Consider the following 130,735-nt stretch of genomic DNA (forward strand, 5'->3'; position numbering starts at 1 on the left):
TTCTTAAATCAACACACATGGAATTGTTTTAATAATACACTCCAATGGCTCCAAATTGTTAAGGTACTTATATCACAATATTAGAGATGGGCTTGGCTGTGGTTAACAGTTTATAATGTCATGTTTCTGTGTGTACAGCAAAGAGTTGTTTTATATAAACCTTTAAGCTTTTCTGTACAATCTTTTTTTGCAGTCTGCAGTCGAAGAAGATCTGCTGATATCCAGTGTTACTGGTGGGGGAGAGTGGACCTCTGAAGTGGCTGATCACCAACCCTGGCCCCGGATCAGGATCCTGAACCAGGAGCCTTCCCTCTTCCTTTCTGAGTCAGAACCAGGACCCAAACGCGAGTTTGAGAGACTCCACCACCACACAGAACACAACCAGTGGACAGGTGGACTGAACAACCTCAGTCCTGGTGGTCATCAGAGAGACGGAGGCTCCAGTCAGGGATCCAGTCTGCAGCCCAGACCCTTCTCTTCACAGTCTCAGTGCAGGGATGAGGCAGGGCCTGGGGCTGATAGAGAGAGATCCTCCTTTTCATATGATGCAAACACCATAGTATCCATGATGAATAGAGCAGGTCACCCTGGGCGTCAGCCTTCACAGAGAGTGGTGGGAGACCGCCCTGGTGGTAGTCTTTCAGGAAGTCGGTCTTCTCCTTCAGGGTCTCATCTAATGTCTGGTGACTGGGTTCATAGAAGGCCTGGACCTGGGTCTAGCCTTCCTCAGCTGCCTCATGGTAACCCCACAAATGCAGACAGGGTCAGGATAGGTGTTCACCATGAGAGGTACCTAGCCTATAACACAGCACACAATCCCAACAACACCCAAACAATGGCTAGAGGAGGTAGCTCGAAGTTGGCTCAAGGAGGTAGCTCAAAGTTGGCTCCTACTTCTCCCTCTACCTCATCTGGTGTCATTGGGTCACAACGTGGGAGGCCGAGCATTAAGACGGATGCCGACAAGCCGTATGCCTGCCCCACGTGTGGAAAGCGCTTCGCTCATGCGAACTATGTGAAGCAGCACCAGACTGTTCACACCAAGGAGAGGCCCTTCATGTGCAAGCTGTGTTACAAGAGCTTCTCCTTTCAGAGTAACCTTATCAAACATAGGAGTGTCCACAATGAGGAGAAGTCATAGCCGTGTGGCTTAAGATGTATACAGGGGATGTCTGGGAACCATTCTTTAGCTGACATATTATAGTTATCATATCGTGAAGTGTCTTGCGGTAAGAGGGTTTTTTGGATTACTAAGTCCCTCAGCGCTGTTCAATGTCAGTCCTGGAGGGCCAAAACCCTTCTGGGTTTCATCTTCTCCTAATAAGGGACTAATTTAGACCTAGGACACCAGGTGAGTGCAATTAACTACCAGGACTGAACAGTAGTTAGTTTTGTACTAAATAAATAGGTGAGCAAATTTGTTAATAAATGAGATATCATGTTGTCCTTTTGATGTGTTGATTTTGTATTTGCTTGTTTATCATTTTGAATTCAAATTGGTCTTAGTCTCCTTGGCTTCCTTCAAACCTATAGGTGTCGGTCCTTGCCAACCATTCCTTTTAGGTCATTTTCGGTAATTTTTCTTAACAAGCCTGCTCTGAGCTTGAAAGATACTGATCATGGCCTTTTCTCAATTGGTTTTGAGCAACTCCGGAGTCTTCTCTCCTCCGGCCTCCTTTTGAAAAAGGTCAAAGGTAATCGAGGAGAGGGAATGTGGATGAAAATGCGCTTGAATGAAATGAGACTGCTTCTCCATATTCGCGGGTCATGAGGCAAATAATGTTTAGGGCTCCCAAAATCCCAAAATAAATGTGTAAAGTGATAATTAAGTTAGTTGTGCAATAAATGTTATAGATAAAACATAAGTAACATACAGTGGCTTGCAAAAGTATTCATCCCCCTTTGCATTTTTTCCATTTTGTTGTCTTACAACGTGGAATTAAAATAGATTTTTTTAGGTGTTTGTATCATTTGCTTTAAACAACATGCCAACCCCTTTGAAGATGCACAATATTTTTTATGAAACAAACAAGAAATAAGACAAAAAGCAGAACTTGAGTGTGCATAGCTATTCAACCCGCCCCAAAGTTAATACTTTGTAGAGCAACCTTTTGCAGCAATTACAGCTGCAAGTATTTCGGGGTATGTCTCTATAAGTTTGGCACATCTAGCCACTGGTATTTTTGCCCATTCTTTAAGGCAAAACTGCTCTAGCTCCTTCAAGTTGGATGGGTTCCGCTGGTGTACAGCAATCTTTGTCATACCACAGATTCTCAATTGGATGGAGGTCTGGACTTTGACTAGGCCATTCCAAGACATTTAAATATTTCCCCTTAAACCACTCGAGTGTTGCTTTAGCAGTGTGCTTAGGGTCATTGTCTTGCTGGAAGGTGAACCTCTGTCCCAGTCTCAAATCTCTGGAAGACTGAAACAAGTTTCCCTCAAGCATTTCCCTGTATTTAGCACCATCCATCATTCCTTCAATTCTGACCAGTTTCACAGTCCCTGACGATGAAAAACATCCCCACAACATGATGCTGCCACCACCATGCTTCACTGTAGGGATAGTGTTCTCGGGGTGATGAGAGGTGTTGGGTTTGTGCCAGATGTTGCGTTTTCCTTGATGGCCAAAAAGCTACATTTTAGTCCCAGCTGACCAGAGTACATTCTTCCATATGTTGGGTGTCTCCCAAGTTCCTTTTGGTGAAAGCCAAATGTATTTGCTTATTTTTTTCTTTAAGCAATGGCTTTTTTCTTGCCACTCTTCCGTAAAGCCCAGCTCTGTGGAGTGTACGGCTTAACCTCTTAGAGCTACTTTTTTCAATTTCCGCCTGAAGACATACCCAAATCTAACTGCCTGGAGCTCAGGCACAGAACCAAGGGTATGCATATTCTTGGTACTATTTGAAAGAAAACACTCTGAAGTTTGTGTAAATGTGAATTGAATGTAGGAGAATATAACACAATAGATCTGGTTTAGATAATACAATGAAAAAAAACATACGTTTTCTTTTTATTGTTGTATCATCTTTAAAATGAACAAGATAAAACAAACATTCAGATAGGATGATGGGGACAATTTCAGTGAAAAACACAAGAGGGCTACAGTACTTATGCAAAGTTTCAGAATGATAACTTCCAAAATGAGTGTGCTACATGACATTTATCATGAAGTCACCCAGGTGTCCCACACAAGTAGCCCAAATGTACCCAAGTGGCCAAATTGGTTAAGTTATACATTTTGAATGGAATAACTATATACAAAATACCAAAATGGTATTCTGACACCCCCCCCCAAAAAAAAAACATTTTTTTTTAGAAAAAAAACATGACAAAAAATAGACATTTACAAAATAACACTTTCAATATTTGGAAGACCCTCAGTCCTCTACACAATATTATGCTGCTGATGCCAGGTGCCATAGCACATCCATGCCTGCAGAAATACATTTGGGCAGATGAACACCACTTGTGGCAGGAGCTGGATGAACCAGCTTCAGTGGGGGATGGACACCTTGGCACTGGGGACTCCCAGTTGGAGTCAGTGTCACTGTGAAAGAAAATGTTCAGTTAGAATAGTTTCACATATGCTCTGTATCAACAGATATAATAAACAGATATATATATATAGAGTACAGGGAACATGAGGTTGAATATATTATTATAGACCTGATAGATCTACTGTCTCACTTATATTATGACATTTCAGCTAGATCTGCTGTCTCTATTGTATTATGACAGACCAACTAGATCTACTGTCTTTATTATATTACAACAGACCAGGTGTATCTACTGTCTCCATTTCCCTTTGGCCATTGTTGTGGGCCTGCCCTCCCCTCAACAGCCTCAAATAGGCTATTTCATTACACAAATAATATTTTATATTATTAATTTCAAACAACGGCATTAGCATGAGAAGAACTTACCAGTCCAAAACAATGTCCTCGCCGTTCAAAAAATATTCCTCCATTTGGGAATCGCTAAATGAATCGTCCTCGATCAATTTCTTCTAAAATTGTGTGTACATCTATATATCTAGACTTAGATTTAGCTTTTCCTGACTTAGTTGCCATACTGATTGATATATAAACAGGAGCGTTGCTCCTTCTGGTATGAATCGTCAATGGCGAATAAACCTCTTTACGCCGGAGTTTACTACATGGGTTGGTCTTCCAACACATAAACATTACATATTGCTGTTTACCTCAGCTCATCGGCTATCTACCCAGCTAGATTTCAAGACGATCAGTGGTCATTGGGTTAAAATACAGTCAATCAACGAAACAGCGGGCAAATCATTGGTGCACAATGTCATTACTTGTCTTCAAATCGGTTTCTTTCAGTCAATATGTCCCGCGAAATGACCCATCAGGCTTAGTTGTGTTACAAACAAACCAATTGATTGCAATGAAACCAAACATGACTGGAAAAGACACGTTCTGTGTGTGTATTTACCTCATGTGTCGTCAAAAATGGAATGAGACGGAATTCACAACACAAGCGGTTCACAAAATGTTTTGTGTAAGGCTATAAAAATGGATTTTTATCAAACGAAAAAACATTAATTGTGTAACAATGAGCATTGGGATTGCAAACAGAGGAAGATCGTCAAAGGTAAACAATTTATTTTATTGCAGTTTGTGATTTTGTTTTGCCTGTGCTGGTTGAAATAGTTGTTTTTTATGGGGCTCTATCCTCCAGATAATTGCATCGTATTCTTTCACAGTAAATCCTTTTTAAAATCTGACAACGCAGTTGGATTAGCAAGATTCTAGGCTTTCGAAACCTGTGAGACACTTGTATTTTCATGAATGTTTAATATGACTATTTATGTAGCGATCACCGTATGTTGTCGAATTTCATCCCGCTACCGGGTTCCGTGCACAGAGGTGAACCCCCCTGTTGATCTTCTGCGCTAAACTCTTACACCCAACAATGTTTCTGCTGCTGTCACTACCACATCTATTTCCTGGGATTTATGCTCCATCAGTGCAGTACATTTAATAACCATAGCAATAAACTCAAATCCTACCTTACTAAAAATCATCCTCTCTGGATCTCTCTCTTCAGATCTACTCACTAGGGGGCTCCCTGTCAAATTACTCACCCCTATCCTCTCTTTACTGCCTCAGCATAGGAAACTTTCTGCCCCACTCGAACTGTGGTAATCTATCACTAAAGCTCTGTTGAGGGCCCTAACAGAATAGCAAATTTAACGTTATGACTACTGTTCCCTGAAGGAGGGAAACAAGGTATAACATACTATGATTGAAGGATCTGAAATCCACTCCTCACTGGCAGTCCCGCCTTCCATAGGTGATAAGCGTAAGGCTCGGACTCATTCCTTCAATTTAATACCGCTCTTCACAAAGCCCAGTAACGGGTGGTGCGAGGCCAAACAGGCGTCGTACCTCGTTTCCCTCCTTCAGGGAACAGTAGTTATAGTCATTGCGTTACCTTCCCTTTCAGTCAGTCAACTTTCAGTCCCCTGTCTCCGCAGTAAGCATGTGGGCTAAACACGAAGCAGTGACATCCAAGCGATAAAACCTCACAAAAGTGTGTGGTGATGCCCAACTCGCCACAGCACAAATATCTCCTACAGTCAACCCTCTAAACAACGGCCCAACACGCTGCCAAACCCTGGTGGAGTTGGCGCGTACCACACTACAGTAGGTAACCTATGCTGCTATATGCCAGGGAGATGTCTCTCCCACTGAGTTGTGGAGGCTTCTGCTTAGAGTGCGGGCTAGGTACCTCTTGTGGTGAACGCCCATCCTGCCCCTGTCTGTATTGGTGGGGTAACCATGAGATAACGGAGGAAGTCTAGACCCAGGTCCAGACCCAGACCTTCTATGAACCCAGTCAGCAGGCATTAAACAAGATCCTGAAGGAGATGACAGACTTGGGATAGACTCTCTGTGGAGGCTGAAGCCCAGGGTGACCTGATTTTTTAATCATGGGCACTGGTGTTTGTATCATAGGAACAGGAGGGTCTATCTCTATCAGCCCCAGGCCCTGCACCGAGACTGTGAAGAGAAGGGTCTGGGACTGGATCCCTGACTGGAGCCTCTGTCTCTCTGATGACCACCAGGGCTGTTGTTCAGTCCACCTGTCCACTGGTTGTGTTCTGTGTGGTTGTGGAGTCTCTGTCCCTCACGGTTGGGTCCTAGTTGCAACTGGGGAAGGAAGAGCGACGGCTCCTGATCCAGAGTTCTGATCCGGGGCCCGGGTTTGTGACCAGCCGCTTCAGAGGTCCACTTTCTCCTGCAAGCAACACTGGATATCAGAAGGTCCTCATGAACTGCAGACTATAAACACTAATTGAACATAAAAGCATAAAGGTTTATAAAAGAAACTCTTGCAGTGCACACAGAAACATGACATTATAAAATATTAATCACAGTCAAGCCCATCTCTAACACTGAACAATATGGAGCCATTGGAGGTCATTAAACAAACGTTCCAAATGTGTTGATTCAAGAATTAAGTATATTTTGGTTAGACTGAGATAAAGGAAACTCAGTCCCTGCAATGATAAAAAAAAATCATGTCTGTCAGCACAGAGTCAATTTTGTATTTAATTTTAACAAAATGGTCATACACTCAACTTTGAAGTGCAGTACTTTTATTGTGATTCATGTGAAAGTAGAATGACTTCTCACTAAGGGAACCATTTTCTGTAAATCTGGTACCCTCACTTTGATAACATTTATTTTAGAATACTTTTGAAAAGGTTCAACATTACAGTACACACATATTCACTACTTCATGTCAAGTAAACATGAATTAAGGCACTATCATTATCTGACTATAAAACACCAGTATCAACCTAAAGGGACAAAGTTCACTCCTCATCAGTGAAGCATTTTTAGTGTGTTTGTCTACAAGGCTGAAGAAAGAGGTAGCTCCTTATTAAATTCATTCTTGATCTCAATTTTCAAACGGTTGGCTGTAGGCTACATGTAATTCATTGTGGGGGGGGGGGCGTGAGATTCGAACCCTTGCCACATTCTGCAACAGTTACATGGAGCTAGGCACTCTATACAAAGAGCAATTTGACCAGTCAGTGAAATACACTTGATGTAGTTGCTTTAATTATCAGTATGTGCTGTTGTAATTCTGAGGAAGCTTCTGTGAACAAGTCCAAGGGTTTTAATTGGCTGATACATAATTTGTTACAGGAAATAATCACAGCCATCTGGTGAGGTTATCATAGGGCTAAATGTGCAAGGTTATGTAATGGGAACAGCTAACATGTAGCTTTTGATCACGCGCGACTACATCAATGATTTCATTTTTGCTGATGCTTAACCTTGAACTTCTACTTTTTCCTAATGTTCAAAAGTATGGCCCCGAAGTGTTTACCCATCCCCACTATGTTTGAGTCCTAAACTATAGTTACTAAATTACTTCATTGTTAAATCCATCATGGTGGACATAAATGTGTTGTGGGTAAATATGAGTCAGCTATAAGTCAGACAAACCTGGCAAATATTTTGATGTGTACAGGAGGTGTTTGTTAGCATGTGTAGGTATATTAAGGCTTGGATTCAATACGATCCATCATTAACCGGCTATAGCAGACACCTGCATAGCTGTTTAGGTGGCGGAATTGTCAAATCGGTGACCAGCAGCTCGTGATCATTGTCACAAAGCTACACCCGTCCCACTCGCGTTAGAAGTTCAGAATGAGAAAGTGTATGCTGTACAGAAATAGTGACACTCAAATTGAAAATCATTCAAACAAAATGAGGCCTAATCGGGGTATAGAATACATCTCAAATTCTATTGTTCAAAATTGTAAAGAAGGCTGCATGGGATTTCTCTTAATGCGACTTCGTGCAGCCAATGGCAATGTCCGCTTTAGGTATAATGCCTGGAGCCGCTTGTGGATTTGACAGTGCTACCTCCAGTTCCACCTCTGACACCTCAAAACGTCAGCTATGTAGATGTTGCCTAAAGTGGATTGGATTGAATCGGGCCCTTTGAAGGTTGTATTGGTGTGTGCAGAATAGGGTGAGATGAATAGATGTGATGAACACTGAAGACTCACAATGAAAAGTCCCATTTTGTGTTTATTAAACAAGGTGTCAAATACACCATATGAAAATCACACATACACATGTCAACAACAAAAATCGGCATGAACTTGATAAACTGCATTCATTTTCTCATTAAAAATGTGTCGTTCTATGGATGTAATGGAATAGGAATTTGTGAACCTCATAACCTACTCAGTACAAACACAATATGTAACTTTTGGGCTTATATATGCTCTATATATCACACAATGTCAGGATGCAATATTCTACCCAGGAATGTTCAACACTGAAATCTGTTAACCTCATTATTCAAAATGCACCTGTGGATATTTTTGGCTGACAACAATGAACATTGTCTTAAATGCAGAGCTTGATCTAAATGTAAAAAAAATAAGTAGAATTATGTCCATTCTATAGAGTGGAATGGTTTTTCTGCTGGTGTATCCTGAGATAGCTCCTCTCTGAGAACCTCTTCCCGCAGTGCGTACAGGCGAACAGCCGTTCTCCCGTGTGGACCTTCAGGTGCCTCTTCAGGCTGCCAGCTTGGGTGAAGCGCATGTGACACTCGGGGCAGCTGTAGGGTTTCTCCCCTGTGTGGACCCTCTGGTGCCTCTTCAGGTTGGACAACTGGGAGAAACTCACCCGGCAAAGATGGCAGCCGAAAGGTTTCTCCCCCGTGTGCATCCTCTGGTGGATCTCCAACTGTTTGGGGAAACTGAAGGCTTTCCCACAGAAAGAACACGGGAAGTGCTTCTCTTTTCCACCGGATCTGCTGATAGCGTCACAACTACTGTCATTTGTCAAAGGGCTTGTGTAGCCATTTAGTGCACTGGCATTGTCTGAGGTCTGGTTTAACATTAGGAGAGTGTGAGGAGGATGAAGGCCAGGGAGTGTCTGTGTTGTTGCAGGGTCCATGTTCCAGTTGATAGATCCTATAGAAGGCAGGCTGTAGGCAGCACCTGTTAGGGGGTTAACCTGAGGCGCCATCAGTCTCTCTGAATCACAACTATAGGAGCAAGATGGAGCATCGCTAGCAGAGTCTGTGTCTGTTCTCTCCTGCCGCATACTGACACCTCCCCGTCCCCGCGGACCAAATCTATGCTTCGTCCTTGTCGCAGCCAATCTGTTGTCATGGAGACTAAATCCGGATGTTATTTTGTGTTCCAGTTTGGTTGTTGTTTTGTGTTCGACTGTCTGTTTCTGGTTGACAGTGTTGTTCCCCAGCCCAGAGTTGAGGACACTGTCCCATCCACTGACCTCCACTATGTCACCTCTGGTCTTGGCCTGCTCAGTAAGGTTGTCCCCTGGGCCTTTGGCTGCACCGGTCTGGATCTGGGAATCCAAGATGTCCACCCAGTCTCCTCTGTTAGCCTCCAGCCAATCACCTGCAGGAAAAAGTTAGAAAATATACTTTATAAACACAACAATAAAACTCCACATATGTGTTTTGTTTTGTCAAGTTTATATATTGTGTTTTTGGATTTAACATAAATTGTATTGATTTCCTTTATTGAAGAAAAAAATATATAGCCAGAAGCGTCACTATTCCCATTGAATAACTATTACTGTATGTAGGTTTTATGTATTTCTCCCTTACCTTGCTCCCCCATCTTTAGTCCATTCAGCAGATCAATGCTCTCTGGTCCATCTTCTATTGTCTCCTCTTTGACCAGCAGCAGATCAGGGTTCCCATCCTCCATGTCTACTGACTAAGAGATACAGTGTGAGAGGATGTTGGATCCAGAAATCTGATATGAGCATCCTGCTATGGAGCTGAGGGATTACTATGAGTACAATGCAAACATGTTAGTTAATTTGATTACTTGACATTCTTTAATAGTTTGATAATTCAAAGGCGTGGTCTAATATATATATATAAAAAAAATATATATATATAAAAAAAAATATATATATATATAAAAAAATATATATATATATAAAAAAAAAATATATATATATAAAAAAAAAATATATATATATATATATCTTTCCATATAAATCTTGTTCATTATGATCTAAAAGGCTAAACTGATGCTAAATCAGTACTCCTGCTCTGAGGTTGTGTGGATTCAGGCCCTGACCGAATACCATTCAGACAGTAGCTCACCTCAGTGAGACTGTGTGTGGTACTGTGCTGCTCAGCTGGTTCCTCTGTGGGTTCAGGAGGTGTAGTCTGGTTGTCCTCCATGACCATGTTCCCCTCAGGGTTCCCCAGACCCTCCTCACACCACTCCTCCTCCTTCACCAGCAGCACCTCTGGAACCTCATCCTCCTGGAAGAGACAGGTGATACAGATTACAGACATACACACTCTCAGGTACACACACACAGAGATAATAAACACACTTTCAGGAGGGTTTACCCATCCCCACTACGTAAACAATTTTGACGTGTACAGCAGGTGTTAGTATATTTAGTAAGTGTATATTTGCTTATAAAGCGCTGTTGTGTGTACACAGAATAGGGTGAGATCAGATGTACGTATACTAAAGAGAGCCTCAATCAAGTCTAACACAAAATTAGATTTTATTCTATTGAACATACACGTTTAAAAAAAAAATCTGCATGAACTTGAACTGCACACATTTCCTCATTCAAAAAAAGTGCCTGAAAAAAAAAAAAAAAAAAAAAAAGTAGTTCAATGGAAGTAATGAAATAGGCATTTGTTATCATATAGCCTACTCAGTACAAACACTAGGTAACAGCCGTTTTAGGCGTATACAATGCCAATGAAAGTATTCATACCCCTTGACTTATTTCACATTGTTGCGTTACAGCCTGAATTCAATGGATTTCTCTCTCATCCATCTACACACACTGTCCCATAATGATCAAGTGAAAAGATGTTAAGACATTTTTGCAAATTTATTGAAAAGGAAATTTAAAAAAGTATTCACACCCGTGAGTCAATACTTTGTAGAAGCACCTTTGGCAGCAATTACAGCGGAGTATTTCTGGGTAAGTCGAAGAACTTTCCACACCTGGATTGTGCAATATTTGCCCATTTATACTTTTCTAACATTTTCAAGCTGTCAAATTGGTTGTTGATCATTGCTAGAAAACCATTTTCAGTTCTTGCCATAGATTAAGTATATACAGTGGGGCAAAAAAAGTATTTAGTCAGCCACCAATTGTGCAAGTCCTCCCACTTAAAAAGATGAGAGGCCTGTAATTTTCATCATAGGTACACTTCAATTATGACAGACAAAATTAGGAAAAAAGATCCAGAAAATCACATGATAGGATTTTTAATGAATTTATTTGCAAATTATGGTGGAAAATAAGTGTTTGGTCACCTACAAACAAGCAAGATTTCTGGCTCTCACAGACCTGTAACTTCTTCTTAAAGGAGGCTCCTCTGTCCTCCACTCGTTACCTGTATTAATGGCACCTGTTTGAACTTGTTATCAGTATAAAAGACACCTGTCCACAACCTCAAACAGTCACACTCCAAACTCCACTATGGCCAAGACCAAAGACATACAAGACCACTGATAATCTCCCTCGATCTGGGGCTCCACACAAGATCTCACCCCGTGGGGTCAAAATGATCACAAGAACGGTGAGCAAAAATCCCAGAACCACACGGGGGGACCTAGTGAATGACCTGCAGAGAGCTGGGACCAAAGTAACAAAGCCTACATCAGTAACACACTACGCCGCCAGGGACTCAAATCCTGCAGTGTCAGACGTGTCCCCCTGCTTAAGCCAGTACATGTCCAGGCCCGTCTGAAGTTTGCTAGAGAGCATTTGGATGATTCAGAAGAAGATTGGGAGAATGTCATATGGTCTGATGAAACCAAAATATAACTTTTTGGTAGAAACTCAACTCGTTGTGTTTGGAGGACAAAGAATGCCGAGTTGCATCCAAAGAACACCATACCTACTGTGAAGCATGGGGGTGGAAACATCATGATTTGGGGCTGTTTTTCTGCAAAGGGACCAGGACAACTGATCCGTGTAAAGGAAAGAATGAATGGGGCCATGTATCGTGAGATTTTGAGTGAAAACCTCCTTCCATCAGCAAGGGCATTGAAGATGAAACGTGGCTGGGTCTTTCAGCATGACAATGATCCCAAACACACCGCCCGGGCAACGAAGGAGTGGCTTTGTAAGAAGCATTTCAAGGTCCTGGAGTGGCCTAGCCGGTCTCCAGATCTCAACCCCATAGAAAATCTTTGGAGGGAGTTGAAAGTCCATGTTGCCCAGCAACAGCCCCAAAACATTACTGCTTTAGGAGGAGATCTGCATGGAGGAATGGGCCAAAATATCAGCAACAGTGTGTGAAAACCTTGTCAAACGTTTTCTGTATGTCTTCACCTCTGTCATTGCCAACAAAGGGTATATAAAGTATTGAGATTAAGTATTTGGTCAATAACAAAACTTTTTTTACACCATAATTTGCAAATAAATTCATTAAAAATCCTACAATGTGATTTTCTGGATTATTTTCTCATTTTGTCTGTCATAGTTGAAGTGTACCTATGATGAACATTACAGGCCTCATATTTTTAAGTGGGAGAACTTGCACAATTGGTGGCTGACTAAATACTTGTTTGCCCCACTGTACACCTTAGCCAAATACATTAACTCAGTTTCACAATTTTAATCCTAGTAAATATTCCACGTCTTAGGTCAGTTAGGACCACCACTTTACTTTAAGAACAAGAAATGTCAGAATAATAGTAGAGAGAATGATTTATTTCAGCTTTTATTTATTTTGTCACATTCCCAGTGGGTCAGAAGTTTACATACACTCAATTAGTATTTGGTGTAACTGTGGATGTATTTCAAGGCCTAGCTTCAAACTCAGTGCCTCTCTGCTTGACATCATAGGAAAATCAAAATAAATCAGCCAAGACCTCAGAAAACAAATTGAAGACCTCCACAAGTCTGGTTCATCCTTGGGAGCAATTATCAAATGCTTGAAGGTACCAAGTTCATATGTACAAACAATAGTACGCAGGTATAAACACCACGGGACCACGCAGCCGTCATACCGCTCAGGAAGGAGACGCGTTTTGTCTCCTAGAGATGAACGTACTTATCAATCCCAGAACAGCAAATGACTTTATGAAGATGCTGGAGGAAACAGGTACAAAAGTATATATACCCACAATAACACGAGTCCTATAAATCGACAAAACCTGAAAGGCCGCTCAGCAAGGAAGAAGCCACTGCTCCAAACCCACCATTAAAAGAAACCAGACTACGGTTTGCAACTGCACATAGTGACAAAGATTGTACTTCTTGGAGAAATATCCTCCGGCCTGATGAAACAAAAATAGAAATGTTTGGCCATAATGACCATCGTTATGTTTGGAGGAAGAAGGGGGAGGCTTGCAAGCCAAAGAACATCATCCCAAATGTGAAGCACGGGGGTGGCAACATCATGTTGTCGGGGTGCTTTGCTGCAGGAGGGAGTGGTGCACTTCACAAAATAGATGGCATCATAAGGCAGGAAGTTAAAGCTTGATCACAAATGGGTCTTCCAAATGGACAAGTTGGTGTGGGGGCTGTGCTTTGGCAAAGTGGGTGGGGTTATATCCTTCCTGTTTGGCCCTGTCCGGGGGTGTCCTCGGGTGGGGCCACAGTGTCTCCTGACCCCTCCTGTCTCAGCCTCCAGTATTTATGCTGCAGTAGTTTATGTGTCGGGGGGCTAGCGTCAGTTTGTTATATCTGGAGTAATTCTGTCCTATCCGGTGTCCTGTGTGAATTTAAGTATGCTCTCTCTAATTCTCTATTTCTTTCTCGCTCTCTGGGAGGACCTGAGCCCTATGACCATGCCTCAGGACTACCTGGCATGATGACTCCTTGTTGTCCCCAGTCCACCTGGCCGTACTGCTGCTCCAGTTTAAACTGTTCTGCCTGTGATTATTATTATTTGACCATGCTGGTCATTTATGAACATTTGAACATCTTGGCCATGTTCTGTTATAATCTACACCAGCTCTGTCAGGAGAAATGGAACAAAATTCACCCAATTTATTGTGGGAAGCTTGTGGAAGACTAACTTGGGTCAAATGTTTCAGGTAAACAATTTAAAAAGGCAATGCTACCAAATACTAATTGAGTGTACGTAAACTTCTGACCCACTGGGAATGTGATGAAAGAAATAAAAGCTTAAAAGAAATCATTCTCTACTATTATTCTGACATTTCACATTCTTAAAATAACGTGGTGATCCTAACTAATCTAAGACAGGGAATTTTTACTAGGATTAAATGTCAGGAATTGTGGAAAAACTGAGTTTAAATGTATTTGGCTAAGGTGTATGTAAACCTGCGACTTCAACTGTATATCACAGTGTCTGGATGCAATACTTTTACGGGAATCTTCAACACTAAAATCTTTTACTCTCGTAATTGCAAATCAAATGTTATTTGTCTCATGCGCCGAATACAACATGTGTAGACCTTACAGTGAAATGATTACTTAACCAACAATGACATTTTAAGAAAATCCCTAAAAAATAAGAGATAAGAATAACAAATAAAGTGCAGCAGTAAATAAGAGCAGGGCTATATACAGGGGGTACCAGTACAGAGTCAATGTGCGGGGGGCACTGGTGAGGGAATTATGTACATGTAGGTAGAGTTAGTGACCATGCATAGATAATAACAGAGTAGCAGCAGCGTAGAAGAGGGTGGGGGCAATGCAAATAGTCTGGGTGGCCATTTCATTAGCTGTTCAGGAGTCTTATGGCTTGGGGGTAGAAGCTATTTAGAAGCCTCTTGGACCTAGACTGGGCGCTCCGGTACCGCTTGCCGTGCAGTAGCAGAAAGAAGAGTCTATGACTTGGGTGGCTGGAGTATTTTTGGGGCTTTCCTCTGACACCGCCTGGTATAGAGGTCCTGGATGGCAGGTAGCTTGGCCTCTGATGTACTGGGCCGTACGCACTATCCTCTGTAGTGCCTTACGGTCGGAGGCCAAGCAGTTGCCATACCAGGCAGTGATGCAACCCGACAGGATGCTCTCGATGGTGCAGCTGTAGAAGCAGTCTCCTGAGGGGGAATAGGTTTTGTTGTGCCCGCTTCACAACTGTCATGGTATGCTTGGACCATGTTAGTTTGTTGGTGATGTGAACACCAAGGAACTTGAAGCTCTCAACCTGCTCCACTACAGCCCTGTCGATGAGAATGGGGGCGTGCTCGGTCCTCCTTTTCCTATAGTCCACAATCATCTCCTTTGTCTTGATCACATTGAGGGAGAGGTTGTTGTCCTTGCACCACACGGTCAGGTCTCTGACCTCCTCCCTACAGGCTTTCTCATCATTGTCAGTGATCAGGCCTACCACTGTTGTGTCATCAGCAAACGTAATGATGGTGTTGGAGTCATGCCTGGCTGTGCAGTCATGAGTGAACAGCGAGTACAGGAGGGGACTGAGCATACACCCCTGAGGGGTCACCGTGTTGAGGATCAGCGTGGCAGATTTGTTACCTACCTTTACCACCCGAGGGTGACCCGTCAGGAAGTCCAGGATCCAGTTGCAGAGGGAGGTGTTTAGTTCCAGGGTCTTTAGATTAGTGATGAGCTTTGAGGGCACTATGGTGTTGAACACTGAGCTGTAGTCAATGAATAGCATTCTCACGTAGGGGATCCTTTTTTCCAGGTGGGAGAGGGCAGTGTGGAGTGCAATAGAGATTACATCATCTGTGGAACTGTTGGTGCGGTATGCAAATTGGAGTGGGTCTAGGGTTTCTGGGATAATGGTGTTGATGTGAGCCATGACCAGCCTTTCAAAGCATTTCATGACTGCAGACATGAGTGCTACAGGTCGGTAGTCATTTAGACAGGTTACCTTAGCGTTCTTGAGCACAGGGACTATGGTTGTCTGCTTAACCTGTTGAGTGTAGGGGCAGTATTTTGATGTTTGGATGAAAAATGTACCCAAATGAAACTGCCTATTTCTCAGGCCCAGAATCTAGATTATGCATATAATTGTCAGATTAGGATAGAAAACTCTAAAGTTTCCAAAACTGTCAAAATATTGTCTGTGAGTATAACTGAACTGATATTACAGGCAAAAACCAGAGGAAAATCCAACCCGAAAATGCTGTTTTTCCTGAAAGCTCTGTTCCATTGCCTGCCATCGCTCCAATTAAAAGGGATATCAAACAGATTCATTTTCCTATGGCTTCCACAAGCTGTGAAGAGTATTTAGACATTTTTCAAAATAAAAGCCTGAAACTGAGCGAGAAAGATCACCGTCTCTCTCTCTCTCTCTCTCTCTCTCTCTCTCTCTCTCTCTCTCTCTCTCTCTCTCTCTCTCTCTCTCTCTCTCTCTCTCTCTCTCTCTCTCTCTCTCTCTCTCTCTCTCTCTCTCTCTCTCTCTCTCTCTCTCTCTCTCTCTCTCTCTCTCTCTCTCTCTCTCTCTCTCTCTCTCTCTCTCTCTCTCTCTCTCTCTCTCTCTCTCTCTCTCTCTCTCTCTCTCTCTCTCTCTCTCTCTCTCTCTCTCTCTCTCTCTCTCTCTCTCTCTCTCTCTCTCTCTCTCTCTCTCTCTCTCTCTCTCTCTCTCTCTCTCTCTCTCTCTCTCTCTCTCTCTCTCAGCTACAGTCCCGGTTTAAATATTATCGATTATATATTTTTAAAATAACCTGAGGATTGATTATTTAAAATAAAAAACATTTGGCATGTTTCTACGAACTTTCCGTATACTATTTGGAATTTGTCTGCTCCGTCGTGACCACTCGAACCTGTGGATTTCTGAACATAATACACCAACCAAATAGAGGTATTGTGGATATAAAAATAATCTTTATGGAACAAAATGAACATTTATTGTGTAACTGGGAGTCTTGTGAGTGCAAACATCCGAAGACCAAAAAGTAAGCGATTCATTTTATTACTTTTCTGACCAATCTACTTGGTTGCTAGCTGTTTGTAATGTTTTGTATGCTGAGAAAGATGTCCTTACATAAACGCTTGGTATGCTTTCGCCGAAAAGCTTTTTTGAAATCTGACATGCCAGGTGGATTAACAACAAGCTAAACTGTGTTTTGCTATATTGCACTTGTGATTTCATGAAAATTAAATATTTTTTTGTAATTTAATTTGGCGCTCTGCAATTCAGCGAATGTTGGCGAAAAAGATCCCGCTAATGGGATGGGTGCATCAAGAAGTTAAGATATGTTGGTATTACAGGCGCAGACAGGGAGAGGTTGAAAATGTCAGTGAAGACACTTGCCAATTGGTCAGCGCATGCTCGGAGTACACGTCCTGGTACCCGTTTAAAGGTCTTACTCACATCGGCTGCGGAGAGTGTGATCACACAGTCTTCCGGAACAGCTGATGCTCTCATGCATGTTTCAGTGTTACTTGCCTCGACGTTTTTTTAACCTTTATTTAACTAGGCAAGTCAGTTAAGAACAAATTCTTATTTTCAATGACGGCCTAGGAACAGTGGGTTAACTGCCTGTTCAGGGGCAGAACGACAGATTTGTACCTTGTCAGCTTGGGGATTTGAACTTGCAACCTTTTGGTTACTAGTCCAACACTAACCACTAGGCTACCCTGCCGCCCCAGCATAGAAGTTATTTAGCTCGTCTGGTAGGCTCGTATCACTGGGCAGCTCTCGACTGTGCTTCCCTTTGTAGTTTAATAGTTTGCAGGCCCTGCCACATCTGACGAGCATCGGAGCCGGTGTAGTACGATTCGATCTTAGTCCTGTATTGATGCTTTGCCTGTGATGGTTTGTCGGAGGGAATAGCGGGAATTCTTATAAGCTTCCTGCTCCTTGAAAGCGGCAGCTCTACCCTTTAGCTCAGTGTGAATGTTGCCTGTAATCCATGGCTTCTGGTTGGGTATGTACGTACAGTTAATGTGGGGACGACGTTATTGATAAAGCCAGTGACTGATGGTGTACACTTCAATGCCTTCGGAAGAATCCCGGAACATATTTCAGTCTGTGCTAGCAAAACAGTCCTGTAGTTTAGCATCTGCTTCATCTGACCACTTTTTTACAGACTGAGTCACAGGTGCATCTTGTTTTAATTTTTGCTTGTAAGCAGGATCAGGAGGATAGAGTTAAGGTCAGATTTGCCAAATGGAGGGCGAGCTTTGTACGCGTGCGTCTCTGTGTGTGGAGTAAAGGTGGTCTAGAAAATATTTCCCTCTGGTTCCACATTTAACATGGTGATAGAAATTAGGTAAAACTGATTTAAGTTTCCCTGCATTAAAGTCCTAGGCCACTAGGAGCGCCGCCACTGGATGAACATTTTCCTGTTTGCTTATGGCGGAATACAGCTCATTGAGTGCCGTCTTAATGCCAACGTCGGTCTGTGGTGGTACGTAGACAGTAGAGGTCGACCGATTAATCGGAATGGCCGATTAATTAGGGCCGATTTCAAGTTTTCATAATAGGAAATCGGTATTTTTGGACACCGATTTTGCAGTTTTTAAAAAAAGTTTTTTTTACACCTTTATTTAACTAACAAGTCAGTTAAGAACACATTCTTATTTTCAATGACTGCCTAGGAACGGTGGGTTAACTGCCTCGTTCAGGGGCAGAACAGATTTTTACCTTGTCAGCTCGAGGGATTCAATCTTGCAACCTTACAGTTAACTAGTCCAATGCTCTAACCACCGGATTGCACTCCACGAGGAGACTGCCTGTTACGCGAATGCAATAAGCCAAGGTAAGTTGCTAGCCAGCATTAAACTTCTTATAAAAAACAATCATAATCACTAGTTAAACTAGTAATATCATTAACCATGTGTAGTTATCTAGCATGTCCTGTGTTGCATATAATCGATGCAGTGCGTATCGTTGCTCCAATGTGTACCTAACTATAAACATCAATGCCTTAAAATCAATACACAGAAGTATATATTTTTAAACCTGCATAATTTAGCTAAAGGAAATCCAGGTTAGCAGGCAATATTAACCAGGTGAAATTGTGTCACTTCTCTTGCATTCATTGCACGCAGAGTCCGTGTATATGCAACAGTTTGGGCCACCTAATTTGCCAGAATTTTACATAATTCTAACATAACATTGAAGGTTGTGCAATGTAACAGGAATTTTTAGACTTATGGATGCCACCCGTTAGATAAAATACAGAACGGTTCCGTATTTCACTGAAAGAATAAACGTCTCGTTTTCGAGATTATTGTTTTCCGGATTTGGCCATATTAATGACCCAAGGCTCGTATTTTCTGTGTGTTATCATGTTATAACTAAGTCTATGATTTGATAGAGCAGTCTGAGTGATGGTAGGCAGCAACAGGCTCTTAAGCATTCATTCAAACAGCACTTTTGTGCGTTTGCCAGCAGCTGTTTATGACTTCAAGCCTATCAACTCCCGAGATTAGGCTGGTGTAACCGATGTGAAATGGCTAGTTAGTTAGCGGAGTGCCGCTAATAGCGTTTCAAACGTCACTCGCTCTGAAACTTGGAGTAGTTGTTCCCCTTGCTCTGCATGGGTAATGCTGCTTCGAGGGTGGCTGTTGTCTTTGTGTTCCTGGTTCAAGCCCAGGTAGGAACGAGGAGAGCAACGGAAGCTATACTGTTACACTGGCAATACTGAAGTGCCTATAAGAACATACAATAGTCAAAGGTTAATGAAAAACAAATGGTAGAGAGAGAAATAGTCCTATAATAACTCCAACCTAAAAACTTCTTACCTGGGAATATTGAAGACTCATGTTAAAAGGAACCACCAGCTTTCATATGTTCTCATGTTCGGAGTAAGGAACTTAAACGTTAGCTTTCTTACATGGCACATATTGCACTTTTACTTTCTTCTCCAACACTTTGATTTTGCATGATTTAAACCAAATTGAACATGTTTCATTATTTATTTGAGGCTAAATTGATTTTATTGATGTATGATATTAAGTTAAAATAAGTGTTCATTCAGTATTGTTGTAATTGTCGTAATTCTCATTATTACAAAGAAATAAAAAAAGCCGTTAATTGGTATTGGCTTTTTTGGTCCTCCAATAATCGGTGTTGAAAAATCATAATCGGTCGACCTCTAGTAGAGCGCTACAGATGAACTCTATCTACCTAGAGAGTATCTCATGATAAGCTGTAGACCACACTCTCAGGTGAGCAAAACCCTGAGACTTCCTTAGATATCGTGCACCAGCTATTGTTACAAATATGCATAGGCCCCCGCCCTGTGTCTTACCAGAGGCTGCGGTTCTGTCAATAGCGTTTAACCAGCCAGGTGTATATTCTTACTGTCGTCGTTCAGCCATGACTCGTTGAACCATAAGATGTTACAGTTAATGTCCCGTTGGCTGGATATACGTGCTTTCAGTTTGTCCCATTTATTTTCCAGCGATTGAACATTAGCTAGCAGTACAGAAGACGAGGGCAGATTAGCCACTCGTCACCTGATCCTCACAAGCCAGCCTGATCTCTTTCTGCGAAACCTACGTTTACTTTGCCAGCGAATCATGGGGACCTGGACCTGGTCGGGTGTCCATTGTATATCCCTCACATCAGACTCATTGAAGAAGTCCTCGTCCAATATGAGGTGAGTAATCCCAGTTCAAATGTCCAGAAGCTCTTTTCGGTCATAAGAGACGGTAGCAGCAACATTATGTACAAAACAAGTTGCGAACAACGCAAAAAAACAAGCAAAATATCATGGTGGGTTAAGAGCCGATAAGACGGCAGCCCTACCCGCCGGCGCCATCTTCAGTATGCATCAAATGCATCCGAGGATGTTTTAAGCTGACAACAATCACAATACATCGTTGTCTTTAATGCAGGGTTTGATCTAAACGTCAGAAGCTATTGAGTGGAATGGTTACTTTCTATGTTCTAGAATGGGATTTTTTTCTGCTGGTGTGTCCTTAGGTAGGTCCTCTCTTAAACTCTTCCTGCAGTGTGTACAGGCGAACGGCTTCTATCCCCTGTGGACCTTGAGGTGCATTGTTCAGCTGAAGCTTGCAGGAGAATCCACCCTCTGGTGGATCTCCACCAACTGGGGGCAGCTGAAGCCTTTGTGAAAGAACATTACATTTACATTACATTTAAGTCATTTAGCAGACGCTCTTATCCAGAGCGACTTACAAATTGGTGAATTCACCTTCTGACATCAGTGGAACAGCCACTTTACAATAGTGCATCTAAATCATTTAGGGGGGGGTGAGAAGGATTGCTTTATCCTATCCTAGGTATTCCTTGAAGAGGTGGGGTTTCAGGTGTCTCCGGAAGGTGGTGATTGACTCCGCTGTCCTGGCGTCGTGAGGGAGTTTGTTCCACCATTGGGGGCCAGAGCAGCGAACAGTTTTGACTGGGCTGAGCGGGAACTGTACTTCCTCAGTGGTAGGGAGGCGAGCAGGCCAGAGGTGGATGAACGCAGTGCCCTTGTTTGGGTGTAGGGCCTGATCAGAGCCTGGAGGTACTGCGGTGCCGTTCCCCTCACAGCTCCGTAGGCAAGCACCATGGTCTTGTAGCGGATGCGAGCTTCAACTGGAAGCCAGTGGAGAGAGCGGAGGAGCGGGGTGACGTGAGAGAACTTGGGAAGGTTGAACACCAGACGGGCTGCGGCGTTCTGGATGAGTTGTAGGGGTTTAATGGCACAGGCAGGGAGCCCAGCCAACAGCGAGTTGCAGTAATCCAGACGGGAGATGACAAGTGCCTGGATTAGGACCTGCGCCGCTTCCTGTGTGAGGCAGGGGCGTACTCTGCGGATGTTGTAGAGCATGAACCTACAGGAACGGGCCACCGCCTTGATGTTAGTTGAGAACGACAGGGTGTTGTCCAGGATCACGCCAAGGTTCTTAGCGCTCTGGGAGGAGGAAACAATGGAGTTGTCAACCGTGATGGCGAGATCATGGAACGGGCAGTCCTTCCCCGGGAGGAAGAGCAGCTCCGTCTTGCCGAGGTTCAGCTTGAGGTGGTGATCCGTCATCCACACTGATATGTCTGCCAGACATGCAGAGATGCGATTCGCCACCTGGTCATCAGAAGGGGGAAAGGAGAAGATTAATTGTGTGTCGTCTGCATAGCAATGATAGGAGAGACCATGTGAGGTTATGACAGAGCCAAGTGACTTGGTGTATAGCGAGAATAGGAGAGGGCCTAGAACAGAGCCCTGGGGGACACCAGTGGTGAGAGCGCGTGGCGAGGAGACAGATTCTCGCCACGCCACCTGGTAGGAGCGACCTGTCAGGTAGGACGCAATCCAAGCGTGGGCCGCACCGGAGATGCCCAACTCGGAGAGGGTGGAGAGGAGGATCTGATGGTTCACAGTGTCGAAGGCAGCCGATAGGTCTAGAAGGATGAGAGCAGAGGAGAGAGAGTTAGCTTTAGCAGTGCAGAGTGCCTCCGTGATACAGAGAAGAGCAGTCTCAGTTGAATGACTAGTCTTGAAACCTGACTGATTTGGATCAAGAAGGTCATTCTGAGAGAGATAGCGGGAGAGCTGGCCAAGGACGGCACGTTCAAGAGTTTTGGAGAGAAAAGAAAGAAGGGATACTGGTCTGTAGTTGTTGACATCGGAGGGATCGAGTGTAGGTTTTTTCAGAAGGGGTGCAACTCTCGCTCTCTTGAAGACGGAAGGGACGTAGCCAGCGGTCAGGGATGAGTTGATGAGCGAGGTGAGGTAAGGGAGAAGGTCTCCGGAAATGGTCTGGAGAAGAGAGGAGGGGATAGGGTCAAGCGGGCAGGTTGTTGGGCGGCCGGCCGTCACAAGAAGCGAGATTTCATCTGGAGAGAGAGGGGAGAAAGAGGTCAGAGCACAGGGTAGGGCAGTGTGAGCAGAACCAGCGGTGTCGTTTGACTTAGCAAACGAGGATCGGATGTCGTCGACCTTCTTTTCAAAATGGTTGACAAAGTCATCTGCAGAGAGGGAGGAGGGGGGGGGGAGGAGGATTCAGAAGGGAGGAGAAGGTGGCAAAGAGCTTCCTAGGGTTAGAGGCAGATGCTTGGAATTTAGAGTGGAAGAAAGTGGCTTTAGCAGCAGAGACAGAGGAGGAAAATGTAGAGAGGAGGGAGTGAAAGGATGCCAGGTCCGCAGGGAGGCGAGTTTTCCTCCATTTCCGCTCGGCTGCCCGGAGCACTGTTCTGTGAGCTCGCAATGAGTCGTCGAGCCACGGAGCGGGAGGGGAGGACCGAGCCGGCCTGGAGGATAGGGGACATAGAGAGTCAAAGGATGCAGAAAGGGAAGAGAGGAGGGTTGAGGAGGCAGAATCAGGAGATAGGTTGGAGAAGGTATGAGCAGAGGGAAGAGATGATAGGATGGAAGAGGAGAGAGTAGCGGGGGAGAGAGAGCGAAGGTTGGGACGGCGCGATACCATCCGAGTAGGGGCAGTGTGGGAAGTGTTGGATGAGAGCGAGAGGGAAAAGGATACAAGGTAGTGGTCGGAGACTTGGAGGGGAGTTGCAATGAGGTTAGTGGAAGAACAGCATCTAGTAAAGATGAGGTCGAGCGTATTGCCTGCCTTGTGAGTAGGGGGAAGGTGAGAGGGTGAGGTCAAAAGAGGAGAGGAGTGGAAAGAAGGAGGCAGAGAGGAATGAGTCAAAGGTAGACGTGGGGAGGTTAAAGTCGCCCAGGACTGTGAGAGGTGAGCCGTCCTCAGGAAAGGAGCTTATCAAGGCATCAAGCTCATTGATGAACTCTCCGAGGGAACCTGGAGGGCGATAAATGATAAGGATGTTAAGCTTGAAAGGGCTGGTAACTGTGACAGCATGGAATTCAAAGGAGGCGATAGACAGATGGGTAAGGGGAGAGAGAGAGAATGACCACTTGGGAGAGATGAGGATCCCGGTGCCACCACCCCGCTGACCAGAAGCTCTCGGGGTGTGCGAGAACACGTGGGCGGACGAAGAGAGAGCAGTAGGAGTAGAGGAACGTTTGTCTTTAATATTGACTGATGTTGCACCCCCTCCCCACAACTTGGCCCTTTGAGTTCAATACCTGATTGAAAAGGACATTTGAATCAGAAGGCCCCATCGATGAGGAAATTGGGTCGCAATCCCTGAACGTGTGGAAAGGGGAGTGGGTCGTGACACTTGGATTTGTCTCTAAGCTTTCCCTGTAAACTAAGAAATGTCTGCTCTGTGAGAGTGTCTCCTAGGTGACTATCTGCATTCCATGTGGGAGGAACGTCACACTCCGCTTTCACAGTCACTTCATCTACAACCAGACCCTGCCCTTTCCTATCTTGGCACCTGTTACGGATACAGTTATCCTGTGTGTGTGTGTATCCTGTGTGTGTATCCTGTGTGTGTTTCTTTTCTCTCCTTCTCCCCTCTCAGGTGAAAATCATCACTCCCCAATCAGTCAACACTCAATCATCAATCAGAAGACACACCTCCTCCTATTTCCTAACCTATCACAGTTCCTTCTCCATGGTTTAAAAACCCCATCATTTGTTTGTTCTAGAGCTCAATCTCTCTGTAAATGTCATGTCTGTAGGTCTCTATGTTTCACTCTCGCTTTGTGTCTTAACCTCTCTTTTGTTTAAGCACCTCATAGCACTTTGTCATCACCTGTGAGTATTGTTTTTGGTTATGGTGTTTGTGTTGATTGCTGGTGGGAAAAGGGGGAAACCAAGACAAGTCGCCCATGGGCATACACTACCCGTAGGTGAACTTTGTTAAATACACTAGTTAGAACTGGGCGGACCACCCACTGTATTTTTGGTTAGTTAGTTAGCTGTTGTTAAAGTAGGCTAGTCTAGCTTAGGGGTGTTTTTGAATACTTATTGTTTCTTTCCTTGGGTCCAGCTCAGCCCCTTTTCCTGCTCCCCCCATTACCGTGTGTTTATAAATAAACCTAGAGTTTGACGGTAGATTTCTGTTGTCGTGGTTATTTCGTTCACACTTTTCCTTTGTCACAATAATAATTTGCATGAGTTATGTTACGGATCTCATTACCATCCCCCCTAGACTGTCGGGCCAAAAGGGATTCGTAACAGCACCCTTCAGAGTATACACTACTACTGTACAGGTTCCGGTCCCCTCTAGACAGATCAGTCTGTGTCTAAACCAAATGGCATGTCGCCAGGGTCCATCTCTGTAAGAACAAGACGGATAATCGCTGCCAATGTCTAAAACATCATTATCCCCAATTAACAATCCTCTGGCTCTGCTGAAATACCTGGTAATACTCAGCCAGGAGCAAGAGTCTAGCCCAGTTGCCCCCCCCCCTGCGTGTAAGAGCCTGTGTGTTACAGTTAAAGTCTCGGAGTGCGTCTGACTTGGACTGTGTTCGCCGTTCCACTCACCTCCCTGATGTTGCGTTGGGTCCTGGCCTGGGGCATGGTGACGGTGGGGCAGTCACCCATCGCTACAGGGGGCGTCACTCCAGCCTCGGCGCCAGTCTGGATGTCTCTGTGTCTTGGGTTCTCTCCTTCAGTCCTCTCCTGCTTTACCCCATGACCTGCAGCCTCTGCAGACTGACACAAGAAGAGATTATTATCTGTACATGACTTGAATTGGATAACAATGTTGTAGGGAAGTCTCATAGCACCCCTATGGCAGATAAGGATGGACATGTAAGCAAATTAATAGCTGAGGGGAGCCTTTCTGAAATAAACAGGCCACATTTGATGTACTCCAACTTTGATGTAATACTATGACACTAACCTCTATCGCAATAACATGCTTGGTTGAGGTTCCACTCCCCTCAACAGCTATGGCTTGGTCATCGCTCCACGTGTTGTGTCCCGCTGGGTTCACAAAGCTCATGTGGCCTCCAGTGGGATGTCCTTCTCCTAATAGGGTTATTGGAGGGGAAGGGGTGATTAAATTAGGTATTGTCCGCGTAGTGTAGATTTTGACTAGGTGGGATGCAGCGAATGTCAGAAGTCACTTTCCGTATCAGGTTAGCAGACTTTACGCAGCAATATAGGATACTTAACCTATACTTAAACTATAATAACCTGCTACGTTAAGGTTAAGAAAAGTACAAGCTAAAATCCCAAAATTCTCACCGACTCAACTTTTGACATTAGCGGGATGACATCCCTTCTAGACATGACCCACAGCCTTCTGCAAAATGTACCTCTTGCCATTCCTCTGTATCGATCGAGGATCTTGACACTACTGGGACGAATGGCGAGGACGCGCTCCCGTGCCACCTTCAGTTCCAGTAGCTGTAGTTTCCTACGCAATACCCTGTTTTCTTTCTGGCTTTGATTTATTTCCAAACGAAACACTGCATAGTCGTCGTCTACGAGTTTACAGATCTCGGTCACGGCTGAATTCGCTAGCAGCTCCATGATGGAGGCTATTTGAGTGTGAAAACCCATACAGTTAGCCATCGTTAGCTAACGTGAACAGCTAGCTAGCGTTACCTAGATAACATCTATCAAGTAAGTCCCGTCTCCAACGCGATTTAAATTCTACCTGGAGTGATGTTGTGCAGTTTTGAGTTCCAGGGTGTTAATAAAAGTCTAAATTCCAACAAAAATGCTAACGTGGAAATGGTTCTTGATCATTGTTTACTTGCGTTTACACAGATGTTATTGGTTGAAGTCAGCTCAAATGGTGCGGCTAAATAAAAAGTATATGCGCGCTGTTCTTTGAAATACGGTATTGCTTATTACGTTACACATCAAATATATTCATTGGCCTTTCCGTATTTGAGAAGAACTTATCGGTTTCCGTGAATCGGAAACCGATAAGTGGTCTTCTTTGAGGTTTAACGGGGGTTGGCATGTTGCATTACCGCCACCTACTAGACTGGAGTACACATCCCGTATACTTGGCTTGGAAAAACAAATACCCTACCATCTAACACTACACTCACAAAAAATAACACAACCCGTGTCCACTATTTAAATTTATGTAGTCCTACCTCAGGCCAACAACCTGACACCACCACTTAACTCTGTCAGCTACCTCTTTGCAGCTGCCACCACAACCTCAATTTTCTGCGACTTACATTCCATCCCTGCAGTACAATTGATAATCATTGCTATAAATCCAATCTTACTGAAACATGTCACTTGTTGTCCTATCCCTCTACTGGTACATATATTCTACTCACGCCACTCCTCTCAGGATCCCTCCTCCTTGACCCATCTTCCTCTACTTTCTTCACTGCCTCAGCCTCACATTCAATTCAGCCCAGCAGCATGACAACTTCTGCACTACTCTAACCCTGGAAACCTCAACCTGCCTCTAGCACTGGACATTTCTGATTTCAAGCCCCATAGGCACCCCTACAGGTAACACATACCACTACTTTCCTGACCAGCAGAAACACAAACAATTATCACAAGACCACTTCTAGTTACCCTCACCGATTCCACAGTACCAAACTCTTTTAACCCACCTGAAACCACAAATGGATCAGCCAAAAGGGTCGACTTTTTCCAAACTTCACTCCTACGGTCACAGATTCATCAATATCCTGACCCTCAGTGCTAGCCTCGGGCTCAGAGAACTTCCCCACACCGCCCACCTCCAAAACTTCGCCCTCATTCACTTCCACTTCTCCTCCTGTCTTCAGCTCACTCTGCTTACACTTTCTACCATTCTTTAACAAACCATCTCCCCTTTCCCCATCATTTTTAACCAACTCAAGCCTCACCATCTTCCTCTCTTCTTCTCCTTTCCCCCCCTCCATATTCCAAGTATACATCTCCTTATGATAATATTGCACTTCTACTGACATACATATTGTTCTTACCTTGTCAAGGGACGCAATTTTAACCGGCTGTCACAATCTCGTACAGTCAGCACAAACCCCTCGGGATGTATTTCTCAACAGTGTATCCCACTTATAAAGCATCTGTTTCGTCTTGATGTTCTTTATCAAAAGCTATCGTGCCGCTTTTCCTTTTCAAACAAGCGCGCTCTTCCAACCACCCTCCACCCGGGTGTGTCTTCCGACCTCCGATAAGTGGCCGAGGATATATAAATTCGTTAGTTGTCCAAAGTGTCCTCCCCTCCTTGATAGTCTTTTTGGAATCTACCATGCCACCTTTGAATCAGCTTTTGTTTTGCTGCTGGAGAAAAGCATGCAGTTGTTTAAAAACAAATACAGTGCCTTGCAAAAGTATTCATCACCCGTTTTTCCTATTTATTTAAATGAAATTTTATTTGGATTTCATGCAATGGACATACGCAAAATAGTTCAAATTGGTGAAGTGAAATGAAAAAAAAATACATTTTTCTAAAAAATAAAAAACGGAAAAGTGGTCTGTGCATATGTATTCACCCCCTTTGCTATGTAGCCCCTAAATAAGATCTGGTACAACCAATTACATTCAGAAGTAACATAATTCGTTAAATAAAGTCCACCTGTGTGCAATCTAAGTGTCACACGCTCTGACACATGATCTCAGTATATATACACCTGCTCTGAAAGGCCCCAGAATCTGCAATAACACTAAGTAAGGGGCACCATGAAGACCAAGGAGCTCGTCAAACAGGTCAGGGACAAAGTTGTGGAGAAGTACAGATCAGGGTTGGGTCATAAAAAAATATTTATCAGAAACGTTGAACATCCCATGGAGCACCTATAAATCATTATAATAAATTGAAAGAATATTGCACCATGACAAACCTGCCAAGAGAGGGTCGCCCACCAAAACTCACAGACCAGGCAAGGATGGCATTAATCAGAGACAACAAAGACACCAAATATAACTCTGAAGGAGCTGCAAAGCTCCACGGTGGAGATTGGCGTATCTGTCCACAGGACCACTTTAAAGAGAATATGTTCCACCCAGACTGTTCTCCTGGAGTAGGATCTGGTAGGCCTAAAGTAGTGGGGATAGTGGTGTATATGTGTAGGGTTAGATGGTGGTGCGATTTACTTTTCACTTCCCTTTTTAACTCCTTTTTGTTACAAAAGTGTAATTCACACTCCGACCTGTGACCGGCAGCAATACACAACACAGCGTCTCGTCTACCGGAAAATCACACAAAGACGTGACCAAGAAGAATTTCCAAGTTTGCGTTTTTATTGTTGTTACTGAAACCTTTAACACCCTGGAACTCAGAACTAATTTAACTACACAGCGTCACATATTTACCCCATGTAGTGTTTAATTCGCGTTGGAGACAGGTTGATACATGTTATCTAGGTAACGCTAGTTAGCTGCTAACGTTAGCTAACAATGTCTAGCTGTATGGTTTTTCACACTCAAATAGCCTCCATCATGGAGGTGCTAGCGAATGCAGCGGTGGCAGAAATCTGTAAACTCGTAGACGACGACTATGCAGTGTTTCGTTTGGAAATAACTCAAAGCCAGAAAGAAAACAGGGCATTGCGGAGGAAACTACTGGAAAAGAAAGTGGCACGGGAGCGCGCAGTGAGGACAACGCGAGAGCGCGGCCTCGCCAGTAGTGTCAAGATCCTCGATCGATACAGAGGAATGGCAAGAGGTACAGTACATTTAGCAGCAGGCGGAGACTTTGCGGCCCGTTCCCCTTTCCCCTCTGCACCCATAATTGGGTCAAGGATTTTTAGGGGGATAGTTCCCCAAATTATTTAGCTATAGTGTGCAAAGACACAATCATAATATAACCAGATTATTGTTTACTGCATTTCTTATTATTTCCTAAATGAAAACAATGTGATGCATGGAACATAATATAGTATATCGATAACTTATTGATATACTATTTATGAGACATGTTACCTTACATCCTTGCCAATTGTTGACAGTGACAATAGTGTACAGTCGTGGCCAAAAGTTGAGAATGGCACAAATATAAATTTTCAGTCTGCTGTCTCAGTTTGTCTGATGGTAATTTGCATATACTCCAGAATTTCATGAAGAGTGATCAGATGAATTGCAATTAATTGCAAAGTCCCTCTTTGCCATGCAAATAAACTGAATCCCCAAAAAACATTTCCACTGCATTTCAGCCCTGCCACAAAAGGATCAGCTGACATCATGCCAGTGATTCTCTCGTTGACACAGGTGTGAGTGTTGACATGGACAAGGTTGGAGATCACTCTGTCATGCTGACTGAGTTAAAATAACAGACTGAAAGCATCAAAAGGAGGGTGGTGCTTGGAATCATTGTTCTTCCTCTGTCAACCGTGGTTACCTGCAAGGAAACACGTGCTGTCACCATTGCTTTGCAAAAAAAGGGCTTCACAGGCAAGGATATTGCTGCCAGTAAGATTGCACCTAAATCAATCATTTATCGGATCTTCAAGGAGAGCGGTTCAATTGTTGTGAAGAAGGCTTCTGGGCGCCCAAGAAAGTCCAGCAAGCGCCAGGACTGTCTCCTAAAGTTGATTCAGCTGCAGGATCGGGTCACCACCAGTACAGAGCTTGCTCAGGAATGGCAGCAGGCAGGTGTGCGTGCATCTGCACGCACAGTGAGGCGAAGACTTTTGGAGGATGACCTGGTGTCAAGAAGGGCAGCCACGAAGCCACTTTTCTCCAGGAAAAACATCAGGGACAGACTGATATTTAGCAAAAGGTACAGGGATTGGACTGCTGAGGACTGGGGTAAAGTAATTTTCTCTCATGAATCCCCTTTCCAATTTTTTGTGGTGTCCAGAAAAAAAGCTTGTTTCCAACACATCCTCCAAGAGCAACTTCTCCCAACCATCCAGGAACAGTTTGGTGACGAACAATTCATTTTCCAGCATGATGGAGCACCTTGCCATAAGGCAAAAGTGGCTCGGGGAACAAAATATCGATATTTTGGGTCCATGGTGAGGAAACTCCCCAGACCTTAATCCCATTGAGAACTTGTGGTTGTTCCTGAAGAGGCGGGTAGACAAACAAAAACCCACAAATTCTGACAAACTCCAAGCATTGATTATGCAAGAATGGGCTGCCATCAGTCAGTATGTTGCCCAGAAGATAATTGACAGCATGCCAGGGCGAATTGCATAGGTCTTGAAAAAGTAGGGTCAGCACTGCAAATATTGACTCTTTGCATCAACTTCATGTAATTGTCAATAAAAGCCTTTGACACTTATGAAATGCTTGTAATTATACTTCAGTATTCCATAGTAACATCTGACAAAAATATCTAAAGACACTGAAGCAGCAAACTTTGAAAATGAATATTGGTGTCATTCTCAAAACTTTTGGCCACGACTGTACAATGTAGCCTTGAGCATTTACAGTATCTAACCTAACCACCACTTTTCCCCCACTTTCAGGTGAAGGACATCTCACTGGAGGCCACAGGAGCTTTGTGAAGCCAGCGGGACACAATACATGGAGAGATGACCAACCGATCACTGTTGATGAGGGGAGTGTAACCTCAACCCAGTACTTTATTGGGATCGAGGTTAGTGGTGCATAAAGAATGAGAGTTACTTTGTAAATCAAATGTGCCTGTTTATTTCAGTAGGGCTCCCCTCAGTTATTCACTTGTTGACATGTACAGTACATCCTCATTTACCTGTCATAGGGGAACTTGTGAGACTTCCCTACGAAGTACTGTTAATAACCCCTCTTATTGTGTCAGTCTGCAGATAAAGAGGCTGCAGGTCCTGGGGTCAAGCTGGAGAGGTTTGAAGGAGTGGAGGATCCACTGCACAACAGAGACATCCAGTCAGGAGCGCCCCCTGTAGCCAATGAGGACCCCACCACCACCCCAGTGCAGTCCAGGACACAATGCCTCATCACGGAGGTCAGTGGAACGCCGAACGCCATCATCAAGTCAGAGTCAGACACCAAGACTTTAACTGTACACACAGGAGCTGACCACAGATCAAACCCAGAGAGACACGGGTTTGGGAGATTGTGCTGTCATCCAACTGCCGGCTCAGAGTATTTACCGGTATTTCACCAGAGGACGGTTCATTCCTGTGGGGTTTGTGACGCGTTCGACACTGGCGGTGATGATCCATCTTGTTCTTACGCCACAGAGATGGACCCTATCAACATATCCTTGGGTTTAGAGACACAGACTGATCTGTCTAGAGGGGACTGGAACCGGTACAGTAGTAGTGTGTACTCTGAAGGGTGCCTAGATAAGAAAGGGGAGGTTCTGATTGTAGATGAAGTGACTGTGAAAGTGGAGGGTGATGTTCCTCCTACATGGATTGCAGATAGTCACCTAGGGGACGGAAACTCACAGGGCAGAGATTTATTTGATTACAGGGGAAACTTACAGACAAATCTAAATGTTGCCACCCACTCCCTTTTACACACGTTCAAGGATCGCGACCCAGAGTCCACTTCGATGGGGCCTTCCGATTCACATAGCCTCGTCCTTTTCGATCAGGTATTGAACTCAAACGACACGACTAGAGCCCAGGTTCAGGGAGGGGGAGCCACATCAGGCAATAGTAAAGAGAAGAGGTTCCTCTGCATGTTCTGTAACAAAGGCTTCAGCTGCCCCCAGAAGGTGGAGATCCACCGGAGGGTCCACACAGGGGAGAAACCATTCAGCTGTCCCCAGTGTCACATGCGCTTCGCCCAGGCCTGCAGCCTGAAGAGGCACCAGAGGGTCCACACAGGGGAGAAACCGTACAGCTGCCCCCAGTGTGAGAAGAGGTTCTCTCGCCAGCACCAGCTGAAGACGCACCTGAAGGTCCACACGGGAGAAAGGCCGTTTGCCTGTACGCACTGCAGGAAGCGGTTCTCCGAGAGGAGCTACCTCAGGATACACCAGCAGAAAAAACATTCCACTCTATAACATGAAAAGTAACCATTCCACTCGATAGCTTCTGATGTTTAGATGAAACCATGCATTAAAGACAAATATTAATTTATTGTTGTCAGCAGAAAAGACCCACGGATTCACTTGGTATAACGAGAGTTACAGATTTCAGTGTTGAATATTCCTCAGTAGAATATTGCATCCAGACATTGTGTGATATATACTGCATATACAGTGGGGCAAAAAATAATTTAGTCAGCCACCAATTGTGCAAGTTCTCCCACTTAAAAAGATGAGAGGCCTGTAATTTTCATCATAGGTACACTTCAACTATGACAGACAAAATGAGGGGAAAAAATCCAGAAAATCACATTGTAGGATTTTTAATGAATTTATTTGCAAATTATGGTGGAAAATAAGTATTTGGTCACCTACAAACAAGCAAGATTTCTGGCTCTCACATACCTGTAACTTCTTCTTTAAGAGGCTCCTCTGTCCTCCACTCGTTACCTGTATTAATGGCACCTGTTTGAACTTATTATCAGTATAAAAGACACCTGTCCACAACCTCAAACAGTCACACTCCAAACTCCACTATGGCCAAGACCAAAGAGCTGTCAAAGGACACCAGAAAAAAAATTATAGACCTGCACCAGGCTGGGAAGACTGAATCTGCAATAGGTAAGCAGCTTGGTTTGAAGAAATCAACTGTGGGAGCAATTATTAGGAAATGGAAGACATACAAGACTACTGATAATCTCCCTCAATCTGGGGCTCCACGCAAGATCTCACCCCGTAGGGTCAAAATGATCACAAGAACGGTGAGCAAAAATCCCAGAACCACACGGGGGGACCTAGTGAATGACCTGCAGAGAGCTGGGACCAAAGTAACAAAGCCTACCATCAGTAACACACTACGCTGCCAGGGACTCAAATCCTACAGTGCCAGACGTGTCCCCCTGCTTAAGCCAGTACATGTCCAGACCCGTCTGAAGTTTGCTAGAGAGCATTTGGATGATCCATAAGAAGATTGGGAGAATATCATATGCTCAGATGAAACCAAAATATAACTTTTGGTAAAAACTCAACTTGTCGTGTTTGGAGGACAAAGAATGCTGAGATGCATCCAAAGAACACCATACCTACTGTGAAGCATGGGGGTGGAAACATCATGCTTTGGGGCTGTTTCTGCAAAGGGACCAGGACGACTGATCCGTGTAAAGGAAAGAATGAATGGGGCCATGTATCGTGAGACTTTGAGTGAAAACCTCCTTCCATCAGCAAGGGCATTGAAGATGAAACGTGGCTGGGTCTTTCAGCATGACAATGATCCCAAACACACCACCCGGGCAACGAAGGAGTGGCTTCGTAAGAAGCATTTCAAGGTCCAGGAGTGGCCTAGCCAGTCTCCAGATCTCAACCCCATAGAAAATCTTTGGAGGGAGTTGAAAGTCCGTGTTGCCCAGCAACAGCCCCAGACCTGCATGGAGGAATGGGCCAAAATACCAGCAGTGTGTGAAAACCTTGTGAAGACTTACAGAAAACGTTTGACCTCTGTCATTGCCAACAAAGGTTATATAACAAAGTATTGAGATAAATAAGTATTTGGTCAATAACAAAAGTTTTCCACCATAATTTGCAAATAAATTCATTAAAAATCCTACAATGTGATTTTCTGGATTATTTTTCCTCATTTTGTCTGTCATAGTTGAAGTGTACCTATGATGAAAATTACAGGCCTCTCTCATCTTTAAGTGGGAGAACTTGCACAATTGGTGGCTGACTAAATACTTTTTTTGCCCCACTGTATAAGCCTACAAAGTCTGCTACATATTGTGTTTGTACTGTATATGATGTTCACAAATGCATATTTCACTGCTTCCATTCAATTACTATTTTTTACCCAAGACACTTTTAATGAGAAAATGTATGCAGAATGTTTTTTGAGACATATGTGTGGTTTTCATATGGTATATTTCAAACTTGTTTATGTTTAATAAACACAAAATGGGACTTTTCATTATAAGACTTTCATTGAGACTCTTTTGTAAATCTGATCTCACCCTATTCTGCATACATCCGACAGCGCTTCATAACCAATATACACTTACTAAATATACCTACAAATACCCACATAACTAACACCTACTGTACATCAAAATAGTTTAGTCAGGTTTGTCTGACTTTTGACTTATAGCTGACTCATATTTACCCACAACACATTTATGTCCTCCATGATGGGTTTAACAACAATGAAGTCATTCTGTAACTACAGTATTGGACTCAAACATAGTGGGGATGGGTAAACACTCCCATGTTGAAATTGTGTTTATTATCTGTGTGTACATACCTGATGGAGTTTATGTCTGTGTAATCTGTATCACCTGTCTCTTCCAGGAGGAGGAGGGTCCAGAGGTGCTGCTGCTGAAGGAGGAGGAGGAGGGTCTGGGGAACCCTGAGGGGACCATGGTCATGGAGGACAACCAGACTACACCTCTTCTTGAACCCACAGAGGAACTAGCTGAGCAGCACAGGACCAAACACAGTCTCACTGAGGTATGGATAAGGGCCAGGTCTTGATTAATTACTCATTGTCCAATCAGAAGATGCTCCATAGCAGGGTATTCATATCAGATTTCTTGATCCAACATCCTCTCACTCTGTATCTCTTACAGTCAGTAGACATGGATGATGGGAAGCCTGATCTGCTGCTGGTCAAAGAGGAGACAATAGAAGACAGACCAGAGAACATTGACCTGCTGAGTGGACTAAAGGTGGGGGAGCAAGGTAAGGGAGAAATACATATAACCTACATACAGTAATAGATCTTCAATGGGAGTAGTGATGCACCTGGCTATTATTGATGACAAAAAAATCCAAATGTAGAGTTCTCTGCCATGTTTGTAAAGTCTATTTTCTAAACTCTTCCTGGAGGTGGTTGGCTGGAGGATAACAGAGGTGACTGGGCGGCCATATTGGATTACCATACAGGTGCAGCCAAGGGCCCAGGGGACAACATCACCGAGCAAGCCGGGACCAAAGGCAACATAGTGGAGGTCAGTGGATGGGACAGCGTCCTCAACTCTGGGCTGGGGAACAACATTGTTAACCACAACCAGAAACAGACTGATGAACACAAAACAACAACCAAACTTAGTCTCCATGACAACAGATTAGCTGAGAACAGGGCGAGGTGTAGATTTGGTCTGCAGAGACAGGAAGGTGTCCATATGCAGCAGAAGAGAACAGACACAGACTCAGCTAGCGATGCTCCATCCTGCTCCTATAGTTGTGATTCAGTGAGACTGATGGTACCTCAGGTTAACCCCCTAACAGGTGCTGCCTTCAGCCTGCCTTCTATCGGATCTATCAACTGGAACATGGACCCTGCAACAACACAGACACTCCCTGGCCTTCATCCTCTACACACTCCCCTAATGTTAAACCAGACCTCAGACAAGCCTATTGACAAATTACAGTAGTAGTGCTATCAGCAAATATAGTGGCAAGGAGAAGCGCATCCTGTGTTCGTTCTGTGGGAAAGCCTTCAGTTTCCCCAAGCAGGTGGAGATCCATCAGAGGATGGACAAGGGGGAGAAACCATTCGGGTGCCACCTGTGCCGGGCCAGTTTACCAGACACATCCAACCTGAAGAGGCACCAGAGGGTCCACACAGGGGAGAAATCCTACAGCTGCCCCCACTGTGAGAAGAGGTTCTCCCACCAGCACCATCTGAAGATCCACCTGAAGGTCCACAAGGGAGAGAGGCCGTTTGCCTGTACACATTGCAGGAAAAGGTTCTCAGAGAGGAGCTATCTCAGGATACACCTGCAGAAAATGCACACGGCCCATGTATAGTGACATGTAATATAGTATTAGTTCGTTTGTAATTAATTCTGTTGGTTTTGTATGTAGTAGGGAAGTGAGGAAATAATGTGTATGATGAGGCAGCGTAGATGATATGGTGATGGTTGGTGTGATGGTGTCTGTAAAAATGCTTCATTGATGAAAAGTGAGAACCTTGTCCTGTTTGATGCTGTGGTTTATAGTGAAATACCAAGTGTCTTATTACATTTTTCCCTCAAAATATTTAAAAATGTATTCTATCAAAGTGAAGGTTCTAGATTTAACTGTATGACCATTTATTTTGTTGAACTGAATTACAAAATTGAGAGACAATTTTTTAAATAATTGCAGCGACTGAGTTTCCCTTATCTCAGTGGAACAAAACATTATACATTTTTTTTTATCAACACATATGGACATTATTTATATTTATGTATTTATAATACACTCCAATGGCTCCAAGGTTGCAAGTTCAAATCCCCGAGCTGACAAGGTACAAATCTGTCGTTCTGCCCCTGAACAGGCAGTTAACCCACTGTTCATAGGCCGTCATTGAAAATAAGAATTTGTTCTTAACTGACTTGCCTCGTTAAATAAAGGTAAAATAAAAATAATTTAAAAAATGTAGGTACTTGAATCACAGTGTTTGATATCGGCTAGACAGTGGTAAACATTTTATAATGTCATATTTTTGTGTGTACCGCAAAGTTTCTTATGTAAAACGTTATACTTTTCTGTTCAATTTGTGTTTAAAGTCTGCAGTCCATGAGGACCTGCTGATATCCAGTGTGGCTGGCTGGAAATACTGGACCTCTGAGGTGGCTGGTCACAAACCATGGCCCCGGATCAGAACCATAGATCAGGGGCCATCACTCTTCCTTCCAGAGTCGGAACAAGGACCGAACCACGAGGGACAGAGACTCCACCACCACACAAAACACAACCAGTGGACAAGTGGACTGAACAACCTCAGTCCTGGTGGTCATCAGAGAGATAGAGGCTCCAGTCAGGGATCCAGTCTGCAGCCCAGACCCTTCTCTTCACAGTCTCAGTGCAGGGATGAAGCAGGGCCTGAGGCTGATAGAGATAGACCCTCCTGTTCCTATGATACAAACACCACAGTATCCACAATGAACAGAGCAGGTCACCCTGGGCTTCAGCCTTCACAGAAAGTGGTGGGAGACTCCCCTGGTGGTAGTCTATCAGGAAGTCTGTCTTCTCCTTCAGAGTCTCCTCTAATGCCTGGTGGCTGGGTTAATAGAAAGCCTGGACCTGGGTCTAGCCTTCCTCAGTTACCTCATGGTTACCCCACTAATACAGACAAGGTCAGGATGGGCGTTCACCACAAGAGGTATCTAGCCTATAACACAGCACACAATCCCAACAACACCCAAACAATGGCTCATGGAGGGAGCTCAAAGACTAACCAACTGAGGGTGGTCGCTCCTGCTTCTACCTCCTCTGGTGTCATTGGGTCACAACGTGGGAGGCCGAGCGTTAGGATAGACGCTGACAAGCTTTACGCCTGCTCCACATGTGGGAAGCGCTTCGCTGAGGCAAACTATGTGAAGGAGCACCAGACCGTTCACACCAAGGAGAGGCCCTTCAAGTGCAAACTGTGTTACAAGAGCTTCTCCTTCCGGAGTAGCCTTATCAGACATAGGAGTGTCCATAATGTGGAGAAATCGGAGCAGTGTGGCTAGAGAGGGCTCCCGAGTGGCGCAGCAGTCTAAAGCACTGCATCTCAGTGCTAGAGGCATCACTACAGACCCTGGTTTGATTCCAGGCTCTATCACAATCGGCCGTGATTGGGAGGCCCATACGGCGGCGCACAATTGGCGGAGCGTCGTCCGGGTTAGGATTTGGCCGGGGTAGGCAGTCATTGTAAATAAGAATTTGTTCTTAACTTACTTGCCTAGTTAAATAAATAAAAATGTGAAGATGTACACAGGGGGCCATACTTTAGCTATCATGTGAAGTGGCCTGGAGTAAGAGCAGTGGCATTCTGGAGGTGGGCAGAACGCCAGTGGGCAATTAGTATACTCACTTCTTAATCCCCACGATGCATATCAAAGTAGTGTAGTGGAGGTATACCCTGTGTCAATAAGGCTGATGGAACAGATCTAGACTGTTTATCTTACAATGTTGCTAAACTATTATTTCGTCACATTTTCGCAATGTGCACACAGTGTTAGGCCTATGCGCAAATGATTCAAAATGCAATTTGTGGGAAAAGAACTTTGTGCAATCGTGAGGAATAAAATTGGCTACTTCAAAATGGAGATAGGCTCAGTGGCACTGCCCATAATGGCACGGATACAGTGATGAGGCCTCTTTCCATCTACGTTTTGGCCTGACTGTGAATGACCAATGGATTCTATTATTTTAGGTCATTTAGAGTGTATGTCACTTTCATATTAAATTAATTACACAGGGCACCTTTTCTTCCTGTTTGGGATTTTTTTGGCACCACTTCACCACTGGGTAAGAGGACAATTAACCACTCATTAACCTTTGTTAATTTGTCATTTGAAATAGGATTGTGTAAGTACCTGTTTTTAGAGAGACAGTACCTAGGCAAGAACAACCTAGACTAGAACAAGGACAGTTGAATATTTACCTTACTGAGGTGATGTAGATGGAATAAAGTCATTCTATTATTTTCTACTCTATTGTTGCTGACACACTTTTCTTTCTAAACAAGTCTGCTCTCAGCTTGAAAGATACTGATCATAGGAGATGTGAGGCTCTATTTCCGGCTGGCGTTATAGCAGGGAAAGTACAGGTTAGTTTGCAATTTGAGTATGTAAAAACTGACACTGGCATTTTCCAACACATGCGCAAGGTTCAGCAATTGACCTGACTAATCTCAGCTCATTTAAGGTGTGTCCTTGAAAACATGTGCAAAAGTGACACTTTCAATGCAGCGCATATCGAGACATTTAAGACCAATGAAAAGCAGGTCTTAGTTGTAACCCACTTGGTAATGGCATGGATTTTGTGAGCGGAAGTGCAACTTATCCAGCCGTGACACAGATTGCATTTATACTCATGGAACAAGAGAAGATACGTGCTTTTTATGCCGGTAACTCTTGTATTAATAAACATTTTTCTTTTTCATTTGGTTAAAATTCATTAAAAACCAAGCATAATAGCCTCTCTTCCCTTCAATAAAGGCTGGAGGTTGAAGTGCAGGCTGTCAGCTTTAATTTGTATTTTCACCCATATTGAGTAAACCGTTTAGCTCTGAAATCTCCACTGTAGAAAGATGATACCAGAGTTTCCCAAGAATCAATGGGTGCAAACCATTAAAAGTAAGTCCAGAAATGTATGAAGTAACTGCAGATTTTCCCTTTAAAGGGGCAATCTGCAGTTTCTACATACATTTTTGTTCTCATAAATTAATATGTACCCATTGATTCTTGAATAATATAACTTAGAATTGCCTCATGAGCTTAGTTCATCTGTCTAACCCCATCAGAACCCAAAATATACAATTGTCCAATATTTGTAAACAAAGTAAATGTAAACAAACACTATATAGCCTCAAAACATGGTTAAAACTAGAATTTTTATAACATTTACAGTGACACCTACCCCAGCCAAACCCAGACAATGCTTGGCCAATTGTGCACTGCCCTATGAGACTCCCAATCATGGCCGGATGTGATACAGTGGTGCCTTAGACCACTGCACCACTCTGGAGCCCAAGTGGATGGTCAGTTCTTGCATCCATAGCTTTACCTATGAATTTGAGAGCGGTTACATTTTTCCAACCGCATCCCTCAAATCAAATGTATTTATATAGCCCTTCTTACATCAGCTGATATCTCAAAGTGCTGTACAGAAACCCAGCCTAAAACCCCAAACAGCAAGCAATGCAGGTATAGAAGCACGATGGCTAGGAAAAACTCCCTAGAAAGGCCAAAACCTAGGAAGAAACCTAGAGAGGAACCAGGCTATGAGGGGTGGCCAGTCCTCTTCTGGCTATGCCGGGTGGAGATTATAACAGAACATGGCCTAGATGTTCAAATGTTCATAAATTACCAGCATGGTCAAATAATAGTAATCACAGTAGTTGTTGAGGGTGCAGCAAGTCAGCACCACAGGAGTAAATGTCAGTTGGCTTTTCATAGCCGATCACTGAGAGTATCTCTACCACTCCTGCTGTCTCTAGAGAGTTGAAAACAGCAGATCTGGGACAGGTAGCACGTCCGGTGAACAGGTCAGGGTTCCATAGCCGCACGTAGAACAGTTGAAACTGGAGCAGCAGCACCTCCAGGTGGACTGGAGACAGCAAGGAGTCATCATGCCAGGTAGTCCTGAGGCATGGTCCTAGGGCTCAGGTCCTCCGAGAGAAAGAAAGAAAGAATTAGAGAGAGCATACTTAAATTCACACTGGACACTGGATAAGACAGGAGAAGTACTCCAGATATAACAAACTGACCCTAGCCCCCCGACACAAACTACTGCAGTATAAATACTGGAGGCTGAGACAGTAGGGGTCAGGAGACACTGTGGCCCCATCCGATGATACCCCCGGACAAAGCCAAACAAGAAGGATATAACCCCACCCACTTTGCCAAAGCACATCCCCCACTCCACTTTAGGGATATCTTCAACCACCAACTTACCATCCTGAGACAAGGCCGAGTATAGCCCAGAAAGATATCCGCCACGGCACAACCCAAGGGGGGGGGGGGGCGCCAACCCAGACAGGAATATCACGTCAGTAACTCAACCCACTCAAGTGACGCACCCCTCCTAGGGACGGCATGAAAGAGCACCAGTAAGCCAGTGTTTCAGCCCCTGTAATAGGGTTAGAGGCAGAGAATCCCAGTGGAGAGAGGGGAACCGGCCAGGCAGAGACCGCAAGGGTTTGTTGCTCCAGAGCCTTTCCATTCACCTTCACACTATGCAGTGTTTTGTTTGGAAATAACTCAAAGCCAGAAAGAAAACAGGGGATTGTGGAGGAAACTACAGCTACTGGAACTGAAGGTGTGGGCACGGGAGCGCGCAGAGGACAATGCGTCGTACCAGTAGTGTCAAGATCCTTGACCGGTACAGAGGAATGGCAAGAGGTACATTTTGCAGAAGGCCGAGGTCGCGGGGGCTGTCGCCCGGTTCTCCTCTTCATATAGCTCAGTCCCTGTTGCCCGGTTCCCCGTTCCCCTCTGCACATGTGTTCAGATGTGTTACCCAGAATTGGGTGTTGGTCCGTTTTTGGATAGAATACAATATTTCGCCAGATTACTACACTACATGACCAAAAGTATGTGGACACCTGCTCAACGAACATCTCATTCCAAAAACATGAGCATTTAATATGGAGTTGGTCCCCCTTTGCCTCATGAGCTTAGTTCAAACTGTCTAACCCCATCAGAACCCAAAATATGCATTTGTTTTACTCCAATATTTGTAAACAAAGTAAATGTTAACAAACACTATATAGCCTCAAAATATAGTTAAAACTAGAATTGTGATATCATCGATGATCAGTCCTTTGGATGGTCAGTCCTTGCATCCATAGCTTTGTCTATGAATTAGAGAGCGGTTACATTTTTCTAACCCCATCCCTCAGCTTTTTACAGAAACAGGTGAGGGGACTTCACTTTGTTTCAACTACTGATTGGCGCTTTAATGTTCAATGTATCCCACGGCTGGCTTGCTTCTGAAGCTAAGAAAGGTTGGTCCTGGTCTGTCCCTGTGTAACTGTATAACTTTAGACCGTCCCCTCGCCCATACCCAGGCGCAAACCAGGGACCCTCTGCACACATCAACAGTCGCCCACGAAGCATCGTTACCCATCACTCCATAAAAGCTGTGGCCCTTGCAGAGCAAGGGGAACCACTACTTCAAGGTCTCAGAGCAAGTGACGTCACCGATTGAAACGCTAATTAGCGCGCACCACCGCTAACTAGCTAGCCGTTTCACATCCGTTACACCTGGATGGGAGAGCAGATGCTGCTGGAAGTGGCCAACAGGAGCACCCTTTCCACTGCCTTAGGCATTGCCCTCTGTTGGATGCTGTCTTTCGGATGGCACGTTAAACGGATGTCCTGACTCTCTGTGGTCACTAAATATCCCATGGCACTTATCGTAAGAGTAGGGGTGTAAACCCCGGTGTCCTGGCTAAATTCCCAATCTGGCCTTCATACCATCATGGCCATCTAATCATCCTCAGTTTACAATTGGCTCAGTCATCCCCCCTCCTCTCCCCTGTTATTATTCCCCAGGTTGATGCTGTAAATGAGAATGTGTTCTCAGTAAAATTACCAGGTAAAATAAGGGTTAAATAAATAACAGCCTCCACTCTTCTGGGAGGGCTTTCCACTAGATGTTGAAACATTCCAGCGGGGACTTGTTTCCATTCAGTCACGATCATTAGTGAGGTCGGGTACTAATTAGAGGTAGACCGGTTATGATTTTTCAATGCCGATACCGATTATTGGAGGACCAAAAAAAGCCGATACCGATTAATCGGCCAAATTCTGAAATAGATTTTTTTTTTATGTATTTTTTATATTATATATTTATTTGTAATAATGACAATTACAACAATACTGAATGAACAATTAACACTTTTAATTTAACTTCATATAATATATACAGTTGAAGTCGGAAGTTTACATACACCTTAGCCGAATACATTTAAACTCAGTTTTTCACAATTCCTGACATTTAAATCCAAGTAAAAATTCCCTGTCTTAGGTCAGTTAGGATAACCACTTTATTTTAAGAATGTGAAATGTCAGAATAATAGTAGAGATAATTAATTCTTTCAGCTTTTATTTCTTTCATCACATTCCCAGTGGATCAGAAGTTTACATACACTCAATTAGTATTTGGCAGCATTGCCTTTAAATTGTTTAACTTGGGTCAAACATTTTGGGTAGCCTTCCACAAGCTTCCCACAATAAGTTGGGTGAATTTCGGCCCATTCCTCCTGACAGAGCTGGTGTAACTGAGTCAGGTTTGTAGGCCTTGCTCGCACGCGCTTTTTCAGTTCTGCCCACACATTTTCTATAGGATTGAGGTCAGGGCTGTGATGGCCACTCCAATACCTTGACTTTGTTGTCCTTAAGCCATTTTGCCACAACATTGGAAGTATGCTTGGAGTCATTGTCCATTTGGAACATTTGCGACCAAGCTTTAACTTCCGGACTGATGTCTTGAGCTGTTGCTTCAATATATCCACATAATTTCCTCCCTCATGATGCCATCTATTTTGTGAAGTGCACTAGTCCCTCCTGCAGCAAAGCACCCCCAAAACATGATGCTGCCACCCCCATGCTTCACGATTGGAATGGTGTTCTTTGGCTTGCAAGCCTCCCCCTTTTCCTCCGACCAGAGGACATTTCTCCAAAAAGTATGATCTTTGTCCCCCTGTGCAGTTGCAAACCGTAGTCTAGCTTTTTTAATGCCGGTTTTAGAGCAGTGGCTTCTTCCTTGTTGAGCGGCCTTTCAGGATATGTCGATATAAAACTTGTTTTACTGGGGACATAGATACTTTTGTACCTGTTTCCTCCAGCATCTTCACAATGTCCTTTGCTGTTGTTCAGGGATTGATTTGCACTTTTCGCACCAAAGTACGTTCATCTCTAAGAGACAGAACGCGTCTCCTTCCTGAGCGGTGTGACGGCTGCGTGGTCCCATGGTGTTCATACTTGTGTACTATTGTTTGTACAGATGAACGTGGTACCTTCAGGCGTTTGGAAATTGCTCCCAAGGATGAACCAGACTTGTGAAGGTCTACAATTTTTTTCTGAGGTCTTGGCTGATTTATTTGGATTTTCCCATGATGTCAAGCAAAGAGGCACTGGGTTTGAAGGTAGGCCTTGAAATATATCCACAGGTACACCTCCAATTGACTCAAATGATATCAATTAGCCTATCAGAAACTTCTAAAGCCAAAAAAATAATTTTCTGGAATTTTCCAAGCTGTTTAAAGGCACAGTCAACTTAGTGAATGTAAAATTCTGACTCACTGGAATTGTGATACAACTGTTGGACAAATTACTTGTCGTGCACAAAGTAGATGTTCCTTGCTCAGAACTTAAACGTTATCTTTTTTACATGGCACATATTGCACCTTTACTTTCTTCTCCAACACTGTGTTTTTGCATTATGTAAAGCAAATTGAGCATGTTTCATTATTTATTTGAGACTAAATCAATTTTATTTACAGTTGAAGTCAGAAGTTTACATAGACTTAGGTTGGAGGCATTAATACTTGTTGTTCCACCACTCCACAAATGTTTTGTTAACAAACTATAGTTTTGGCAAGTCGGTTGGGACATCTACTTTGTGCATGACAAGTAATTTGTCCAACAGTTGTATCTCAATTCCAGTGAGTCAGAATTGTATATTCCCTAAGTATCTTTGTCCCCAGTAAAAAAAAAAGCTGGTGGTTAAAAAATCCCAGGTTTTTTGTTTTTTTTAACTAGGTAAGTCAGTTAAGAACAATAGCAGCCTATGAACTTATCCTCTGCGGCAGAGGTAACTCTGGGTCTTCCTTACCTGTAGCGGTCCTAATGAGAGCCAGTTTCATCCTAGCGCTTGATGTTTTTTGCGACTGCACAAAGTGCTTGAAATTTTCCAGATTGACTTACCTTCGTGTCTTAAAGTAATGATGGACTGTCGTTTCTCATTGCTTATTTGAGCTGTTCTTACAATAATATGGACCTAGCCCTATTTGGTAAAAGACCATCTTCTCTATACCACCCCTACCTTGTCGCAACACAACTGATTGGCTCAAATACATTAAGAAGGAAAGAAATTCCACAAATTCACTAAACAAGACCCATCTGTTAATCGAAATGCATTACAGGTGACTACCTCATGAAGCTTATTGAGAGAATGCCAAGAGTGTGCAAAGCTGTCGTCAATGCAAAGGGTGGCTATTTTAAGAATATCAAATATAAAATATATTTTGATTTGTTTAACATTTCTTTGGTTACTACATGATTCCATATGTGTTATTTCATAGTCTACAATGTAGAAAATAGTAAAAAAATAAAGAAAAACCCTTGAATGAGTAGATGTGTCCAAACTTTTGACTGGCACTGTATAGGATGCCCATGATTTTCTCCCAAGATGTTCGACAAGCAGGTGTCCACATACTTTTGGTCAGCTAGTGTATCTTGCACAAAGACCATATATAATATTCAAGGTTGAGGAGTAACGGATCACATGTAACGGATTACAAAAATACTAATTGTAGCCTAATCCATTACATTGCCAGCTAAAAATATTGTAATCAGATTACAGATTCCTTTTGAAAAACTAGATAATTACTTTGAGGATTCCTTAAAAATTCAGAAACGATGTTTTGCGGGGAAAAAATTGAGACCTTTCTGTTTTCTCAATAGATAGGTTTCCATCCAATTGGTGGCAGATTTTCATGCGAATATTCTAAAATCTGCATAAAGAAGGTACGAGCATTTTACCACCAGGGGTGTGTTTCCACCAAACAGACTCGTTTCACATAAAAATCAGTGCATGATGATGAATTTTTCGCTTAAGTTTCAATACACCAAATAAAAATATAATGTTCAAAGTGTTTCCATCCCATTTTCAACTCTACCGATAGTTTTGTCACAAACTGTTGCGTTAAATCGCAAATGTCCCTACTACTGCACTCTAGCCGTCAGCTCGCAAATACAGTGCTCAAACACACACTTTTGACAGCTGCAAATTATTTAAATATCTAAGTATCACTAACAAAAACGTAAACAATAGGCCTGTAGCAAATGCAGCATATGGCATATATTTTTCACATGCAAATAGCATTTTTCAGTAGTGCTCAAAGCATGCCATTCTAAGAGCAGCATTTATTTTCCATCACGAATCAATTACGAGCCCAATCAGTCCTCCATGACAACAAAATCATAAAAAACAGATAAATAAATCCTTTGTTTTGGGATTATGCTCAGGTAAAACATTTAGGCTAATCTAATATTTCCATAATTCCAAATCCTACTCTTAAAGATCAAGGGGTATTGAATGAATTGCATGTGTTTCAGACATAAGGAAGTGGATGGCTGCCAACTTTTACTTTTAAACTCGGACAAAACAGAGATGCTTGTTCTAGGTCCCAAGAAACAAAGAGATCTTCTGTTGAATCTGACAATTAATCTTAATGGTTGTACAGTCGTCTCAAATAAAACTGTGAAGGACCTCGGCGTTACTCTGGACCCTGATCTCTCTTTTGAAGAACATATCAAGACCATTTCAAGGACAGCTTTTTTCCATCTATGTAACATTGCAAAAATCTGAAACTTTCTGTCCAAAAATGATGCAGAAAAATTAATCCATGCTTTTGTCACTTCTAGGTTAGACTACTGCAATGCTCTCCTTTCCGGCTACCCGGATAAAGCACTAAATAAACTTCAGTTAGTGCTAAATACGGCTGCTAGAATCCTGACTAGAACCAAAAAATGTGATCATATTACTCCAGTGCTAGCCTCCCTACACTGGCTTCCTGTCAAAGCAAGGGTTGATTTCAAGGTTTTACTGCTAACCTACAAAGCATTACATGGGCTTGCTCCTACATATCTCTCTGATTTGGTCCTGCCGTACATACCTACACGTACGCTACGGTCACAAGACGCAGGCCTCCTAATTGGCCCTAGAATTTCTAAGCAAACAGCTGGAGGCAGGGCTTTCTCCTATAGAGCTCCATTTTTATGGAACAGTCTGCCTACCCATGTCAGAGACGCAAACTCGGTCTCAACCTTTAAGTCTTTACTGAAGACTCATCTCTTCAGTGGGTCATATGATTGAGTGTAGTCTGGCCCAGGAGTGGGAAGGTGAACGGAAAGGCTCTGGAGCAACGAACCGCCCTTGCTGTCTCTGCCTGGCCGGTTCCCCTCTTTCCACTGGGATTCTCTGCCTCTAACCCTATTACAGGGGCTGAGTCACTGGCTTACTGGCGCTCTCTCATGCCGTCCCTGGAAGGGGTGCGTCACCTGAGTGGGTTGATTCACTGATGTGGTCATCCTGTCTGGGTTGGCGCCCCCCCTTGGGTTGTGCCATGGCGGAGATCTTTGTGCGCTATACTCAGCTTTGTCTCAGGATGGACCTGAGCCCTAGGACCATGCCCCAGGACTACCTGACATGATGACTCCTTGCTGTCCCCAGTCCACCTGGCCGTGCTGCTGCTCCAGTTTCAACTGTTCTGCCTTATTATTATTCGACCATGCTGGTCATGTATGAACATTTGAACATCTTGGCCATGTTCTGTTATAATCTCTTCCTGGCACAGCCAGAAGAGGACTGGCCACCCCACATAGCCTGGTTCCTCTCTCGGTTTCTTCCTAGGTTTTGGCCTTTCTAGGGAGTTTTTCCTAACCACCGTGCTTCTACACCTGCATTGCTTGCTGTTTGGGGTTTTAGGCTGGGTTTCTGTACAGCACTTTGAGATATCAGCTGATGTACGAAGGGCTATATAAATAAATTTGATTTGATTTGATTTGAATTGTAATGACTGGAAATTTGACCGAATTTGGTTTTGAATGTAAAGATTTAGTCTAATCGTAGTATTATGTTGGCGAAAGCAATGTGTTAAAAGAAGCCTACATAACCAACCCATAAAGTAAAATACAACATCCATTTATGGCCAGCAATGAAACTCTAACATTGATTTATCCTGCAATAGATGTTGTTCAATTGGTAATATACATTTTTGTCTTCTTCTAAAGCCACTTAAGGGGAAAGTAACCTAAAGTAATCAGATTACTTTACTGAGTTTGGGTGATCCAAAAGTTACGTTACTATTTACAATTTTGGACAGGTAACTGGTACCGGATTACATTTAGAAAGTAACCTACTCAACCATGAATATTCTAACCAGATGCGCGTGATTTTTAGATGCAGATTGCAGAATAATCTGTCACCTGGGTCACCCAGCTCAACGACGAATCATTCATAGGTTGTTGTAACAACAGCAATATATTTTTGGGATGTCATACGCTTACAGTGTTGTTTTGATTATTGCTGGAACAGTCACCAACATTATATTTGGTTGTGATCTTTGTACAATATCTATTTTGGATGTAGCAGTTGTTAGCTAGAATGCTAACGCTCATTCAGATAGGCTGTAGCAGTTAGCCAAAGAGCCATTTTACTGGGCCAAGTGTTTTTTAAAGTATTATGCAGTTGATTTGCAATGATGACACAAAGCAGGACATTCATATGAGCCTTAAAATACAATTATAATCCAAAAGTAGTTTGAAATGCATTCATAAGAAACATGTAAATAGATGTTTTGGGGGGCGGCTTTCTATAATAACTCCCCCGTGTTCTGCAACCAAATTGCGCGTATCGCCCTCGTGCAGCAATGTTTGCAAACACAAAAAGGGGTCTATACCTTTGAACAGAATGTAGCTAACCTAACAACCTCTTTTCCTCCTATCACTTTCTCAGGTGAATGACATCTCACTGGAGGCCATAGGTGCTTTGCGGGACACAATACATGGAGAGATGACCAACCAATCACTGTTGATGAGGGGAGTGGAACCTCAACCCAGCACATGATAGAGGTCAGGGTAATATTGTTGCAAGTACTTTGTAATTTTTTTTTTCCCAGAAAGGCTCCACTCTGCTATTCACTTTCTTACATGTACATCTGCCATAGGGGAGCTTGTGAAACGTCCCAAGGATATTGTTATCCAATTGTACTCATGTTCCGGTAATAACCTTTTCTCTTCTTGTGTCAAAGGCTACAGGTTCTGGGGTCAAGATTGAGGGGAGGACCTGTGGCACAGCAGAGAGAGGCTGGCATGACCCCTGTAGCCACAGAGGAACCCACCACCACCCCAATGCAGCCCAGGACCCGCCGATCGCCATCCTCAAGTCAAAGACAGACACCCAAGGCTTTAACTGTAACACACAGGCTTTTACACAGGATCTGACCACAGAGACTGGGTCTGGGGAGACTAGGCTGTCCTCCTGGTGTATCACCAGAGCCAGAGGATGGTCCATAACCATTGGTGATGGTGACACATTAGACACTGAAGTTGATGATCCGTCTTGTTTTCGCCACAGAGATGGACCCTGGCAACATGCCCTTGGGTTTAGAGACACAGACTGATCTAGATGGGACTGGAACCGGTACAGTAGTAATGTATACTCTGAAGGGTGCCTAGCTAAGAAAGGGGAGGGCTGTACCCAGTGTCACATGTGCTTCGTTGAAGCTGGCACCCTGAAGAAGCACAGGGAAGAAACGCTACAGCTGCCCCCCACTGTGAGAATCGGTTCTGCCACCAGCTATCACGCCTGCTCCCCCTCTCTGGCGCTTGAGGGCGCCAGGCGGCCATCATTACACACACCTGTCACCATCGTAACGCGCACCAGCGCTTCTTTGGGCTCACCTGGACTCCATTACTTTGTTGATTGCCCTTCATATATCTGTCTGTTCCTCAGGTTTGATCCCTGTGTCAGAATTATTGTCGTTATGTTTCCCCTGTCCAGACGCTGTCCTTGTTTGTTTCTTTTTTTATTAAATGTTCACTGTACTTGTTTCTCGTCTCCCAGCGTCTGTCCTTACAGAATGCTGACCCCAATATTGGAAGCATCAGGGAATTTTGTTTTTTTGTTTTGGTTGGTGACGTCAGGTCCGGGTGCCACTGCCGATGGAACCGGGGATGCCTCTGCTGGCTCGTCAGGTTTCCACGCCTTAGCTGGCTCGAGACGTTTCTACGCCTCAACTGGCTAGTCGGGCTCAGCCGGCTCGTCGGGCTCAGCCGGCTCGTCGGTCTCCCATGCCTCAGGTCGCCCGTCGGGCTCGCCCGGGTGGGATGCCGGGTGGCACCCCTAGAGGGGGGTGTAGTGTCGCTCCCACTCTCCCTCTCTGGCACTCAAGGGCGCCCGGCGGCCCATCATTACGCACACCTGTCACCATAGTTATGTGCACCAGCGCTTCTTTGGACTTACCTGGACTCCATTACTTTGTTGATTGCCCCTCCTATATCTGTCTGTTCCTCGGTTTGATCCCGGTGTCAGCATTATTGTTGTTATGTTTCCCCTGTCCAGACACTGTCCTTGTTTGTTTCATGTCGGTTATTAATTAAATGTTCACTCACTGTACTTGCTTCTCGTCTCCCAGCTTCTGTCCTTACACCAGCACCATCTGAAGAGGCACCTGAAGGTCCAAACAGGAGTGAGGTTTTTTGCCTGTGCACTAAGGGAATGGAAAATAAGTCTGGCAACACAGCAGATTGGCAACCATACAGTAAATTGACAAATCACGTAACTAAACTAAACAAAAACAAGAAGAAAATATACAATGCAAATAAGATAATTTATTAATTATAATACAAATCTCGAGTGCTTAAATAAAATTCTAAGCATTAAAGCAAATTCGGCTCCATCCTTCATTGAGGACAATGGCTCATTCATAACAAAACCCTTTGATATTACCAAACACTTTTTTTTTGTAGACAAGATTACCAAAATTATTTGTGCTTCCCATGACTGTTTTTTTTATTTTTTTTATAAAATAATTGTGTGAACAATACGTGTAGTTATATTGTATTATACAGAGCACAATATTTCTACCGTTAAAATAAAGGTTCAATAAAATAACGCTCCAGCTACTCTATTTATTATATATCCTGATGACTAGTCACCTTACCCCACACACCCTTATTAATTGTTTATTTTAATGAACTTTTACGATATAGACAATTTAGACTTTGTGGCAGTGGTAACCCTGTGAAAGGCGGAAATACGCAAAACAACGTCTCGTCTGCCGGAAACTCACACGAAGAAGTAAACGGAAGTGAACAGTTATGAAAAAACAATTTCCACGTTATCGTTTTTATTGTTTAGATGTGTATTAACAGACATGAACTCAAAATATGAATAATTTAACTGCATCGTATCACACCTCATATCGTGTTTAATTCACGTTGGAGACAGGACTTGGTTGATAGCTGTTATCTAGGTAACGCTAGCTAGCTAGCTAGCTGCTAACGTTAGCAAAAAATGGCTAACTGTATGGTTTTTCACACTCAAATAGCCTCCATCATGGAGGTGCTCGCGAATGCCGCCGTGGCAGAGATCTGTAAACTCGTAGACGACGACTATGCAGTGTTTCGTTTGGAAATAAATCAAAGCCAGAAAGAAAACAGGTCATTGCGGAGGAAACTACTGGAACTGAAGGTTGCACGGGAGCGCGCAGAGAGGACAATGCGAGAGCGCGTCCTCGCCAGTCGTCCCAGTAGTGTCAAGATCCTTGACCGATACAGAGGAATTTCAAGAGGTACAATTTGCAGAGGCTGTGCGACCTGTTGCTGTTCATTTATAGTTCAGTGCCTGTCGCCCCGTTCCCCTCTGTATATGTGTTCAGATGTTATCTAAAATTGTCTGTTTTTGGGTCGTATACAATAAATCCCCTGATTACTTAGCTTGTGCAGAGACATTGTCATATTATAACCAGATTTTTGATTTACTGCATTTTCCATTATTTACTAAATGAAAACAATAAGATGCATGGAACATAATCAATACATAGTATATCAAGACGTTTTGAGAAGTGTTACCTTACATCCTTACCAATTGTGGACAGGGTCAAACGTGTACAATATAGCATTGACAGTAGCTAACCTAACCACCTCTTTTCCCCCAATCACACTCTCAGGTGAAGGACATCTCACTGGAGGCCACAGAAGCTTTCTGAAGCCAGCGGAACACAATACATGGAGAGATGACCAACCAATCACTGTTGATGAGGTGTGTGGAACCACATCGCAGAATTTTATGGTGATAGAGGTTAGTGTAATCGTGTTATATAAAAATTACAGTTATCAAATGTGGCCTGTTTAATAAAGAAAATCTCCCCTCAGCTATTCACTTGCTTACATGTATCATCGTCATTTATCCTCAGTTAAATAAAGGTGAAACTTTTTTTACATTTTTATCTGCCATAAGGAAGCTTGTGAGACAATATTGTTATCTTCTTGTGTCAGTCTGCAGATGCAGAGGCTGCAGGTCCTGGGGTCAAGCAGGAGAGGTCTGAAGGAGAGGAGGACCCACGGAACATCAGAGACATTCAGTCAGGAGCGGCCTCTGCAGCCACGGAGGACCCCAACAACCAAGCGCAACCTAGGACCCGACGCAGCATCACGGAGGTCAGTGGAACACAGAACGCCGTCCTCAAGTCAGAGACAGACACCAAGACTTTAACTGTAACACACAGGCCCTTACACCAAGGATCTAACCATAGATCAGACCCAGAGAGACTGGGTCTGAGTAAACTGGGCAGTCCTCTTGCTCCCGGCTCCGAATATTTACCAGTATTTCACCAGAGCCAGAGGACGGTTAATTCCCATGGGGATGGTGATGGTGACGTGTTAGACACTGCCGGTGATGATCCGTCTTGTTCTTACAATACAGAGATGGACCCTGGCAACATGCCCTTGGGTTTAGAGACACAGATTAATCTGTCGAGAGGGGACTGGAACCGGCGCAGTAGTAGTGTATACTCTGAAGGGTGCCTAGATAAGAAAGAGGAGGTTATATTAGCAGATGAGGTGACTGTAAAAGTGGAGGGCGACGTTCCTCCCACATGGAATGCAGATCATCTCCTCGGAGACGGACACTCACAGGGCAGAGATTTCTTAGATTACAGGGAAAGCTTGGAGACAAATCTAAATGTCACCACCCACTCCCCTTTACACGTGTTCAAGGATCGCTACCCAGTGTCCACGTTGATAGCACCTTCCGATTCACACGGCTGTGTCCTTTTCGATCAGGTATTGAACTCAAACGACAGAGCTAGAGCCCAGGCTCAGGGAGGGGGAGCCACATCAGGCAGTAGTAAAGAGAAACGGTTCCTCTGCATGTTCTGTAACAAATGCTTCAGCAGCTCCCAGAAGGTGGAGAGGCACCAGAGGGTCCACACAGGGGAGAAACCCTTCAGCTGTACCCAGTGTGAGAAGAGGTTCTCTCGCCAGGACACCCTGAAGAGGCACCAGAGGATCCACACAGGGGAGAAACCTTACAGCTGCTCACAGTGTCACATGTGCTTCGCACAGGCTGGTCAACTGAAGATGCACTTGAAGGTCCACACAGGAGAAAGGCCGTTTGCCTGTACACACTGTGGGAAGAGGTTCTCAGAGAGGAGCTACCTCAGGATACACCAGCAGAAAAAACATTCCACTCTGTAACATAGAAACATACCAATTCCACTCGATATCTTCTGACATTTTTATCAAAGCCTGTATAAATAAAAATATATTTTTAAAAACATCAGCAGAAAAGATCGACAGATGCATTTGGAATAATGAGAGTCACAGATTTCAGTGTTGAATATTCCTCGTTAGAATATTGCATCCAAACATTGTGTGATATATAAGTATGAAAAGTATTTTACATAGTGTTAGTACTGTAATGTTTACAAATGGCTATTTCATTACAACAATAAACATTTTTCCCAAGACACTTCTGTAATGAGAAAGTGAATATAGTTTTGGTTTAGACATGTCTATGTGTGGTTTTCATATGGGGTATTTAACCCATGTTTATGTTTAATAAACACAAAATGGGACTTTTTATTCTGACTTTTATTGAGACTCCCTTTAATTAATATACACTGAGTATACAAAACATTAAGAACACCTGCTCTTTCCATGACATTGACTGACCAGGTGAAAGTTATGATCTGTTATTGACATCACTTGTTAAATGCACTTCAATCAGTGTAGATGAAGAGGTGGAGACAGGTTAAAGAATGTCTTTTAAGCCTTGAGACAATTCATAGCACAGGTGACAATGGAGATGATGAAAATGCATATAAAACGTTGGTCTACATTTAGGTGTACACGTCCATGTAATATAGCCTATGCAACATGATTATTTGACAATAGCAGTTTGTTTGTGTGCGGGGGGCGACTCGTGAGATTTGAACCCTTTGCCACAATCTGCGACAATTACACGGACACTTTACACAAAGAGCAATTTGACCAGTCAATGAAATACACGTGACAGCCTTGTTGCAAAGGACACTTCCATGAACACGTCCAACTATGTCTACGACTTGTCTGCAGAAGTTGTGCTGGGATGTAATCGCTGCCACCTAGTGAGGATAACAAAGGGCTTATGTGTGCCATGCTATCTGATGGGACCAGCTACAATTTAGCTTTCTGTCACATACAAGTAAAACAAACATTTTAATTGGCTGTTGTGCATTTTGTACGTGAGAACCTGTTTAACTTTAAATGCTTGCTTATGTTTGCAAGTGTGGCCCCTCCATGTGAAGTGTGTTTATTATCTTGTTTGTGTATGTACCTGAGGGAGTGTATGTCTGTGTAATCTGTATCACCTCTCTCTTCCAGGAGGAGGAGGGTCCAGAGGTGTTGCTGGTGAAGGAGGAGGGGTGTGAGGAGGGTCTGGGGAACCCAGAGGGGACCATGGTCATAGAGGACAACCAGACTACACCTCCGCCTGAACCCACTGAGCATCACAAGACCACACGCAATTTCACTGAGGTAAGCCCACTGTAAACTACTGTCTAGATGGTATTAGGTTAGGGCCCGTATCCACAAAGCCTCTCAGAGTAGGAGTGCTGATCTCGGATCAGTTTAGCCTTTTAGATCATAATGAATAAGGCTCTGTATCTCTTACAGTCAGTAGACATGGAGGATGGGAAGCCTGATCTGCTGATTGTCAAAGAGGAGACAATAGAAGATGAACCAGAGAGCATTGACCTGCTGAGTAGACTAAAGATGGGGGAGCAAGGTAAGGGAGAAATACACTGAGTGTACCAACCATTAAGAACACCTTCCTAATATTGAGTTGCACCCTCCCCTCCCCACTCAGAACAGCCTCAATTCGTCGGGGCATGGACTCTACTAGGTATCAAAAGCGTTCCATAGGGATGCTGGCCTATGTTGACTCCAATGCTTCCCACGGTTGTGTCAAGTTGGCTGGATGTCGAGTCTTGATACACACGGGAAACTGTTGAGCGTGAAATACCTAGCAACGTTGCAGTTCTTGACACAAACCGGTGTGCCTGGCTAAGTGCCATCAGCCGGTGGCAAATAGCTATCGGTCTCACAGTTATTGACCGTTAATTAACAAACACATTTAGCATCTCCTGGCTACCACACATAGCCTACAAGCCACTGATGTTGACCTTTGGAACATCTACATTTTAAAAAGTCTAATAAATCCATTTAACATAGCCTACACATCACAATAAATTATTTATTTATTTTAGACAGCTCTAAAGAAGCATGATATGAAGAAAATGTAGTCTATTTCAGAAGAACAGAATAGCATACTCTGAATTGTCCTTATGTTACGTCCTGATCTGGCTATACCTAATCGCTGTGGGCTACACTAGTTCATTTAGCAGACAAGGTTTTCTTAGAATTCCGTGGCATTATTTTATAGTATGAAGAATACAATTGAATAAAGGATATTTTCTCCAAACGGTTTGAGAGTGCGCACATGCGCCTAATCTGGGTTGAGCGGTTAACCTGTTGATGCTCTGGGGGCGCTATTTCATTTTTGGATGAAAAACGTTCCCGTTTTAAACAAGATATTTTGTCACAAAAAGATGCTCGACTATGCATATAATTGATAGCTTTCGAAAGAAAACACTCTGACGTGTCCAGAACTACCAAGATATTTTCTGTGCGTGCCCTAGAACGTGAGCTTCAGGCAAAACCAAGATGAGACGGCATCCAGGAAATGAGCAGGATTTTTGAGGCTCTGTTTTCCATTGTCTCCTTATATGGCTGTGAATGCGAGAGGAATGAGCCTGCCCTTTCTGTCGTTTCCCCAAGGTGTCTGCAGCATTTTGACGTATTTGTAGGCAGATCATTGGAAGATTGACCATAAGAGACCACATTTACCAGGTGTCCGCCCGGTGTCCCGCGCCGAAATTGGTGCGCAAAAGACAGCTGCCAGTATTTTTCCATGGGATACATTGAGGAAAGCAAGCTTCCACGAACTGCATATCAATGAAGAGATATGTGAAAAAACACCTTGAGGATTGATTCCAAACAACGTTTGCCATGTTTCGGTCGATATTATGTAGTTAATCCAGGAAAAAGTTTTACGTTGTAGGTGACTGAATTTTCGGTTCGTTTCGGTAGCCAGACGCAATGTAGAAAACGGAACGATTTCTCCTACACACAGACGCTTTCAGGAAAAACTGCGCATTTGGTATGTAACTGAGAGTCTCCTCATTGAAAACATCAGAAGCTCTTCAAAGGTAAATGATTTTATTTATTTGGTTATCTGGTTTTTGTGAAAATGTTGCGTGCTAAATGCTACTCAAAATGCTATGCTAGCTTGGCATACTCTTACACAAATTAGTCAATTTCTATGGTTCAAAAGCATATTTTGAAAATCTGAGATGACAGTGTTGTTAAGAAAAGGCTAAGCTTGAGAGCAGACGGATTATTTTCATTTTATTTGCGATTTTCAGAAATCGTTAACGTTGCGTTATGCTAATGAGCCTGAGGCTTTAGTCACGATCCCAGATCCGGGATGGGGAGTTCCAAGAGTTAACAAAGAAATAGGTACTCCTATATGCTTAATTTAAAGTTATTAATGTCCCTTTAGTTGTTCTACAAATGTTGGGCTATATGTTTTGATTTTTAATACATTGTACGGCTGCATGAGGAGACTCTAATGATGATTTGAAAAAAGTTGCTTGAAAGGCATGAGCTCTGCTTTGTTTTTTTTGCGCACGCTGTACACGCTACATCAGTCACGCATTCACAATTGGACAAGCATTAGATAATGCCTAGAATTTCCCGGCGGTATCCCCTTTGTGTGGCCGTAATGCACCCTAAAACAATCCATGCCTTTTGCAGCCAGTGGCAGTTGTGCCCTTCTCCCGGAGTGCTGCTCGCTCTGTCACGTGATCGGGTCTTTCTCACAGGCTACAAGTGAAGACAGACAAATTGGGGGACACAACTGCGTGCATCCTTATCCATTTCCGAGGTGCATATTGAAGATATTGGAAGAACTGTCCACATTTACTTTTCGGCAGCCAACAAAATGAGTAGGCATAATGAACAGCAAAAGCACTAGCCTATGTCAATCTACTATCCTCCATAGTACAAAAGTCGACCTATTCTATTCTGTACGAGAAATAAATATTCCAAACATAGTCTGGGACAGTTGTGGGAAGCGATAGATCCCAAATTAATACAACCACTCTAGCATTAAAAAAAGGTTTTTATGCAATGTGGCTGACGCAACAAATCATAACGTTTAGCTTAAAATGTTGATAAACTATTAGGCTATTTATTCACATTATAAGCACAACAATGCGCTCATGGTAGTAGGCTATAAGCGCAAATGTTCCATTAGTGGAAAACACCATTATCAAAAATGACCGCAAATGCAATTATGCATGTAATGCTTTTATTATAAAGGTGCATTTTTATGGTGAAAATTATCTTCCCCAAACTTGAAACTCACGTGCTGCCTGTTAGGCTCTACACCCCTTGTAAAGTGGATTAATGTGCTTAATATTAAGAATTTATTTGGACGTTTTAGTTGTGATAAAAACCTTAATAAAACATATAGGCCCATGGGCTAAGCTACATGAGGTGTGCGACTAGGTGTGCTGGGCATCATACACAAGTGATAATATAAACTCAGCAAAGAAAAAAAATGCCCTCTCACTGTCAACTGCGTTTATTTTCAGCAAACTGAACATGTAAATATTTGTATGAACATAAGATTCAACAACTGAGACATAAACCTAACAAGTTCCACAGACATGTGACTAACAGAAATGGAATAATGTGTCCCTGAACAAAGGGGGGGTCAAAATCAAAAGTAACCGTCAGTATCTGGTGTGGCCACCAGCTGCATTAAGTACTGCAGTGCATCTCCTCCTCATGGACTGCATCAGATTTGCCAGATCTTGCTGTGAGATGTTAACCAACTCTTCCACCAAGGCACCTGCAAGTTTCCGGACATTTCTGGGGGGAATGGTCGTAGCCCTCACCCTCCGATCCAACAGGTCCCAGACGTGCTCATTGGGATTGAGATCCGAGCTCTTCGCTGGCCATGGCAGAACACTGACATTCCTGTCTTGCAGGAAATCACGCACAGAACGAGCAGTATGGCTGATGGCATTGTCATGCTGGAGGGTCATGTCAGGATGAGCCTGCAGGAAGGGTACCACATGAGGGAGAAGGATGTCTTCCCTGTAACGCACAGCGTTAAGATTGCCTGCAATGACAACAAGCTCAGTCCGATGAGGCTGTGACACACCGCCCCAGACCATGACGGATCCTCCACCTCCAAATCAATCCCGCTCCAGAGTACAGGCCTCGGTGTAATGCTCATTCCTTCGACGACAAACGTGAATCGGACCATCACCCCTGGTGAGACAAAACCTCACTTTTTGCCAGTACTTTCTGGTCCAGCGACGGTGGGTTTGTGCCCATAGACGACGTTGCTGCCAGGGTTGACTGGTGAGGACCTGCCTTTACAACAGGCCTACAAGCTCTCAGTCCAGCCTCTCTCAGCCTATTGTGGACAGTCTGAGCACTGATGGAGGGATTGTGCGTTCCTGGTGTAACCTTGGCAGTTGTTGTTGCCATCTAGTACCTGTCCTGCAGGTGTGATGTTCGAATGTACCGATCCTGTGCAGGTGTTGTTACGCGTGGTCTGCCACTGCGAGGACAATCAGTTGTCCGTCCTGTCTCCCTGTAGCGCTGTCTTAGGCGTCTCACAGTAAAGACATGGCAATTTATTGCCCTGGCCACATCTGCAGTCCTCATGCCTCCTTGCAGCATGCCTAAGACATGTTTACGCAGATGAGCAGGAAACCTGGGCATCTTTCTTTTGGTGTTTTCAGAGTCAGTAGAAAGGCCTCTTAAGTGTCCTAAGTTTTCATAAATGTGATCTTACTTGCCTACAGTCTGTAAGCTGTTAGTGTCTTGACGACCGTTCCACAGGTGCATGTTCATGAATTGTTTATGGTTCATTGAACAAGCATGGGAAACAGTGTTTAAACCCTTTACAATGAAGATCTGTGAAGTTATTTGGATTTTTACGAATTGTCTTTGAAAGGCAGGGTCCTGAAAAGGGGACGTTTCTTTTTTTCACAAGTGATAGGCTATTCTTGATTTAATCTTGTCTCTAAATAATATGTGTGAAATTTGTTTTGATTTAGAATCGACCATTATCATGCACCTGTATCGAAACAGGGGCAGCGGGGAAATATACATGTCATCTATGCACTTAAATAGCGAATACAGGACGTTTTTTCCCAGTGGTTAATTTTCATCTCAGCCAGGTAGGCTATACTCCTGTTGTAAAGAGAAGCAATGTGCTTAATATTAGGGAAGTTGAGAAATAAATATAGTAGGCCTAGCCTATATGAAGCTGATGGAATCCTCCTCTTTTTAGGAGGCCATCACTCTGTTTTCTTGTGCAATTGCATAGCCTATTGAAATGTTGCGCAACATGAGCTCATGGGCTCTCATGAAGAGGGACAATAGAATGCTGAGTACCAGGCAGTTAGCAAGTTTGGTAGGCCGCTAATGACCAGCAGGAGCATCAGAGCTTGGAGAAGCCTAATTACTGTGACTGTACGGTCACATGGAATTTGACTGCCTTCATGACTCGTGACCACTGGTAATACAGTCCCCGCAACAGCCCTATGCCTGGCACCTACTACCAAACCCGTTCAAAACCACTTAAATATTTTGTCTTGCCCATTCAACATCTAAATGGCACACACATAAACAAGCCGTGTCTCAATTGTCTCAAGGCTTAAATATCATACTTTAACCTGTCTCCTCCCTTTGAGTCTATGTCTTCTCAATGTCATGGAAAGAGCATGTTTTGTATACTCAGTGTACATATAGCCTACATACAGTAATAGATCTTCAATGGAAATAGTGATGCAACTGGCTATTTTTTCTTCATTCAAAAAATGAAATCAATACAACTTATGTTTACATACAAAAACACAAATTATAATGTATAAACCTGACCTGGTAAGTGACATTTTTTTTTAAAAATAAGTCTTATTTTCTAACCTCTTCTTGCAGGTGGTTGGCTGGAGGCTGACAGGGGAGACTGGGTGGCCATCTTGGATTCCCAGAACCAGACGAGTGCAACCAAGGGCCCAGGGGACATCACTGAGAAGGCCAGGACCAGAGGTGACATAGTGGAGGTCAGTGGATGGGACAGCGTCCTCAACTCAGGGCTGGGGAACAACACTGTTAACCAGAAACAGACAGTCGAACACAAAACAACCAAACTTAGTCTCCATGACAACAGACTGGCTGAGACCAGGGCAAGGTGTAGATTTGGTCTGCGGGGACGGGGAGGTGTCTGTATGCGGGGGGAGAGAACAACAGACACAGACTCAGCTAGCGATGCTCCGTCCTGCTCCTATAGTTGTGATTCAGAGACACTGATGACGCCTCTGATTAACCACCTAACAGGTGCTGCCTTCAGCCTGCCTTCTATAGGATCTATCAACTGGAACATGGACCCTGCGACAACACAGGCACTCCCTGGCCTTCGTCCTCCTCACACTCACCTTATGTTAAACCAGACTTTAGACAATGCCGGTGCCTCAACACTAAATGGCTATATAAGCCCGATGACAAATGACAGTAGTAGTAACGCTATCTGTAGATCCGGTGGAAAAGAGAAGCGCTTCCCATGTTCTTTCTGTGGGAAAGCCTTCAGTTTCCCGAAACAGGTGGAGATCCACCAGAGGATGCACACGGGGGAGAAACCCTACAGCTGTACCCATTGTCACATGCGCTTCGCCCAGGCTGGTCATCTAAAGAGACACCAGAGGGTCCACACAGGGGAGAAACCCTACAGCTGCCCCCAGTGTGAGAAGAGGTTCTCCCACCAGCACCAGCTGAAGATGCACCTGAAGGTCCACACGGGAGAGAGGCCGTTTGCCTGTACACACTGTGGGAAGAGGTTCTCAGAGAGGAGCTACCTCAGGATACACCAGCAGAAAATGCATACGGCCCATGTATAGTGTGTAGTGTTGACATGTAATGGAGTACTTGTTAGTTTGTAATTCATTCTCTTGGTTTTGGATGTAGGAAGGAACTGAATGAAGTGAACCAGGAAAGAATGAGTATGATAAGGTAGATTAAAGGATATGGTGATGGTTGGTGTGAAGGTGTCTGTAAAAATTCTTCACTGGTGTAAAGTTTTGAAAATGTGTGTAATGTAATGTTGAACCTTTTCCAGAGTATTCTCAAAGGAATTTATCAAAGGGAGTGTACCAGATTTACAGAAAATGTAAAGTGTTACCATAGTATTATACTTGTCACGTATCGTTTTGTGCAATAAAAGTACTGTACTACAAAGTTATGTTAGTGTATGACCATTTTGTTGAAATGAAATACAATATTGACTGTGCTGACATACTTGATTATTTTTGTATTATTTTAGGGACTGAGTTTCCTTTCTCTGTCTAACCAAAATATTATACTTCATTTTTTAATCAACACATATGGACATTGGCTCCATATTGTTAGGTACTTGAAAACACAGTGTTAGAGATGGGCTAGACTTTATTTATTATTTTACCCACCTCCCCACATTTAGAGGAACTAAACGATTTGTTATAAACTGAGCAAAAAAAGAAACGTCCTCTCACTGTCAACTGCGTTTATTTTCAGCAAACTTAACATGTGTAAATATTTGTATGAACATAACAAGACTCAACAACTGAGACATAAACTGAACAAGTTCCACAGACATATGACTAACAGAAATGGAATAATATGTCCCTGAACAAAGGGGGGGTGTCAAAATCAAAAGTAACCGTCAGTATCTGGTGTGGCCACCAGCTGCATTAAGTACTGCAGTGCATCTCCTCCTCATGAACTGCACCAGATTTGCCAGTTCATGCTGAGATGTTACCCCACTTTTCCACCAAGGAACCTGCAAGTTCCCGGACATTTCTGGGGGGAATGGCCCTAGCCCTCACCCTCCGATCCAACAGGTCCCAGACGTGCTCAATGGGATTGAGATCCGGGCTCTTCGCTGGCCATGGCAGAACACTGACATTCCTGTCTTGCAGGAAATCTCACAAAGAACGAGCAGTATGGCTGGTGGCATTGTCATGCTGGAGGGTCATGTCAGGATGAGACTGCAGGAAGGTTACCACATGAGGGAGGAGGGCTTCCCTGTAATGCACAGCGTTGAGATTGCCTGCAATAACAACAAGCTCAGTCCGATGAGGCTGTGACACACTGCCCCAGACAATGACGGACCCTGCACCTCCAAATCGATCCCACTCCAGAGTACAGACCTTGGTGTAACGCTAATTCCTTTGACGATAAACGTGAATCGGACCATCACCCCTGGTGAGACAAGACCGCGACTCGTCAGTAAAGAACACTTTTTGCCAGTCCTGTCTGGTCCAGTGACGGTGGTTTTGTGCCCATAGGGGGACGTTGTTGCCGATGATATCTGGTGAGGACCTGCCTTACAACAGGCCTACAAGCTCTCAGTCCAGCCTCTCTCAGCCTATTGCGAACAGTCTGAGCACTGATGGAGGGATTGTGAGTTCCTGGTGTAACTCAGGCAGTTGTTGTTGCCATCCTGTACCTGTCCCGCAGGTGTGATTTTAGGATGTACCGATCCTGTGCAGGTGTTGTTACACGTGGTCTGCCACTGCGAGGACCAGCTGTCCGTCCGTAGCGCTGTCTTAGGAGTCACACAGTACGGACATTGCAATTTATTGCCCTGGCCACATCTGCTGTTCTCATGCCTCCTTGCAACATGCCTAAGGCACGTTCACGCAGATGAGCAGGGACCCTGGGCATCTTTCTTTTGGTGTTTTTCAGAGTCACTAGAAAGGCCTCTTTAGTGTCCTAAGTTTTCATAACTTTGACCTTAATTGCCTACCGTCTGTAAGCTGTTAGTGTCTTAACGACCGTTCCACAGGTGCATGTTCATTAATTGTTTATGGTTCTGTTGTGTCTTTGGCTTTGCCGGATTAAGTGATATGACATGCTATTCTATAAAATAATTTCTCCGTAATTAATATTACCTGATTGAGCTTATCATGTAAATGTAATTAACTAGAGAGTCGGACACCACAAAATAATATTTATAGAGCTGTTATCTTCCGAATAAACTCTTAAAGACCTAGTAATATTTTACATCAATAGCAGTCAATATTAATCGTCATCTTAATTCAGTCTCAGCTGAAAGTTGTAAATTCTTAGTTATCTGCACGAACCCTGGCTAACAAGTTGAATCAGCAATACAAAATTGGGTTTAATTATTTATTTACTAAATACAGAATTACACATACACATAATTAAATCATAACTTGATTACAAATTACGTCATAAAGGAAAACGTCCCTAGCAGGCGGAACAGATATGACAGCTTGTTACACAAAAGAAAAGGGGCTGGGTGAAAGTGAAAGAGCGGGAAGACTGAGGAACAAAGGGCGAAGCTGCGCTATCGTAAATAAAGTATCTAAATTACCGCCCATTTGGAAAAGGAAAATGCAATAAATATTTACTCTGAGCTGCTCTTCGGTAGGTTGGTGGTAGATGGAAGGCAGTGTTATCCAACCGAGTCCTTTGTCCCTTGAAGAATGTCTCTGCTGGTAAATTGAATGCATTGTAGTAACGTCGTCGTTGTGTGGTAGACAGGATACTCTGTCTGTTCCTTCCTAAACCTCGTTTGCAGCGGCTGTTGCTAACTCAACGGCTAGGAGGTATCACTGCTATAGTGAATAAGAGTTCAAAGTTCATACCATTCGCAACCAAAGCTCACACTATTATACATTAGATTGCAAAAGAACATGTGAGGTTGGTTTCCTTCTGTAGTTATAATCTGAACCATTCTGACATCGGACCGTCGTCCTCAGAACAGAAGGTTATATCGTCGTCAAGGGCTTATATAGGAAGGGAGAGGAGGGCGTGTTTGAAAAGTTTTATAGCCCATGTCCCTTCACAGGGGCAGGCCACTGATTGAGCAGAGCCCTATCTTATGAAAACCCAAATCTCACATTTTAGAAGTTAAATCACATTTCATCCCATCACAAATAATTTAATATTTAAACATTTAAATTGAACAACAATTACATGTGAATCCGATAACACTGATGTGTAGACTTTCCACTGTAGAGTTTGTTATTTTATCATTGATGAGAATGTCTCAGATGACAACCGAACTGACATCATATTCATTAAGTACCACCGCATATGTTCAATTGGTCGGATTACCAGAATATATAGTTCATTTCCCCCCACCTTCAGATGTTCCGAGAATCTCTGTTACCCAAAGGTTTTGCAAATGTAACATCAGTAGGGTAGAGAGAGGAAAAAGGGGGGAAGAGGTATTTATGACTGTCATAAACCTACCCCCAGGCCAACGTCAACAGTTCATTGAACAAGCATGGGAAACAGTGTTTAAACCCTTTACAATGAAGATCTATGAAGTTATTTGGATTTTTACAAATGATCTTGAAAGACAGGATCCTGAAAAAAGGAATGTTTCTTTTTTTGCTGAGTTTACAAATATAAGGAGACATAATTATTATTTTGGCGGGTTTTATTTCCTTGTATTTTTTTTTGACAGATGTTACAAATAGCCATCCCAAATAGCCATCCCAAACATACAAACAACCACAAATACAACTAAAAAAAAAATGAAACAAATAGAATCGTCATATGACTGGCAATCAGGAGCACCTTTCTTTTGTATATGAAATCAGGCCCATCCTTGATGTGTTATTTGGTCCCACTTATCAGTAAAATCTGGAGACCTCACACGTTCTTTTGCAATCTAATGTATAATAGTGTTTCACAGTTAGGTTGAAAGAGTCCAAGACTAACATTTATTTTCTGAGTTTTAAAAATGAAAACCTTCCCCAGCAGAATCAATAGATTGTATATTGTTTTGTATCTGTCCCTGCACTCAATATAACTGTTTGTGGAAAAATAACAAAATCGTATAAAACAGGGAGTAACCACTCTTGTACCTTTGCCCAAAAGTTAACTATGGAGCAATACCAGAAAATATGTAACAAATCCAGCACTTCCACACGACAAAAACAGTAGAAAGAGGATTCTTCTATGTCCAATATGTGTAACATCTTGTTAGTAGCCAGAAATATTTACAATATCTTCAACTGAAACATTCAGATTGTGGAGTCTGTTGTTCTATACATGCTTTTCCCAGTAAGAGTTGAATTTGTGTGGGAAGGCAACTAATTTGTTGTTTTCCCAAATGAGAATGGTACATGTCTTTATCTCCAGTTAACCATCTGTGAGATTTAATATGAGATCTGCAAACAGTTTCTATTTTCTTTCCCTTAACTTTTTCTTCCATTCTGTTTGAATTGCTGCCAGTACCTGATAGTAAATATGTTCCCATACAATTGTGCACAGTGTAAAATTCCCATTACTATCAATGATATTTGTTTTATTATAAGATCCTCTTTTTCAGAAACACATTCCCAATTTTTATTTTATGTATCAGTGTATTTGAATTCAACCATATGATCTGGCTCTGAATTATCCTGGGGACATTCCTGCTGTCAGTATGCAATAAATATTTTATTGATTATTTGAAGAATGGGTATACAGTGCCTTCAGAAAGTATTCATACCCCTTGACTTAATGCAAAGGGTTTTTTGAAATATTTATTAGCACATTTATTGAAAATTAAATATCTAATTTACGTAAGTAAATCAATACATGTTAGAATCACCTTTGGCACCGATTACAGCTGTGAGAGTTTTGCACACCTGGATTATACAATATTTGCACATTATTATTAAAAACATTCTTCAAGCTCTGTCAAGTTGGCTGTTGATCATAGATAGACAGCCATTTTCAAGTCTTGCCATAGATTTTCAAGCTGATTTAAGTCAAAACTGTAACAAGGCCACTCAGGAACATTAAATGTCTTGGTAAACAACTCCAGTGTGTATTTGGCCTTGTGTTTGAGATTATTGTCCTGCTGAAAGCTGAATTTATCTCCCAGTGTCTGTTGGAATGCAGACTGAAGCAGGTTTTCCTCTACGATTTTGCCTGGCCTCTATTCTGTTTCTGTTTATCCTAAAAAATGCCTTAGTCCTTGCCGATGACAGGAATACTCATAACATGATGCAGCCCATCACCATACTTGAAAATATGAAGACTGGTATTCAGTGATGTGTTGGACTTACCTGAAACATAACACTTTGTATTCAGTATATAAAGTACATTTTTTTGCCACATTTTTTGCAGTTTTACTTTAGTGCCTTATTACAAACAGGCTGCATGTTTTGGAATATACTTATTCTGTACAGGTATCATTATTTTAATTATGTCATTTATGTTAGTATTGTGGAGTAACTAAAATGTTGTTGATCCATCCTCAGTTTTCTCCTACCACAGCCATTAAACTTGAACTGTTTTAAAATCACCATTGGCCTCATGGTGAAATTGGCCATGATTGGCCTCATGGTGCGGTTTCCTTCCTCTCCGGCAACTGAGTTTGGAAAGATGTCTTTGTAGTGACTGGGTGTATTGATACACCGTCCAAAGTTTAATTAATAACTTCACCATGTCCAAAGGGATATTCAATGTCTGCTTGTTTATATTTTTACCCATCTACCAATAGGTGCCCTTCTTTGCGAGGCATTGGAAAACCTCCCTGGTCTTTGTGGTTGAATCAGTGTGTGTTTGAAATTCACTGCTCAACTGAGGGACCTTACAGATAATTGTTTGTGTGGGGTACAGGGATGAGGTAGTCATTATAAAATCTGTGTCATTCTAAACACACTTATTGCACACCGAGAGAACCCATGCAATGTATTATGTGACTTGTTAAGCACATTTTTACCCCTGAACTTATTTAGGCTTGTCATATCAAAGGGGTTGAATACTTACTGACTAAAAACATTTGAGCTTTTAATTCATTTGTAAACATTTCTAAAAAACATTATTCCATTTTGACATTATAGGGTAATGTATGTAGTCCAGTGACACAAAATTCAGGTTGTAACACAACAAAATGTAGAAAAGGTAAAGGGGTGTGAATACTTTCTGAAGCACAACTGAGAGGCAATGAAGGTGTTTTTCAAGGTTACTCTGCCATATAAAAGACAAAGCTTTACCTTTCCACAGCAATAGTATTTTGTCAATCTTGGCTAGTTTCAAATCTAAGTTCTCCTTTACAAGATCCTTCTTTCTTTTGGAATGTGGATGCCAAGCATGTCCACTGGGCCATTGCTCCACTTTATTGGTACGCAAGACAATCCCGTAGGACAAAGAAGCCATATGTGGAGATCCTAGGCTGGTGTCGTTACACGGGGTCTGCAGTTGTGAGGCTGCTTGGACGTACTACCAAATTCTCTAAAATGACATTGGAGGTGGCTTATGGTAGAGAAATGAACATTAGATTCTCTGGCAACAGCTATGGTGGACATTCCTGATGACAGCATGCCAATTGCACACTCCTTTAAACTTGAGGTGTTATTGTGTGACAAAACTGCACATTTTAGAGTGGTCTTTTATTGTCCCCAGCACAAGGTGTACCTGTGTAATGAGCATGCTGTTTAATCAGCTTCTTGATATGCCATACCTGTCAGGTGGATGGATTATCTTGGTAAAGGAGAAATATTCAGGAGAGAAATACGTTTTTCTTGTGTATGGAACATCTCTGATCTTTTATTTCAGCTCATGAAACATGGGACCAACGCTTTACATGTTGTGTTTATATTTTTGATTAGTATATATTGGAATTGTTCCTGATTGAGATGGCCAGCATCTCGATAGCTAATAAGAATAAATAAGGTGAAACTGGATCCCTTTGTCGAACCCTCTAAATAAATAAATACCCAATATTCACTACTTTACTTACCAGTTTCTGACATAAGACTTTAAACGATTGAATAAATGACTTACCAAAGTTAAAATACTGAAGGCATCTATATCAATGAGATTCCATCTTGTCAAAAACTCCTCAGTCCCTCTCTTTGGGTTGTTGATCATTCCCCCTGTTCAAATGAAACATTTAAGCAGGTGAACAAAGGTTCTTTGTTTTATGTAAAAAAAATATATATAAAAAAACTCTTACACCTCAATTGGTATACCGTCAAAGCCAGGAGATTTACCCGTTTGGAATTAGTTAATTGCCATTAGTAGTTCATCGTCAGCGATCAATCCCTCAGGATGCTTTTTGTATTTATTTTAAGCTGCAATATGTAACTTTTTGGGTGACCCGACCAAATTCACATAGAAAGCCAAAGTGTAATTTTTTCATCTCGGTATATCTTACGGTTAATATAGAGCTTGTCAACAACAATATAAGCACCAAGCATTGTCTATTTCTTTAAAGCTGCAATATGTAACATTTTGGGCGACCCAACCAAATTCACATAGAAATGTGCGTTACAGATCTGTCATTCTCATTGAAAACAAGTCTAAGAAGCAGTAGATCTGTTCTGTGTTCTGTGTTTCTATGCTTCCCGTTCTTAAGTTTTGTTTTTGCATCTTTTACTTTCGATTTTGTGCACCAGCTTCAAACAGCTGAAAATATAATATTTTTGGTTATTGAAAATATATTTCACATTGGTTTCGATGGTATAATGATGCTCTGCGCTGATTTTTTGTTTAGTCACAAACTGAAATTATGCAAACTATTAGAATTTTAGCAACCATTGCATCAACCAGTGTGCATCATTGACCATATTTAAGCATCGGGTAGAGTATTTTCCACCTGTTATTTCTTTCTTTAGGAAACTGGTCATTAAGCCCAAAGTTTGTACTTTGTAATTGTCTACCCTTGGATTTAACCGGTACTTTTTCTTTGTAGGCCTAATAACCGTATTTGGCCATGATGTGGTGATTTTTGATACCTCATCTGCTAGGATATGTAGTTTTGTTTGTATAATGTATTTTCCATCATTATTCTCAGAAATACCTGTGAAAACCAGGTTCTCTCTCATCGAATGGGACTGTAAGTCTAATAAATCCACCTAGAGTAACATAAGTAACAATTTTTAAAATCCCATCAAAATCTTTCAGTTTAAGCTAGATATGTTTTTTTTGGCATGGGCTGCGTCTCAATCCATCGAGTCCGCATCTGCGGTGGAAGGTGGCCAAGCTCCATTGGTGTTTGTCAGACATCCCGACAATCGGTCTTCTCACGATAATGGCTGTGGCACGTCTGAGTGGTTTGGCCTACAAACTAACATGGAAAGATGAGACTATCACGAACATGATGGTGTTCTCCGTTTTGCTCAACGACCCCCACAAGTGTCACGGGACTCATGTGCATGTAACCGGTACTGGATTTTAAAAAATGAATGGAAGTACACCCAAAAAGGGGTTAAATATGTGTAAAAGAAAAGCACAAATATTTCCTGAGCTTTCTTTTATCTCCTAGATATAGGACAGACACTCCAAAACATTATTCCTTGTGATTTATTTTTTAACTGTCTTTTTTCCATTTCTGAATGTGTTATTCAATAAGTTTTCATTGGATTTGGTACTAAAGGCCAAAGTCAGTATTTGATCAAATATATACAGGTCCAGTCAAAAGTTTGGACACACCTACAGTTGAAGTCGGAGGTTTACATACACTTAGGTTGGAGTCATTAAAACTTGTTTTCAACCACTCAACCACATCCAAAATCAACATAACTAACTGCAAAACAAACAAGTACTACATAGAAAGATTTGGATTGTGGTGTGAGGGGCTCGTCTAGTAGGAGTCTGTTGCTGATTACTGCCCAGGTGTGGTGGCCTCCAGGCACTTACTGCTGCATCACCCAGATGGGTGCTACACATTCGGTGGTGGATGTTCAAGTCTACCTACAGAGGAGGAAGGGGAGCTGTGAACTGCAGAGACAGATGTGCCTGATAAAGCTTTGGGGCTGTCTGACTGATGTGTCTCCCTCCCTGGCTGTACCATCGATGCTGCCTCCAATCAAGCTACACCTTTACTGAACTGCATCATCATCTAGCTGTGGAAGACCCTCTCCAATGAACTGCCAGCTCCCTTGTTTTTTGTTTAAGTAAGAGATTCTGTATGAAAAGTGCTATATACAGTTGAAGTCGGAAGTTTACATACACTTAGGTTGGAGTCATTAAAACTTGTTTTCAACCACTCCACAAATTTCTTGTTAACTAACTATAGTTTTGGCAAGTCGGTTAGGACATCTATTTTGTGCATGACTAATAATTTTTCCAACAATTGTTTACAGACAGATTATATCACTTATAATTCACTGTATCACAATTCCAGTGGGTCAGAAATTTACATACACTAAGTGGACTGTGCCTTTAAACAGCTTGGAAAATTCCAAAAAATGATGTCATGACTTTAGAAGCTTCTGATAGGCCAATTGACATCATTTGAGTCAATTGGAGGTTTACCTGTGGATGTATTTCAAGGCCTACCTTCAAACTCAGTGCCTCTTTGCTTGACATCATGGGAAAATCAAAATAAATCAGCCAAGACCTTATAGGCCTCCACAAGTCTGGTTCGTCCTTGGGAGCAATTTCCAAATGCCTGAAGGTACCACGTTCATCTGTACAAACAATAGTACACAAGTATAAACTCCATGGGACCATGCAGCCATCATACCGCTCAGGGAGAAGACGCGTTCTGTCTCCTAGAGATGAACGTACTTTGGTGCAAAAAGTGCAAATCAATCCCAGAACAGCAGCAAAGGACCTTGTGAAGATACTGGAGGAAACAGGTACAAAAGTATCTATATCCACAGTGAAACGAATCCTATATTGACATAACCTGAAAGGCCGCTCAACCAGGAACAAGCCACTGCTCCAAAACTGCCATAAAAACTCCAGACTACGGTTTGCAACCTCAAATGGGGACAAAGATCGTACTTTTGGGAGAAATGTCCTCTGGTCTGATGAAACAAATATAGAACTGTTTGGCCATTATGACCATCGTTGTGTTTGGAGGAAAAAGGGGGAGGCTTGCAAGCTGAAGAACACCATCCCAACCGTGAAGCACGGGGGTGACAGCATCATGTTGTGGGATGCTTTGCTGCAGGAGGGACTGGTGCACTTCACAAAATAGATGGCTTCATGAGGGAGGAAAATTATGTGGATATATTGAAGCAACATCTCAAGATATCAGTCAGGTCGTAAATGGGTCTTCCAAATGGACAATGACCCCAAGCATACTTCCAAAGTGGCAAAATGGCTTAAGGACAAGGTATTGGAGTGGCCATCACAAAGCCCTGACCTCAATCCTATAGAAAAGGAGGCCTGCAAACCTGACTCAGTTACACCAGCTCTGTCAGGAGGAATGGGCCAAAATTCAAAACTTATTTTGAATTAGTTGGTGAACAGATGATCTCCGCATGTGTGGTTCCCACCGTGAAGCATGGAGGTGGTGGTGTGATGGTGCTTTGCTGGTGACACTGTCTGTAATTTATTTAGAATTCAATCAGACTTAACCAGCAAGGCTACTACAGCATTCTGCATTATACACAATCCCATCTGGTTGCGCTTAGTGGGACTATCATTTGTTTTTCAACAGGATTTCCAGGCTGTGTAAGGGCTATTTGACCAAGAAGGAGAGTGATGAGTGCTGCATCAGATGACCTAGCCTACACAATCACCTGACCTCAACCCAATTGAGATGGTTTGGGATGAGTTGGATGTCAGAGTGAAGGAAAAGCAGCCAACAAGTGCTCAGCATATGTGGTAACTCCTTCAAGGTGGTTGGAAAAGCATTCCAGGTGATGCTGGTTGAGAGAATGCCAAGAGTGTGCAAAGCTGTCATCTCGGGAAAGGGTTGCTACTTTGAAGAATCTAAAATATATTTTGATTTGTTTAACACTTTTTTGGTTACTACATGATTCCATGTGTGTTATTTCATAGTTTTGATGTAGAAAATAGCAAAAAAAAAAAAAAAAAACCTTGAAAGAGTAGGTGTCCAAATTTTGATTGGTATTGTGTACATTTTTTTAGACCTACGAATTCAAAATCAAATAGCTTACCAATCCATGGTGACCATCTTAGAACAATAATAACCCCCCAGTCTTAGACTCTAGAGAAATAATGTTTATTTCAGCATGTTATTGTCACTTGATAATGAATTAACAATAGTTGTGAGTGTTTTGACATTACCTTTGAGCTGTAGGTTGTCTTTGATGAGGTATTTTATTTGGAGCTGGCTTTAATGCCATACTGGCCGGAAGGTCACTGATATTTGTGCACAAATTATTTTGTGGGATTTTTACTGTTTTTTTCTCCACAATTTTGTGATATCCAATTGGTCGTTAGTCTTGTCCCATCGCTGCAACTCCCCTACGGACTCGGGAGAGGTGAAGGTCGAGAGCCATGCGTCCTCTGAAACACAACCCTGCCAAGCCGCACTGCTTCTTGACACACTGCTTGCTTAACCCTTTGATGCCAGCTGCACCAATGTGTTGGAGTAAACACTGTCCATTCATGCACAACTTATAGCATTGATAATTTCTTTTTTCAAGGACTGTAGTACATTGGTTTCAACCGGAGTTGTTTCCAAATCGGCGTTGTCTGTAAATAGTTTCTGCATCTTTTCGCTCCTTGGGGAGCTTGTTCTATTGACTGTGGTTAATGTTTTATCATAGAAAGAGAAATTGGTGTACTCAGTTCAAATGTTCGTAGTGACAAAAGTTCTGCGGGTGCCACTGATGAAAGCTGCCGGCGAAAAGCGTCCATTTGTTCTGGCCTCCGTTGCAAAACATGATATTATAAAATATCATGTTTAGCAACGGAGGCCATGTTTCTGTGTGTACAGCAAATTGTTTCTTATATAAACCTTTATATTCTCTTCTGTACAATTTGTGTTCACAGTCTGCAGTCCATGAAGACCTGCTGATATCAGGTGTTGCTGGCGGAAGAGACTGGACCTCTGAGGCGGCAGGTCACAAACCTTGGCCTCGAATCAGGACAGTGGATCAAGAGCCGTCACTCTTCCTTCCCGAGTCGGAACCAGGACCCAACCGTGAGGGACAGAGACTCCACCACCACCACTACACAGAACACAACCAGTGGACAGGTGGACTGAACAACCTCAGTCCTGGTGGTCATCAGAGAGACAGAGGCTCCAGTCAGGAATCTAGTCTGCAGACCAGACCCTTCTCTTCACAGTCTCAGTGCAGGGATGGAGCAGTGCCTGGGGCTGATAGAGATAGACCCTCCTGTTCTTATGATACAAACACCACAGTATCCATGATGAACAGAGCAGGTCACCCTGGGCTTCAGCCTTCAAAGAGGGTGGTGGGCGACCCTCCTGGTGGTAGTCTTTCAGGAAGTCTGTCTTCTTCAGGGTCTCGTCTAATGCCTAGTGACTGGGTTCATAAAAAGCCTGGACCTGGGTCTAGCCTTCCTCAGTTACCTCATGGTTACCCCACCAACACAGACAGGGTCAGGATGGGCGTTCCTCACGAGATGTACCTTGCTTATAACACAGCACACAATCCCAACAACACCCAAACAATGACTAGAGGTCAAGGAGGGAGCTCAAAGACTAACCACCTGGCTCCTGCTTCTATCTCCTCTGGTGTCATCGGGTCACAACGTGGGAGGCTGAGCATTAGGACAGACGCAGAGAAGCCATACGCCTGCCCCACATGTGGGAAGCGCTTTACTGAGGCAAACTATGTGAAGAAGCACCAGACAGTTCACACCAAGGAGAGGCCCTTCAAGTGCAAACTATGTCACAAGAGCTTCTCCTTCCTGACTAACCTTACCAGACATAGGAGTGTCCACAAAGGAGAGAAATCGTAGCAGTGTGGCTTGAGTTTTAAGCAGGGGATATCTGGGAACCATTCTTTAGCTGCCAAATACTACATGGCCAAAAGTATGTGGGCACCTTCTCGTCGAACATCTCATTCCAAAATCATGGACATTTATATGGTCTCCCCTTTGCTGCTATAACATCCTGCACTCTTCTAGTAAGGCTTTCCACTAGATGTTGGAACATTGCTGTGGGTCTTGCACTGTCTTGGCACTGTTGTTAAGTGATTAGGCCTGGCTTGCAGTCGGTCATTCCAATTCATCTCAAAGGTGTACGATGGGGGTTTAGGTCAGGGTTCTGTGCAGGCCAGTCAAGTTCTTCCACACCGATCTCAACAAATCATTTGTGTATGGACCTCACATTGTGCACGGGGGCATTGTCGTGCTGAGACAGGAAAGGGCCTTCTCCAAACTTTTGCCACAAACTTGGACACACAGAATCTTCTAGAATGTTCTTGTATGATGTAGCATTAACATTTCCCTACACTGGAACTAAGGGCCTAGCCCAAATCATGAAAAACAGCTCCAAACCATTATTCATCCTCCACCAAACTTTACAGTTGGCGCTATGCATTTGGGCAGGTAGCATTCTCGTGGCATCCGCCAAACCCAGATTCGTCCATTGGACTGCCAGATGGTGAAGTCATTCTTCCAGATGGTGAAGCGTGATTCATCAATCCAGAGAATGCGTTTCCACAGTCCAATGCCGGCGAGCTTTACACCACTCCAGCCGACGCTTGGCATTGCGCATGATGATCTTAGGCTTGTGTGCGGCTGCTTGGCTATGGAAACCCATTTCATGAAGCTCCAGACGAATAGTTCTTGTGCCGACGTTGCTTTCAGAGGCAGTTTGGAACTGGATAGTGAGTGTTGCAAACGAGGACAAACTATCTTTACATGCTAGTTTCTTCAGCACGCGGCGGTCCGGTTCTGTGAGCTTGTGTGGCCTACCACTTCACGGCTGAGACGTTGTTGCTCCTAGACGTTTCCACTTCATAATAACAGCTCTTACAGTTGACCGGGGCAGCTCTAGCAGGGCAGAAATTTGACAAACTGACTTGTTGGAAAGGTGGCATCCTATGACAGTGCCATGTTGAAAGTCACTAAGCTCTTCAGTAAGGCCATTCCACTGCCCATGTTTGTCTATGGAGATTGCATGTCGGTGTGCTCAATGTTATACACCTGTCAGCAACGGGTGTGGCTGAAAAAGACGAATCCACTAATTTGAAGGGTGTCCACATACCTATGTATATACAATGGGGAGAACAAGTATTTGATACACTGCCGATTTTGCAGGTTTTCCTTCTTACAAAGCATGTAGAGGTCTGTAATTTTTATCACAGGTACACTTCAACTGTGAGAGACGGAATCTAAAACAAAAATCCAGAAAATCACATTGTATGATTTTTATGTAATTAATTAGCATTTTATTGCATGACATAATTATTTGATACATCAGAAAAGCAGAGCTTAATATTAGGTACAGAAACCTTTGTTTGCAATTACAGAGATCATACGTTTCCTGTAATTCTTGGCCAGGTTTGCACACACTGCAGCAGGGATTTTGGCCCACTCCTCCATACATACCTTCTCCAGATCCTTCAGGTTTCGGGCTGTCGCTGGGCAATACGGACTTTCAGCTCCCTTCAAAGATGTTCTATTGGGTTCAGGTCTAGAGACTGGCTAGGCCACTCCAGGACCTTGAGATGGTTCTTACGGAGCCACTCCTTAGTTGCCCTGGCTGTGTGTTTCGGGTCGTTGTCATGCTGGAAGACCCAGCCACGACCCATCTTCAATGCTCTTACTGAGGGAAGGAGGTTGTTAGCCAAGATCTTGCGATACATGGCTCTATCCATCCTCCCCTCAATATGGTGCAGTCGTCCTGTCCCCTTTGCAGAAAAGCATCCCCAAAGAAGGATGTTTCCACCTCCATGCTTCACGGTTGTGATGGTGTTCTTGGGGTTGTACTCATCCTTCTTCTTCCTCCAAACACGGCGAGTGGAGTTTAGACCAAAAAGCTCTATTTTTGTCTCATCAGACCACATGACCTTCTCCCATTCCTCCTCTGGATCATCTAGATGGTCATTGGAAAACTTCAGACGGGCCTGGACATGCGCTGGTTTGAACAGGGGGACCTTGCGTGCGCTGCAGGATTTTAATCCATGACGGAATTCTTACTGGTTGGTAGGTGATCAAATACTTATGTCATGCAATAAAAGAGCTTCTCCTTCCTGAGTATCCTTATTAGACAGTGGGAAGGTCCACAATGGGGAGAAATCATAGCAGTGTGGCTTGAGATTTATTGGTATTGGTATTTTATTATTCCCATTAACTATTGCAAATGCATCAGGTTCTCTTCCTGGTGTGCACACAAATCATGATACAATAAGAACATTAATAGTCAAGAACAGCTCAAGGACAGAACTACATACATTTAAAACGTCACACAGATTACAAATGAGTACATACACACAAAAAATCTAGATCAAATAGGGGAGAGGTGCTGTGCCATGAGATGTTCATTAATCTGTTTTTTAAAAACAGGTTTGCTGTAAACTTGAGCAATTTCAGATGGAAGAGAGTTCCATGTAATCATGGCTATATATAATACTGTACATTTCTTGGATTTGTTCTGGATTTGGGAACTGTGAAAAGTCCCCTAGTGGCATGTCTGGTAGGCTAAGTGTGTGTGTCAGATCTGTGCGTAAATTGACAATGCAAAGGATTTGTAATTTAACACATTGACTGCATCACCTTTTTTCATAAGAAACAGTCTCTGCTCTACTTTTAGCCAAGAGAGACTGGTATGTATAGTGTTGATATTAGCCCTCTGATTACAGTGACGAGCAAGACATTCCACTCTGTTCTGTGCCAGCTTCAGTTTTCCTATGTCTTTTGCAGCACCTTACTGGGCAATAATCAAGATAAGATAATATAGAGCCTTTATTTGCGGAGTGTGGTGTCAAAAAAGCCAAGCATCTCTTTATCATGGACAGACCTCTCCCCATCTTTACAACCACTCAATGAATATGTTTTGTCCATGACTGTTTACAATCTTTTCCTGGTACATTTGTTTTTATTTTTTTATAATTCCAAGGTCACACCATGTAATTTAGTCTCCTGAAATTGCTCAACGGCCACATTATTCATGATCAGATTCAGTTGATGTATAGAACTTAAATGATTTGAGGGAATGATTTTTACTAAATATAATGCTCTTAGTTTTAGAGATGTTCAGGACTAGTTTATTACTGGCCACCTATTCTAAAACGGACTTCAACTCTTTGTTTAGGGTTGCAGTGATTTCCCTAGCTGTGGTTGCTGACACATATAGGGTTGAATCATCAGGGTACAGTCAGTATACAGTGCATTCGGAAAGTATTCAGACCCCTTCATTTGTCCCACATTTTCTTACATTATAGCCTTATTCTAAAATTGATTAAATAGTTTTTCCCCCTCATCAATTTACTCACAATACCCCATAATGACGTAGCAAACACTGTTTGTTTGAAAAAACAAAAATATCACATTTACTTAAATATTCAGACCCTTTACTCAGTACTTTTTTGAAGCACCTTTAGCAGCGATTATAGCCTTGAGTATTCTTGGGCATGACGCTACAAGCTTGGCACACCAGTTTTTGGAGAGTTTCTCCCATTCTTCTCTGCAGATCCTCTCAAGTTCTGTCAGGTTGGATGGGGAGCTTCGCTGCACATCTATTTTCAATGTCTCTTCAGAGATGTTTGATCGGGTTCAAGTCCGGTCTCTGGCTGGGCCACTCAAGGACATTCAGAGACTTGTCCCAAAGCCACTCCTGCTTTTTCTTGGTAGTACTTATGGTCGTTGTCCTGTTGGAAGGTGAACCTTCGCCCCAGTCTGAGGTCCGGAGCGCTCTGGAGCAGCTTTTCATCAAGGAACTCTCAGTACTTTGCCCCGTCATCTTTCCCTCGACCATGACTAGTCTCCCAGTCCCTGCCTCTGAAAAACATCTCTTCACCATATCGAAGGTGCCAGGTTTTCTCCAGACGTGACGCTTGGCATTCAGGCCATAGAGTTCAATCTTGGTTTCATCAGACCAGAGAATCTTCTTTCTCACGGTTTGAGAGTCCTTTAGGTGCCTTTTGGCAAACTCCAAGCGGGCTGTCATGTGCCTTTTACTGAGGAGTGGCTTCCATCTGGCCACTCTACCATAAAGGCCTGATTGGTGGAGTGCTGCAGAGATGGTTGTCTTTCTGGAAGGTTCTCTCATCTCCACAGAGGAACTCTGGAGCTCTGACAGAGTGACTATCGGATTCTTGGTCACGTCCCTGACCAAGGACTTTCTCCCCAATTTCTCAGTTTGGCCGGGGCAGCCACCTCTAGGAGTAGTCTTGGTGGTTCCAAATTTCCTCAATTTAAGAATGATGGAGGCCACTGTGTTTTTGGGGACCTTCAATTACCTTCATTTTTTGGAACCCTTCCCCAGATCTGTTCCTCAACAAAATCCTGTCTCGGAGCTCTACGGACTATTCCTTCGACCTCATGTCTTGGTTCTTGCGCTGACATGCACTGTCAAATGTGGTACCTTATATAGACAGGTGTGTGGTTTTTTTTTTCAGGGGGTGGATCAGCTTTAATATTGCGGATAGATTGTTGCTTCCATCAATGTAATTGTCTGCAACATTTTCAATCCCCCACATATTTTTGGGTAACACACTTTTTTTTTAGACTATACCTTTATTATTCCTCGCAAACCCTACCACCCCTCCCCCAATTGGAGTGAACTAAGAAACAATAACACTTAGGCTTCTACCTTCAGTTTATACATATTATATACATATCTATTTTACAATAGTTATATTTTGTTTGTTTTAATCTATCCTCTATTTCCGATGTCCATCCAGTTTAACTGTGCGATTTAACAACATTTCTGAACCTATTTTACAGACCTGTATATGTTTTACATTGGTTATCTTGTTGTTATTAGTCCCACCCTTCAGCTCCATTCAACCCCTCCCATCTATCTCTTAACACCATCCATTTTGGATTTCTATTTGCCATGTATTTTTCAACTGTGCTGTGATGCTTCACAAAAGTACTGAACCTTTTTATTTTCATAGCTTCTACAGAATGTAAATTAAAGATAAAAAAATCAATAATATAATAATTATTTCAGATCAATTAACTATGACTTTTCAAATCATCCAGTATTGCTATCTGCAGAGTTAGTTCCAGGTAAATGTTGCAATTCTTCAGCCATTCCTGGACCTGTGACCAAAAACAAGCTACATATGGACAGTACCAAAATAAATAATCTAATGTCTCTTCTTCCTCGCAGCAAAATCTGCAGAGCTGGGAAGATTGTACCCCCCACATATATATATAATATTCTATTTGGTTGCAAGAATTTTGTATAATAATTTAAATTGAAAATTTTGAAGTTTTGAATCTGGCATCGTTTTGCGTGTCAATTCATAAACCATGTGCCATGGAATCTATTTTGCGATTTACATGGCACAGCTGTCAATTTTTTGGTCCTTAAATTAAATTGGTGTATACTTTCATTTATCACAGTTTTCTTTAACCATTTAATTGGTCTTTAATACAGGGCCTGACAGACAAGTTCCTTACTTTTTCCCCCTTCCACTTTTTACCAATTTTGTGGTAAAGAGGCGATTAGTTGGTTGTAATTTTGGGTAGAGCTGACATTTCCATATGTTTGTGTTAGCTGCATGTGTTACATAACTCCACCAGTCCTATTTATGATATCATTTGCAAAAAATATACATTTTTTAAGGATTTTATCAAAAAATACATTTTTATCAATTAGTATATTTGAAAAAATAAACATTTGAGTTTTACCACAATATTTGTATTTTTTCTGTCTTTTCAGGTGGATTAAACTGAAATTGCAAACAACTTCAAATCAAATTTTATTTGTCACATACACATGGTTAGCAGATGTTGATGCGAGTGTAGCGAAATGCTTGTGCTTCTAGTTCCGACCATGCAGTAATATCTAACAAGTAATCTAATAATTTCACAACAACTACCTTATACACACAAGTGTAAAGGAATGAATATGTACATAAAAATACATGAATGAGTGATGGCCGAACGGCATAGGCAAGATGCAGTAGATGGTATAGAGTACAGTATATACATATGAGATGAGTAAATGTAGAGTATGTAAACATTATATAAAGTGGCTAGTGATACATTTATTACATAAATTTTTCCATTATTAAAGTGGCTAGAGTTGAGTCAGTATGTTGGCAGCAGCCCCTCAATGTTAGTGATAGCTGTTTAATTTAACAGTCGGATGGCCTTGAGATAGAAGCTGTTTTTCAGTCTCTCGGTCCCAGCTTTGATGCACCTGTACTGACCTTGCCTTCTGGATGATAGCAGGGTGAACTGGCAGTGGCTCGGGTGGTTGTGGTCCTTGATGATCTTTTTGGCCTTCCTGTGACATCGGGTGGTGTAGATGTCCTGGAGGGCAGGTAGTTTGCCCCCGGTGATGCGTTGTGCAGACCTCACTACCCTCTGGAGAGCCTTGCGGCTGTGGGCGGAGCCGTACCAGGACGTGATACAGCCCAACAGGATGCTCTCGATTGTGCATCTGTCAAAGTTTATGAGGGTTTTTGATAACAAGCCGAATTTCTTCAGCCTCCTGAGGTTGAAGAGGTGTTGCTGCGCCTTCTTCACCATGCTGTCTGTGTGGGTGGACCATTTCAGTTTGTCCGTGATGTGTACACCGAGGAACTTAAAACTTCCCACCTTCTCCACTACTGTCCCATCAATGTGGATAGGGGGCTGCTCCCTCTGCTGTTTCCTGAAGTCCACGATCATCTCCTTTGTTTTGTTGACATTGAGTGTGAGGTTATTTTCCTGAAACCACACTCCGAGTGCCCTCACCTCCTCCCTGTAGGCCGTCTCGTCGTTGTTGGTAATCAAGCCTACCACTGTAGTGTCATCTTCAAACTTGATGATTGAGTTGGAGGCGTGCATGGCCGTGCAGTCATGGGTGAACAGGGAGTACAGGAGAGGGTTGAGAACACACCCTTGTGGGGCCCCAGTGTTGAGGATCAGCGGGGGGGGAGATGATGTTACCTACCCTCACCACCTGGGGGCGGCCCGTCAGGAAGTCCAGGACCCAGTTGCACAGGGCGGGGATGAGACCCAGGGTCTCGAGCTTAATGACGAGTTTGGAGGGTACTATGGTGTTAAATGCTGACCTGTAGTCGAAGAACAGCATTCTTACATTGGTATTCCTCTTGTCCAGATGGATTAGGGCAGTGTGATTGCGATGGCATCGTCTGTGGACCTATTGGGGCAGTAAGCAAATTGGAGTGGGTCTAGGTTGGAGGTGATATGGTCCTTGATGAGTCTCTCAAAGCACGGAAGTGAGTGCTATGGGGCGGTAGTCATTTAGCTCAATTACCTTAGCTGTCTTGGGAACAGGAACAATGGTGGCCCTCTTGAAACATGTGGGAACAGCAGACTGGGATAAGGATTGATTGAATATGTCCGTAAACATACCAGCCAGCTGGTCTGCACATGCTCTCAGGACGCGGCTGAGAGAGATGATATTTTAGAAATGATTTTGTTTTCAAAGAACCGAAAGTGAGCAGTTGTCATCTGAATAAAAGGAAAAAGGCCATTCTTGAACATGGGGTGAGACATTCTTACTAATTTACTAGAGAACCATTTTGGATTTAAGTATAACTTTTGTATGACTGATACCTTTAGTGAGAGGTCTAATGCTTTAATATTTAATCATTTCTGCCCTCCGAATTCATATTCGTTATATAAATAGGCCCTTTTAATTTTGTCTGGCTTGCCATTCCAAATAAAATGGAATCTTTTTTGTTCATATAATTTAAAAAGCAGGTAACTAGGTGTAGGCAAAACCATAGGCAAATAGGTAGACTGTGATATGACTAAACAGGTATTTTCCTTTCTATGGTAGCAAGATTTTATCTATTTTCGCTAACTTTCTATAAAAATGTATTGGAGTGAGATCATTTCTTTATTTTGGGATATGTATACCGAGTATGTCCACATCCGCGTCAGACTATTTTATTGGTAAACTACACGGTAATGTAAAAGTTGAATTTTTTTGTGATCCAATATGTAATATCATAATTTGTTTTACTCCTCTTGACAGTTTAAAACTTTCTGAGATGTAGCCATTTTTTACTATTTTACACCTAGGGTTACTATACATGACTTTAACCCATTTTATAAGTGATTCTCCAAATTTGAAATATTCTCGGCATTTATATATAAACTCCAGTCGTACTTTATCAAAAGCCTTTTCAAAATCAGCAATGAAAACCAGGCCTAGTTTCCCCGATATTTCATAGTATTCTATTGTTTCCAGTACTTGTCTTATATTATCTCCAATGTATCGTCCATGTAAAAAATCTGTCTGATTAGGATGAATAATATCTGACAATACCTTTTTAATTCTATGCATTTAGCTAGAATTTTTGCATCACAACACTGAAGTGTAAGAGGCCTCCAATTTTTTTATGGACTGGATCTTTATTTATACCACTTGGATCCTGTTTCAGTAATAATGAAATCAGACCTTGTTGCGTGTCCGATAATCTACCACTTAAATAGGAGTGGTTAAAACATGCTAATAATGTTCCTCTGAGTATATCAAAAAAAGTTTTCATACTTCCACTGGTATGCCATCTAGCCCTGGAGTTTTCCCAGACTTAAAGGCTTTAATTGCATCAAGAAGTTCCTCCTCTGTAATTTGGCCATCTTTCTGTATAGATGTTAATTTGACATTATTAATAGTCCATACAATTAGCTTCGGTTAGTGGAGATGGAGGAGACTTGAAACAAAAATATATTCTTGGTAGCATTTCTGTGTTGAAGGTTGAAAAATAATTTTGTGCATTTTTTCCCATATTCCATCCAGTTTGCTTTATTTTTTATAATATCTTACACTGGATCTTTCTTGAATAAGTTCCAACATTTCTTTTTATTTTTCCTCTAACTTATTCTGTGCCTCTATGGTACCGTTTTTATTGCTTTCGAACTGTACTGTTAGTCCTTCAATTTCCTTTGATAATATGGAAATCATGTCCAATCAATTAAATTTACCACAGCTGGACTCCAATCAAGTTGTAAAAACATCAAGGATGATCAATACAAACAGGATGCACCTGAGCTCAATTTTGAGTCTCATAGCAAAGTGTCTGAATACTTATGTAAATAAGGTATCTGCTTTTTATGTTTAATACATTTGAAAAAAATCTAAAAATCAGTTTTCACTTTGTCATTATGGGATATTGTGTGTAGACTGATGAAGAAAATGGTTTACATAATCAATTTTAGAATAAGGCTCTAACATAACAAAATGTGGAAAAAGTGTAAAGGTCTGAATACTTTCCGAATGTACTGTTCATAGACACAGGCTTTGTTTAATGCCAGTGGCAGGTCGTTAGTAAAAATAATAAAGAGTAGAGGGCCAAGAGAGCTGCCCTGCGGTACAACACACTTTACATGTTTAATGAGCCACTGAACAGTCCGATTGGCACGCGTGTTTTTATGCTGCTCGTTCGATTATTCGATTATATTTCAGCCTTGGAGGCGTTTTTCTGACCAATTCCAAGCTTGATTAATGATGTTTTCATGGTTCAAGCTAGGTTTCTTAGTTCCAGTGAAGTGAAATCTTAACGTTACAGTATACAATGATATTCTAGACATTTCACGAATAGGAGATTTGATATGTAATGTAATAAATAGTAGGGGTCATCAACTAGATGATCTGTAGAACCTGCCACATACGTCTCATGTCTGAGCCTTTGATTTGTGACTCCATTTGGTCTCTATACTGACATTTCGCTTGTTTGATTGCCTTGGAGGGAATAACTACACTGTTTGTATTTGGCCATATTCCCAGTCACCTTTCCATGGTTAAATGCTTTGGTTTGCACTTTCAGTTCTGCACGAATGCCGCCATCTATCCACGGTTTCTGGTTAGGGTAGGTTTTAATAGTCACAGTAGGTATAACATCTCCTATGCACTTCATTATATACTCACTCAACGAATCAGTGTATACGTCAATATTATTCTCTGAGGCTACCCGGAACATGTCCCAGTCCGCGTGATCAAAACAATCTTGAAGCGTGGATTGGTCAGACCAGCGTTGAATTGTCCTTAGCACAGGTTCATCCTGTTTGAGTTGTTGGGGAATAATCAGAATGAGTTGGGTAACATAGATACGATGTTTTATTTTCATTATATGCTTGTGAGTTACTTATCATCAGAATGTCTATTTTTGTATAATACTGTTGGCCGGTTGCAGTTATCTGTTCTCTGTCATGGGGTAAGTTACTTGGGCTGCAGAGAGGGGAGGGGTCAAGCTTGTCTTCATATGTAAACATATCTTTTAAATCAATTATCTCTTGGCTCCACAATGTCTGTGTGCCAGTCACTGTGTCTCTGTGATCTTGTCCAGGAGGGATGTATTTGATATATGCCTGTTGATGAGGATTTGTTTTATGGTCCTGAGAGCGAGATGAGAACATAGTTTAGGAGACAAAGCTGAACGATAATTTATAGTCAATGCTGTCTGGCTATGTGTGTCTTTGCTATAAAGGATCTCAGTTGCAATGTGTAAGGACTCTCAGAGAATTTATTGATATACACTGAATTGATCTGAGAGTCACAGGGTTGTGATGGAGCTCATATAATTAAAGATGGACTTTATGATAACTCTGACTTGTGTGTGGTTTGCTCTCATGATTTGGTAAATACAGGAAATTTCCACGACAGAGTTCCTGCCTCTAGGAAGGGAGGAGCAAAATGGAGTCGTGGTCAGATTTGCCGAAAGGAGGGTGGGGGAGGGCCTTGTATGCATCGTGGAAGTTAGAGTAGACTACAGTCAATATGCTGATAGAATTTAGGTAGCCTTGTTCTCAAATTTGCTTTGTTAAAATTCCCAGCTATAATAAATTCAGCCTCAGGATATATGGTTTCCAGTTTGCATAAAGTCCAGTGAAGTTCCTTAAGGGCCGTCGTGGTATCGGCTTGAGGAGGGATATACACGGCTGTGACAATAACCGAGGAGAATTCCCTTGGGAGATAATATGGTCGGCATTTGATTGTGAGGAATTCTAGGTCAGGTGAACAAAAGGACTCGAGTTCCTGTATGTTGTTACAATTAGACTATAAGTCATTAATCATGAAACATACACCGCCGCCATTCTTCTGTCCTGAGAGATGTTTATTCCAGCCGGCGCAACGCACAAAGAATCCAGGTGGCTGTACCGACTCCGACAGCATATCCTGAGAGAGCCATGTTTCCGTGAAACAAAGTATGTTACAATCCCTGATGTCTTTCTGGAAAGCAACCCTTGCCCTAATTTTGGCAACCTTGTTATCTAGAAACTGGACATTAGCGAGTAACATACTCGGGAGCGGTGGGTGGTGTGCGCATCCGAAGTCTGACAAGAAGACCGCTCCGTCTACCTCTTCTCCGGCAGCTATGTTTTGTGTCAGCCTCTGGAATCACTTAAAATGCCCTGGTTGGTACAGACAAAGGTTCTGCTTCGGGAAAGTCGTATTCCTGGTCCTAGTTGACGTTGCTCTGATATCCAATAGTTCTTCCCGGCTGTATGTAATAACACTTAAGATTTTCTGGGCTAACAATGTAAGAAATAATACATTAAAAAAAACAATACTGCAAAGTTTCCTAAGGACTAGAAGCGAGGCAGCCGTCTCCGTTGGCACCATTTGAGTTGGAGGCCATGCACGCCTCCAACTCAATCATCAAGTTTGCAGATGACCCAACAGTAGTAGGCTTGACTACCAACAACGAGGAGACAGCCTACAGGGAGGAGGTGAGGGCACTCAGAGTGTGGTGTCAGGAAAATAAACTCTCACTCAACGTCAACAAAACAAAGGAGATGAAGGTGGACTTCAGGAAATAGCAGAGGGAGCACCCCCCTATCCATATCAATGGGACAGCAGTAGAGAAGGTGGACAGTTTTTAAGTTCCTCTGCGAACACATCACGGACAAACTGAAATGGTCCACCCACACAGACAGTGTGGTGAAGAAGGTGCAAAAGCGTCTGCACAACACAACACCGGGAGCAAACTACCTGCCTTCCAGGACACCTACAGCACCCAATGTCACAGGAAGGCCAAAAAGATCATCAAAGACAACAACCACCCGAGCCACTGCCTGTTCACCCTGCTACTATGCAGAAAGTGAGGTCAGTACAGATGCAGAAAAAGCTGGGACCGAGAGACTGAAAAACAGCTTCTATCAAGGCCATCAGACTGTTAAACAGCTATCACTAGCACATTAGCGGCTGCTGTCTATAGGCATAGACTAGGAATCACTGGCCACTTTAAGGAATGGAACACTAGTCACTTTAATAATGGCACTTTAATAATGTTCACATATCTTGCATTACTCATCTCATATGTATATACTGTATTTTAGATCATCTATTGCATTTTGCTTATGCCGCTCTGTCATTGCTCATCCATATATTTACATATTCTTCTTCCATTCCTTTACTTAGATCTGTGTATTAGGTAGTTGTGGAATTGTTAGATTACATGTTAGATATTACACAGATATGTCTGGGTCTCAGTCACTCTGTAGACTTGTCTTTTGTATGTGATTTGTTGAAGCACTTTTTTTTGTTTAAGATGGAATTTATGAAGGAATAATTTTATTTGGACTAGAAGCACAAACATTTCGCTACGCTCGCAATAACATCTGCTAAACATGTATGTGTATGTGACCAATTTTGATTTGATCCGATGTTTTTCGTGAGCTGATGGTTGGGGGCCAGAACATAATTACAAATAATTTGTATGACGCAAATTGACCACACGAAGCCCAAGCAGATATAATTTTCGACTAAAACAATTATTTAAAACCTTTCTCATATGATCACGTTTATCTCCATTATGTGTGGAAATACTTGGGAGCCGATTTCTTAGAGGAACCTTATAAAAAATAAAAAAACAGCGCTCATACTTTTTTCATTTAGACACACCCTTTGAGCTATGACGTTACCCAATAACATCCTTTCTCTTCAGTTTAAACGGAAGTGAACAGTGACCAAGAACAATTTCCACGTTAGCGTTTTTTGTTGTTATTTAGACGTTAATGAACAACATGGGACGAACAAATATGACAAATTTAGCTGCACAGCATCACATGTAGTCTTTAATTCGCGTTGGAGACAGGATTTGGTTGATAGATGTTATTTAGGTGACGCTGAACTAACAATGGCTAACTGTATGGTTTTTCACACTCAAATAGCCTCCATCATGGAAGTGCTAGCAAATTCAGCCGTGGCAGAGATCTGTAAACTCGTAGACGACGACTATGCAGTGTTTCGTTTGGAAATTTCTCAAAGCCAGAAAGAAAACAGGGGATTGCGTAGGAAACTACAGCTACTTGAACTGAAGGTAGCAAGGGAGCGCGCAGACAGGACAATGCGAGATCGCATCCTCGCTAGTCGTCCCAGTAATGTCAAGATCCTAGACCGATACAGAGGAATGGAAAAAGGTACATTTCGCAAAAGGCCAAGGCTGCGCGGCATGTCGCCTTTCATATATAGTTTCGTTCCTGTCGTTCCCGTTCAGATATGATACATAAAATTGGGTCTTGGTCAGTTTTTGGATAGTATGCAATAATGCCTCTGATTACTTAGCTATCTTGCGCAAAAACACTAAAATATTCTAACCAGATTCTTGATTAACTTAATTTCCTATTATTTTCTCGATTAAAACAATGTGTTGAATGGAACATAATATTGTGAACAAAAATATAAACGCAACAATTTCAAATATTTTACTGAGTTACAATTCATATAAGGAAATCAGTCAATATAAATAAATTAGGCCCACATCTATAGTTTTCACATGACTGGACAGAGGTGCAGCCATGGCCCACCCACTTGGCAGCCAGGCCCAGCCAATCAGAATAAAAAATTAAAAAATCCCCTCAAGAGTTTATTACAGGCAGAAATACTCCTCAGTTTCAACAGCTATCCGGGTGGCTGATGTCACACAATCCCACAGGTGAAGAAGCTGGATGTGGAGGTCCTAGGATGGTGTGGTTACACGTGGTCTGCGGTTGTGAGGCCAAATTCTTTAAAACGACTTTGGAGGCAGCTTATGGTAGTAGAGACATGAACATTACATTCTCTGGCAACAGCTGTGGTGGACATTCCTGCAGTCACCATGCCAATTGCATGCTCTTTCAAAACTTGAGACATCAGTGGCATTGTGTTGTGTGACAACTGCACAGTGGGCTTTTATTGTCCCCCAGCACAAGGTGCACCTGTGTAATGATCATGCTTTTTAATCAGCTTCTTGAGATGCCACATCTGTCAGGTGGATGGATTATCTTGGCAAATGAGATATGCTCACTAATGGATGTAAACAAATTTGGGCACACAATTTGAGAGAAATATGGTTTTTGTGCATATGAAACATTTCTGGGATCTTTTATTTCAGCTCATGAAACATGGGACCAACACTTTACATGTTGCGTTTATATTTTTGTTCAGTGTACATCGATCACTAAATAGCATAGAAAGTTATGAGAAGTGTTACTTTACATCCTTGCTAATTCTAGACTGTGTCAAAAATGTAAATAGTGTACCGTTAAGCATTGACAGTAACTAAACTAACGACCTCTTTTCCCCAATAACTCTCAGGTGAAGGAGATCTCACTGGAGGCCACAGGAGCTTTGTGAAGGCAGCAGGACAAAATACATGGAGAGATGACCAACCAATCACTGTTGATGAGGGGAGCGGAACCTCGGCCCAGCACGTTATCGTGATAGAGGTTAGCAGTGGTCTAGTGGAGGCTATATGCCATATACCCACTTATTTTTCAGTGAGAATTGCGTATACTCATTTCTTAATCCCCACTGATACGTATCGAAGTAGTGTAGTGGAGGTATACGCCATATCAATTAATACGGTTGATGAAACGGATCAGAATGTTTAGCTTAAAAAGTTGATAAACTATTATTTCTTCACATTTTGGGTGCAGCAATATTGGCTGATGTTCCTTAATGCAATTTGCGGAAAACACCTTTCTAAAATGCACGAGGTTTCATGGACAGAGATGGAAATATCCGTTAGAAATTTATATAAAGAGGGGAGATCTAAAGATGCAACAACTATCAGCGGTTTCTAACATGACAAGGATAATGCCTTGGCTGCTAGACAATGAAAGAAAGAAAGAAAACCAATAGAACAGGAGAAAGCATATGAGGAAGCCTTTATAAAATAATTGACTCCACGTTTCTATGGTGGGATTTTGGCTATAGGCTACTTTGATTCAAGGTTAAACATGCCTCATAATATGAAGTAAAAAGTCCATGTTTCAAACAATTAAGGAACAGGAAAAATATAGCGACACTAATGCTGGCCTAACCGTACTCTGGTAGATGGAAAGGCTTTCCCAATAACCGTCTCAATTAAATGTTAACTAGCCTACCTTTCAGAATGATATCACAATTATTTCCATCAATCCAGTGGCCATTTTGATTTTAAAACTCCATCTCGTGCAACAGAACAGTGCTGTAGCCAGATATTGGTGGGTAGGCCTGCAGAAATGTGTGTGGGCCCCCCAAAATAATTATGATTGTGGGGGGTGGCGGCGCATGTACCTTCCTGCATGTTTTGACATGGGGCAAAGAGAAAAATATGCAGTTTTAAAGCACATTTCCTGCAGTTGTACACATTTTGCCATAGGGCAGAGGGAAGAATGTGCAGTTTTATAGCTCGCCCGATGCTATTCTACACATTTTGCCACGAGACTGAGAAAAGTTAGCATTTTAAAGCTAATTAAAACTAAAATATAGGTTTGTTGGTTGATAACAGCATAAGATTATGAGCTGTATTGTTTGATAAATAAAAAAATAAAATAGGCATATATATAGGCGCATATAGCCATAATAGCACAGTGTGCTGTGCCTCAAAGCAGTCATATTCATCACTTATTGGGGGTGTGGCTTTCAGTTGGTTATTTTTGGCAACCCAGCCTGTGAGAGAGTTCATCTGTTCTGTTATATTTGATCAAATCTGACTAACCCAGTGCATTGCGTGCGATGAATTCTATCTGATGGTGTTTGCGTGTTTAAGTAACTAATGTCCCGTTTGGAATACGGATAAGTAAAGAACATAAAAATATCAAATAAAAGCCCCACCCATGCGTTCTCCCCTGCTAAAGAAACACTGTTAACCAAACAACAGTGCTAGGTGCCTGTGCACTTGAATTAAAGGGTAACTACACTAAAAAATATTTTCCTTCAAAAAAAATTTCTTCCCAGAACTAAAAAAAAAATTGTCTCCTGATGTGGCTTAATCATTGTTATGGATTTACATCCAAATTTGTTTTTGTTTTTAATTAAAAACTTGTAACCTTGATAGCAAAAGCCTTAAAAAAACAATAATAATAATAATAAAAGTCTGAAACCTGTGAATGTATGACTCAGTTTAGCCTACTTGCACAGTACAGCTTGGGTTGGCTGACTGTGAAAGACCAATATGTTATACAGTGCCTTGCAAAAGTATTCACCTCCCTTGGCATTTTTCCTATTTTGTTGCATTATAACCTGCTATTTATATGTATTTGGATTTCATATAATGGACAAATTGGTGAAGTGAAATGAAAAAAATTACTTGTTTCAAAAAATTCCAAAAATAAATGTAAAAAATACTGAAAAGTCCCTAAATAAGATCTAATGCAACCAATTACCTTCAGAAGTCAGATAATTAGTTCGATTGCATACAGGTGGACCAAGCAAGTGGCACCAGGAAGACCAAGGAGCTCTCCAAACAGGTCGAACATCGGCAGGGACTGGGAAACTGGTCAGAATTGAAGGAATGTTGGCGTGGAAATTCTTGAGGGAAACCTGATATGAGACTGGGACGAAGGTTCACATTCCTGCAGGATAATGACCCTAAGCATACTGCTAAAGCAACACTTGTGTGATTTCAGGGGAAACATTTAAATGTCTTGGAATGGCCTAGTCAAACCCAGACCTCAATCCAATTGCGAATCTGTGGTATGACAGATTGCTGTACACCAGCAGAACCCATCCATCTTGAAGGAGCTGGAGCAGTTTTGCCTTGAAGAATGGGCAGAAATCCCAGTGGCTAGATGTGCCAAGCTTATAGAGACATACCCCAAGAGACTTGCAGCTGTAATTGCTGCAAAAGGTGGCTCTACAATGTATTGACTTTGGGGGGATGAATAGTTATGCACACTCAAGGTTTCTGTTTTTGTTTGTATTTTTTCTTGTTTGTTTTACAATGAAAAATATTTTGCATCTTCAAAGTGGTAGGCATGGTAGGTAGGCAGGTAAATCAAATAATATGAACACCCAAAAAATCTAATTTTATTAGAGGTTGTAAGGCAACAAAATAGGAAAAATGCCAAGGGGGGTGAATACTTTCGCAAGCCACTGTATATCATTTTAGGTCATTCAGAGTGTACAGTACATTTGGAAAATATTCAGACCCCTTGCCTTTCCACATTTTGTTACGTTACAGCCTTATTCTAAAATTGATTAAATAATACCACATTCAATACCCCATAATGACAAAGCGAAAACAGGTTTTTAGACATTTTTGTAAATGTATTAAATATAAAAAAACACCTTATTTACATAAGTATTCAGACCCTTTGCTATGAGACTCAAAATTGAGCTCAGGTGCATCCTGTTTCCATTGATCATCCTTGAAATGTATCTACAACTTGATTGGAGTCCACCTGTGGTAAATTCAATTGATTGGACATTATTTGGAAAGGCACACACCTATCTATATAAGGTCCCACAGTTGATAGAACATGTTAGAGCAAAAACCAAGCCATGAGGTCGAAGGAATTGTCCGTAGAGCTCCGACAGGATTGTGTCGAGGCACCGATCTGGGGAACAGTACCAAAAAATGTCTGTTTCATTGAGGGTCCCCAAGAACACAGTGGCCTCCATCATTAAATTGAAGAAGTTTGGAACCACCAAGACTTCCTAGAGCTGGCCATCCGGCCAAACTGAGAAATTGGGGGAGAAAGGCCTTGGTCAGGGACGTGACCAAGAACCCAATGTTCACTCTGTCAGAGCTCCTGAGTTCCTCTGTGGAGATGGGAGAACCTTCCAGAAAGACAACCATCTCTGCAGCACTCCACCAATCAGGCCTTTATGGTAGAGTGGCCAGACGGAAGCCACTCCTTAGTAAAAGGCACATGACAGCCCGCTTGGAGTTTGCCAAAGGGCACCTAAAGGACTCTCAAACCGTGAGAAAGAAGATTCTCTGGTCTGATGAAACCAAGATTGAACTCTTTGGCCTGAATGCCAAGTGTTACATCTGCAGGGAAACCTGGCACCTTTGATACAGTGAAGCATGGTGGAGGCAGCATCATGCTGTGGGGATTTTTTTCAGAGGCAGGGACTGGGATACTAGGGATGATCGAGGGAAAGATGACAGAGCAAAGTACAGAGAGATCCTTGATGAAAACCTGCTCTGGACCTCAGACGAGGGCAAAGGTTCATCTTCTAACAATACAACAACCCTAAGCACACAGCCAAGACTGCAGGAGTGGCTTCGGGACAAGTCTCTGAATGTCCTTGTGGCCCGGACCTGAACCCAATCGAAAATCTCTTGAGAGACCTGAAAATAGCTGTGCAGCGATGCTCATCATCCAACCTGACAGAGCTTGAGAAGATCTGCAGAGAAGAATGGGAGGAACTCCCCAATTACAGGTGTGCCAAGCTTGTAGTGTCATACCCAAGAAGACTATAGGCTCTAATCGCTGCTAAAGGTTCTTCAACAAAGTACTGAATAAAGGGTTTGAATACTTACAGTACCAGTCAAAAGTTTGGACACACCTACTCATTCAAGTGTTTTTCTTTATTTTTACTATTTTCTACATTGTAGAATATTAGTGAAGACATCAAAACTATGAAATAACACACATAGAATCCTGTAGTTACCAAAAAAGTGTTAAACAAATTCTTCAAAGTAGCAACCATTTGCCTTGATGACAACTTTGCCCAAACTTGGCATTCTTTCAACCAGCTTCACCGGGAACGCTTTTCCAACAGTCTTGAAGGAGTTACCACACATTCTGAGCAGTTGTTGGCTGCTTTTCCTTCACTCTGCAGTCCAACTCATTCCAAACCATCTCAATTTGGTTGAGGTCAGGTGATTGTGTAGGCTAGGTAACTTATGCAGCACTCATCACTCTTCTTCTTAGTCAAATAGCCCTTACACTGCCTGGAAGTGTGTTGGGTCATTGTCCTGTTGAAAAACAAATTATCGTCCCACTAAGCGCAAACCAGATGGGATTGCATATCGCTGCAGAATTCTGTGGTAGCCATGCTGGTTAAGTCTGCCTTGAATTCTAAATAAATCACAGACAGTGTCACCAGCAAAGCAGCATCACACCTCCCCCATGCTTCACCGTGGGAAGCAACACATGTGGAGATCATCTGTTCACCTACTCTGCGTCTCACAAAGACACGGCGGTTGGAACCAAAAATCTCAAGTTTGGACTCATTAGACCAATGAACAGATTTCCACCGGTCTAATGTCCATTTCTCGTGTTACTTGGCCCAAGCAAGTCTATTCTTAGTTTCCTTTAGGAGTGGTTTCTTTGCAGCATTTATTTGGGTTGCAATCTGAGGTGCAGTTAACTCTAATGAACTTACCCTCATGAGATCCTTTTTTTTTCTTCTTTTTTTTTGCGACTGCCCTTGAAGAAACTTTCAAAGTTCTTGAAATGTTCTGTATTGACTGACCTTCATATATTAACTGTCATTTCTCTTTACTTATTTGAGCTGTTCTTGCCATAATATGTATTTGGTCTTTTACCAAATAGGGCAATCTTCTGTATACCACCCCTACCTTGGCTCAAACTCATTAAAAAGGGAAGAAATTCCACAAATTAACTTTTAACAAAGCACACCCGTTAATTTCAATGCATTCAGGTGACTACCTCATGAAGCTGGTTGAGAGAATGCCAAGTGTGCGCAAAGCTGTCATCAAGGCAAAGGGTGGCTACTTTGAAGAATCTCAAATATAAAATATATATTTTGTGTTTAACACCTTTTTGGTTACTACATGATACCATATGTGTTATTTCATAGTTTTGATGTCTTCACAATGTAGAAAATAGTAAAAATAAAGAAAAATCCTGGAATGAGTAGGTATGTCCAAATGTTTGATTGGTACTGTATGTAAATGTTATATTTCAGGTTTTTATTTTTATAAATTTGCAAACATAAAAAAACTATTTTTGCACTGTCATTACAGGGTATTGTGTAAGTTGATGAGGGGGGGGTAAAACAATTTCAGAGGCTGTAATGTAACAAAACGTGGAAAGAGTCAAGGGGTCTGAATACTTTCCTGAATGCACTGAATGTCACTGTTTTTCATATAATGTTTCACACAGGGCGCCTATCCCTCCAGGTGGGTCGTTTTGGGATTTTTCTTTTCAAAATTAGAATGTACCCACTTCTCCAGGCACCATTATAGTTAATGAAATGTGGCCCGTCTTATTTCAGAAAGGCTCCCCTCGGCTATTCGCTTGCTTATGTCTTTATTTATCTGCCATGGGGAGCTTGAGAGACCTCCCTACAAGATTGTTATCCAATACGCCATGAAAGTGGTACTTCCAGGTTCCTCGTTTTGTAGGCTAAGACTTTGCTCCAAATTTGCATCTTCAAATTCATGAAAATGTTGTCATATATATATATATATATACTGAACAAAAATATAAACGCATCTTGCAACAGTCTCAAAGAATTTACTGAGTTATTGTTGATATAAGGAAATCAGTCAAATTGCCATTGATAAAATGCAATTGTGTTCATTGTCCGTAGTTTATGCCTGCCCATACCATAACCTCACCATGGGGCGCTCTGTTCACAAAGTTGACGTCAGCAAACCGCTAGCCCAGACAACGCCATACACGCCGTCTGCCCGGTACAGTTGAAACCCGGGATTCATCCGTGAAGAGCACACTTTTCCAGCGTGGCAGTGGCCATCGAAGTTACACATTTGCCCACTGAAGTCGGTTACAACGCCAAACTGCAGTCAGGCCAAGACCCTACTGATGATGAAGAGCACACAGATGAGCTTCCCTGAGACCGTTTCTGACAGTTTGTACAGAAATTCTTTGGTTGTGCAAACCCACAGTTTCATCAGCTGTCCGGGTGGCTGGTCTCAGACGATCCCGCAGGTGAAGAAGCCGGATGTGTAGGTCCTGGGCTGGTGTTGTGTGAGAGCAAAATTACAATATTATGTTATAATACTGTTACTGCATCAAATGGTTGTTTTATGGAATAGAATAGGGGTTCTTAGAACACTCATCTGTGTGTGTTCTACAGAGTTGGGCTTTTGGCGCTTAATGCTGACACTGGATTTACGATGCCTTTGGTGATAAAACCTAATGACCCCATTCCATAGCATTAGTTGGTGTTTGTGTACTGGGAGGTACCAGGGTGGAGATGACGAGTATGGATAATGACTCTGTTTTCCACACAATGAGAACAATCTTTACAGCAGATACTGTCTGCTGTGAATTATTAATTTCCTTTGTACGAATCCTAACCTTGTGACCCATTCCACACTTCTGTTGTTTGTCATGTAGACTAAGAGGGTGTATCTTTGCTATAAAAGTTATTTGTATTCTTTGTGTTGGGGCTCTCAACGCAACAGTCAAGAGTGTTATGTCGACCAGCCATAGTTATTGCAGAGCACTCACGTCATTCACTAGTGTGTGGTGTGACATGCTTTCCTTATTAATATGTAAGTAAAGATTTAGTTTAAGTCTAACTTTGACTTGTGTGAAAAATTTGTCTCTCCTCATTTGATAATAAAGAAATCACCACCACAGTGGTTTCACGTGGTCTGCAGTTGTGAGGCCGGTTTCAAAATTCTCTAAAATGATGTTGGAGGCGGCTTATGGTAGAGAAATTAACATTACATTCTCTGGCAACAGCTCTGCTGGACATTGTTGCAGTCAGCATGCCAATTGAACCCTTCCTCAACTTGAGACATCTTTGGTATTATGTTGTGTGACAAAACTGCACATTTTAAGAGCACCCTTTATTGTCTCCAGCACAAGATGCACCTGTATAATGATCATGCAGTTTAATCAGCTTCTTGATATGCCGCACCTGTTAGGTGGCTGGATTATCTTGGCAAAGGAGAAATGCTCACTCGCAGGGATGTAATAAAACATTTGAGAGAAATAAACTTTTTGTGTATATGAAAGATTTCTGGGATCTTTTTTTTCAGGTCATGAACCATGGGACCAACATTTTACATGTTGTGTTTACATTTGGAAATAAACTATTTATTTTCATATTCCTACTCTTCAAGGTCTCTACTAACACGAATGGAACATTATTAATCCCTCACAAATGTAATTCCTGCCTTAATCCCATATCTTTGGTGTCTCATTTTTTTGTTTTCTTACAGCCACAACACAGAACTGTAGCAACCCAAAATTATACAAATGATGTAAATTGATGCTGGGGAAGTAGACCAATAAAGTTCTAGTGAAGATTTCATTCAAATCCAGTTCTAAATCCATTGTCAAAACATGCTCTACCAGCCGGTTGAGAATAGGGTTAAGGGGTTAAAAAGTACTGGTTGTAACGAACAGGTTTTTATCGTCCTCAAACTCGAGCAACCATGCTAACAAGGGTGATGAGTTGTAGTTAGAAAAGTCTAATTTAACTTTCACCAATGTTTCTTACTTCTTGACCGTCAAATATTTGTATAAAAAACATTGGGTATGAGCAAATGAAATATACAAATCTAATTGTATATAAGTCTTATGACCGCGTTTTCATGAATTTGATAGTATAAGCTTGATTGCCTTTCAAGAACCGTATGGGACTCGACCAGGAAGTAGGCGGGACATTCATAGGGTATTCAACTCATGTACCGATAATAACCTCCTCTCTTCTTGTGTCAGTCTGCAGATGCAGAGGCTGCAGGTCCTGGGGTCAAGCAGGAGAGGTCTGAAGGAGAGGAGGACCCACGTCACAGCAGAAACATCCAGGTGGAAGCAGCAGCTGAAGTGGCGCCCCCTGTAGCCACGGAGGACCCCACCACCGCTCCAGCGCAGCCCAGGATCAGACACAGCATCACGGAGGTCAGTGGAACGCAGAACGCCGCCCTCAAGTCAGAGACAGACACCGAGACTTTAGCGGGGCTGGAATCACTGAGCTGTGCTCCTGCTCCCCGCTCAGAGTATATACTTTATCGTAACCCAAGCCCGAGGACTGTTCTGTCCCTTCAGGACTCAGGTGACGTGTTACAGACTGGCAATGATCCGTCCTGTTCATACGCTACAGAGATGTTACCTGGTGACATGCCTTTGGGCTTAGATACACCGACTAATCCAATGAGAGGTGACTGGCACAGGTACAGTAGTAGTGTAAACTCTGAAGGGTGCCTAGATAAGAAAGGGGAGGGTCTGGTCGTAGATGAAGTGACTGTGAAAGTGGAGAGCGACGTTTCTCTGTCATGGAATGCAGATGAAACTCACTTAGGAGAAGGACACTCGCAGGGTAACACCAGTGACTTCTTTGACTACAGGGAAAGCTTAGGGACAAATCTAAATGTCGCAACCCACTCCCCTTTACACGCGTTCAGAGAACGCGACCCAGTGTCCACGTCGATAGAGCCTTCCGATTCACACGTCCGTGTCCTTTTTGATCAGCTATTGAACTCAAATGACAGGGCTAAAGCCCAGTCTCGGGGAGGGGGAGCCACATCAGGCAATAGTAAAGAGAAACGGTTCCTCTGCATGTTCTGTCACAAAGGCTTCAGCTGCCTCCAGAATGTGGAGATCCACCAGAGGGTTCACACGGGGGAGAAACCCTTCAGCTGTACCCAGTGTGAGAAGAGGTTCTCCCACCAGCACCACCTGAAAAGGCATCAGAGAGTCCACACAGGGGAGAAACCCTACAGCTGCCCACAGTGTGAGAAGAGGTTCTCTCGCCAGGACCAGCTGAAGATGCACCTGAAGGTCCACACTGGAGAGAAGCCATTCGGCTGTATGCATTGCGGGAAGAGTTTTTCAGAGAGGAGATGCCTCAGGATACACCAGCAGAAAAACCATCCCACTCTGTAATATAGAAAGTAACCATTCCACTCAATAGCTTCTGATGTTTAGATCAAACCCTGCATTAAAAACAAAGATTAATTTTGGTTGTTGTCAGCTGAAAAGACCCATAGATGCATGGAATAACAAGAGTTTCGGTGTTGAAACAGATTTCAGTGTGGAAATTTCCTGGGTAGAACATTGCATCAACACATTGTGTGATATATAAGGCATATATACGCCTAATGAGTGTCTTACATATTGTGTTTGTACTGTGTAGGCTATATGATGTTCACAAATGCCTATTTCATTACTTCCATTGAACTACTTTATTTTTAAAATTAATACAGTTTATCAAGTTCACAATAATTTTTTTGTTGTTGAGTCGTGTATGAGGTTTTCATATGGTGTGATTAACACTTATGTTTAATAAACACAGCATGGAACTTTTCATTCTAAGACTTTCATTGAGACTCTCTTTAGTATACATCTGATCTCACCCTACTCTGCATACACACAACAGTGCTTTATAACCAATATACATTTTAAATATAAATAAATACGTTACCAACACACAAACACCCACTATACAGTCGTGGCCAAAAGTTTTGAGAATGACACAAATATTAATTTTCAGCTGCCTAAGATTGTATGATGCCAATTTGCATATACTCCAGAATGTTATGAAGAGTGATCAGATGTATTACAATTAATTGAAAAGTCCCTCTTCGCCATGCAAATGAACTGAATCCCCAAAAACCATTTCCACTGCATTTCAGCCCTGCCACAAAAGGATCAGCTGACGTCATATCAGTGATTCTCTCGTCCTCGTGAGTGTGGACGAGGACAAGGCTGGAGATCACTTTGTCATGCTGATTGAGTTCGAATAACAGACTGGAAGCTTCAAAAGGAGGGTGGTGCTTGGAATCATTGTTCTTCCTCCGTCAACCATGGTTACCTGCAAGGAAACACGTGCCGTCATCATTGCTTTGCACAATAAGGGCTTCAGAGGCAAGGATATTGCTGCCAGTAAGATTGCACCTAAATCAACCATTTATCTGATCATCAAGAACTTCAAGGAGAGCGGTTCAATTGTTGTGAAGAAGGCTTCAGGGTGCCGAAGAAAGTCCAGCAAGCGCCAGGACCGTCTCCTAAAGTTGATTCAGCTGTGGGATCGGGGCACCACCAGAACAGAGCTTGCCCAGGAATGGCGGCAGGTGTGAGTGTATCTGCACACACAGTGAGGTGAAGACTTTTGGAGGATGGCCTGGTGTCAAGAAGGACAGCAAAGAAGCAACTTCTCTCCAGGAAAAACATCAGGGACAGACTGATATTCTGCAAAAGGTACAGGGATTGGACTGCTGAGGACTGGGGTAAAGTCATTTTCTCTGATGAATCCCCTTTCCAATTGTTTGGGAAATCCGGAAAAATAGCTTGTCCTGAGAAGACAAGGTGAGCACTACCATCAGTCCTGTGTCATGCCAACAGTATAGCATCCTGAGACCATTCATGTGTGAGGTTGCTTCTCAGCCAAGGGAGTGGGCTTACTCACAATTTTGCCTTACACCACAGCCATTAATAAAAATGGTACCTACACATCCTCTGAGAGCAACTTCTCCCAACCATCCAGGAACAGTTTGATGATGAACAATGCCTTTTCCAGCATGATGGAGCACCTTGCCATAAGGCTAAAGGGATAACTAAGTGGCTCGGGGAACAAAACGTTGATATTTTGGGTCCATGGCCAGGAAACTCCCCAGACCTTAATCCCATTGAGAACTTTTGGTCAATCCTCAAGAGGCGGTGGACAAACAAAAACCCACAAATTCTGACAAATTCCAAGCATTGATTATGCAAGAATGGATTGCCATCAGTTAGGATGTGGCCCAGAAGTTAATTGACAGCATGCCAGGGCGGATTGCAGAGGTCTTGAAAAAGAAGGGTCAACACTGCAAATATTGACTCTTTGCATCAACTTCATGTAATTGTCAATAAAAGCCTTTGACACTTATGAAATGCTTGTAATTATACTTCAGTATTCCATAGTAACATCTGACAAAAATATCTAAAGACACTGAAGCAGGAAACTTTGTGGAAATCAATATTTGTGTCACTTTTGGCCACAACTGTACACATCAAAATAGTTTAGTCAGGTTTATCTGATGACTTATCATAGCACACTCATATTTAACCACAATATCATATTTACAGTGCCCTTAAAGTATTCATACCCCGTGATATATTCCACATTTTGTTGTGTTACAGCCTGAATTCAAAAAAGGGTTTAAATGATTTTTTTCCTCACCAGTCTACACACAATATCCTATAATGACAAAGTGAAATGTTTTTTATAAATGTTTGTTCATTTATTGAAAATTAAACACAGAAATATCTAATTTACATAAGTATTCACACCCCTTATCAATACTTTGTAGAAGCGGTTTCAGCTGTGAGTCTTTCTGGGTAAGTCTCTTAGAGCTTTCCACACTTGGATTTTGCAACATTTGCCAATTATTATTTTCAAAATTCTTCAAGCTGTGTCAAATTGGTTGTTGATCTGTGCTAGACAACCATTTTCAGGTCTTGCCATAGATGTTTAAGTAGATTTATGTCAAAGCTGTAACTCAGCCACTCAGGAACATTCACTGTCTTGGTGAGCAACTCCAGTGTAAATTTGGCCTTATGTTTTAGGTTATTGTCCTGCTGAAAGGTCAATTCATCTCCCAGTGTCTGGTGGAAAGCAGACTGAACCAGGTTTTCCACTAGGGTTGTGCTTGTGCTTAACTCCATTCAATACATTTTTTATCCTAAAAAAACTACCCAGTCCTTAACAATTATAAGCATACCCATAGCACGATGCAGCCAACACTATGCTTGAAAATATGGAGAGTGATACTCTGTGTTATATTGGATTTGACCAAAACATAACACTTTGTACTCAGGACAGAAAGTTAATTGCTATTTGTATTCTGTACAGTCTTCCTTCTTTTCACTCTGTCAATTAGCGTAGTATTGTGGAGTATCTACAATACTGTTGATCCATCCTCAGTTTGCTCCTATCACAGCCATTAAACTTTGTAACTCTTTTAAAGTCACTATGGTGAAATCCTGAGCTGTTTCCTTCCTCTCCGGCAACTGAGTTAGGAAGAACTCCTGTATCTTTGTAGTAACTACGTGTATTGATACACCATCCAAAGTGTAATTAATAACTTCACCATGCTCAAAATGATATTCAATCTCTACCAATAGGTGCTCTTCTTTGCGAGGCATTGGAAAACCTCCTTGGTCTTTGTGGTTGAATCTGTGTTTGAAATTCACTGCTCGACAGAGGGACCTTACAATTATCTGTATGTGTGGGGTACATAGATGAGGTAGTAATTCAAATTTCATGTTAAACTCTATTATTGCAGACAGAGTGAGTCCATGCAGCTTATGTGACTTGTTAAGCAAATTGTTACTCCTGAACTTATTTAGGCATAACAAATAGATTGAATAGTTATTGATTCAAGACATTTCAGCCTTTATTTTTTAATTAATTTGTAAACATTCCCAAAAACATTATTCCACTTTAACATTATGGGGTATTGTGTGTAGGCCAGTGACAACAAATCTAAATTTTATCAATTTCAAATTCAGGCTGTAAAACAACATTTGAAAAAGTAATGGAGTGTGAATACTTTCTGAACAATAAAGTAATTCTGTAACTACAATGTAGGATTCAAACGTAGGTACGTATGTACGTACCTGAGGGAGTGTATGTCTGTGTAATAATCTGTATCACCTATCTCTTTCAGGAGGAGGAGGGTCCAGAGGTGCTCCTGGTGAAGGAGGAGGGGTGCGAGGAGGGTCTGGGGAACCCTGAGTGGACCATGGTCATGGAGGACAACCAGACTACACCTGAACCAACAGAGGAACCAGCTGAGCAGCACAGGACCACACACAGTCTCACTGAGGTGAGCCCACTGTGAACTGTCTTTATGGTATTAGGTCCATATCAGTGGTGGTCAGTGGTTTTGATGATGAGGGAGGACAATATTTTTTCATGAGCACCCAGTTCAATGTAACATCGATAGGTTTAGGCTACTACGTGATGCAAAAATTCCCCCTATACCCATCATGAGGTTGTTTCATCCTTTAAGTTTACAACGTAGCCACACACAGGTCGAGAGAAAATATTGAAGTGACAGACAGTGACACATCTAGCTGATCTTGGGTGTAATCATAAGTCCAACAATTGCAAATGAGAGTTTCTATTGGACAAATTCAGGTATGTTTATTCCTGTTTTGTTAACTTTCATAGCAGCCACGTTGTATTCCTTCTCGCATCTACAGTGGGGCAAAAAAGTATTTAGTCAGCCACTAATTGTGCAAGTTCTCCCACTTAAAAATATGAGAGAGGCCTGTAATTTTCATCAACTATGACAGACAAAATGAGAAGGAAAAAAATCCAGAAAATCACATTGTAGGATTTTTAATGAATTTATTTGCAAATTATGGTGGGAAATAAGTATTTGGTCAATAACAAAAGTTTATCTCAATACTTTGTTATATACCCTTTGTTGGCAGAGGTCAAACGTTTTCTGTAAGTCTTCACAGGGTTTTCACACACTGTTGCTGGTATTTTGGCCCATTCCTCCATGCAGATCTCCTCTAGAGCAGTGATGTTTTGGGGCTGTTGCTGGGCAACACGGACTTTCAACTCCCTCCAAAGATTTTCTATGGTGTTGAGATCTGGAGACTGGCTAGGCCACTCCAGGACCTTGAAATGCTTCTTACGAAGCCACTCCTTCGTTGCCCGGGCGGTGTGTTTGAGATCATTGTCATGCGGAAAGACCCAGCCACGTTTCATCTTCAATGCCCTTGCTGATGGAAGGAGGTTTTCACTCAAAATCTCACGATACATGGCCCCATTCATTATTTCCTTTACACGGATCAGTCATCCTGGTCCCTTTGCAGAAACAGCCCCAAAGCATGATGATTCCACCCCCATGCTTCACAGTAGGTATGGTGTTCTTTGGATGCAATTCAGCATTCTTTGTCCTCCAAACACGACGAGTTGAGTTTTTACCAAAAAGTTATATGGGGCGGCAGGGTAGCCTAGTGGTTAGAGCGGTGGACTAGTAACCGGAAGGTTGCAATTTCAAACCCCCGAGCTGACAAGGTACAAATCTGTCGTTCTGCCCCTAAACAGGCAGTTAACCCACTGTTCCTAGGCCGTCATTGAAAATAAGAATTTGTTCTTAACTGACTTGCCTAGTTAAATAAAGGTTAAATAAAAATAAAAATATTTTGGTTTCATCTGACCATATGACATTCTCCCAATCTTCGTATGGATCATCCAAATGCTCTTTAGCAAACTTCAGACGGGCCTGGACATATACTGGTTTAAGCAGGGGGGACACGTCTGGCACTGCAGGATTTGAGTCCCTGGCGGCGTAGTGTGTTACTGATTGTAGGCGTTGTTACTTTGGTCCCAGCTCTCTGCAGGTCATTCACTAGGTCCCCCCGTGTGGTTCTGGGATTTTTGCTCACCATTCTTGTGATCATTTTGACCCCACGGGGTGAGATCTTGCGTGGAGCCCCAGATCGAGGGAGATTATCAGTGGTCTTGTATGTCTTTCATTTCCTAATTATTGCTCCCACAGTTGATTTCTTCAAACCAAGCTGCTTACCTATTGCAGATTTAGTCTTCCTAGCCTGGTGCAGGTCTACAATTTTGTTTCTGGTGTCCTTTGACAGCTCTTTGGTCTTGGCCATAGTGGAGTTTGGAGTGTGGCTGTTTGAGGTTGTGGACAGGTGTCTTTTATACTGATAACAAGTTCAAACAGGTGCCATTAATACAGGTAACGAGTGGAGGACAGAGGAGCCTCTTAAAGAAGAAGTTACAGGTCTGTGAGAGCCAGAAATCTTGCTTGATTGAAGGTGACCAAATACTTATTTTTCACCATATTTTGCAAATAAATTCATTAAAAATCCTATCATGTGATTTTCTGGATTTCTTTTTTTTCATTTTGTCTGTCATAGTTGAAGTGTACCTCTGATGAAAATTACAGGCCTCTCTCATCTTTTTCAGTGGGAGAACTTGCACAATTGGAGGCTGACTAAATATTTTTTTACCGCACTGTATGCATTCTCCTCTCACCCTTTCCCTTTGTTTGTGTATTGTCGGTAAGCCGTTTAGCAGTTACACCAGAGACCGGGTGGCAATGGATTAATAAAAACAAAAACTTACCTCAATTACCTATTTTTTCAAATTTGTTTCGCGCTGTTGGTAGTAGGTGCACTTTATTCAGCTGCCCTTGTGCCAGAAAGGCAGTGTTCCCATTTTGAACCATTACATGTGTCTAAAGGTAGATTAAAACAAGTGCACCTATAGGCTTACCGCGAGCCAATCAGGTAGCTCAGATCAGCGTGTTTGCACAGTTTCTTCGAGCCATAGACTGTAAAAAGAAACGTTGAATGCACAGCAAAGTTGATACTGTGAGGTTTTCAAAACATATAAAACCACGACTACAGACCCAATGAATACAGAAAATAGCTGCTGTTTTTATGAGTAAGTTCATGTTTAAGCTATTCAGCGCTGTTATTAACACTTGCTACAACTAGCACTGCAGCTGCATTGAATGAGTACAGCAAAGTGTTCCGATGAGCTGGTGTTGTTATTATTAGCGGATGGTCTTTTTTTATATGAAGGAGCATTTCATTTTCTCTGGTCATACGAGTAACAACATCAATTGGTGCATGTGGCAGAAATAAGGAGTTTTGCCATCAACTGGAAGACTATGTCCCCTTTTCTCAGTGTAGGGAGGCAGAGTGGGGGGGACGGTGAATTAGGTGAGAGGTAACCTCACCGCTGCTCCCTCCCCTCAGACTGACCATCACACGCAGGCCATCAGTCCAGTAAAAACAATTATGCTCACTCAGTTGCGCCTCACAAGTAATACAACAGATTATCTATTACAGTGTGATCATATACCTAAAATGGTCTGAGAAGAACAACATTGGCAGGGCAATTTAATAAGCATAGTCAATATGCATTGATAATGTGTTGGGCCTATAGCCTTTTGCACAAACCTCATTGCTACAGTACTGTTTTTAATTGGTTAATGTTGTGGTAGATCTTGGCTTGCATTTAGACTCCGAAAGTGATCTTAACTCAAAAAAGGTTGGTGACCACTTATGTAAAGTGGTGTAAAGTCAGCTAACTAGATAGCAGCTCAGTTGAGTTAGCCTACAAAGTCGCCTACTAGTAGTACTGTAATAATATATATATATATATATATATATATATATATTTTTTTTTACATTTTCATAACATATTTACTTACTTGAATAGGTTCTCCCACTGCCTCTGTTTTTTTTGGGTCCTTACAAAAACAAAATAATGGGCAATCTTCAAGATATTTCCGGTGGTAGCAAAGCGCAGCCATTAGCCATGTGGACGACTGGGCAAAAAGTGTGTATGTCACCAGAGCGGTTTAGAATGTGTTGTGATGTTTGACTTTACCAGCGTAATCCACATTCAGTTTCAATAAATATCAATCGCAAGTCTGTCGGCCACACTTGATAACTTGAACAACTCTCTACAAAATGTGTCCTATTTGTCAGGAGAATTTTCAATCACAATGATAATAACAATCAATCAATAGCTTTGACCAATCCCTGAGGTTTGTAAGACCATGTGTTTAATAATAATTAGTCAAAGACTCAGTTTATGCAAACGGTTAGTACAGTTTATTCACGAGAACGTTCTAAAGTCAAGAATACAAAAACATCAATTTTATAGCTGCGCACATACTTCCACACAAACAGTAGGTATTCTACGCACATACTGTATCACTACCCAGCCGACAGAGATTAGGGAGACCATGAGAAGCACTCCCTGTCCTCCCCCAAGATTAGGGAGACTGTGAGAAGCACTCCCTGTCCTCCCCCAAGATTAGGGAGACCGTGAGAAATACTCCCTGCCCTCTCCCAATCTCCCAGCCTAGCCAGGTTGGCACTGAATTTCGCTCAAACAGTCTGTTTAAGATATTATAAACAATATATTGTACAGATATATTGTTTTACTCTAATTCTGACTAAAACTACACACATCATTAATTATAATTTTACTGACTATAATCAATTTCATACAATTATATGGTTTTAGGGTGGAATATTCTAATCATTCATTTAAACATATAAATTCCATTATCACTACCCCAACACACAGCACCCATTCAACAGAGCTTTGGGCGACGGTTCTTGAACTGTAACATCCAATCAGAATCTTGCCCCTGGGAGCAAGTGGCCCATTCAAACCATTTTTGCAATGCAAAAATTATCCAGACCTTCAAGGGAGGCGTGACAACGATGTGATTTTGAACTTATGGCAATGCGAGACTATACTCATAGCAATCCCTCATTGACCATCAGAAGATGCTCCATAGCAGGTTGCTCATATCAGATGTCTTGATCCAACATCCTCTCACTCTGTAACTCTTACAGTCAGTAGACATGGAGGATGGGAAGCCTGATCTGTTGATAGTCAAAGAGGAGACAATAGAAGATGGACCAGAGAGCATTGACCTGCTGAGTGGACTAAAGATGGGGGAGCAAGGTAAGAGAGAAATACATAAAACCTACATACAGTAATAGATCTTCAGTGAGAATAGTGATGCGCCTGGCTATTTTTTTTATCTTTTATTTTTTTCCTCATTCATAAAATGAAATCAATACAACTTATGTTTACATACAAAAACACACATTAAAATGTATGAACTTGACATGGTAATTAACACAAAAAAAAATTCACATGTAGAGTTTTCTCTGCCATGTTTGTAAAGTCTATTTTGTAACCTCTTCCTGTAGGTGATTGGCTGGAGGCTAACAGAGGAGACTGGGCGGTCATCTTGGATTCCCAGACCCAGACTGGTGCAGCTAAGGGCCCGGGGGACGACATCACTGAGCAGGCCAGGACCAGAGGTGACATAGTGGAGGTCAGTGGATGGGACAGCGTCCTCAACTCTGGGCTGGGGAACAACACTGTTAACCACAACCAGAAACAGACTGACGAACACAAAACAACAACCAAACTTAGTCTCCATGACAACAGACGAGCTGAGACCAGGGTGAGGTGTAGATTTAGTCTGCTGTGACAGGGAGGTGTCTGTATGCAATGAAAGAGAACAGACTCAGACTGGGCTGGCTAGAAATGTGCCGTCCTGCTTCTATAGTTGTGATTCAGAGAGACTGAAGGCGCCTCAGGTTAACCCCCTAACAGGTGCTGCCTTCAGCCTGCCTTCTATAGGATCTATCAACTGGAACATGGACCCTGTGACAACACAGACTCTCCCTGGTCTGTGTCCTCCTCACACTCCCCTAATGTTAAACCAGACCTCAGACAAAGCCAGTGCCTCAACACTAAATGGCTACACAAGCCCATTGACAAATGACAGTAGTAGAAACGCTATCAGTAGATCTAGTGGCAAAGAGAAGCGCTTCCTGTGTTCGTTCTGTGGGAAAGTTCCGTTTGCCCAACAGGTGGAAATCCACCAGAGGATGCACATGGGAGAAATAGTTTGACTGCCATCTTTGCCGGGCCAATTTCTCCCATTTGTCCAGCCTGAAGAGGCACCAGAGAGTCCACACGGGGGGAGAAATCCTACAGCTGCTCCCAGTGTGAGAAGAGGTTCTCCCACCAGCACCATCTGAAGATACACCTGAAAGTCCACACGGGAGAAAGGCTGTTCACCTGTACACACTACTGGGAAGAATTTCTCAGAGAGGAGCTACCTCCCCATAGACCTACAAAAAATGCACACGGCCCATGAATAGTAATAATAATAATATATTTATTTACAGTTGAAGTCAGAAGTTTACATACACCTTAGCCAAATACATTTAAACTCAGTTTTTCACAATTCCTGACATTTAATCCTAGTAAAAATTTCCTGTCTTAGGGCAGTTAGGATCACCACTTTATTTTAAGAATGTGAAATGTCAAAATAATAGTGGAGAGAATGATTCATTTCAGCTTTTAGTATTTGGTAGGATTGCCTTTAAATTATAACGTGGATCAAACGTCTCGGGTAGCCTTCCACAAGCTTCCCACAATAAGTTGGGTGAATTTTGGCCCATTCCTCCTGACAGAGCTGGTGTAACTGAGTCAGGTTTGTAGGCCTCCTTGCTCACACACGCTTTTTCAGTTCTGCCCACACATTTTCTATGGGATTTAGGTCAGGGCTTTGTGATGGCCACTCCAATACCTATGCTTGGGGTCATTGTCCATTTGTAAGACCCATTTGTGACCAAGCTTTAACTTCCGGACTGATGTCTTGAGATGTTGCTTCAATACATCCACATAATTTTCATTCACATCATTTTCATTTTGGGGCGCCAGGGTAGCCTAGTGGTTAGAGCGTTGGACTAGTAACCGAAAGGTTGCAAGTTCATATCCCCGAGTTGACAAGGTACAAATCTGTCGTTCTGCCCCTAAACAGGCAGTTAACCCACTCTTCCTAGGCCGTCATTGAAAATAAGAATTTGTTCTTAACTGACTTGCCTAGTTAAATAAAGGTAAAATAAAAAAAAATCTTCATGATGCCATCTATTTTGTGAATTGCACCAGTCCCTCCTGCAGCAAAGCACCCCCACAACATGATGCTGCCATCTCCGTGCTTCACGGTTGGGATGGTGTTCTGCGACTTGCAAGCCTGCCCCTTTTTCCTCCAAACATAACTATGGTCATTATGGCAAAACAGTTCTATTTTTGTTTCATCAGACCAGAGGACATTTCTCCAAAAAGTATGATCTTTGTCCTCATGTGCAGTTGCAAATCGTAGTCTGGCTTTTTTATGGCGGTTTTGGAGCAGTGGCTTCTTCCTTGCTGAGCGGCCTTTCAGGTTTTATCGATATAGGTCTCGTTTTACTGTGGATATAGATCATTTTGTGCCTGTTTACTCCAGCATCTTCACAAGGTCCTTTGCTGTTGTTCTGGGATTGATTCACACCTTTCCCACCGTGTACGTTCATCTCTAGGAGACATGTGTCATGCACAAAGTAGATGTCCTAACCGACTTGCCAAAACTATAGTTAGTTAACAAGAAATGTGTGGAGTGGTTGAAAACAAATGTTAATGACTCCAACCTAAGTGTATGTAAACTTCCGACTTCAACTATATATAGAGCTTTTCATACAGAATCTGTTACTTTTTAAAAACAAGGGAGCTGGCAATTCATGGGAGAGGGTCTTCCACAGCTAGATGATGATGCAGTTCAGTAAAGGTGTAGCTTGATTGGAGGCAGCGTCGATGGTACAGCCAGGGAGGGAGACACATCAGTCAGACAGCCCCGAAGCTTTATCAGGCACATCTGTCTCTGCAGTTCACAGCTCCACTTCCTCCTCTGTAGGTAGACTTGAACATCCACCACCGAATGTGTAGCACCCATCTGGGTGATGCAGCAGTAAGTGCCTGGAGGCCACCACACCTGGGCAGTAATTAGCAACAGTCTCCTACTAGACGAGCCTCTGTCATCCTCTCACACCACAATCCACATCTTTCTACGTAGTACTTGTTTGTTTTGTAGTTAATTATGTTGATTTTGGATGTATTGTATGATTGGACAGAGTAGATGATATGGTGATGGTTGGTGTGTCTTTAAAAATGCTTAACTGATGAAAAGTGGCAACCCTAACCTGTTGTTTGATGGTAGTGTTTTAAAATAAGGGAATTATATTGCCTTAATTCATGTTTACTTGACATGGAGTAGTGAAGATGTGTGTAATGTTGAACCTTTTCCAAAGTATTCTAACATTAATTTTATCAGAGCGAGGGTACCAGATTTACAGAAAATGGAAAGTGTTACCATAGTGAGAAAAGTTATTCTAGTCACAGGTATTGTTTTGTGCAATAAAAGTAGGGGAGAGTGGGGTATTCTGGGCCATTTGTTTACAATCAGCATTACTACGTCAAGGGAAATATAGTATTCTTTCTAACAAAAATATATACATATATTTCAGGATGTTCTGTATCCCTGGAAATAATCAGAATTCATGTAAATATTACAGTTTTGAAAACATAGCTTGTCCAAAAAAGAAAGTGGTCTCTTGGCACAACTTCCCTCAGGTATGTGGTAAGTTGAGCATTGGGACAGGGTAAGTTGAACTGCCTTGGGGTAAGAGTTTCCTGTGACAATGGGTGATGGTGGTAGTCGTCAAAGTTCTAAATAATGGAATGGGGTTGGTATATTGTATATCTTAAATGTATACAGTAGATCTGTCTGTTCGATATCACTTACTCTTCCATTTCTTGACCAGTTGTCTTGGACAGGGATGTTGTTTCGGTGTGCCAGTTTGCAGGCATGTTCTCTGCATTTGAGCCTACTACGCCCATGAAACCGGTCCGCAAGTTTCTTGATATGTTTAGCAAGCTCAGACTCCGTGTCATTAGATAAGACATTGGTGCCTCTGCTACTCTATCATAGCCTCTCTTTCACACAGGTCCATGTTTGTTGTTATTTTTTTGTCAATGTACCTCTTTGGTGTCATTCAGTCTATTTGTTCATCTCTTGCTGCCGCTCCAATGGACTTATTCCCTTCTCTCACGTCCTTGGGGTTTAGACCCCTGCTTGTTTTCCGTTTGTATATACAGGGCATGATCTTGAGTTTATATGCATTGCACATTGCAAAAATACTGTGCATAAAACTGACTAAATGTAATCATCATTTGTATCGGGTATGGTGGCCATTGGCTCAACTTACCCCATGGCCATTGGCTCAACTTACCCCAAGGCCATTGGCTCAACTTACCCCATGGCATTGGCTCAACTTACCCCATGGCCATTGGCTCAACTTCCCCCATGGCCATTGGCTCAACTTCCCCCATGGCCATTGGCTCAACTTCCCCCATGGCCATTGGCTCAACTTACCCCAAGGCCATTGGCTCAACTTCCCCCAAGGCATACATTTTGACTATATTAGCCCAAATAGCTCCACAGATGCACTTTCATGCCATGTTTATGGCCTCATGTTGAAGCTTATAAAGACCCCAAATGATGTATAAAACAATCTACTTTGGTTTAGATACAAGCGTCATGAAAACTACAACAAAAACAATTTTAAAAAGAAATGCTAGCTTTCTTACCACTTTTTCAATGTGGTGTCTTCCTTCACAGACTCCATGAAATAATGGTTAGTGCTATCCGGAATCCTTTGGACTTCCCTACCCTAAACCCTAACCTTACCCATTTTAAATGTCAACTTCAATTGGGTAACGTCAGATTTGGGACTTCCAAGGGATATCAGAGAGCATGGACCATGAAATGATGACCTCTTCTTAAATATTTGGTCACATGATTCATTTTGTGTATGGTTTCTTAGAAACAAACACTCTCCCCTACTTCAGTTCTTTATGCAAGTGTATGACCATTTGAAACCATGTTGAAATTAAATACAAAATTGACTCTGTGCTGACTGACAAAACAAAATATAAATTCTGGGACTGTGTTTCCCTTATCTCAGTCAAACCAAAACATTATACTTCATTCTTGAATCAACACACATGGCCATATTTTATAATAAACTCCAATGGCTCCATATTGTTAGGTACTTGAATCACAGTGTTAGAGATGGGCTTGACTGTGGTAAACATTTTATAATGTCATGTTTCTGTGTGTACAGGAAATCATTTCTTATTTAAACCTTTAAGCTTTTCTGTTGTATTTGTGTTTGCAGTCTGCAGTCCATGAGGACCTGCTGATATCCGGTGTTGCTTGCGGGAGAGACTGGACCTCTGAAGTGGCTGATCACAAACCCTGGCCCCGGATCAGAACTCTGGATCAGGAACTGTCGCCCTTCCTTCCTGAGTCGGAACCGGGACCCAACCACGAGGGACAGAGACTCCACCACCACACAGAACACAACCAGTGGACAGGTGGACTGAACAACCTCAGTCCTGGTGGTCATCAGAGAGACAGAGGCTCCAGTCAGGGATCCAGTCTGCAGCCCAGACCCTTCTCTTCACAGTCTCAGTGCAGGGATGTAGCAGGGCTTGGGGCTGATAAAGATAGACCCTCCTGTTCCTATGATACAAACACCACAGTATCCATGATGAACAGAGCAGGTCTTCCTGGGCTTCAGCCTTCACAGAGAGTGGTGGGAGACCCCCCTGTTGGTAGTCTATCAGCAGGTCTGTCTTCTCCTTCAGGGTCTTGTCTAATGCCTGGTGACTGGGTTCATAGAAAGCCTGGGTCTAGCTTTCCTCAGTTACCTCATGGTTACCCCACCAATACAGACAGGTTCAGGATGGGCATTTACCACAAGAAGGACCTAGCCTATAACACAGCACACAATCCCAACAACACCCAAACAATGGCTCAAGGAGGGAGCTCAAAGACTAACCACCTGAGAGTGGTGGTTCCTGCTTCTACCTCCTCTGGTGTCATTGGGTCACAACGTGGGAGGCTGAGCATTAGGACGGACGATGACAAGCCGTACACCTGCCCCACGTGTGGGAAGCGCTTTGCTAAAGCAAACTATGTGAAGGAGCACCAGACTGTTCACACCAAGGAGAGGCCCTTCAAGTGCAAACTATGTTACAAGAGCTTCTCCTTCCTGAGTAACCTCATCAGACATAGGAGTGTCCACAATGGGGAGAAATCATAGCAGTGTGGCTTGAGATGTACACAGGGGATATCTGGGAACTATTCTTTAGCTGACATTTTTGAAAATACAGTATAAGTGGAAGGCCCCTCCAAACCCCCAGAATTAAAAAAAAATCGATGAATATTTTTCATGATTGGTATACACCCACACCATTTAAAAAAAACATTTTTTTTTTAAATTTAACCTTTATTTAACTTGGCAAGTCAGTTAAGAACAAATTCTTATTTACAATGAAGGCCTACACCGGCCAAACCCGGATGACGCTGGACCAATTGTCCCTATGGGACTCCCAATCACGGCCGTTTGTGATACAGCCTGGATTCGAATCCAGGCTGTGTCTGTTGTTAGGGTATGCCCACACCATTCCAACAAAGAAAAGCTACTTTTTAATGAATCACTCATATTGTAATTATATGTCAATGAGCTAGGGGAAATCTGATTTTCAATATTGTGATGCCATTTTTATAATTGAATAAAAAATATATACAACAAATTTTCCATGAACATGTTTCTGTGCTAATGCACCACACAACCAATAAACAAAGCATACCTATTTCAGTCACTAAAATATCATGGATTGTGTTTTCAACACCACAATAAATAGACTATGTCAATCTTGACAAACAGAAAATACATCCCTCCCTACCTTGTAGTCTTACCCAGTATCGAAGGCTTGGCTTGACAATCTCTGAATCTCATTAAACTTTTTGGTGTTTTGTAACCAATGTCTCTTTCCATTAATCAATTGACCACTGCACAGTTTGGATTGATCGATTTTATTTGTCAGTTAAAAAAATACAAATGTTTTTTAAAGTGACCAGGATTGCACAATAAAGTCTGGCCCTATTTCCATTGTGGTCGCTATTTTCTACATAAATACTTCCACTACATGACCAAAAGTATGTGCACTGCAGTCAGCATGCCAATTGTATGCTCCCTCAACACTTTAGACATCTGTGGCATTGTGTTGTGTGACAAACTGGACATTTTAGAGTGGCCTTTTATTGTCCCCAGCATAAGGTAATGATCATGCTGTTTAATCAGCTTCTTGATATACCACACGTGTCAGGTGCATGGATTATCTTGACAAAGGAGAAATGCTCAATAAACAAATTTGTGCAAAAAATCTGAGAGAAATAAACTTTTTGTGCATATGGGACATTTCTGGGAACTTTTATTTCAGCTCATGAAACCAACACTTCACATGTTGTGTTTATATATATATATATATATATATATATATATATATATTTACACAGTTGAAGTCGGAAGTTTACATACACTTAGGTTGGAGTCATAAAAACTCATTTTTAAACCACTCCACAAATGTTTTGTTAACAAACTATAGTTTTGGCAAGTCAGTTAGGAAATCTACTTGTGCATGACACAATTAATTTTTCCGACAATTGTTTACAGATTATTTCACTTATAATTCACTGTATAACAATTCCAGTGGTTCAGAAGTGTACATACACTAAGATGACTGCCTTTAAACAACTTGGAAAATGCCAGAAAATGATGTCATTTCTTAAGAAGCTTCCGATAGGCTAATTGATATTATTTGAGTCAACTGGAGGTGTACCTGTGGATATATTTCAAGGCCTACCTTCAAACTCAGTGCCTCTTTGCTTGACATCATGAGAAATTCAAAAGAAATCAGCAGACCTCAACAAGTCTGGTTCATCCTTGGGAGCTATTTCCAAATGCCTGAAGGTACCACGTTCATCTGCACAAACAATAGTATGAAAGTATAAACACCATGGGACCACGCAGCCGCTTAGGAAGGAGACGCGTTCTGTCTCCTAGAGATGAACGTACTTTGGTGTGAAAAGTGCAAATCAATCCCAGAACAGAATCCACTGTTCCAAAACCACCATAAAAAAGACAGACTATGGTAATGACCATTGTTACAGTGCCTTGCGAAAGTATTCGGCCCCCTTGAACTTTGCAACCTTTTGCCACATTTCAGGCTTCAAACATAAAGATATAAAACTGTATTTTTTTGTGAAGAATCAACAACAAGTGGGACACAATCATGAAGTGGAACGACATTTATTGGATATTTCAAACTTTTTTAACAAATCAAAAACTGAAAAATTGGGCGTGCTAAATTATTCAGCCCCTTTACTTTCAGTGCAGCAAACTCTCTCCAGAAGTTCAGTGAGGATCTCTGAATGATCCAATGTTGACCTAAATGACTAATGATGATAAATACAATCCACCTGTGTGTAATCAAGTCTCCGTATAAATGCACCTGCACTGTGATAGTCTCAGAGGTCCGTTAAAAGCGCAGAGAGCATCATGAAGAACAAGGAACACACCAGGCAGGTCCGAAATACTGTTGTGAAGAAGTTTAAAGCCGGATTTGGATACAAAAAGATTTCCCAAGCTTTTAACATCCCAAGGAGCACTGTGCAAGCGATAATATTGAAATGGAAGGAGTATCAGACCACTGCAAATCTACCAAGACCTGGCCGTCCCTCTAAACTTTCAGCTCATACAAGGAGAAGACTGATCAGAGATGCAGCCAAGAGGCCCATGATCACTCTGGATGAACTGCAGAGATCTACAGCTGAGGTGGGAGACTGTCCATAGGACAACGATCAGTCGTATATTGCACAAATCTGGCCTTTATGGAAGAGTGGCAAGAAGAAAGCCATTTCTTAAAGATATCCATAAAAAGTGTTGTTTAAAGTTTGCCACAAGCCACCTGGGAGACACACCAAACATGTGAAAGAAGGTGCTCTGGTCAGATGAAACCAAAATTGAACTTTTTGGCAACAATGCAAAACGTTATGTTTGGCATAAAAGCAACACAGCTCATCACCCTGAAGACACCATACCCACTGTCAAACATGGTGGTGGCAGCATCATGGTTTTGGCCTGCTTTTCTTCAGCAGGGACAGGGAAGATGGTTAAAATTGATGGGAAGATGGATGGAGCCAAATACAGGACCATTCTGGAAGAAAACCTGATGGAGTCTGCAAAAGACCTGAGACTGGGACGGAGATTTGTCTTCCAACAAGACAATGATCCAAAACATAAAGCAAAATCTACAAAGGAATGGTTCAAAAATAAACATATCCAGGTGTTAGAAGTCCAGACCTGAATCCAATCGAGAATCTGTGGAAAGAACTGAAAACTGCTGTTCACAAATGCTCTCCATCCAACCTCACTGAGCTCAAGCTGTTTTGCAAGGAGGAATGAGAAAAAATTTCAGTCTCTCGATGTGCAAAACTGATAGAGACATACCCCAAGCGACTTACAGCTGTAATCGCAGCAAAAGGTGGCGCTACAAAGTATTAACTTAAGGGGGCTGAATAATTTTGCACGCCCAATTTTTCAGTTTTTGATTTGTTAAAAAAGTTTGAAATATCCAATAAATGTCGTTCCACTTCATGATTGTGTCCCACTTGTTGTTGATTCTTCACAAAAAAATGCAGTTTTATATATTTATGTTTGAAGCCTAAAATGTGGCAGAAGGTCGCAAAGTTCAAGGGGGCCGAATACTTTCGCAAGGCACTGTATGTTTGGAGGAAAAGGGGTAGGCTTGCAAGCTGAAGAATACCATCCCAACCGTGAAGCACGGGGGTGGCAGCATCATGTTGTGGGGTGCATCACAAAATAGATGGCATTATGAGGGAGGAAAATTCTGTGGATATATTGAAGCAACATCTCAAGACATCAGTCAGGAAGTTAAAGCTTGGTCGCAAATGGGTCTTCCAAATGGACAATGACCCCAAGCATACTTCCAAAGTTGTGGCACAATGGCTTAAGGACAACAAAGTCAAGGTATTGGAGTGGCAATCACAAAGCCCTGACCTCAAGCCTATAGAACATTTGTGGGCAGAACTGAAAAAGCGTGTGCAAGCAAGGAGGCCTACAAACCTGACTCAGTTACACCAGCTCTGTCAGGAGGAATGGGCCAAAATTCACCCAATTTATTGAGGGAAGCTTGTGGAAGGCTACTCAAAATGTTTGACCCAAGTTAAACAATTTAAAGGCAATGCTATCAAATACTAATTGAGTATATGTAAACTTCTGACCCACTGGGAATGTGATGAAAGAAATAAAAGCTGAAAGAAATCGTTCTCTACCATTATTCTGACATTTCACATACTTAAAATAAAGTGGTGATCCTAATTGACCCAAGACAGGGAATTTTACTAGGATAAAATTGCAGGAATTGTGAAAAACTGAGTTTAAATGTATTTGGCTAAGGAGTATGTAAAATTCTGACTTCAACTGTATATATACATACATATCTTCCTTTATATATATATATATATATATACACTGCTCAAAAAAATGAAGGGAACACTAAAATAACATCCAAGATCTGAATGAATGAAATATTCTTATTAAATACTTTTTTCTTTACATAGTTGAATGTGCTGACAACAAAATCACACAAAAATTATCTCTGGAAATCAAATTTATCAACCCATGGAGGTCTGGATTTGGAGTCACACTCAAAATTAAAGTGGAAAACCACACTACAGGCTGATCCAACTTTGATGTAATGTCCTTAAAACAAGTCAAAATGAGGCTCAGTAGTGTGTGTGGCCTCCATGTGCCTGTATGACCTCCCTACAATGCCTGGGCATGCTCCTGATGAGGTAGCGGATGGTCTCCTGAGGGATCTCCTCCCAGACCTGGACTAAAGCATCCGCCAACTCCTGGACAGTCTGTGGTGCAACGTGGCGTTGGTGGATGGAGGGAGACATGTCCCAGATGTGCTAAATTGGATTCAGGTCTGGGGAACGGGCGGGCCAGTCCATAGCATCAATGCCTTCCTCTTGCAGGAACTGCTGACACACTCCAGCCACATGAGGTCTAGAATTGTCTTGCATTAGGAGGAACCCAGTAACAACCACACCAGCATATGTTCTTACAAGGGGTCTGAGGATCTCATCTCGGTACCTAATGGCAGTCAGGCTTCCTCTGGCGGGCACATGGAGGGCTGTGCGGCCCCCCCAAAGAAATGCCACCCCACACCATGACTGACCCACCGCCAAACCGGTCATGCTGGAGGATGTTGCAGGCAGCAGAACGTTCTCCACGGCGTCTCCAGACTGTCACGTCTGTCACATGTGCTCAGTGTGAACCTGCATTCATCTGTGTAGAGCACAGGGCGCCAGTGGCGAATTTGCCAATCTTGGTGTTCTCTGGCAAATGCCAAACGTCCTGCATGGTGTTGGGCTGTAAGCACAACCCCCACCTGTGGACGTCGGGCCCTCATGGAGTCTGTTTCTGACCGTTTGAGCAGACACATGCACATTTGTGGCCTGCTGGAGGTCATCTTGCAGGGCTCTGGCAGTGCTCCTCCTTGCACAAAGGCGGAGGTAGCGGTCCTGCTGCTGGGTTGTTGCCCTCCTACAGCCACCTCCACGTCTCCTGATGTACTGGCCTGTCTCATGGTAGCGCCTCCATGCTCTGGACACTACGCTGACAGACACAGCAAACCTTCTTGCCACATCTCACATTGATGTGCCATCCTGGATGAGCTGCACTACCTGAGCCACTTTTGTGGGTTGTAGACTCCGTCTCATGCTACCACTAGAGTGAAAGCACCGCCAGCATTCAAAAGTGACCAAAACATCAGCCAGGAAGCATAGGAACTGAGAAGTGGTCTGTGGTCACCACCTGCAGAACCACTCCTTTATTGGGGGTGTCTTGCTAATTGCCTATAATTTCCACCTGTTGTCTATTCCATTTGCACAACAGCATGAGAAATGTATTGTCAATCAGTGTTGCTTCCTAAGTGGACAGTTTGAATTCACAGAAGTGTGATTGACTTGGAGTTACATTATGTTGTTTAAGTGTTCCCTTTATTTTTTTGAGCAGTGTATATACATAAAGGAAGAGCAGCTTATGCCTAATCCAAATCCAAGAGATATAGAGATATTCCGGTGGCATACTGCTATACACATGTAGACGTACAGAAGGAGGGTAATTTGTTCATTTTCAATCCAAATATTTTTTATGAAGATCAGCATTATATATTGTTATGTTATAGGAGTAACTCTGGTAGGCCTGAAATAGTCTACCTCACCTAAAGTTCAACTGTCGGAGTCAGTTGGAATGCCGGGGCGCATTGCCTTCATATCATAGGCCTGCAGTAGCTAAAGCTTAATAATAGCCACCATACCAGACCTTCACAAACGCTTATAAAATTATTAGCATTATATCAAAAGTAAGTTAAGCCATTTTGTATATTGAAAATATGATCAGAAGAGTAAATGTAAATCAGGGGGAAAAACGCACTACCCTCCCCTGTGCCCAATAAATTTAAAAAACACAACCCTCCCCTATTTTGGACCACCCCTCCCTCCAGTAAATGTCAATCTGGCCCTTACTTTAAAGGTCAACTTTGGGGACAAAAACACCAAAATAACAGCTTTAAACTGTCTAACTAATCAATGCACCATAACACCAGGTCATATAATGCTTAAAAACAAAAACAAAATGGATGAATAAGATATTTGGAAATAAACCGATTCTGAATAATGGGAGGGACACATCCCCCTCACCCCCCGTGGCAATTTCGCCTATTCTGCGCAGAGTACTGGCTTGAGCAGTATTCTGTATTTTGAATGACTGAGGCTTACTGTCTTGTTTTTCTTTTTTTTCGTGGTTGAGATTGGTATACACCCACACGATTTTTAAAATGTATTTAATATAACCTTTATTTAACTAGGCAAGTCAGATTTAAAGATTTGTAGATTTTTTTTCAATTTTTCCCCCAATCCAGTAGTAGGCGGCAATACACATTTTTTTGTCTGGATGTTGTCCACCCTAAAACCCCACCAAATAAGAATTAAACGGAAGTAAATAATGACCAAGACAACTATACACGTTAGCGTTTTTATTGTTGTTATTTAGACGTTTATTGACATCCTGGAACTCAAAATATGACTACCTTCACAGCATCACATACTTACCCCAGGTAGTGTTTAATTCGCTTTGGAGACAGAACTTGGTTGATAGATGTTTGTTATCTAGTTAACGTTAACTCTTCGCTAGCTAGCTGCTAAAAATGGCTAATTGTAACGGTGTGGTTTTTCACACTCAAATAGCCTCCATTATGGAGGTTCTAGCGAATGCAGCCGTGGCAGAGATCTGTAAACTCGTAGACGACGACTATGCAGTGTTTCGTTTGGAAATTTCTCAAAGCCAAAAACAAAACAGGGCGTTGCGGAGGAAACTACAGCTACTGGAACGGGAGCGCGTCCTCGCCAGTCGTCCCAGTAGTGGCAAGATAATCGATCGATACAGAGGAATGGCAAGAGGTACAATTAGCAGAAGTCCGAGGCTGCAGGGTCTGTCGACCCGTTCCCCTCTGTGCATGTGTGACTTGAGATGCATTATCCCAGCTTGGTTTCATAGACTAGACGTAACATTGTAAATGCAAATCCGACACACTCAAAATGAGTATGAAATGTTATGTTTGGTATAGTTACATAAGACAGATGGTCGGGACGTATAAAGCAAACGTCTCGCAAACCCAAAGGTTGCGAGTTTGAATTTCTTCACGGACAATTTTAGCATTTGACCTAATTAGCAACTTTTCAACTGCTTACTACTTTTTTAGCAACTTTGCAACTACTTAGCATGTTAGCTAACCCTTCACCTAAGTTACCTAAGTTACCCCTTTAACCTAACTCCTGAACTTAACTCCAACCTTAACCCCTAGCCTAGCTAACGTTAGGCACCGAGATAGAATTCATAACATTTCATACGTTTTAGCAAATTCGTAACATACTGTAAGTTTAGCAAATTGGTAACGTATAATACAAATTGTAATTTGTAACATGTCATATGAAATGGTTGATGGACAGCCACAAATGAATACATACAATACCATACAAAACGCAACATATCATAATAAATTAAGTGTCTCAGAATTACATACAGAATATTACAAAATGCTCTGATACCAGGTTGGTTAACCACATAATGGTTAACCAGAATTGGGTCTTGGTCAGTTTTTGGATAGTATGCAATAATTCCCCTGATTACTTAGCTTTCTTGCACAAAGACACAATGTCATATTCTAACCAGATTCATGATTTAGTGTATTTCTAATTATTTACTAAATTAAAACAATGTGATGCATGGAACATAATCAATCAATCTATAAATAGTATATCAAGAAGTTATGAGAAGTGTTACCTTACATCCTTGCCAATTCTAGACAGTGTCAAAACAGTCAATAGTGTAAAATGTACCATTGAGCATTGACAGTATCTAAACGAACCACCTCTTTCCCCCCCAATAATTTTCTCAGGTGAAGGACATCTCACTGGAGGTCACAGGAAGCCAGTGGGACACAATACATGGAGAGATGACCAACCAATCCCTGTTAATGAGGGGAGTGGAACCTCAACCCAGCACATTATCAGGATAGAGGTTAGTGTAATAGTGGTACATCAAATGTGGCCAGTTTATTTCAGAAATGCTCCCCTCAGCTATTCATGTACATCCTTATTTATCTGCCATAGAGGAGATTGTGAGACTTCCCAATGACGTTGTTATCCAATTTAACTCATGTACCAGTTAAATAACCTCCCCTCTTCTTATGTCAGTCTGCAGATGCAGAGACTGCAGATCCTGGGGTCAAGCAGGAGAGGTCTGAAGGAGAGGAGGACCCACAGCACAGCAGAGACATCCAGACTGGAGCGGCAGGAGAACCCCCTATAGCCACGGAGGACCACCCCACCTCCCCAGCGCAGCCCAGGATCCGACGCAGCATCACGGAGGTCAATGGAACGCTGAACACTGTCCTCAAGTCAGAGACCGACACCAAGATTTTACTTGTAACACACAGGCTCTTACACCCAGGATCTGGCCGCAGATCAGACCCAGAGAGATTGGGGCCGGGGAGACTGGGCTGTCCTCCTGCTCCTGGGTCAGAGTATTTACCGATATTTCACCAGAACCAGAGGATGGGTCATTCCCGTGGAAATGGTGACACGTTAGACACTGGTGGTGATGATCTGTCTTGTTCTTACACTACAGAGATGGACCCTGGCAACATATCCTTGGGTTTAGAGAGACAGACTGATCTGTCTAGAGGGGACTGGAACCAGTACAGTAGTAGTCTATACTCTGATGGGTGCCTAGATAAGAAAGGGGAGGATCTGGTCTTAGATGAAGTGACTGTGAAAGTGGAGGGCGACATTCCTCCCACATGGAATGCAGATAGTCACCTAGGAGATGGACACTCACAGGGCAGAGATTTCTTAGATTACAGGGAAAGTATAGAGACAAATGTTAATGTCGCGACCCACTCCCCTTTACACGCGTTCAGGGATTGTGACCTATTGTCCACATCGATGGGACCTTCAGATTCACACACAAGCATCCTTTTCGATCATGAATTGAACTCAAATGACAGGGCTAGAGCCCAGGTTCAGGGAGGGCGAGTCACATCAGGCAATAGTAAAGAGAAACGGTTCCTCTGCATGTTCTGTAACAAAGGCTTCAGCTGCCCCCAGAAGGTGGAGATCCACCAGAGGGTCCACACAGGGGAGAAGCCCTTCAGCTGTACCAAGTGTCACATGCGCTTCACCGAGGCTGGCAACTTGAAGAGGCACCAGAGGGTCCACACGGGGGAAAAACCCTTCAACTGTACCCAGTGTCACATGCGCTTCGCCCAGGCTGGAGACCTGAAGAGGCACCAGAGGGTCCACACAGGGGAGAAACCCTACAGCTGCCCCCAGTGTGAGAAGAGGTTCTCCCAACAGCAGCAGCTGAAGATGCACCTGAAGGTCCACGTGTGAGAAAGGCCTTTCACCTGTACGCACTGCGGGAAGAGGTTCTCAGAGAGGAGCTACCTCAGGATACACCAGCAGAAAAAACATTCTACTCCATAACTTAGAAAGTAACCATTCCGCTCAATAGCTTATGATGTTTAGATCAAAACCTGCATTAGACTCAGTGAGAATGTAGATGCACAAAGTAAATAACAGGAGTGGGTCAATTTCTACACCTGTGTTGAAGTGCAAGTTCCATTGTGGAATACATAAGGCATATACTGTATGAGCCTAAAGTCTGTTACATATTGTGTTTGTACTGTGTACGCTATACGTTCACAAATGCCTGTTTCATACTACTTTAATGAGAAAGTGAATGCAGTTGATCATGTTCAGGCAGATTTTTAGTTGACCTGTATGTGTGGTTTTCATATGGTGTATTTAACACTTTTTTAAATGTTTAATAAACACAAAACAATTTTTTATTACAAGACTTTCATTGAGACTCTCTAGTATACATCACATCTGAACTCACTATTCTGCATACTCCCGATAGTTCTTTATAACCAATATACACTTACTAAATATACCTACACATTAGAGTTGGGCATTATGAACAAAAATCCATATCCTGATAAATTGCCTGAATTGATGCGATTACTATAACTAGAACAATACGTTTATAACAATGTGCACCACAGTTAAAAAATATATAATTTAAACTACTACTACTAGTTCAATGGTTGTAGCCATCAATTGTCCCATTAACCAACAGCCTCTACCCCAAGCCATGACTCCTGAACAGCTAATCAGAGGGCTTACCAGAACCCACTTTTACGCTGCTGCTACTCTCTGTTTATTATCTATGCATAGTCACATTCGAAAACTTATTTCATTTCAATCTTCACATTTCATAGGCATATCATTCATTACAATAAGTAGCCTATCAGCCAAATGCCTGCGATAAGTGATCGGTATTGTCGGTTTGTCTACAATTTCAGTTTAGCATCCCTGCTCTACCACACACTACTGTACACGTCAAAATAGTTTAGCCAGGTTTGTCTAAAGATGACATAGCTGACTCATATTTTCATTTAGATTTTAGCTCTTATCCAGAGAGGCTTACAGGGCGGCAGATAGCCTAGTGGTTAGAGCGTTGGACTAGTAACCGAAAGGTTGCAAGATTGAATCCCCGAGCTGACAAGGTAAAAATCTGTCGTTCTGCCCCTGAACAAGGCAGTTAACCCACTGTTCCTAGACCGTTGTTGTAAATAAGAATTTGTTCTTAATTGACTTTCCTAATTAAATAAAGGTATGCATGCAAATGTATGCATTTTCATCAGTTATCAGTTGCAGCCTTCATCTGCCTTTCCAGCTGTTTGGGAGATGGGACTCCTGTATCTCCCTGGCCTTGTGGCTTTGGAATTGAAATGGTTCATCTCCTCGTCTGACTGCCCGCCAGGGTTTCAGAGCCCAGTCTACCCAACATGTTCATGTAACTCTGATGTACCCACATCATATTTATGTCCACCATGATGGGAATAACAATGATGAAATCATTCTGTAACTACAGTATAGGTCTCAAACGTAGTGGGGATGGGTAAACACTCCATGTTGAAAGTGTATTTATTATCTGTATGTGTGTGTGTACGTACCTGAGAGTGTATGTCTGTGTAATATGTATCACCTGTCTCTTCCAGGAGGAGGAGGGTCTGGAGGTGCTGCTGGTGTAGGAGGAGGGGTGTGAGGAAGGTCTGGGGAACCCTGAGGGTACCATGGTCATGGAGGACAACCAGACTACACCTCCTCCTGAAAGTGTGGGACCATGTCTTTTGAATGATCAAACCATTAAAGAGTGTCAAGTAACAAAGTAACAAAGTGTCAAGTAACAAAGTACTTATAGCAATCCCTCATTGCCCAATCAGAAGATGCTCCATAGATGGGTGCTCATATCAGATGTCTTGATTCAACATCCTCTCACTCTGTATCACTTACATCCAGTTGACATGGAGGATGGGAAGCCTGATCTGCTGATAGTCAAAGAGGAGACAATAGAAGACAGACCAGAGAGCATTGATCTGTTGAGTGGACTAAATATGGGGGAGCAATGTAAGGGATAAATACTTATTTTCTACAAGCAGTAATATATCTTCAATGGGAAAAGTGATGCACCTGGCTATTATTTTATATTTTTCTTCATTCATAAAATGAAATCAATTACATATAAAAATACAATGCACGAACTTGACCAGTTAATTGACTAAAACTCCATATGTAGAGTTCTCGCTGCCATGTTTGTTGGCTGGAAGCTAACAGAGAAGACTGGGTGGCCATCTTGGATTCCCAGACACAGACTGGTGCAGCCAATGTCCTTGGGAACAACATCACCAAGCAGGTCAGGACCACAGGTGACATAGTGGAGGTCAGTGGATGGGACGGTGTCCTCAACTCTGAGCTGGGGAACAACACTGTTAACCACAACCAGAAACAGACAGTCAAATCCAAAACAACAACTGAACTTACTCTCCAAGACAACAGACTGGCTGAGACCAGGGTGAGGTGTAGATTTGGTATGTGGCCAGAGAGAACTGACACAGACTCAGCTAGCGATGCTCCATCCTGCACCTATAGTTGTGATTCAGAGAGACTGAAGGCGCCTCAGGTTAACCCCCTAACAGGTGCTGCCTTCAGTCTGCCTTCTATTGGATCTATCAACTGGAACATGGACCCTGTGACAACACAGACACTCCCTGGCCTTTGTGCTCTTCACACTCTCCTATTGTTAAACCAGGTCTCAGACAATGCCCATAGCCCATTAATAGTGTGTAGTGAGTGATACAGTTGAAGTCGGAAGTTTACATACACCTTAGCCCACTTGATTCAAACTCAGTTTTTCAGAATTCCTGACATTTAATCCTAGTCAAAATGGTAAAGAAATTGTGTAACTGAGTCAGGTTTGTACATCTCCTTGCTTGCACACGCTTTTTCAGTTCTGCCCACAAATGTTCTATAGGATTGTGGTCAAGGATTTGTGATGGCCACTCCAATACCTTGACTTTGCTGTCCTCAATTTTGCCACAACTTTGGAAATATACTTGGGGTCATTGTCCATTTGGAAGACCCATTTGCAACCAAGCTTTAACTTCCTGACTGATGTCTTGAGATGTTGCTTCAATATATCCACGTAATTTTCCTCCCTCATAATGCCATCTATTTTGTGAAGTTCACCAGTCTCTCCTGCAGGAAAGCACACCCACAACATGATGCTGCCACCCGAGTGCATCACGTTTGGGATGGTGTTGTTCTGCTTGAAAGCCTCGCCCTTTTTCCTCCAAACATAATGATGGTCATTATGGCCAAACAGTTCTATATTTGTTTCATCAGACCAGAGGACATTTCTCCAAAAAGTACGATCTTGGTCCCCATGTGCAGTTGCAAACCGTAGTCAGGCTTTTTTATGGCGGTTTTGGAGCAGTGGCTTCTTCCTTGTTGAGCGGCCTTTCAGGTTATGTCGATATAGGACTTGTTTTACTGTGGATACAAATGCTTTTGTACCTGTTTCCTCCAGCATCTTCACAGAGTCCTTTTCTGTTGTTCTGGGATTGATTTGCACTTCTCGCACCAAAGTACATTCATCTTTGGAAGACAGAACGCATCTCCTTCCTGAGCGGTGTGATAGCTGTACCCTGGACACCATATGTGACCAGGTACAACCTTAAATCTGTAAACATGGGCACCATCATAGATATTATCCTAACCAACTTGCCCTCCAAATAAACCTCTGCTGTTTTCAATCAGGATCTCAACGATCACTGCCTCATTGCCTGCATCCGCTATGGGTCCGCGGTCAAACGACTACACCTCATCACTGTCAAACGCTCCCTAAAACACTTCTACGAGCAGGCCTTTCTAATAGACCTGGCCCAGGTATCCTGGAAGGATATTGACCTCATCCCGTCAGTCGAGGAATACCTGGTCGTTCTTTAAAAGTAATTTCCTCACTATCTTAAATAAGCATGCCCCTTTCAAAAAATGTAGAACTAAGAACAGATATGGCCCTTGGTTCACTCCAGACCTGACTGCCCTTGACCAGCACAAAAACATACTGTGGCGGACTGCAATAGCATCGAATAGTCCCCGCAATATGCAACTGTTCAGGGAAGTCAGGAACCAATACACACAGTCAGTCAGGAAAGCAAAGGTTAGCTTTTTCAAACAGAAATTTGCATCCTGTAGCTCTAACTCCAAAAAGTTTTGGGACACTGTAAAGTCCATGGAGAACAAGAGCACCTCCTCCCAGCTACCCAATGCACTGAGGCTAGAGACCACAAGGTCACCACCGATAAATCCATGATAATCGAAAATTTCTCTACGGCTGGCCATGCTTTTTCCAGGCTACCCCAACCCTGGCAAACAGTTCCGCACCCCTCGCATCTCCTTGCCCGAGCCTCCCCAGCTTCTCCTTCACCCAAATCCAGATCGCAGATGTTCTGAAAGAGCTGCAAAACCTGGACCCGTACAAATCAGCTGGGCTAGACAATCTGGACCCTTTCTTTCTAAAATTATCTGCCACCATTATTGCAACCCCTATTACCAGTCTGTTCAACCTCTCATTTCGTCCGGGATCCTTAAAGATTGGAAAGCTGCCGCGGTCATCCCCCTCTTCATCCCCCCAAAACTGCTACAGACCTATATCCATCCTGCCCTGCCTTTCTAAAGTCTTTGAAAGCCAAGTTAATAAACAGATCACTGACCATTTTGAATCCCACCGTACCTTCTCCGCTGTGCAATCCGGTTTCTGAGCGGGTCACGGGTGCACCTCAGCCAAGCTCAAGGTACTAAACAATATCATAACCGCCATCGATAAAAGACAGTACTGTGCAACCGTCTTCATCAACCTGGCCAAGGCTTTCGACTCTGTCAATCACTGTATTCTTATTGGCAGACTCAATAGCCTTGGTTTCTCAAATGACTGCCTCGCCTGGTTCACCAACTACTTCGCAGTCTGTTGTCCGGACTTCTGGCAGTCTCTATGGGGGCACCACAGGGTTCAATTCTCAGGCCGACTCTTTTCACTGTATACATCAACGATGTCGCTCTTGCTGCGGGTGATTCCATGATCCACCTATATGCAGACTACACCATTCTGTATACATCTGGCCCTTCTTTGGACACTGTGTTAACTAACCTCCAAACGAGCTTCAGTGCCATACAACACTCCTTCCGTGGCCTCCAACTGCTCTTAAACGCTAGCAAAACCAAATGCATGCTTTTCAACCGTTCACTGCCCGCACCGACCCGCCCGACTAGCATCACTACTCTGGACGGTTCTAACCTAGAATACGTGGACAACTACAAATACCTAGGTGTCTGGTTAGACTGTAAACTCTCCTCCAAACTCATATCCAATCCAAAATCAAATCTAGATTCGTCTTTCTATTTTACAACAAAGCCTCCTTCACTCATGCCGCCAAACTTACCCTGGTAAAACTGACTATCCGACCGATCCTCAACTTCGGCGATGTCATCTACAAAATAGCTTCCAATACTCTACTCGGTAAATTGGATGCAGTCTATCACAGTGCCATCCGTGTTATTACCAAAGCGCCTTATACCACCCACAGCTGCGACCTGTATGCTCTAGTCGCCTGGCCCTCGCTACATATTCGTCGCCATACCCACTGGCTCCAGGTAATCTACAAGTCTATGCTAGGTAAAAGCTCCACCTTAGCTCACTGGTCACGATGACAACACCCACTCATCCCCAAAGCCAACACCTATTTTGGTCGCCTTTCCTTCCAGTTCTCTGCTGCAAGTTACTGGAATAAATTGCAAAAATCGCTGAAACTGGAGACTTACATTTCCCTCACTAACTTTAAACATCAGCTATCTGAGCAGCTAACCGATCGCTGCAGCTGTACATAGTCCATCTGTAAATAGCCCACTCAATCTACCTACCTCATCCCCGTATTGTTTTTATTTACTTTGCTGCTCTTTTGCACACCAGTATCACTACTTGCACACCATCATCTGCTCATCTATCACTTACTGTTAATCTGCTAAATTGTAATTACTTTGCTGCTATGGCCTATTTACTGCCATACCTCCTCATGCAATTTGCACACACTGTATATAGACTTTCTGTTTTTCTATTGTGTTGACTGTACGCTTGTTTATTCCATGTAACTCTGTGTTGTTGTTTCTGTCACACTGCTTTGCTTTATCTTGGCCAGGTCGCAGTTGTAATTGAGAACTTGTTCTCAACTAGCCTACCTGGTTAAATAAAGGTGAAATAAAAAATAAAAATGGGTCTTCCAAATGGACAATCACCCCAAGCATACTTCCAAAGTTGTGGCAAAATGGCTTTAAGGACAACAAAGTCAAGGTATTGGAGTGGCCATCACAAAGCCCTGACCTCAATCCTGTAGAATATTTGTAGACAGAACTGAAAAAGCAACTTTATGATAAGGGACACATCTCAAAATGGCTGGCATTAGGATTACTTTGTCATAAATGATTTACAGATTATCCCCTCACATAAGCATAGAAAAACAGCCCATCAACATGAAAGTAACAATGGCCTACCTAATGTCACCTGTCAGCAGGCTATTGTTACTTGAAGATGAAGATGTTCACATTCAAATTACAATTCTGTTCATGTACACACCTTTTGCTATATGAGTGATTGTTGGGCATTCCACTCGCGAAATCATAGAAATACAGACAATAGAACAGACATGACCATTTAAGTTGACATTTGACTGTGGGTGAACCGGTGGCCATCTTTGTGGTAGTAATTAGAAGTTAAAACCAGTGAAATGTGTTGGGGAATAATCAGAATTAGTTGGTAACATAGGTAAGATGTTTTATATTCATCATATGTTTGTAAGTTACTTCTCATCAGAATGTTTTTGTATAATACTGTGGCGGGGTTTGCAGTCATCTGGTCTCTGTCAAGACTAAGTTACGTGGGCCGGAGAGAGGGGAGAGGTCAAGCGTGCATAGGGTTCAGCCAGGAGTTGATAGACAGTCAGAAGAGTGAATTAAATAGTTGGAAGGAGATCAGAGCTAAAAGTGGTGTCGGATTTCACATACTACTTCACACGGGCGGAAGAGACACTGTATACGAGTGTGTCAGTGAGAAGTAAGGCTACCGCTTTAAGAGGTTAACATTTCATGGACATTTCAAGATTGTGGACTTCAGGAAACAGCTGAGGATTCACCCCCCTATCTACATCAAAGGGACCGCAGTGGAGAAGGTGGAAATCTTCAAGTTCCTTGAGGTACACATCACTGACAAACTGAAATGGACCACCCACACAGACAGTGTGGTGAAGAAGGAACAACAGAACCTCTTCAACCTCAGGAGGCTAAAGAAATTTGGCTTGTCACCTAAACCCCTCAAACTTTTACAGATGCACAATTGAAAGCATCCTGTCGGGCTGTGTCACCGCCTGGTACGGCAACGGCACCGCCTGCAACCGCAAGGTTCTCCAGAGGGTGGTGCGGTCTGCCCAACGCACTACCGAGGGCAAACTACCCGCCCTCTAGCACCCGATGTCACAGGAAGGCCAAAAAGATCATCAAGGACATCAACCATCTGAGCCACTGCCTGTTCACCCCGCTATCATCCAGAAGGCGGGGTCAGTACAGGGCATCAAAGCTGGGACTGAGAGACTGAAAACCAGCTTCTATCAAGGCCATCAGACTGTTAAACAGCCATCACTAGCACATTAGAGGCTGCTGCCAATAAGCATAGACTAGAAATCACTTGCCACTTTAAGGAATGGAACACTAGTCACTTTAAAAATGTTAACATATCTGGTATTACTAATCTCATATGTATATACTGTATTCTATACTATTATACAGTATCTTAGTCACTTAATAATGTTTACATATCTTGTATTACTCATCTCATATGTATATACTGTATTCTATACTATTCTACTGTATCTTAGTCCGTTCCGATCTGACATTGCTCGTCCTAATGTACATAGTCTTAATTCATTCCTACTTTGATTTGTGTGTATTGGGTATATGTTGCGTAATTTGTTATATAATACTTGTTAGATATAACTC

At 42.5% G+C, this 130,735-nt stretch overlaps 6 protein-coding genes across 10 annotated transcripts in view; 5 read left to right on the plus strand and 1 right to left on the minus strand.

Annotated features, from left to right (window-relative positions):
* Positions 1-1,444, plus strand: part of LOC135506870 (zinc finger protein 777-like) — a 24,914-nt gene extending 23,470 nt beyond the window's left edge. For both annotated transcript variants that reach the window (XM_064926280.1, XM_064926281.1), the window contains exon 7: positions 194-1,444. In XM_064926280.1, the coding sequence (XP_064782352.1) occupies positions 194-1,141 (948 nt within the window). In that variant the 3' untranslated portion in view covers positions 1,142-1,444. The remainder of the gene's footprint in view (positions 1-193) is intronic.
* Positions 1,445-8,057: 6,613 nt separating this feature from the next.
* LOC135506876 (oocyte zinc finger protein XlCOF29-like) lies at positions 8,058-26,613 on the minus strand. 2 transcript variants are annotated; one of them, XM_064926289.1, is made up of 6 exons: positions 26,012-26,613; positions 25,594-25,721; positions 25,233-25,403; positions 10,150-10,314; positions 9,640-9,751; positions 8,058-9,427 (listed from the first exon to the last, which is right to left on the minus strand). In XM_064926289.1, exons 1-6 carry the CDS (start codon positions 26,268-26,270, stop codon positions 8,454-8,456), a joined length of 1,809 nt encoding a protein of 602 aa, XP_064782361.1. In that variant the 5' UTR covers positions 26,271-26,613; the 3' UTR covers positions 8,058-8,453. The 2 variants fall into 2 exon arrangements, with proteins under 2 accessions (XP_064782361.1, XP_064782362.1); XM_064926290.1 differs by having other exon boundaries at positions 25,941-26,102.
* A 2,239-nt stretch (positions 26,614-28,852) lies between these two features.
* Positions 28,853-39,024, plus strand: LOC135506872 (uncharacterized). Its single transcript, XM_064926283.1, has 7 exons — positions 28,853-29,346; positions 31,094-31,224; positions 31,405-31,569; positions 34,942-35,100; positions 35,220-35,331; positions 35,479-35,600; positions 37,146-39,024. Exons 1-7 carry the CDS (start codon positions 29,079-29,081, stop codon positions 38,091-38,093), a joined length of 1,905 nt encoding a protein of 634 aa, XP_064782355.1. The 5' UTR covers positions 28,853-29,078; the 3' UTR covers positions 38,094-39,024.
* A 12,126-nt stretch (positions 39,025-51,150) lies between these two features.
* LOC135506874 (transcriptional repressor RHIT-like) lies at positions 51,151-79,607 on the plus strand. Of its 3 annotated transcripts, none has more exons than XM_064926284.1 (7): positions 51,151-51,655; positions 52,034-52,164; positions 52,362-52,523; positions 54,729-54,881; positions 55,020-55,131; positions 60,429-60,553; positions 73,194-79,607. In XM_064926284.1, the coding sequence occupies exons 1-7, from the start codon at positions 51,379-51,381 to the stop codon at positions 74,127-74,129; spliced, it is 1,896 nt and encodes a 631-aa protein (XP_064782356.1). In that variant the 5' UTR covers positions 51,151-51,378; the 3' UTR covers positions 74,130-79,607. The 3 variants fall into 3 exon arrangements, with proteins under 3 accessions (XP_064782356.1, XP_064782357.1, XP_064782358.1); XM_064926285.1 differs by having other exon boundaries at positions 52,034-52,125; XM_064926286.1 differs by lacking the exon at positions 73,194-79,607 and having other exon boundaries at positions 60,429-61,719.
* A 7,596-nt stretch (positions 79,608-87,203) lies between these two features.
* On the plus strand, positions 87,204-113,515 carry LOC135506871 (uncharacterized). The gene is made up of 7 exons (XM_064926282.1): positions 87,204-87,674; positions 88,831-88,961; positions 97,116-97,295; positions 102,044-102,202; positions 106,740-106,851; positions 107,103-107,230; positions 111,966-113,515. The coding sequence occupies exons 1-7, from the start codon at positions 87,392-87,394 to the stop codon at positions 112,893-112,895; spliced, it is 1,923 nt and encodes a 640-aa protein (XP_064782354.1). The 5' UTR covers positions 87,204-87,391; the 3' UTR covers positions 112,896-113,515.
* A 6,211-nt stretch (positions 113,516-119,726) lies between these two features.
* LOC135506878 (zinc finger protein 415-like) lies at positions 119,727-123,138 on the plus strand. The gene is made up of 3 exons (XM_064926295.1): positions 119,727-120,187; positions 121,186-121,307; positions 121,484-123,138. The coding sequence occupies exons 1-3, from the start codon at positions 119,935-119,937 to the stop codon at positions 122,678-122,680; spliced, it is 1,572 nt and encodes a 523-aa protein (XP_064782367.1). The 5' UTR covers positions 119,727-119,934; the 3' UTR covers positions 122,681-123,138.
* Positions 123,139-130,735: the final 7,597 nt, after the last annotated feature.

This window comes from Oncorhynchus masou, chromosome 20, assembly GCF_036934945.1.
Source record: "Oncorhynchus masou masou isolate Uvic2021 chromosome 20, UVic_Omas_1.1, whole genome shotgun sequence".
In the NCBI taxonomy this organism is placed as follows: Eukaryota; Metazoa; Chordata; class Actinopteri; order Salmoniformes; family Salmonidae; genus Oncorhynchus; species Oncorhynchus masou.

Excerpts from the sequence above, each read along its gene's own strand:
- LOC135506872 (XM_064926283.1), top strand. The coding sequence starts at position 29,079 with ATGTCTAGCTGTATGGTTTTTCACACTCAAATAGCCTCCATCATGGAG. Across the intron at positions 31,225-31,404 it reads AGTACTTTATTGGGATCGAG|TCTGCAGATAAAGAGGCTGC; the intron begins GTTAGTGGTGCA and ends TTATTGTGTCAG. Across the intron at positions 35,601-37,145 it reads CCAAAGGCAACATAGTGGAG|TCTGCAGTCCATGAGGACCT; the intron begins GTCAGTGGATGG and ends TTGTGTTTAAAG.
- LOC135506871 (XM_064926282.1), top strand. The coding sequence starts at position 87,392 with ATGGCTAACTGTATGGTTTTTCACACTCAAATAGCCTCCATCATGGAA. Across the intron at positions 88,962-97,115 it reads AGCACGTTATCGTGATAGAG|TCTGCAGATGCAGAGGCTGC; the intron begins GTTAGCAGTGGT and ends TTCTTGTGTCAG. Across the intron at positions 97,296-102,043 it reads TCAGACACAGCATCACGGAG|GAGGAGGAGGGTCCAGAGGT; the intron begins GTCAGTGGAACG and ends TATCTCTTTCAG.
- LOC135506876 (XM_064926289.1), bottom strand. The coding sequence starts at position 26,270 with ATGGCTAACTGTATGGGTTTTCACACTCAAATAGCCTCCATCATGGAG. Across the intron at positions 25,722-26,011 it reads ATACAGAGGAATGGCAAGAG|GAGAAGGACATCCCACTGGA; the intron begins GTACATTTTGCA and ends TAACCCTATTAG. Across the intron at positions 10,315-25,232 it reads CCCAACGCAACATCAGGGAG|GAGGATGAGGTTCCAGAGGT; the intron begins GTGAGTGGAACG and ends TGTCTCTTCCAG.
- LOC135506878 (XM_064926295.1), top strand. The coding sequence starts at position 119,935 with ATGGCTAATTGTAACGGTGTGGTTTTTCACACTCAAATAGCCTCCATT. Across the intron at positions 120,188-121,185 it reads ATACAGAGGAATGGCAAGAG|GTGAAGGACATCTCACTGGA; the intron begins GTACAATTAGCA and ends TAATTTTCTCAG. Across the intron at positions 121,308-121,483 it reads AGCACATTATCAGGATAGAG|TCTGCAGATGCAGAGACTGC; the intron begins GTTAGTGTAATA and ends TTCTTATGTCAG.
- LOC135506874 (XM_064926284.1), top strand. The coding sequence starts at position 51,379 with ATGGCTAACTGTATGGTTTTTCACACTCAAATAGCCTCCATCATGGAG. Across the intron at positions 54,882-55,019 it reads CCACACGCAATTTCACTGAG|TCAGTAGACATGGAGGATGG; the intron begins GTAAGCCCACTG and ends TATCTCTTACAG. Across the intron at positions 60,554-73,193 it reads CCAGAGGTGACATAGTGGAG|TCTGCAGTCCATGAAGACCT; the intron begins GTCAGTGGATGG and ends TTGTGTTCACAG.